Source organism: Nyctibius grandis, chromosome 3, assembly GCF_013368605.1.
Source record: "Nyctibius grandis isolate bNycGra1 chromosome 3, bNycGra1.pri, whole genome shotgun sequence".
Classification (NCBI taxonomy): domain Eukaryota; kingdom Metazoa; phylum Chordata; class Aves; order Nyctibiiformes; family Nyctibiidae; genus Nyctibius; species Nyctibius grandis.
In genome coordinates this window covers 71,505,582-71,649,760 of record NC_090660.1, presented here as the reverse complement: position 1 = coordinate 71,649,760, position 144,179 = coordinate 71,505,582, and the positions used below count along the sequence as shown (strand labels likewise).

The window sequence follows — 144,179 nt, the reverse complement described above, 5'->3', positions numbered from 1 at the left end:
GGAGCCAGGTGTATTGAGATATTCTGTAGGTCCCTTATAGGTGGGAGGAGAATAAAGATTAATGGAGCCATTTTTTCTTAATCTGCTGGGACTAATCTGTGGAGGCAAATCTGCTGGAAATTTGCAATCTGCACATTTGTCTGCTGGAAGTATTTAAGAAGTGATATATGTCTTGTCTCAGAGTCAGAGTTCAAAGCTTCTAGGACCGACATGTCCAGAAGGGGACAATTCAGAAAGGGCCATTGCTTGTTTGGGTGTGCTAGCTAACATTGAGCTTCAAGGTACATTTTGAATTGGAGTATAAGAGAGAAATGGAGGGTTTTTGTTTTCTCAGGGAAGTGAAGAATCAAGAAGACGACAGAAAGGGGTAAATGTTCTATGTCCTTCTTTACTATTCACATATGTTTAATTAATGCAAGTGTTAGAGCTGGGATTTTGGAATTCAAGTCTTCAAGATATTTGTTCATGTCTTTATTGTGGTGGTCTGACAGAGTTAGGAAGAGGACAGGTGATGACAGGGTAGAAGGTTGGATGTACTCTTTTATTACATTGTTAACCCTGCGAATAATGTCAGAGATAGTGTTTGGAACTGGATTTTCAAGACTCCAGTTTATAATCTATTCTCTGTGGTTTGCAGAGTTCAGAAGACAAGATAACAGGTGCTGGTAAAGGCAAATGCTGTGTATTTTATTGCTTGGATGGATACCAGGTTATAACTAAGATTAGGGCTAGTGGTGGACTATGTGTTAAGTTATGGCTCTAACTTGCTTTAAATTTAGGACTGAGGTTAGATTTTAAATTAAGAGGCATTCTCTCCTATTGACACATTCCTTCCTAAGGGCCCAGATCATTGCTGCATCTTATTATTCCTAAAGAGCTGGAAGTGGGCAGGTTTTGGAAAAGATCAGTGCTCTACGTTGTCTTGTAGAAGCTAGATGTATACAGCTGTACAGGCTAGGGTTAGTGCTAGGAATCAGGAATCTAAAGTTTACTGTTCTGAGTTTATGGGTGAATTCTTCAGCGACATGGGAAATAGAGAGATGACATTTCTCTCTGGCAATATGCTTTTCTTTTGCTTTCATTGCTGTGCTCGCTGCTGGTGTTGATGTTAATATTAGGATTTGAGCTAGGGTTAAAGTTTTTGGCTTAATGCTTAAAGGAACCTCTTTATTTTTTGCATTCTAGAGAGTCTAGAGAATTACAAATAGAGAAAACAGTTGGATGGGCCGATGCTTTATGTTCTCATTTACTTCTGGGCTTCCTTCAATTCATGCATATAATTAAATTTTGCATTAGGATTTGCACTTTGTATGATTTACAAAGACAGAAATAATTAATATTTATTAATATTTATTAATAGGAATAATTACTATAAAATAATAGCTTTCAAATATTATTAAATAATATAGGAGAGAACACTAGAAGGGATTCCTGCTAATAATTAAGTTTAGGTTCAGGGTTGGAAGTAAATTTAGAGCTTAGAAATATAAAGCTTCAACACTACAGTATATTATCCTCTTATGTAAGGTCTACCCATGTTTGGAAAGGGCAATTTCTTAAAGGTTTTACTGGAATTAGAGGCCATATTTAATTAAACATAATTAAGATTGAATTTAGGGCTGGCATTATCACTTGGAAAAACAACATTTGAAGAGTAGAGTTTGTTATGGCATTTTGTAGGACCCTCTGGAGCAGAAAGGGGGAATTGATCAGGAGGGGACAACATATTATTTTCTTCCCACTGATGAAAGGGAACCCCTGCCAGGAATTAAAGTCAGAGCCAGGGTGAGGGTTTGATAGCCCCCGGCTGCTCCTGGCTGGGGCGGTGGGATGGGACGGGCTGCCAGGCCCTGCCCGGGGGTGCCTGTGGGAGTGCTGCAAGGACTGATGTGGGACAGAAGATGTGTGACAGCAGTAGTTAAGACTTAGGTTTTCTCATGGTGTATGAATTTGCCTTGTGGGCACGATGAAGGCCTGCATCAGTGTTAGGGAACGTGAAGGTATTCTCACACTGTCTGCTTTGCTTTGCTCGTTTCTTGTTTCCATTTCTGGGCCTCATTTGCCTTGATGAGCCATCATGCCCAGCTCCCTTCGGAAGACGGCAATTATTTCACCCAAATGTAAATCCAGGCCCAGCTGATAATTCGCTTTATGGTAACTTCCAGACGGTTTGGCAAAGGGCTGCACTGAATCTGACTTTGTCTGCCAGGACACATATTCAACACCGGCTCATGTCCAAAATCCCATTGTATCGTTCTGTAGGACACACTGCATAGCACTGGTGGCCGATGAGAAGGCCACCTCATTATTTGTACACTTTGAACTGAAAAAAACCCCAAATACTGGAATTAAGTTCATGGGTTGAGTGACAGCACATCTGGTCAGAAGGAGATGCAGGCCAAGCAGTGCTAAAGGGTAATAAACATAAGGACAAGAGGACAAAAAGTCCGTCTGCTTTGATTGCTCTTGTGGTCGAAGTTCTCCTGCTGGTGGATCCACAGTGGTGGTGCAGACACAGCAAAGGCTGCTGACCAAAGGCTTCGCTGTTGTTTCAAGAAACCATCAAAACCACTTAGATCAACAGGACTGGTGCAAGCATAGACCTTAATGCATACGCTGTACAATGATACGACAGCCTTGTTTTCACTTGACCTGCAACACTCATAGCATAAAAGAAGCTGCAAAAACTGGGGAGGGCAGACATCTCTGTCCTTTGGCAGATAAACAAAAAGATATCTCCAGCCATTTAATACTCTTTTTGGCTTGTAACAACCTTTAGTGATTTGTCTTATTTCCAATAATTCTTTTCTCTCTTTTTCTTGTGCAAGTTGAAAAATATTGACAGAGAGCAATGGACTGTTGTGGACAGAATCTGTCTAGTTTGTTTGTTCTCAGATTGTAGGTTGGGAAAAAGGTAAAAGGGTGACTGAGTCAGAGAAACTTCTTGGAGGAGGAGGAAGATGGTTCCTTCCCATGGGAACATCTGGGCACAGCTGGAGAGCAAAAGTTGCAGCAACTGGAGCCTGTAGGAGAAGAGCAGAGAGAGGTTTGCAGCATGAGCTGGGCGCTGCTGCTCAGGCCAAGAGACCTCCAAGAGGTGCAGGGAGCATTCATAGATAAGAAAAGAGAAATTTCCTGGGATCCACGATTTTCTTTGGTCCAGAAGGCCACTGAGCTGGCTGTCACAAAGCCTGGACACACGAAGACCCCTCTGCAAGGTACAGAAGGCAAACAGAGAGTTGTTTATAAGCTTTAAAATTTCTATTTTGTCTGGTTAAATCACTTGGCGTTTCCTGGGTATAAAAAGCAATGGATTCAGTTTTCTAAGGCAAGTTGACTTCTTTGAATTTAAAAGTCTTTTTGGTCTTTTTAGGGGGGGTTCATCACTACAGGAAAAAGATTTAGTTCAACCAATCCAAAGATCTGGTAAATGCAGATTGCTTCTCAGAAACCTAGATCACAGCAACTCTTCTGACTCCTGCATTGTACCAGTTTTGCACCTTCTAGTTTGGCGATAATGAAATACAGTCTTTTAGCTTTTCCTTTTTGCTTTCTGAGAAAACATACCCTGTTTGTTTTCATAAGTGCTTCAAAGTGTTCAGAAGTGTTTAAATGAGGCACATGTCGGTGTACCAAATTAACATGGTAGGCATAAGGAGTGCTATTGTATTTATATCTTACAAATCATCTGCACCTCATTATCTGCTTTTAGAAGGAACGGTCTATCTAGAGTTATCATTTAGCAGAACAGTAGCTAGCAATTGCTTTTTTTTTTCTGATGGTAGAGCTTTGAAAAGGATTAATTGATCAGGAAAGCAAAAAATCCTCTTATTTCAACAAGGGTAGGGAGGGTTTCTTAACGTCTTTGCTATGGTGAGAATCCTTTGGTCCATTTTCTAGCACTATGTTCCACATGTCAGAATATTCTTGACTATTCTTCACCGTAAGTTTTGCTCTACCAGCTCTTGTAACCATTGTAACAGCCTGTGTGTGCCAATACAGGTAGCCCTACAGGAGGTTGACATATTCTCAAATATTATGTGATGGACAGAGAACAGAAAATAATTTATCTCGGTTGTGCTTCAAAGCAACAGAAGTGAAAGCCAGACTGAGAAAAAACCCTCCTGTTTTCAGTTCTCTGTATGGAAACATTCCAGATAACTGGATAGTCTGAGTAATTGTTTTCCATTTAATTAAGGTAGAAACCCGAGATTAAGAGCCAAAATGTCCACAGTCAGAGATAATATCGTGGGACACAAAGTTCAGGTGTAATGATGGAGGGTTTTGTTTTAAAGTGTGACATCTGTAGAACAAGTGAAAACTTAAAAGTAGGAAGGTTGCGAACTCTTTCCTCTTGCCACAAAGCAGCTGTGTCAAAGTGACCTCAGCAATACCAATGCACAACACAATGAAATGTATAAGAAAAATCACTATCTGCTGGAAAGTGAAAGCCTTATTTTGTGTTAAGACAGCAAATGCAAGCATCTTTTACCTTAACCTGTCAGTTCAAACATGTTTTCAAGCTGACATTTTTTGCTTATTTTGCAGCTGGTTAAGAGAGTCTGCATGACTTATTCTGTGTAAGGGAAATATTGATTTTCAGGCCAAAAGTACTTAATCAACTCCATGTTTTCATGACTACAAGAACATTTATGCAAGTCCCAGAAGTATTACTTCCCCAGGCAAATATTTTAACAGTCCAGTTTCACACCGGCATTATTGTATCCCATTTGATTAGTAAGATTAGTAATTTAGGGCTAAAGAGTAACAGGAAGAAATTCTATTTTCTTATATTCTCTATGCCTGTGTCCTCCATCAGTTAGAGAATTTTCAGGGATCTTCTTTTCAATGTGGAGAAATCAACAGTTAAGCAATCATACTATATATACAGAGAGTAAGGTGTGCAAGAGTGGGGTCTATGGGAGCCACTTGTTGGCATGCAATGATAACAAGAAATCCCAAGTGAGCATAAGCCTCACCCCATAAAAAGCTAAGGCTCTCCGTCTTCGGTAACTCTCCACTGAAGTTAGGTGTCCTTTCTCAGAAATCCCTAAAGTGGGTGAGAGGCAGATCCAGTGCAATTTATTCAGTGTTGTGAAACACTCACTGCTGTATTCAGACTTCTTCCGTCTTTGGAGGTGGCAGTGAGGGGAGAGTTGAGTGTGGGTGTTATACTTTCTTCTGATGAAACTTTTGCATACTGTATGAAGTAGTTGAATAGACTTAGACTGTTCAGATCTCTCCAAGTCTTTGAACTCCTCTTGAATTTCTATATGCAAAGTGGAGACAGTTTAAGAGGACTAATTGAGAGAATTTTTGAGAAATCAAATATTTCCCTGGGAAGTGGGTGATGTAGTTCAAGTTATCCTCTATGTTTTTAACAAATGATGAGGACATTAAAAGGTGAGGACAAAAGATATAGTATTGTTTCTTAATTTTGTAGAAGAAACAGCTTTTTTTTTTGTCTAAGAATATGAGTTGCATATGGCCTCACAAGGGAGAAAGGCAATGTCACTTCTATAATTTGGGAATTCCCTTTGAAGACATAAGCAATTCTGTGTGTGTCCCAGATATTTTATAGGCAAAATTTAGGTATCTATCTGGAAACTTTAGGCCTTTCTTGAGTAAGGAGCTGCTAAGTGAGGGCTTCAGGTAGGTGAGTTTTAGATTAAGTGTGTAAATGCTTGACCCTAATCCTTTTATGAATCTAGCTTTATATTCCCATCCTGGCTCTCGTGCTTCTTATTGCTAAATGAAAAAAGCCCTAAAGAGTGAGAACACCCCCTTTCTGTAATTGCAGGGTGAAATCCTGAACAAATGGCAAGGCACCCATTGACTTCAGTCATGCCAGGAATTCACATGTGGTTAAAAGATAAACGGTTTTGGTTTTATTGTACGTCTTTCCCCTTTGTTCATGAGCATTGGCAGTGAACTTAACATAATGAGACTTACAGAGCTTCCCTGGACAATATTATTAAAAAAAGAAAGAGGAAGCTGTCTAATGTATCTAATAATAACTAAATGATAGCACAGTTGTCTTTGTCAGCAGGAAATGTATTTAGTGACTAAAGTGTGATGGGAGGCTTCCAATCTTATATTCCTATGAAATATGCAAAGCACTGAGAAACAAAGGATGGCAGAAAATATGCATATCCACGTCAAACAATATAGGTAACCTGTCATTAGAAAAATTCTGAAATAGTTAACTATTCCAAGTTAATACTTGATAAGCAATTAATGACTTAGCATAGAGACTTCTTTTCCAGCCGTTACCAATCAGTCCGTATTTATACACAAATAACATTTTATGACAAAAAAACATAAATCAGATGTTTTTATGACCTAAGAGTATTGTGTTTAACCTAACTCAGTCTATACATTTTTCCATCCTTTTATCCACAAAAAGGTTTGTATTGCTGGATCAGAAAAAAATGTTTATGCCAATATCCAGTTTTGTTCTCACTCCCTCATATGTTTCAAAATTAAGTGTTGTAACTACTAAGACTAATACTTTATGTTTCCTATTTTTTTCTTTTTCAGACTATAGTGCCAGGATTTGTTGTTCTCATTTGTCACTATGTCTTTTACATTACCTCCTTGTTTTGTTACTAATTAAAATGTAATTATTATGACCAAATTGTTCCTGCCATTTAGAACACAGAGCATACAGCAAAAATTCTAGCACCTACATGTCTCATGGGATATTTTAAACTATCATTTTACTTCAAATTAACTGATTATAAATTGACTCAATATAGTTATTAGTTTTGTGAAATTGTTCTACATATGGCCTGTATGTTTGTTTGGCTACAGACACTTCTCTGCTATTAAACCCAAACGGGTTGTTGTTTCGGGCAAATGTTTGTGTAATGTCCAAAGTGTTCTTCACAACAGTGTTAACAAGTAAGTAATTGATTTAAAAATTACCCTAAAATCTGTCTACTTTGAATAGTTCTCTGAGTTTGTATTGCAGAATAGCACAGATGTGGTCCTTCATTAGAGAATGCTTTGGCCATTGAGCTGGGCTCCGTGTTGTATTCTTTTTCTCCTGCTTCCTTATTCCCTCATTTAGTAATATGCTTTATTAGTTATATGCTTTACAGGAGAAACTTATGAAGAAGGCACTTGAGTCTGTGCCATCACAATGATCAAGATTTTGATGCTGGATTTGGTTACATGCACTGTTTTATTCCATTCCCATCCTTATGAGAAGTTACACTTGCTTAGAAAACTTGATTTAAAATATTTTTGCTCTTTGTTATTTGCTTTTTTTATTTTTCAGGGAACATAGCATCTGCTTACGTCTCCAACAACATTAATAAATAACTTTCTGATTGCGTCCCTCCACTGTTTTTAGCTGAATATTCAGCCAGCTCTAGTTTTGCTGTGTTTTGCTTTTCATCATTGAATCACATTTACTCACGTGCTACTTAAAATATAACATTTCCTTTTTCTCTGTAATTTCATATATTTTATTTAGAAGTGTTAAAATCCCCATCCATTGCAAAGCACTCCATTTTATCTATGTGCCGGTATCTCTTGCAGGCACTACTTTTGAGATACCATGCGTTGTCCTTCACCAATGTCATTTCTCTCCCTTCAGCAACAAGCAGCGCTTTCCTGAGGTCAGGAGAGGAAGAGGGTGTGCCTTGAAAGACCCTTTCTGCCTTCCTGCAAAGGTCAGCTCCTGTAAGGTGATAAGAGCTTCTGGCTGTTGCTGTTGTTATACAGGACAGCTCTGCTTCTGAGCAGAAGTGTCTATGCAAGAGATGATAGGATGCAATGGCCTTTGTGCTGTTCCTCCCCCAAGGCACTGCGTGCCAAAGTCTGTTCTCAGAACAGACTGGAATCTTTTGCATGGATCCAATTATATGTAAATGTGTGGAACTCAGTTTCATAAATGGGATTCCAAACTGCTGCTAAAACCTCACGTGCTGAAATGTTAATATTTCATAATTAAGAATATTGCACAGAAATTATGTTGTTATGTTATGTGTAATTTTTCCCATTCATCAAAATTTAGATTTTATTTTGCATTATTGTTTGGATGCATTTAAGCAGTTTTCATCCAGCTTTGTTGAATAATTACTTATCTGTCATCTGTTAATGTCTGCTTGATAGCTGAACAGCCAAGTCCTGGCATCATAGCTAGGGATATTTGCTAGTTTACTGCTGTTGCTTTCATATTCATTGTTTGTTCTGTAATGGCCCTAAAACATTTCCCATGCATATTTGGGCTAGAATGATTCTTTACATAATGCCTTAGAGGAAAACAAGGTTCTTCTAATAGCAATTAAAATTAGCAATGATATTAGGCTAAGAATTTAAAATCACATCTCACTCCTGTGCAAATTCCCTTTTATCATTTAAAAAAAAATCAATTTTCAACAATGTTGCATACCTCATGCATAATACACAGCTTCAGTGATTTATTTCTTGTTTTGGCACAGGCACATTTGAATGATATAAGAGCTAATTTTTTTTTTCTGCTTTAATAGCTTGTATCGTCTGCATAATAACCCTGTCTGAGCTTCATCAGGAGAGTTACACTGTTCGCACACTTCCGTTAGTAAAAAATTTCCTGTTTGTTCTCTAAAAAGTTTATCTTATCTGCAGTCTGAAAGAAGACAGTCACACAAGTATCGGGAAGAGACAAATCTATAGAGTTGGATTTTCTTGTTAAGGTGGTTGTCACCAAGTGGACGCAGGAAATAGAAGTGTGGAACAAAGTTGTGGGATCGCTAATGGTATTGAAAGAAATTCCCAGCCATGCAATGCATTTTGATAAATGACACTGTGATGTTTCCATTGGACCAGATGAGGAATAATGCCATACTTGGAGAGATGCTCAAAGAAGATGAGGTTTTTTGTAGCCAGAAGTTTTTTTGGTTTGTTTTTTTTTTTTTTTGAGAAGAATGGCAAAGAAATAACAGTAAGGACTACCAGATAGATCAAGAATTTGAGATATCTGGACTTTTGGGATGTTTGACCATTTGGAAGTATTCCAGAAACTGAGCTCCTTCCAATGTCCTCTGTAAAGAAACAGCTCAAATTAAGAAATGAAAGGGGAAATGGGAGAAGCTTGTGTAACCTCCACTCTCAATGTTCATCGTAAAGTAAATGAGGCAAATGAAGGTAAAGCAAGAGTTAGGAATACAGCTAAAGGAACTAAGATCCTAGAAGAAAGAATGAATGCTGTTGAGAGTACGTTATAGCTGGAAAGCAATAGAGCCACTGGAAGGCAGCAGAGGTAGGGAAAAGATCCTGTTGAGGAAGAGGCACTAGCCAGCAAGCAATGATGGAAGTGCTCATATATTAATGCAGGCCAACTTACATTGCTGCTTTATTTTTATGTTTCTGAGAGGGAGGCCAGTATGTTTTTGTTTGCCAGTTATCTTAAGCTATGTAAGATTTATCATAAATGTTTATGAGAAATCATTATATCTTAAACGGATAAAATTTTACTTAAAAATAAATATCTTTTACATAGAAAGACTTTGTAAGATTAGTAAGTGGATCAAGGTGCAGGAAAATTATATTTGTAGTAATAAAAAAGTGTATAAGTGCATGCCTCTGTCTGCCTGGATTCAAACAGAGTGTTTAGATCCTAAATTTACAGTGAAACATAGTCACAGGAAATAAACAAATTCAATGTTGAACACACATACTTTGTTTCATGCATTTGTGTTTTCATAAAACACAGAGGTTTGTCAGCTGGGTTATGTAGGCAGAAAAACAAGTTAAAACTCTCAGTGTAGTCATTTCACTCTTAGAGATGGGATTCCTAGAAGCTAATCTGCAGTGGATGCCAGCTGGAAATCAGAGGATGAAAGAAGAGAAAGTGCTGTCTGGGGACTCACGTATGACACAGACACTCAAACAGGGCTTGCAAAAGCTGTAGGCCATCTTTAGTGCTGAGGTAAAGCCAAGCTTCTACCCTTTTTGAAAAATGTTAAGGGAATTGATATAGATTAAGTGACGCCATACATTGTTTAGACATTTTCTGTAAATCTCTAACAACTGTATCTATCTAACTAAGCAGATTCCAGTTATGAGATATGGGAAAACATAAAGAGAAAGGAAAATTGGCTGATTATATTCTTGTTGTTCAGATGCTTCTGGTTAGACTCATTCATGAATCTCCATCCCAAGAACTCTGTGAGAATAAACACTGATCAGATGCACTTTGGAAAATTTTTTGTAGGCTCTGAGAGTGATGATACTGCTTTCTGCAAAGACATCTTGATGAGGCCTCTGTCAGAGCAGATGAAATACACTGGGGCTGAGTTCCAGTGTGACAAATCCAATAGTCTAAGCTTGCATCATGTTTACTATCAGTAGGTAGTTTTTTCTGTTTATAATAGCACTGTTTGTCATGTAGGTTGTGAAGGTATGTAGCAAAGATGGAGCAGTTCAAGTTAAGAGGACAAAGACTTGTTCCTTTAGTTTTATTCAAGCAAAACCTGGACCAGCCAGAGAGATTTTACTTGCATGGATACTATCTGAAAAGTACTTTTTGCATTAAGCTGAAGTTATAAAAAAAACTAAACAGCGATAGGGTACAAAAAATAATTCAAGTAAGTAATATCTCTTATTACTTATTACAAGTAAGTAATATCTTACTTATTACATCTCTTAATTAAGGTTATAATATCTCTTCCTTTACAGTTTGCATATTTCTTAGCCTGGTGAGGAACAGAAGTATCAGAGAACCCCAATTATTTGATGACCTGGACAATCTAAACAAACACCACTCCTAAAGAAACATTTGGCCTGAGGAAATAAGTGGTTTTTGCTTACTCAGCATGCAGAGCACTGTACCTCAGTGCCCATCTGTGGAAGAATTGAAATCGCAGCTATACCTATGCGAATTCTGGGACTGGAGGAAAATGATTATTCATGTGCCCTCCTCAAGTTTAGAAATTGCTCCTGACCTTAATACTGGATTATTTTCTCCCTCAGGGCCTGCTGGAAAGCCTTTCTCCTCCTTTACACCTTTTCAGGAGTTGAAGGAAGGGATGGAAAGCAAGAATGAAGTTATGGAATGGTCTTTGTGTGATGATTACTGGGTATGGGATGAAGGGGATGTTAAGGAATATGCTGCTTTGGGTATCTAAAGTGATAGACTGGGTTAATATTAATTTCTATAAATCAGAAGAAAAGATATACACTGAAATAAATATTTGAAAGAAAAATACACTACTTTGAGGATATTTCCTTGACTAGCATTTCAGTGAAGTTATGGCCAATGCTACTGCCTCACCCTGAATTGCAGTGTGGAAATGTTTTCAATGCAGAAACCCAACAGCAAAAGGAATATCTTTTTTCAGATCTTTCTGACATTACACAGAAACCATACACTTTTCTCTGCTTTAGCAAAGTACAGCTTGTCCATTATATTCTGTGAATCTTTGATATATGTTAGCTAGAGAAAGTACAGCAACTAAACCATGAGTCATGGCAGCCAGTGGTAATAAAGTCATGTTAACTCTGGGTGATGTGGAAGAGAAGTGGTGCAATTGTCACTCAGGGCCTTCAGTTTACTATTTACTATATCTTAGTTGGCATGCAAAGGCGGTAGGTCATAAAGCAAGCTGCCACTCTTTGATAGAAAGAGAATGAAGTTCTAATATTATAAATAGAGTTACTTGTCTGTCCAGGTTTGCAAAAAACAAGCATTCTGTAGTATTTGCTGAATATATATTTTGGATATGTTCTATTCCTCTTCATAATAGCATCACTGTCATGCCTCTCAGTATGACTTAAGAAATAAGTGTGCTCGTGATGTACAATTCTTCAGTATGATGGTCTAGTACACAGTCTCAGAAAACAGTCCTGTAAATATTCCTATTCATTTAGTGAAGACATAAATGAACCATATGAACAGCCAAGAAAAAAACATATGTCAAGCACAGTATTAGAAATTATATCTCCTTTTGAAAGTTCAATGTAAGGAATTGCAATAAATCTAGGACCACCTTCAAACAGCTTAACCTCGCATTAAATTTTTGAGTAGTAGTGCTCTCTATTAACAAGGTGACTCTGAAGGCTTAGGGTTGGCCAACAGGAGACAACAGGCCCAGGGATTTAGGTAAAATCTAGGTCAAATGAATATATCTATAAAGCATATTTCAGAAGATGTTCTAAAAAGTAAATCCAATTGTAGCGCAAGATACAGTTCAGCAGATTACACACCCTATACTTCACTATGAGAAAGTCATCTGAAGAGCAAACATTTTTGTTTGGGGGAGAAACTAAACAAATGGGAAAAATATATATATTCTAAAGCTTTTGGGAAGCCCAGTTTGGGTTTTTTTTTGGTTTTTTTTTCGTTTTTAAGATCAAAATGCTGTTTTAAGATTTTGGGCTAAGACTTTCTGGTTACCTTATTAAAATAAAAAAAATAAGTAATTAAAAGTGATGTTTAAAAACATGATGTCAAATATTTTGTTTAAAAGCTAACATAATGAAGGATTCAGTGCTTTCAAAATAAGGAATTTCATTAAAAAGGAAAATACGAAGCTAAAATATTGTGACCCTTTTATTCTCCCCAATCAGTCCCTGTTTCTGGCTGAATTTATTAGCTGATTTTATCCAAAGTTTCCTAGTTCCAGTCCCCCCAGAGTTCATTTACTTTACACAAAAGCTTATTTGCCCAGCTCTGATGTCAGCCTTAAGTCTCACCTCTTTTGTAACTACTCCTTGGAAACAGACCAAATTTCTAAAGCTTACAAGATTCAGAGAAGGTAGTTTGGTAAAAGACTGTATTCTCAAGACCTGTATTTTTCTTTTTTTCAGAGAAAAAATGTTAATGCTGTGATGCCGAGTCGGTGGTATACAGATGGTGATAGTGGGTACAGTTAATATGTTATAATAATGTAATATTTCATATCTTGACCTTTGAAAATTGATGTCATATATCCTGCATATAGTAAACGTAACTGTGTCACAAAGGTTGGAGGAGTTCCTGAAACATTTTGTTCAATATCAGTGTGTGTTTTGCACAAGAAAAATGAAGAGAGAGATTTTATGGAAAAGGATGAGGTTTTCCAGAGAGAATAATAATTTTTTGGCTATGGTAGTCAAGTTATAACTTACGAAAGAGGCCTACTTTTTTTTTTTCATTTCAGAAAGTGAGAAGCATGTCTCTCCAAAGTGTTTTCAGCCTGAGACTCAAAAAACCAAGCCAGATTTTACAACAAGATTTTACAGACCATAATAAGCCTAGATGTATTTTTCCTATAATGTTACAAAATTTTGATTTGATTTAATTCAATGCACAACATTTGTGATTGTTATAATGACCATCCCTTTATTTGTATGGCATCAAGCATGCACATTGTGCTTTACACATGCAACAAGGACACTGCCTGCTACCTACAACCTAGTCTGGAGCAGTTCAGTATAGAAAGTAGAGTCTGCTCCCATGTTAGGGAGGTCTTGGCTCGGTTTCCCTGTACATACCTGGACATTTCCATGCAGGTGATACACGCAAGTGAAAGCAGGTGATCTTACTGCCATTCTTCTTTCATCAGGATTCGTGACAACAGAGACAAGACAAAACAAAACAGTGTTGCAGAAATAAGTTTTCAGGGATATGTTCAGTCACTGCATCCCTAAGATGCCTTTGAGTCCCCACCTCCTCTCTGGTTTCAACCAATGTAGCTGGATTACACGAGCTATTTTGGCTGTATGTGCAGAACTACAGAATGTACTACATTCTATTATTAAAAAAAAGTCTTCTACCATTTTTTCAGACTGATAAAAATAAAGTTTGATTCTAAACTAACTGAAAGTGAGTTAGTGGCAGAGGTACTACACTGAAATGTCACTGCAGCAATCCTCAGTGAATAGAAGTAATAATTAAATGCCTTTCAAACACTGGGATCCAAATCCTGGAGCTACATCATTTAAAAGCTGTACCTCTTGAAGCCCACTATGAAGTACCTATAACACGGAGACTGAATGGTAGTTGGACTAACCACTGGCAGTTTAAAGTAAATGAAAAAAATAATTGAAGGAAGCAGTGTAGCATACAGTACAATTTATAGAAAGTTAGGATGAAAATAGGTGAAGATTCAATGTATACACTAGATTATATACATTGGTGACTATTTAACATCTTGTGTCTGTCATGTATTTGTTTTATTTACTGTGAAAGCTAGAAAGGAAAATGATCATAAAATATTTGAGTCACTGTAAATGGAAAAAATGTTTTCTTAAGATAATGGACTCTTCTAGCTATTAGGCAATGAAGCAAAGTAGAAACATTTATTTTCCAGGCAGAAGGCATTGCTTCTGAGATAAATTTCTGTGATAATGAACATAAAGCAGGCATACAATATAATTAATCCAAAGGTGTCTGCTTTCATACAGCGTGCACGGAATGAGCAGTGGCGGTTGTTCCTTGTGGCCGGATGCTCCACAGCCTGGCTGTGCTGCTCAAGCCCTTTCTCACGCAGGGCCTGCCGGGGCTCAGTGGGCATCACAGAGGTAGCCACTCCACCAGCATATTGACTCCCAGAGAGCGATGCTGGCTGAAAACGTACACGTCCTTTCTAACAGAAGTGGTTTGTTGTGTGGGGGGTGGTAGGGAGGAGGCCTTGACAGACTTCTTGGTTCTGCACAAATGTCCTTTATTTGTTTCCTATGAATGAAAGCCTTTGCAACAGAAGAAACTTCTAACCTTCTCTTCCAATGATTTTTATAGGTGACATTGCTTTTCCCCACAGTTACTTTGTATGCAACATTTGCCCACCGGCCCATTTCCTTCAGAATTACGCTTCCCCAAAACTTTCCAAACACAACAGCAGGCAGGATTTTAAATCCCCTCCTCGTGCATCTCTTGTGCTTTACTCTGGGCACAATTAGCAGTTTGTTTTCCTGCTGACTTCTCACAGCTTGGGTCTCCATGTCTTCTGGTCTTGGATTTAATGTACTTTTGATGGTGCAGACCACCTGTTAATCTCCCTGACTTCCCTAGCTTTCTCAGTGCTTCCTCTTTCTTTAATATTTGTTCAACATATTTAATGGTCCTTTTACAAACTATCACATTTAAATGTCGTCTTGGCATAGTTGGTTTTTTAAACTTCCGAACATGTATTTCTTCATCAATTTCAGAAATATTTATTTTTGCCTTGGTAGCAATTCCCTTCCATTCTTTCAGGAAAACAGTCACTAACCTAAAAAAGTAACTTGATCAATGCTTTTTAAATTACTGTATAAAACACTTAATTAGGATAATATCACTAGAAAACATTTGAAGTCAAATAAATAAGTAAATGCAAGCTGGTGATACTTGTAAAAATATGCAGGATTAACTTCAGGAACTCAGGATTAAATAAAAGTGTTTGCATCCCTGGCACTATCTCCTTGGCTTGGGCGGATCAGGTTGAACCTGTCACAACTTCCCCTTATGATTTGAAGTACATGTACTTGATGCCTGGACTATTTGATCTTAAAATGTCACTGAGGCTATTTGTGCCGGGTCATATAACTTCAAACAAAGTATTTTAAATTCTTCTCCCTCCTTTCTTCTTATCTGATAGGTGGATAGCTCTGCTATTGCTTACTGTAAAACCAGCAAACACAACTTTTTATCTTAAATCACTGCTTTCCTAAATGGATACTACAGTCTACTTTGAAAAATGGATATTCTGGATATGTATATAATAATAGTAATAATAAACACTGCTAGACTGCCCAAAAGTGCCTATAACACTTAACATTTTCATTACCATTGCTCTGTCTTATGGCCACAGTTAGTACATAAATAGCTGGGGACTCTCACTATGTCTCTGTTCCACTTCCATATTCCATAGCTACCATTCAAATTGTGTTAAAACATTTCATGACAATAATAGGACTCTGGCATTAGCTTCACAAAATCACAGAATCACAGAACGTTAGGGATTGGAAGGGACCTCGAAAGATCATCTAGTCCAATCCCCCTGCCGGAGCAGGATTACCTAGACCATATCACACAGGAACGCGTCCAGGCGGGTTTTGAATGTCTCCAGAGAAGGAGACTCCACAACCTCTCTGGGCAGCCTGTTCCAGTGTTCGGTCGCTATCACGGTTTAAAGCTGGGCTGGCTATTAACCAGGTGGCAGATGCTCTCTGTTAACCCTCTCCCCGCCCCTAAGGGAAAGGGAAAAGGGAGAGAGACTTATGGGTTGGAAAGTTAAAACAGTTTTAATAAACTATAATAATGAAAAAGAGTATAATAACAATAATAATAGAAATAATCAAATATATACAAATATATACAAAACCAAGACTGAGAGCTTGGAAATCCTCCTCAGACAGAGTTGCTCCCCCCAGCACAGGCAGAGGGGAAAAGGCAGTAGCTCCCTGCTATCACGCCTGCAGGCTTTTAACTGGAAACTGGCAAAGCTGGTACCAATCAGTGGGAGACAGGAGGGCCCCTCCCTCCTGGGCCCCACCTCCAGGAGGCAGTGGGTTAGTGATAAACAGGAAAGTGAGAATGACGTGTATGGGATGGAATACCTCGTTGGTCAATCTTGGGTCACCTGCCCTGTCTGCTCCTCCCTGCAGATGCGAGCCCCCTTCGGCTCTTCACTCATAAGCAGTGAGGAATTTAGCAGTGACCTTGGTTTCTCTAAGACTAATTGGCCTGGTTTGGGCCAAACCAGGACATTCCACCCCTTATTCCATACCATTCACGTCATACTCAGATCACCACTACCTTTTCATTTTCAAATATATATACACATATCACTAGTTTATGATTCATCTCTATACAAAAAGTTCATTAAGTTCATTTGGTTCAGGATTGTGGGTTTCCATCTGGCTAGCAGTCTGTCAGCAGTCTCTCTGGCTAGCAGTCTCTCTTTTGTCATGGTTCGTGCCCATGGGTTGCAGGTTAAAGATGTCAGACTCGAGGAGGTTACTGGACGCCACTTGATGAAGCTAGTTCCGGTCTCATCACCACTGTCTTAACCTGAAAGACACTTATGTAGCAACAACATACAGTTCAGAATTAAGTAGTCTCACCCAGAATCAGATCACCTTCAGGGACACATCGGACTTCACCATCTTGTAACATCACCCACCAAGTACATCCAGGTCCCTGAGCAAAAGCAATCCCACGAATGGGTTTACCTTTGCCCGTTGCAGGAAGAATCCAGACAGTTTTTCCCAATAGATTCCTTTCATGCACCACAGGGACTTTATCTCCTTCTACTGTATGTAAAAGGTCTGACTGAGCAGGGCCAGCTCAGTTGATAGATCCCCTGGTGTTAACTAACCAGGTAGCTTGTGCCAGATGCTTATCCCAGTTTGTAAAGGTTCCACCCCCCCATTGCTTTCAGGGTAGTTTTTAACAGCCCATTATACCGTTCATTTTTCCCAGAGGCTGGTGCATGATAGGGGATGTGATATACCCATTCGATGCCATGCTCTTTGGCCCAGTTGTCTATGAGACTGTTTTTGAAATGAGTCCCATTGTCCGACTCAATTCTCTCTGGTGTGCCGTGTCGCCACAAGATTTGCTTTTCAAGGCCCAGAATAGTGTTCCGGGCAGTGGCATGGGGCACAGAGTATGTTTCCAACCATCCGGTGGTTGCCTCCACCATGGTAAGCACATAGCGTTTACCCTGGCAGGTTTGAGGGAGTGTGATATAGTCAATTTGCCAGGCCTCCCCATATTTATATTTCAACAACCTCCCCCCATACCACAAAGGTTTTAACCGTTTGGCTTGCTTAATTGCGGCGCATGTTTCACAATCATGGATAACCTGTGCAATAGAGTCCATGGTTAAGTCCACCCCTCGGTCACGAGCCCATCTGTATGTTGCATCTCTCCCTTGATGACCTGAAGTGTCATGAGCCCACCGAGCTAAAAATAGTTCACCTTTATGTTCCCAGTCCAAATCTATTTGGAACACTTTAGCAGCTTGATCCGCTTGTTGGTTGTTTAGATGTTCCTCAGTTGCCCGACTTTTAGGTACGTGAGCATCTACATGACGTACCTTCACGACTAGTTTCTCTAGCCGAGCAGCAATATCTTGCCACAATTCAGCAGCCCAAATAGGTTTACCTTTGCGCTGCCAGTTGCTTCGCTTCCACTGCTTTAACCACCCCCACAAGGCATTTGCTACCATCCATGAGTCAGTATAAAGATACAGCCTTGGCCACTTTTCTTGTTCAGCAATGTCTAAAGCCAGCTGGATGGCTTTTACGTCTGCGAATTGACTTGATTCACCTTGTCCTTCTGTGGCTTCTGTGACTCGTCGTATGGGACTCCATACAGCAGCTTTCCACTTCCGATGCTTTCCTACAAGACGGCAGGATCCATCGGTGAACAGGGCATACTGCTTCTCATCCTCTGGTAGTTCATTATATGGTGGGGCTTCTTCAGCACGTGTCACCTCCTTTTCTGGTGGCATTCCGAAGTCTTTGCCTTCTGGCCAGTCCATGATCACTTCTAAGATTCCTGGGCGATTAGGGTTTCCTATTCGAGGCCTCTGTGTAATTAATGCAATCCATTTACTCCACGTCGCATCAGTTGCATGATGGGTAGTGGGAACCTTACCCTTGAACATCCAGCCTAGTACTGGTAATCGAGGTGCTAGGAGAAGTTGTGCTTCAGTACCAATTACCTCTGAAGCAGCTCTAACTCCTTCATATGCTGCCAGTATCTCTTTTTCAGTTGGAGTGTAATTGGCCTCGGAGCCCTTGTATCCTCGACTCCAAAATCCTAGGGGTCGACCTCGAGTCTCCCCTGGTACTTTCTGCCAGAGGCTCCAGGTAGGACCATTGTCCCCAGCTGAGGTGTAGAGCACATTTTTAACATCTTGTCCCGTACGGACTGGTCCAAGGGCTACTGCATGCACAATCTCTTGTTTAATCTGTTCAAAGGCCTGTCGTTGTTCAGGGCCCCACTGAAAATCATTCTTCTTTCTGGTCACTTGATAAAGAGGGTGTACAATCTGGCTGTAATCTGGAATATGCATTCTCCAGAAACCCACAACACCTAAGAAGGCTTGTGTTTCCTTTTTGTTAGTTGGTGCGGACATAGCTGTTATTTTGTTGATCACTTCTATCGGGATCTGGCAATGCCCATCTTGCCATTTAATCCCTAAAAACTGGATCTCCCGGGCAGGTCCCTTGACTTTGCCTCTTTTTATGGCAAAACCAGCTTTCAGAAGAATTTGGATTATTTTCTCCCCTTTGTCAAAAACTTCTGCTGCTGTATCACCCCATACAATGATGTCATCAATGTATTGTAAATGTTCTGGAGCTCCACCCTTTTCTAGTGCAGTCTGGATCAGTCCATGGCAAATAGTAGAACTGTGTTTCCACCCCTGGGGCAGTCGATTCCAGGTGTACTGGATACCTCTCCAGGTAAAAGCAAACTGTGGCCTGCACTTTGGTGCCAAAGGAATAGAGAAAAATGCATTAGCAATGTCTATGGTGGCGTACCACTTGGCTGCCTTTGACTCCAGTTCGTATTGAAGTTCTAGCATGTCTGGCACAGCAGCACTCAGCGGTGGCGTAACTTCATTTAGGCCACGATAGTCCACAGTTAATCTCCATTCTCCATCAGACTTTCGCACTGGCCATATAGGACTATTAAAGGGTGAGCGAGTCTTGCCAATCACTCCTTGATTTTCTAATTGTCTAATCAGTTTATGAATGGGGATCAGGGAGTCTCGATTGGTGCGATATTGTCGTCGGTGCACCGTGGTAGTAGCAATTGGCACCTGTTGTTCTTCAACCTTCAGCAACCCCACAACAGAAGGATCTTCTGAGAGGCCAGGCAAGGTAGACAACTGTTTAATGTCCTCAGTCTCTACAGCTGCTATACCAAAGGCCCATCTATACCCTTTTGGATCCTTAAAATACCCTCTCTTGAGGTAGTCTATGCCAAGGATGCACGGAGCATCTGGGCCAGTCACAATGGGGTGCTTTTTCCATTCATTTTTAGTTAGGCTCACTTCGGCCTCCAATACAGATAACACTTGAGATCCTCCTGTTACTCCTGAAATACTGATAGATTCTGCCCCTTTATGATCCAATGGCATTAGGGTGCACTGTGCACCAGTGTCTACCAAGGCTCGATACCTTTGTGGTTTTAATGTGCCAGGCCATCGAATCCACACAGTCCAATAAACTCGGTTGTCCCTCTCCTCCACCTGGCTGGAGGCAGGGCCCTCCTAATTAAGAAATGGATTCGTGCTGCTCACAGGGACTGGACCTTCATTTCTCCTATTCACACTTGGGAAAAAGGAATTTGAGGCCCATCTACCCTGGCTGCGGTCCTGCTCACTGGTAACTGGAACAGCCATCCTTCTAGAAAAATTCTCTCTGGTATTTCTTTTAGCTTGCAACTCACGTACTCGTGCCTGTAGGGTACTGGTAGGTTGTCCATGCCATCTGCTCATGTCCTCCCCATAACCACGCAGGGCAAACCACAGGATACCTCGTGATGTGTTCCGTTTCCTTTGAGCTGGTCCTGTAGGAGAGTGTTTTCTCCTAACAGCTGCAACGCGCGCCTGTGTAGGTAGAGAGTCAAGTTTATTCTCGATCCTGGACAGTTTGTCTGACAGTTGTTTAAATGAGTCCTTGTTCTCCTTAGTCAGTTTTTCCACAGCCGAGATGCGTGCCTGCAGTGGGGAAGAAATACTATCTTCATACTGTCGCATACAGTTAGCCATTTCGCCCACAATAGAACGTGCCATAGCATCTTCTCCCCAGACTAATATTGACAATGTATGGGTATATGTCGGTGGAGCATTCTTTACGACCTTCCGGAACATGGATCGGTTGCATTCCACTTCATCAGGATCTACAGGATCTACAATGTCCCGTGGGTGTCTATAAATGATCTCTTGCACAGCCAGTTCTCTAAGGTAGTTAATACCTTTTTCTATAGTGGTCCATTTGCTTAGGTGGCTCATAACATCATCTTTATAGGGATACCTGCTCTTTACAGTTGACAAGAGTCGCCTCCAGAGACTGATAGTGTTTGACTTTCTTGCGAGCGCCTTATCAATACCACCATCTCTGGACAGGGATCCCAACTGTCTGGCTTCTCTGCCATCTAATTGCATGCTGTCTGCCCCATTATCCCAGCATCGGAACAACCAGGTAATAATAGGTTCACCGTCATAACGGCTGAAGTCTTTCCTTATATTTCTCAGGTCCTTCAGGGATAAGGAGTGGTAGGTTATCTCTACGTCCGAGTCCTCTTGTGATAGTTCTGCTTTAGAAGGAACTTTCTTCTGTGATGGGTCTGCTTTAAAAGGACGATCGAGGAAACCCCCATCTGTGTCAGGCCCTAACTCTGCCTGAGAAGGGCCCTCACCTGGGTCATATAATGGCTCTGCCTTAGAAGGCTCTGAGTCATCATCTTTCACTTCACGAGCTGATTTCTTTTGGTATTTCTTCCTGGTTACAGGAGCAATTGGTACAGATTCGATAGATGCTGGGGTCTGAGTAGATGCAGTGGCTGTCGTGGGAGTGCTGAGAGTCTGAGTAGCTGCAGTGGCCATCTTGGGGGGTGTAGCAGCTGTGGTACAGGCTGCTGAGGTTTCAGGCGGTTTAGTGGCTGTAGCGGCAGTACACACTGTAGGATCTGAGGTGGCTGCATAACACCTACACCTGTCCCTGCACCGATACTTAATCTTATCCCACATCAGAAACACATTCAGGACAACCAAAAATAAAAACATGCCACCTAGACAGCACTATCCTAATTTCACAAAATCTAGTGGAATCAGCTTGGCAGAAAAGGAGAAGGTACTATTTCCCGAATTAAAACTGGAAGTGTAATCATTAACAGAATCAGCTAAAGGACGCCTGGCGCGTGCAGATGAAGTCGCTGCTACTGATTCGCGATTAAAGCTGCCCATCATTGTGTCATAGAGATAAGAGATCGGAATATTAACTGCCCAGTTTATCACAGCATAAATCAGTATCAAACCCCATACCAAAACAATACATTTCGACCAGCGCCCACTGCTAAACTGCATGTAAACATTCATAAGAAGCAAGCAATAACACAGTGCCCACGGCAGGTAAGGCATCATTGCAATACTCAACTGTGAAAGAAACTCCATAAAAAGATGAGATAACACAGCATTCAAAAATGACATCACCATCTTCACTATCTGTTTTAACTTTCCAACCCCTCGTAAATCTCAAAGGAAGAAATCTGATACTCTCTCAGCTGAGCTCTCTGTGTCTCCTCCCGCTGGAGCTGGGATTCAACTTATCAGAGCAACCTGTTGGAGCTTCTCTCGTGCCCCACATTGGGCACCAATAAATCTGTCACGGTTTAAAGCTGGGCTGGCTATTAACCAGGTGGCAGATGCTCTCGGTTAACCCTCTCCCCCCCACTAAGGGAAAGGGAAAGGGAAAAGGGAGAGAGACTTATGGGTTGGAAAGTTAAAACAGTTTTAATAAACTATAATAATGAAAAAGAGTATAATAACAATAATAATAGAAATAATCAAATATATACAAATATATACAAAACCAAGACTGAGAGCTTGGAAATCCTCCTCAGGCAGAGTTGCTCCAGAGGCAGGGCCCCTCCCGTCGCCCTCACCGTAAAGAAGTTTTTCCTCATATTTATGTGGAACCTCCTGTGTTCCAGCTTGCACCCATTGCCCCTTGTCCTGTCAAGGGATGTCACTGAGAAGAGCCTGGCTCCATCCTCATGACACCTGCCCTTGACATATTTATAAACATTAATGAGGTCACCCCTCAGTCTCCTCTTCTCTAAGCTAAAGAGACCCAGCTCCCTCAGCCTCTCCTCATAAGGGAGATGTTCCACCCTCTTAATCATCTTCGTGGCTCTGCGCTGGACTCTCTCTAGCAGTTCCCTGTCTTTCTTGAACTGAGGGGCCCAGAACTGGACACAATATTCCAGATACGGCCTCACCAGGGCAGAGTAGAGGGGGAGGAGAACCTCTCTTGACCTGCTAACCACACCCCTTCTAATACACCCCAGGATGCCATTGGCCTTCTTGGCCACAAGGGCACACTGCTGGCTCATGGACATCCTGCTGTCCATTAGGACCCCCAGATCCCTTTCCCCTACGCTGGTCTCCAACAGGTCTGTCCCCAACTTGTACTCATACATGGGGTTGTTCTTGCCCAGATGCAGGACTCTACATTTGCCCTTGTTATATTTCATTAAATTTCTCCCCACCCAACTCTCCAGCCTGTCCAGGTCTCTCTGAATGGCTGCGCAGCCTTCCGGTGCATCAGCCTCTCCTCCCAGTTTTGTGTCATCAGCGAACTTGCTGACAGTGCACTCTATTCCCTCGTCCAAGTCATTAATGAATATATTGAATAGTACTGGTCCCAGTACCGACCCTTGAGGGACTCCACTAGATACAGGCCTCCAACTGGACTCTGTCCCATTGACCACCGCTCTCTGGCTTCTTTCCTTCAGCCAGTTCACAATCCACCTCACTACCCGATCATCCAGACCACACTTCCTCAGTTTAGCTGCGAGGATGCTGTGGGAGACCGTGTCAAACGCTTTACTGAAATCCAGATAGACCACATCCACAGCTTTACCATCATCTATCCACCGGGTTATGTCCTCATAAAAGGCTATCAAGTTGGTTAAGCATGACTTCCCCTTGGTGAAGCCATGTTGACTGCCCCTAATGATCTCCCTATCCTTGATGTGCCTAGAGACAGCACCAAGGACAAGTTGTTCCATCCCCTTTCCGGGGATGGAGGTGAGGCTGACCGGTCTATAGTTATCCGGGTCCTCCTTCTTGCCCTTTTTGAAGATTGGAGTGACATTCGCTTTCCTCCAGTCCTCAGGCACCTCTCCCGTTGCCCACGACTTAGCAAAGATGATGGAGAGTGGCCTAGCAATGACTTCCGCCAGCTCCCTCAGCACCCGTGGGTGCATCCCATCAGGGCCCATGGATTTATGGACGTCCAGATTGCTTAATTGGTCCCTGACCCAGCCCTCATCTACCAAGACAGATTCCTCCTCTATCCTGACTTCTGCTGGGGCCTCAGGGGTCCGGGGTTCCTCAGGACAGCCTCCAGCAGTATAGACAGAGGCAAAGAAGGCATTCAGTAACTCCACCTTCTTTTTATCCTCTGTCTCCAGGGCCCCCACCTCATTCATCAGTGGGCCTACATTGCCTCTAGTGTTGGTTTTACGTGCAATGTATTTGAAGAAGCCCTTTCTGTTGTCCTTGACCTCTCTTGCAAGGTTTAATTCCAAGGAGGCCTTAGCTTTCCTAGTTGCCTCCCTACATCCTCTGACAACAGACTTATATTCCTCCCAAGTGGCCAGCCCCACCTTCCATGATCTGTACACCCTCTTCTTCCACTTGAGTTTGCCCAGCAGTTCCCTGTTTAACCATGCAGGTCTCCTGGTACCCTTCCTTGACTTCCTACCTGTTGGGATGCTCTGATCTTGAGCTCGGAAGAAGCAGTCCTTGAATGCTAACCAACTATCTTGAGCCCCCTTACCTTCTAGTACCCTGTCCCATGGGATTTCCCCTAGCAATTGCTTGAAAAGGCCAAAGTTGGCCCTCCTGAAGTCCAGGGTTGTAATTCTGCTAGCTATTCTGTTCCTGCCACATGAGATCCTGAACTCTACCATCTCATGGTCACTACCACCAAGGCTGCCCTCAACCTTCACTGCTTCAACCAGACCCTCCTTGTTAGTGAGGATAAGATCCAGCAGTGCTCCTCTCCTAGTTGGCTCATCCACCATTTGCATCAGAAAGTTATCATCAATGCACTGGAGGAACCTCCTGGACTGAGGATGGCTGGCTGAGTAGGATTCCCAGCAAATATCAGGGTAGTTGAAATCCCCCATGACAACCAGGCCCTGTAATTGAGAGACTGCTCTCAGCTGCCTGTAGAAGGCCTCATCACCCTCCTCATCCTGATCCGGTGGCCTGTAATAGACACCCACAACAGCATCACCCCTGCCAGCCTGCCCCTTAATTCGCACCCACAAACTCTCAACTCGCTCCTGATCCGCCCCTGGACAGAACTCAATACATTCTAGCTGCTCACTCACATAAAGAGCAGCTCCACCACCTCTCCTTAGTGGCTTGTCTTTCCAGCTTACGCAACTTTAGGAGTCAACTCTTCAGTATTTTGTAGCCAGATTTGTTTATCTGATTCAAATTATTGGCAATGTGAAGATTTGCAAGAGTATCCGTATGGCAGATACAGGTACCCAACACTTGGCTCTGCTTGGCCTAGGGCCAGAGCTGTAGAAAGAGCTGGGGTAACTGCATGCAAGCCAGGTCAAGACCTGAAGAACTGTGTGGTAATTCTAGTGAGGCTGGTCTGTACTGTTTACAGGCACTGGATGATCTGTACCACACAGCTATTCATAGCATGGGTTTACCATGTGAGGTCTCCACAAATTTGGCGAGACAGTGCTGTTAGGTGAATTGCATTTGGTGCAGGCATTGAAATATCCCCATCTAGCTGAAAGCAATAAAAACAGTTTGGGAAGCGATAAACATTCTGGGAAAAGTAACAGAGTCTGATCAAAGTCATGTTGTAATGGTAAAGTGCATGCTATGCTTTCCTTAAAAATCAGGTATTTATATGTGATTGTCCAATTTGGACTTTTTATTTAAATTTGAACCTATGTTTGGAGTACTTTCCTCTTCCGTCATGCAAGACACCCCTTTTAAACTCGGGTCCTCAGCACAAGAAAGGCATGGACCTGTTGGAGCGGGTCCAGAGGAGGGCCACAAAAATGATCAAAAGAATGGAGCACCTCTCCTACGAAGAAAAGCTGAGAGTTGGGCTTGTTCAGCCTGCGGAAGGGAAGGCTCCAGGGAGACATTATTGCAGCCTTTCAGTACTTAAAGGGAACTTATAAGAAAGATGTGGACAGAGTTTTTAGCAGGGCCTGTTGTGATAGCACAAGGGGTAATGGTTTTAAACTAAAAGAGGGTAGATTTAGAACAGATATAAGGAAGAAATTCTTTACTGTGAGGGTAGTGAAACACTGGAACAGGTTGCCCAGAGAGGTGGTAAAATCCCTGGAAAAATTCAAGGTCAGGTAGGACAGGGCTCTGAGCAACCTGATCTAGTTGAAGATGTCCTGCTTACTGCAGGGGGATTGGACTTGATGACCTTTAAAGGTCCCTTCCAACCCAAACTATTCCATGATTCTTTGATTCTAAATACAGTAAGGTATCATCTCAGCTGTAAGAGAAACAAACTTTTTCAAGCATAAATTAGTGATTTGGCTGAAAATCAGAGGTGAAAATAAATATTTGATAAGATTATGATTACTATCTATAAAACTGAGAACTCAGTGAACTGAAGATCATTATATAACTAAGGGGAAAGGAAAGGTCTCCATATGCATTTTATCTTCATTTAAGAAAATGAAATGTAAACTACACTTGAGGCCAGTGGAGGTGAACCTTGGAAATCTGAAATCATTTAAAGGATATTCAGGAAAAGAAATGTGGACTGTTGTATTCGCCTTTACCTGTTGTTTCAGATAGAAAATATGGAAAAATTCACATCAATTCAGCTCTTGCAGATGTATTTTAATGGCACTCACTGACTATATTTCAAAAGCTGTTCAGGCTGGTAATATCCACACAAGGGAGGACAAAAGTTTAACACAGTCATTATAGTGCCAGGCTAGAGCTTCCTTTCCTGAGGGGCACATAGGATGGCCAGCAAAGGCTCCCCCAGATACCTGAAGAAACACTGCTCTGCAGTTCCTCATGATTACATGTCTTTTGTTTTGTATTACTATGGTTATGAATATTATTTCCATGTTCCCCAGGAGGCCTAAGCAAGGATGAAAATCCTATTCTGTACCTCCAAATAGATATTTGGAATGACGACTCCAGTTCCAGAGAACTTTTGAAAAGAGATTGCATCTGAAAGATGAGCAAGGTTGTTTTCAATACTGGTGAGTGAGCGTACTCAAATATGCCTTCACAAATACACTATTATTTAACTCAAACAAGCGTTTTCCAGGCAAATAAAGAAACATGTATATTCACATCAATACAGGGAGGCATAATCTGTCTCCTGCTTCTGAAAATTTGGCTCTATGTACATGGAAGTGGAAAACAACAGCTGTGAAGGAGGGAATTTGGAGTACAAATGAACACCAGACCCAGCTGCAGATTTGCATTCTTTGACATCTGGTGCTGAGTAGACACTGGGGAATTCTGTGACAACAGGAGATTTTATGCATCTGTCAGCTAAATCTAGCATTTCTCTTTGGGACATTTGCATGGATGAGGTTGATCTCAGAGAAATTTTTTAAGCCAGAACAAAATAAAGGAATAGGATTGTATCTGATTTGGACTCTCAATTTGTATGCAGAGCTGGCAGGTTGCATGGAGTTTGCCTTGAATTGGGATTGCACATCTGTTCTGCAAGAATTTGCAAGATAGCTTCCACAAAACACCAAGATGTTTGATTTCAGAAGGGTTATGTCTTGGGGCTACATTATAGCCTTTTGGTGCATAATAAAAAAGGTTAAGAGTGTGTGTGCATGAGTGTGTGTGTATGTGGGGAATTCAATTAAAGGAGAAAGACCAATACAGTTTAAAAAAAGGAATTTTCAACACTTCTCTGAAGGTTATTGGAATATCACAATAAACCCAGATAGTCAAGGAAAGGAAGGGTTGTGACCGTAAAACATAGTCCCTTGAAGTAGAATAATTCTGCCCTTACCTTCATAATTTTACCTCATTCCAGTACAGCTGATTTTTTTTTTGAGATGAGAAAAAGTCTTATGCCAAGCCAGTTTGTATCACCATGGTTTACATGCAAAAAAAAGGAACAAAAGTTTGAGCACCGAAGACATTACACATCATTATACATTGTAAATCCTCATGGGCTCTCTTTAGGATTATCACTATATATTGTTGGACACTACATATTGTAAAACATCATCGCAAAATGAAATTAGATCACTAATTCATGGAATTTGATTTTAATCTCTACTGCACAGTAACAATGTCATTCTTAAGAAGGGAGCTACTTAATTTGGTTTTAAGTGGTTTCTTCTTTATATGCCACCAGGATAAACACCGGCTTCACAGGAAAGCATTTAACCTCTCTTCCTCATAACCCTGGCCAGTCAAGGGTGGGTGTAGGCTGAAGCCGGATAGAGATGCTGTGAAATCTGTGGCTGTGACCTTCCCGCCTCAGACATCTGAGAGTGCACACTGTGCAGCAGACAGTGCTAACGAAGACTGCCCTTTCCTGATTTACTCATGCTTCACAGTCCCTTCTACGGTATATTGCATAATCTGGGATGATGTAAAAATGATTGGCAGTGCAGAAGACGAAATAAGCCTTCCGCCTTCCTTCCTCATCTTCCTCTCAGGCTGCTTGAATTGCATTTCTTTTGGGATGACCCTTGTTCCAAGTGATTCCTGCACCAAAATGAATGCAAAGAGCTTTTTACAGCTGCTGATTGTAGACCATGTATGTGGACTCCTCAGATTATCCGTCAACAGGACCATTTTAATAGTGTTGCCTAGTCCCCGTTATCTGCACAGACTAATCAAATTTGAGCCATTTTCAGATACAGTGATTTAACAAGGTCTTGTGTTAGAAATTTTTTTTTTTTTATGAAAAGTGCTATCATGCCTTTGCCATGTGTATGTGAAGAACTACCCTGAACTGCTTTGGCTGCCAGTTCTCTCTTTCCAAAGTAATCTCTGTGCTACACACGTGGTAGCAAATGTTTCTGTAATACAGCCCCTGACTCCTTTAATTACAGCTTATGATTGCATGAAGGATAAAAAGCAAGTAAAGCTCTTAAATATACCCTATTAATGACAGCTATAAATGTACACATTACTTTAGCAGTGCTGTAATGGAGTCTGGTATGCTGAATAAAGGTTCAGAGTTTTCTAAAAATACACTCCTGTAACTTTGAAAGCGACACAGGTGGAAGTTTACCCTGAGAAAACAGGCTTGGTTGACAACTCATGGCTGACAAATGGTAAAACCCAATTTCTGAGAAATTTTTGGTTATAAATCAGGCATGAGAGAAACCTTCTTCCCTTGAGATGATATTGCCAGTTTTTGCCCTGGATATAGATGCAGCTTCTTAAAGACAGAATGTATTTACAGCCTATAAGATACCTGCTATTTTTAGTAATGCCTCTCAACAAACAAATAGAAATTTTCATTTATATTATGTCTGTGTGTTGTGTGTGTCCACACATGTGGATGCAGCCCTTGCACAACCTGTGTGCATGGCCACAATAGGTAGTATTCTAGTCGTGTAAATAATTAAGTCCAGGCTCATCCTAACACGCAAGCCCCAGGGTGTGCACCCGTCAACTTTTCTAAAAGTGGAGCACTAGATTACAACACTGACACGCCTAAGAAAGGGACTGACATTAACCTCGTGCTAGATTTAAATCTTTCCAGGCAGTCTGTTTTGAATTTCCAAATGTGCCGTACTGTCCTAATGAGTTAATTCATTTGGTATCCATTTCCTCTGTCAGCTGCTTTTGGGAAATAAACCATGCATTGTTATCTTAGCCTTGTCCATCCTATTAATGGTTTCGGAAATGCAGCTGAAGATTATCCGGAGTTTTCTATGGCAGAGGTCGACCTGTGGCAATGGGACAATGATCAATCACATCTTGAAGGAGTCACAAAATGCTTATTAATTTTATTTTCTGTCTGCAACATAGTATTTACAAAACCTTTTCCTCCATTCATGAAGACGGGCAAAACCAAAAGTGTAATCTCAAGAATTTTACAAACATGTCCATTTCAGTGCATAAATGTCATCCACCCAATGAAGTTGGATATACCAATATACTACAAATGCCACATTTACCAGCAGCAGCACATTGGAAGTCTTCTCTATTCCCTTCTTGTTTGGTTGTAGAGATTAAATTGACAACACCATAACAATTTGTTAACTGGTCCTGCCTGAGTTTAGAAAACTGTCTACATTTAGCCCACACCCAGGGCTAAATAACAACAGTTTTTCTCTCACCCAGTGTCCCTTCCCTGACCAAGGAAGGGAATTGGGAAAAGGAGTGAGACTCATGGGTTAAAATTAAACAGATTTAATAAAATAAAGAAATCAATATCAATGCTAATACAAAACACACAAAATTATACTTAGTTACAAAGTTGCAGCAAGCTAGTCCAGTAATAACAATCATTAGGAATGGTAAAGAGGAAAGCTAGAAGAGAAGAGAGCAAAAAGACCCCACCTCTCCCCAGCAAGCCCTCTCTTCTATAGTGAATGTGATGTTAATGATACAGAATACACCTGTGGGCCAGCCAGGGTCAGCTGCCCTGGCTTTCACTGCTAAGGGCCTTGATCACCATGGCTGGCCACAAACTGAAACCAAATCCCTATGAAACCAGGACAAAACAAAACTAGCTGGGGCGCCCCTGATTCCTCCTTAAGAGCTGGAAAAACTCCCAGGAGCTTTCTCTGCTCTTTCCAATCCCTCCACCACTTCCAGAAACTCCCATTTTTGCTTTGCACATCTTCCTCAGTTTCCTAGCAAGCATTTCCTATGATTATTCCAGCAACTAATTTTTAGAAATGCCTAGACATCTTTGATCCCTGGTGTTCTGGCTGTGTTGCCCGTGTCAGCTTTTTGCACTGTGCTGTGTGCTACCCCACTGCGGCACACAGTATAGCATTACTCGTGCCCATACTCTCCCTTCTCTCCAACCACAATTAGATCGTCTCAAAATATCTGTACTTCTCAGAGGCTCTAGATCTTATGTGAGGGTTCACAGATTAATTTAGCACAACTAGTTTACCTTGGGATTTAAACAAGCTAATTTAACAGCCCTGAATCTTTCTGGCTGTCCCTTTGCTGAAGTCCTATGCTTCCCATAGGATTTGCAGGAATAAAGAGTATATAAAAAGAAAAAGCAGCATGAAATTCTTAGCCTTTCAGCCCTTCATTTCCCTGTGACTTTCAGACAGCTCTGTCTTTCACGCTGGAGAGACTCAGAGGTGCTTTTTAATGAGAAACAGATTGAACGTGCAGGTTTTCATTGATGTCAGTGCAAGTGAAGTTCACCTCTCTGAAGAAATCCCCGAATAGTCTAACGCACAGTGCCTGGCATAGTCAGGACCTGGTACTCGAGTCTGTTCTCTCCTGCACTTCCGTTCTCCTCAGCAGGTGGTGGAAAGACCTCTTTATTTTCCCTTATTATGTTTTTAAGAGTTGCAAATGATTTTGACCATTCTAGCCCTACTCAAACTTAAGCCACTGAAGTGGAGCCCTGAGATGCCCTTTAATCCTGAACGGAGAGCTGAGCGGGAGCAGAAGCTTACATGATAGTGGGGAAATCTGAATTCTCTGCAGCCGCATGTGGCATTGTCTGAACACAATCCTCACCAGCACTGCAGTAACGCACAAATCTGAGCTGGTCTGAACAACTTGCACCTTGCACACATCTGAATTTCCATTTTCCCAGTGTTTCACAGTGAGTGTAAAAAACCCCTCCCTCGGAGGTGCTGGTGACTCTTGGGTGGCCCCGCGTGCCTAGGGTGGGCTGCATGTGCCTGGCTGTTTGCTGGTGTTTGTGGGTAGGTCATACTTTCCTTGGTGTTGAAAAGCTGCAGCTGCACATCTGCAAGATACTCTAGGGAGAGATGGACCACAGTTTGATTTTCATAAATAGCCTCTCAAATCCAAGATTTACGAAATGCTTTTACTTAAATTCCATCCCTATTTTTATAACTTAGTTCAATTTTAACAACAACAACGAAGTCCTATATTCTCTGTAATGTAAATTGGTGCAGTCCCACTGAAGTCTGTGGAACTGCATCAAATATTCTGTCAGATAATTTGGCCCATGAAGGGGAAAGAAGCCGCAATGATACTATGCTCTCAACATGAACATTCATTTTCCTTATTGCCTATACCAAGAGATCATTTTGTCTAGCAAGAACTCCAACTGCAATTTTTACTATCAAGAATATTGCTTTTAAATAGAAAAATAAAAAGTAAACTATGATAATTTTCAATAACTATACTACTATAGCCTTAATTTTCAAGGAAAAACATTACCAAATTCAATTTCAGATAACGTTCTATTATGTGCAAACCACTGTTGATATAATAACTTCTATTTTAGCTTGCTAGTAAAGAGAGGAACAATGTAACCCATTTAAAAACTGACTCACAGAAAAATATTAGCAAGCCATTTATCATTTCTATTTCATTTTGTTGATAAGAACCATTTGATAGAAACATTTCTTTGTTACAAAACTAACAGCAGCATAGGATGTATTTTACCACAACACATGCACTTTGGAATGATACTGAGAAATGGGCTTTCTGGTTGTTGCTAGTTGTTTGGAAAAGAAACTCAAAAAGGAAAACACACACCTTTGAATTGCTCAGTAGATGGAGCCTACATTTTTAGAAATCTCTGATTAATGGGCAAATCCCACTCAAACAACTGGTGTGCTGCAATGGCTGGATATAGGCTCTTTGGGAAGGACAGGAGGGGATAGCGAGGAGGGACAGTTGCCCTGTATCTGAGAGAGAAGCAGGGATGCATGGAGCTCTGCCATGAGCCAGCTGAGAGCTTATGGTTCTGAGCTGGCTGGCAGACCAACATTGATGGCATTGGTGTGGGTGTCTGCTACAGACTGCCTGATCAGGTAGAATAAGCAGATCAGGCTTCCTTCAGACAACCGGACGAAATTTCGTGTTCACTGGCCCAGGTGCTCACACAAGCCTTCAACAACCCTGATATCTTTTGGAAGGGCAACACAGCAGGGCAAAAGCAATCCAGGAGGTTTCTGGAGTGCACTGATGACAATTATCTGTCACAGGTGGTTGAGGAGATGAAGAGGGGAGATGCTCTGCAGGGCTTGATTTTTGCAAAGAAGAACTGATTGGAAACGTGAAGGTCAGGGGCAGCTCTGGCCACCTTGACCATGGGATGGTGAAGCTCAGGATCCGGAGAGAAGGCAAATAGCAGGTTAACAACCCTGGATATCAGGAAAGCAAACATTGGCCTGTTGAGGGACCTGTTTGGAAGAATTCCACGTGAGATCATCTTAAAGAAGAGAGGAGGAGACCACAAGAACTGGCTGATTTTCAAGGATCACCTCCTCCAGACTCAAGAGTGGTCCATCCCCACATGCTAGAAGTCAAGCAAAAGTAGCAGGAGGCCTGCATGGATGAACAAGAAGCTCTTGACAAAACTCAAAGATAGAAAAAGAAACATTCAAGAGGTGGAAGCAGGGTTAGGTGATATAGGAGAAACATAGAGACACTGCCCAAGGATACAGGGATCCAGTTAGGAAAGTTAAAGCCTGCCTGGAGTTGAATCTGGTGACAGATGTGAAGGGCAACAAGAGAGGTTTCTATAGGTACATCAGCAGCAAAAGGGAGATGAGGGAAAATATGTGCCCACCACTGAATGAGTCAGGGGACCGGATGACACAGAAAAGGCCAATATAATCAATGCCCTTTTCTCATTGGTCTTTAATATTAAGACTAACTTCAGGAATCCCAGGCCCCTGAGACCCACAGGAATATCTGGAACGAGGAAGAATTACCATTGTTGGAGGAGGACCAGGTTAGGGAATACTTACACAACTTGGATACACACAAGTCCATGGGACCTGATGAGATGCAACCACAAGTGCTGAGGCAGCTAGCTGATGTCACTGCAAGGCCACTCTCAATAATCTTTGAAAGGTCATGGCAATCAGGGAAGTTTCCTGAGGACTGGAAAAAAGCAAATGCCACTCCTTTCTTCAAGAAGGGACTACAGGCTGGTCAGTCTTACCTTAGTCCTTGGGGAGGAGATGGAGCAAATAATCCTGGATGCCATTTGCAAACACATGAAGTACAAGAGGTGATTAGGAGTAGTCAGCATGGGTCTAGGAAGGGAAAATCATTCTTGACCAACCTGGTAGCCTTCTATGACAAAATGACTAGTCTGGTGCATGAGGGGAGAGCAGTGGATGTTGTTTATCCTGAGTTTAGCAAGCTTTTTGACACTGTCTGCCATGACATCTTCACTGGCAAACTGATGAAGTACAGACTAGGTAAGAGGACAGTGAGCTGGACTGAAAATTGGCTGAACTGCTGGGCTGAAAGGATTGTGATCAGCCACACAAAGTCCACCTGGAGGTCAATCACCAGAGGTGTACACTGGGGGTCAATACTGAGGCCAACACTGTTCAACATCTTTCTAAGTTACCTAGATGGTGGGACAGAGTGCACCCTTAGCAGGTTTGCAGATGATACAAAACTGGGAGGAGTGGCTGCTTCACCAGATGTTTGTGCTGCCATCCAGAGGAACCTTGACAGGCTGGAGAAATGGGCTGACAGGAACCTCATGAAGTTCAACAAAAGGAAATGCCAAGTCCTGCCCCAGGAGAGGAACAACTCCAGATACCAGGTAGTAGGGTCAACCAGCTGGAAAGCATCGTGAACAAAAAGGACCTGGGGACCTGGTGGACACCAGATTGAACACAAGCCAGAAATGCACCCATGCAATGAAGAAGGCCAACAGCCGCCTGGGCTGCATTAGGAGGAATGTTGCCAGCAGACTGAGGGACATGATCGTGTCCCTCTACTCTGCACTAGTGAGGCCACACCTGGAGTACTGTGTCCAGTTCTGTGCTCCCCAGAATAAGAGAGACATAGATATACTGGAAAGAGTCCAGCATAGGGACATGAAGACAATTTAGAGACCAGAGCATTTCTCCCATGAGGAAAGCTGAGAGCTGGGACTGTTCAGCCAGAAGAGAAGGCTCAGGAGGATCTCATCAATGTGAATAAATACCCGATGGAGGCAAGTAGAGAGGATGGAGCCAGGCTCTTTTCAGTGGCGCCCTGTGACAGGACTAGGGGCAATAGGGCAATTGAAATACAGGAAATCCCACTTGAATATTAGAAAAAACTTTTTTTACTCTGGAGGTGGTGAAACACTGGCACAGATTGCCCAGAGAGGTGGTGGAGTCTCCATCCTTGGAGGTACTCAAAACCCAGCGGGACATGGCCTTGAGCAATCTTAAGCAAGGTCAGCTAAAGACCCTGCTTTGAGCAGGGCATTTGGACTAGATGATCTCTAGAGGTGCTTTCCAACCTCAGCCATGCGGTGAAATCACTGCTTATATGATTTTAAAAATTACATAATTAAAAGCTTCCTTCTCTGTAGGAAGCCCCATGTTATAGTCATGGATACAATCATGCTTTGCTTGTGTTAATAAGTTCTATTAGAAAGAAATCCCATATAAACCTGTGGGATGTAGGTGCACACAGGATCCTGACATCCAAACAGAGAGACAGCAGGGACCTTTTGGTACCTGATTATGGGGAAGATGGTGGACGCTTTGCCTCTCCTCACCAGCTGCGGTCCTTAGGGTCTGGGCTGTCCCATCCCCAGGTAAGGAGCACAGTGAGCATCACGACCTTGGTCCGTCCAGTGTGCTGGAGAGGAGGAGCGAGCTGCTGGTGGGGGACAGCTGGCTGTGCTGGCACTGCGGCAGCTGGGGAGACCTTCTCTCAAGGAGAACCCTCAGCTGATTTTTCCAGCCTACTTTCTAGACCTATTGTGCTGATCCCACAAAGCACAAAGGGAATAGAGCAGGGCTGGGAATATGTGTGAAAAAATACCTCCCCCAGCCTTTTAGGTACTGAACAGAAAGAATATGTAACAGCATGACTTTTGCACCAATTCCACAGAGATAAAACCGCTTCTGAAAGCAGTTTTTGGTTGTTCAGGAAAACTCATTTTCTTCCCAGGTTTGAATTAGACAAGGTCATTTTATATTTTTTTCAGATTCCTATTATTGTTATAATTATTATCATCAATGAATTATTTTGAACATCAAGCATATGGAGCAAACTATCCTTTTCTTTTTTACCTCATCCTTTCAATAGTAAGGTTTGGCCTGCATTTTTAACAAATGAGGAACCACCACTTACTCTATTTAGGATTAATGCATTCATGAGTCTTATTTTCAGTGGCTATGAGGGAAAGACAACATTTTAAAGCAAATCAAGGTAGTTGATATCTTCCTTAATGCATTTTTAATGTATGAGACATGGTAAGGACCAGAAAATCATTCTGTGCTCTGCAATGCAATTTGACAACAAAAAAAATAAAAAACAAAGAAAGATAAAAACAAGCTAACAGAACGTATGGAAGAGGGAAAGATTCAGCCATGCTATTAGTCTCCAGTTAGATAATTTTATTGGGATTTCCAGCATATGATGAATGAACATGTGGGGGGATGAGGATGTTGTGATATTAATAAGAACGTAATTCCATATGAAACTGTCTTGTGATTTATAGCTAATAATATTACTAAAATGAGGATAATGAAGGCAATCAATCCTATATAATCTTTTTTTTGTAAATCTGATTCTCAAAGCATTTCTGATCAAAAAAGGACAGATTTGTCTTCTCCTCCCAGTGATCCCTGCTGATGTGAGAAGTCCCACTGAAATCAATTGACAAGCAGTCTGGGGAGTAAATAAAACTCTGTGGATGCGCTGCTGTTCTGCCTTGCCTCTGTAGTTCCTCTCTCATGACAATGTCCTTAGAGCCACATTTTCTTTGAGTAAAAAAACTGCTACAGTGCATCTGGAGTGCAGTTACAGATCTTACTGGTGTACTAATAAACTCTAGCTGCTATGAAAGTTACCTTTGGTCTTCCTGACTTGGGTACTGATCACAAAGGCTTTTGCTGTGCTATACCAGTCTTCCCAGACCTTTGGGTATTTATGCAATTAGCTGGTCTGCACTGCACCCCACACTGCTTGGTTTCACTGGCATTAGCGCTGGAATAAACTAAAGTAAGGCAAGCTTCATTGTATTTACCCATTCTGTAGGAACACTGCAGACTGCAGTGTATCTCCACTTCCCACTGTCGTATTTTCCCACTCCAGCCTGCCTTCATCTAAGTAACCAAAATTCAGCTTCAGTGAGATTTGTCAGAGCCCTGAAAACTTACAGATGGACACTTTTTCCCCTCTTTGTGTTCCTTGCCTGTTTCATTACCCATTTTCCTGGGAAGGGACAATGTGATTTAGAATATGTATCTTTACAGCATTTGGAAGAACACCTATCTCTTCAGAGAAATGTCATGGGATATATTTAAAACCACAGACATTTAAGAAATACTGGAAGTACTTTTACTTTTTTTGCTTCAAGTACAGAACTCATAGTTCTCCTTACAAGGGAATGTCTACAATGAAATTACTAATCTTGTGAATAATTCTGTGGATACTAATGTGTGACCACCATTCTTGGTAGACTGTGAAGAGAAGCTCCCCCACATATTTATCTCCTCAAGCCCAACGCCTTCCTCTCTAGGATTCTGGAAATGGGCATTCAAGCAGGAGTTGCTGTCTCTATCACCATGCTCATTTAAGTTATGGGCAATAACCTTTTTGATGTCAGTGAGGCAGGATAAGATCTTGTGTAAACAGCCAGCACTCACATCTCTCCTCACTTCAAGAACCTTGCTGATACCTTATTTAACACCTTATATGACCACCCACACCCAAATACGTGAGTAGGCATAGATATATGACAGCAAGGAGGTATGATGGTGAAGAAAAGGATGTGAATATAAAGTTGGATTAAAGGTATGGCATTGTGGACATGATCATATCACCTGTTTTTCTGTGCAAGGCTTTTTTCTGGATCTCAGTTCCAAGCAGCTGCTGAGGCTAGTGGCACGAGGAGATTATGGGCAAAAATCATTTGTAATATCAGATGCTCGAAATAGCTGAAGTCTTATCTGAACTTGGTGAGAACAGTCGGAGATATGACATGGACTGGAGAAACACCAGCGACACAGCAAACAAGGGAATGAGTACTGTTTTTCAGAAGAAAAATAGTTGATTATATTTTATCAGAAAACAAAAGATTTTAGTTAGAGCCCTGACTGGTTATTTGTGTTTGAGGTTACTTATGAAAACCACTTACCACAGAGCAGATTAGATCCTAGCACTGTTGTGCTGTCAGCACTGTAAATTCATTAATGCTTCACTGAACTGTTCTAATGCCATTAGACTGCCCCATGTCACATGTGTTGTGTCTATGAATGCTCTCTTTGTCTCCCTGCTTAGCATGGAAGGTGAAAGGCACTGGAATTCAACTGATTTTTCAAGCCAAGAATCTTTGCAATCATAAATAAAATAAGTCCCTTCAGCTGAACATTCATTGCCTTCTTTCTCACATGGAAACAGATGTCAACACAAGAAGAAAGCAGCTGCAGAGTGCCTCTATCAGCTGCTTTTGAAGGAAAACAGGAAGTGAGTAAGTCACTGGGAGATGTGTCCTAGGGATTTTTAGACAGACACTTGTAACTTCTAGATACATTTCTGCTAATGAAGGTGTGAGACACCAGCTCTTTGGAAGTTACAGCATGCATTGTTGCACTCTCATCAACTCTGATGGATGCAGTTTATATGGGAGTATAATTTAAACATGAGGATATAAGGAATGATTTGTTAAATTACCAGAGAAAGTACTTATGAAAAAAGGCCTAATCCTAGAAAAAACATCTGCCTTAATTGGATGCTATTAAAGCTACAAAATTTCTTATAAGCTGGAATCCCCCAAATGGATACTCTCCATACATTGCATCACTGTCTGAATCTGCATATAAATATCCTGAAGTAGTAGTACTAAAATATGATCATTTGTGACAAACAGTTTCTTAGCTCCTGAACCTAATGAAGGCCACAATCTGATTGTTGCCAATCATATTATTGCTATTAAAGTGAACCGCAACGTAATCTGAGAGTATGTTATGTTTGGGTGTGTGGTGAGATTTCAGTACTGCCATTTTCCCTCTATGCAATCCAACTCTCACACAAAACATTGTCCTTTTTCAATAAGGGCAAGATTAGACCCAATACGATCCATAGTCTCTACAAGATGCCAGACTGAGATGAGTAGAAAGGAATAAACAGCGCCATTGCCTCCCTTCCCTCTCTTTCCACATCTATCAAGCAGAGCTGGTTTGATGTGGGTGCAAACACGCTATTCTTTGTAAAGAGCTGGCACAATTTGCCCTCATTAGCAGAGCATGCCCACTTTTTCTGCCACTCTTGCAGTACCTCATTTTAAACACCACACCAGAGGGATTTTGTAGAGTCTCTGGGATTTTAACTACAAAAGGAGAAGTTATTCTTATGAATTCCTGCAGCTTCCTGGGCTTGATGCACTGCCTGGCTTGGCATTGCTTTCACTTTCCCCATAACACTGAAAAAGCACTAGCCCTCTTGTCACAGAACAACTTGCTTCAATGCCCTATGCTATCAAAGAAGCTCTGTGATAAACAAGCTTTTAATTTTGTATTTCCACACTTTTACTTCGAAATTTGCAACTTGACAAAGATGTGTGTCAATGACTGTGCCAAAAGCTCAGCCCCGAACAGAGACGCAAAAAGAAGTGTGAGGGTAGGGGAGAAAGTGCTCACAGGAAGCTCACAGAAGAATCGTACTTTTAGAAGCTTTGTAGATGCTTTGGTTTAGTGCCATCAGTCTTACTGCTACAGGCCTTCCACTTATTGCTAATGCAGACAGTCCAGGAAAAGTCCCAAGAAACTATAAATGATGTCTTTCAACCTGAAAAGTATCTTCTGCCTCCCTGAATTTCAAGGAGGGATCTGCCAAAGCCAAAAACGTGCAGGGACTCACGAGGAGCCTTGCACTTTCATATGATAAGGTCTCTCTGGAATGAACTGTTCTTTAATCAAAGTATATAGGTAGCCAAATCTCATGGAGCATCAGATTTTCAGCAAAAAGCCCTGCTGGCTCCTTCAATATGACACCAGCCCAAGCGTGTTGGGTAGAACTGCTGGAGATGGGCCATCTTCTGCGTGCAGGGAATACCTGGTGCTCGAATGTATGTTAACACACCCAAGACAGGGATTTTCAGTGCCAAAATGAGGTTTTAAGTGCTAAACAGGGATAATAATGATAGAATTTAGGAGAATTTCAGTTAGCTATAAGAAATACCAATCCACAGCCGGGAGCCAAAAATAAGCTATTTCAGAGAAAGTGCTTACACACAGTTGAGCAGTTCAGGAAGAGCACAGGAACATAAATAGCAGAGGACCTTTTCTGCTTATCTGACAGTTGTCTTGTTCCCTGAAACCTTCACAATAATTCTTAGGTACCGCAGTGTCTCCAGGTGCTCTTCCTCTGCCCCTTTTCCAGATGAAGGGAGGCTGAGCTGATCTGCTCTGCTGATGCAGATACAACAAAGAACACTACGGTGCGAACTAACTCCCTTCCTGTGGAACAAACATTAGGAAGCAGCTGAAGAGATATTTAAGACTCCTATGTTACAGTGTAAACCAGAAAATGCCTGTTTTCAGATTCTTAAACAGGAGGGTGGAGACTGTGAAATACAACATCTTATAGGAAAAAAATTAAAAAGGCTTATATCAAACTCTTCTTTTTAGTGAAGAGGTCTTCTCTGATGCCTTTTTTCCCCTCTTTCATATAAAACTGCTGTATATGGATGTATTGCAGGACCTTGATAAAATATTAGAGCCACTGGTTAACTTACTGCGTGGAAATCTGGCTCCTTTTGGGCAAAGATTTCATATTCAGTGTGTGAAAGGATTTCTTTTTTTAATGGCAACTGTGCACTTCTGAATATCAACATTTCTGTGTCCGTGTGAGATGTCAGCTTTTTAGGTTTGGGATACAAAGATAAATCCCTTTACTGATCCTTTTTACAACACATCTAATCTAAGGCAGGTATGACTACATTATTTTTGATGATATTATCACCCTGGAAGAATACTAATTCAAGAAATCAGTGTTCAGTGTTCCTACCCCAAACTTTTAAATTAGGACAAAATCAGTTGCTTCTTCCTAGTTATCTACATTGAAACATGATTAATGAGTGGTAAAATCTAAATCTGAATGGAAACATCTCCTGTTCCTAGGTTCCAGTTGAACCGTTTTGAATTGCAAAGCTGAGGATATGAGCTAAGAGTCTTTCTAGCAGCATTACAGTGTTATCTCACACTGTCCTCTATCTTTTATTGCCTGGTCTCCCTTTAAATACTTGCTCCTTCATAATTATTATCTACAGTTGACCACTGGACTTTGAAACTGCAAACTGCTTTCCATATCTCTTGCTTCCTGCTGTATATACTTTGAAATCATACAGTTTGTTTTCTGTCGCTAAGATTACAAGTGACATGACTTGAGAGGAAAAAGGTAGACAAAATTGAATGAAAATAGGGAGCCCTTTAATTGCTATACAATGTGACAAAGTGTCACAACTCTGCAACTGAAAAAAAAAGTGCAGCTGTACTTAGAATCTGGTGCTGTTCCAGCACCAGAATAGAATAGAAAAAATAATTAGAAATAAAAACTGTAATAAGTGGAAAAAGGAGTAAATAAATATTAATATGAAGTAGAAATTGTGGACTATAAAAATATTAATGAACACTTCAGGGAAAAATCCATAACTAGGTTTCACACAAATAAGTAACAATTTTCTAACTACATTAGGAAGAAAAGAAACCCAAAGTCAATTACCGGCTGAGACTGTGCATTTGTTAATGATGATAAACAAATAAAATATTCATAAATACTTTGGGGGTTCCATGTTTAGAGAGGAGTCTGATGTGCTTCCATCATGTGTGAATAAAGAATTTTGCAGTTTATTAATAGCTAAGTGGTATTATACAATATCATAAAACTTAGAATTTTCAAATCTGATTTAAATCTATGTACTCACACCTTACAGTTCTACAAGAATTGGCTGAACAGAACTTCAGTCTTTTCTGTAAATTCTTAACAAATCCAGGAAAATGTTACAAGACTTAAAGAATTTTAACATTATGTAAATATTAAGGAAAAAAAGATAAATGAGATAAATAATAATGAGATAAATGAGATGATACTCTGCTCTCGTGAGACCCCACCTGGAGTACTCCATCCAGCTTTGGGGGCCCCAACATAAGAAGGACACGGACCTGTTGGAAGATGACCAGAGGGCTGGAGTACCTCTTCTACGAAGACAGGCTGAGAGAGTTGTGTCTGTTTAGCCTGGAGAAGAGAAGGCTCTGGGAGGACCTTATAGCAGCCTTCCAGTACCTGAAGGGGGCCTACGGGAAAGCTGGAGAGGGGCTTTTTACAAGGGCATGTAGTGATAGGACGAGGGGGAACGGTTTCAAACTGAAAGAGGGTAGATTCAGATTAGATATTAGGACGAAATTCTTTCCTGTGAGGGTGGTGAGACACTGGAACAGGTTGCCCAGAGAAGATGTGGCTGCCCCCTCCCTGGCAGCGTTCAAGGCTAGGTAAAATGGGGCTTTGAGCAACCTGGTCTAGTGGAAGGTGTCCCTGCCCGTGTCAGGGGGGTTGGAACTAGATGATCTTCAAAGTCTCTTCCAACTTCAAAGTCTCTTCCAACCCAAACCATTCTATGATTCTTTGATTCAATAATCTAGGTAATTATTGTCTGGTTAGCCTGGCAGCAGTACCAGGAAAAATACGGAAAATATTGATAGGGATTACAGTCATAAAAGCTTGATGAAGAGGAATATAATTAATGCTAGTGACAATAGTTTTACTGAAAGTATGTCTTGTCAAACAAACATAGGTAATGAGATTACAGATTTTTATGAGGCATGAGATTTACTAGTGTACAAGATTCTGATTAAAAATGAGCACTAGGACTCATTCAAATGAATGGCATTTTAGGTCAACTAAATGTAAAATGATAATGCAGGCTGTGTCCACATTCTGTAGACTGGCTCCTGGTTACCCTGACTCAGAAAGAGGATTTAATGTTTACATTAAACAGCAGCAGAACAAGAGCTCCAATATCCAATTTAACAGCAAAAAAAGAATAATGTGAATCTTCAATGTGCAGATAAAAAAGAAATGAAAGAGAACACAGAGGTCAAAACAAGAGCTACACAGGAGAACTCTGGTGTCTGTATTTTTAATGTGAAAAATAGGAAAATGTGCAGAAAAAAGCTAAAAACAAGACATCCTGGTCTTAACCCTCTAGTAAGTGTTAATGATCTCCTCTTGTTTAGACCACACAGAGATGACCAGACTAAAGTGGGTGAGTCCATTAACGAGAAAACACAAAGCAATAAAGGCTTTCTGTCAAGGCAAACAAGCATAATGTGAACCAGTGGCTGGAAATTAAAGACAGATAAATTCAAATTAGAATTAGGTACCCATTAGTTAACACTGAAGGGGATTAACCACTGGAATAAACTGTCAAAGTAATGAATTCTTCATTTCTTGATGTCTTCAGGTCATGCATTTCTGGAAAATGTGCTGTGGCAAGACACAAGTTATTATTTATTGATAGCCAAATAATTAGCTTAATACATGAGTAACTGCATGAAATGTAATAGCTTGTGATATAGGGAGCCAGACTGCACTTTGAATGTATGATTTCATAGCTTTAACAGAATGGGGCACGTGAGCATTTTGTCATCTATGAATGTTTACACATTGATAAGCAAAACTTCGTAGAATGAATGAAGAACAGACTCTCCTTTTGCTATCATCTTACAGACTCAAATATGTTGTTATTCCCTTGCCACTCCATCCTGATCAGTGCTTCCCCTTTCTCATGAGCCACGCGGATGAAAAGCCAACACCTTTAAGCCAACACCTGATTATGCTCTTCTAGTGAAAAACTGCTCAGGCTCATTATTTAGCTCATTCTCTCCTTTTATTTTAAACAGTAGAAGATATTATGTCTTTCCTTGATTCAGTGTGTCTTTTTCAAATATTTAATTTGCAAGTAGCGGATTTAATGTCTATCAGTTCCACTGACAAAGAGCCACTTCATTTCAGTAGGTATTAGATGAAACTCATAATCTTTCCGGAATCTCACAGAATGCTAAAGATCTGAAATTATTACACTTAGGTAAATAAATATTTATCATCTCCTTATTGCCGGTTTTTCCCCTGAGCATCCTATCTTCTTCCTTGAATTCGGGTCTGAGTGTATCTTTAGTTCTGCTTCCTTCCTAAAGAAATAAAGAACTATTTACATAGGAGTTTTGCCATGTCCGGGCCCTTGATTATCATTTGCATTCTGTATTTCAGAAAGATCCTGTTTCATCCTTTATCTGTCTTTTCCTTTTAGCCTACTAGGGGGAAAAAAACCCCTCACTTCCCTTCTACTCTTCTATTGTCTGCAGGATTTCACTTTACTTTTGTACTTATCTTACTTCATCTGCAATTCCTGTTGTCTTCATCACTTTTTATAATTCTTTACAGATTTTTTTTTCCAGGGGTAGATCCTGTTAGGGAAAAGAAAGCTCCAGGAGACTACACTAGATCGTTCTCTATTTTTTTTTTAGTGTGCCCTTAATTACACTGTATTTTTTTATTATTTCTTCACTTCTCTTGACTGTGGTATTTTTAGTCCTTAGAAATGGCTTCCTATTCCTTGGGTTTTCTTTAAAGAACTTGAAATGATTCTGTTGTAGTTTTAGTGTCCTCTGGCTTTATGTGTGAATTCTCATGGGCAGCAATAACAGTCCTGTTTTATACATTCGAACACTGGGAGAACACATGCCAATTATGCCCATCAGTTCAGAAATCTTAGCCTGTTCCCATTTTCCCCTCATCTCTTGTTCACTCTTACAGATGCAATTTTGCACTTGTCCTGTAGAAAAACTTGTGTACACACTTCCGGGTGAATGGGTTGATCTTTTAATTCCCTCCAAAAACATGTATATTGTAAAGTTAAATGTGTGAAGTGTGCACAGGACCAGCCTGCTATCCTATTAGCTGATAAAGCCAAGAAGCACAAATTTACACTTATGAACCATAAAACACACGAGGCCACTGAAACCACCCTTTGGTGTGGATGTAAGGGGAAATCGGGATCCAGCCAACATATTTTGCAATGTTTGCAGGATGGCATTTGCCAGTGTAAACCTGACTTGCAAAAATATGGAGCTGTTCACTGTAAATGGCTTCTCTTTGCTATAAATCGTCCCTTTATTGAAAATGGTCTCTCTTTACATTTTCATCTTGGACTATTTATACTACTTGACCATCCTTTTCCTTTTTGTAACACATTACTTCAGCTGCAGAAAAAAATGACAGGCAAATAATATTATTCCAGGAATACTGGAATATTGTAATGCTTGTAATGAACTAGTTCCTTTTAAAATGTGCAGAGATATTTTCAATTTTGTTATATATAAGCTTGTGCATTAATGATCAAATGCAGAAACTTTCTCCTTACCCTTCTAAGTTTGGAAAAGAATCAAACTCATTGGAGAGAGTAACCTGGCAAGAAATAAAGATAGAAACAAAAACAAGACTACGCCAGAGATGATTGCTGGCCAGCCTCGTAGTCCAACATAGGAAGCAAAATAGGAAGCTCTATTCACTGAAAAAGATAGATGCTCCTGATCCCTTCAGTTGCCTAAGTTCCTGTATGGACATTGCCTTTTCTTTCAGAACACCTTGTCAAGAACTGAGATCTGGCTTAGAAAAGCATAAATGGACTCTAAATTGGCCCAAATGGAATATTCTTAACATCCCACAGAACATTTATCTCCGTATCATAATATTATAGTATAGGTTAAAATAACTTGTTTGTAATTCTGCTTTTCTTTTTCCTACACATTTCTTAGTAACCTGTACAGTTCTCTGCATTGGACTCTCCCTTTTGGAGTGGTGAAAGCAATAATTACAGTTGTTGAAACGTAACCTCTTAAAAAAATGTTGCTAGTCTTTCATGACAATTTATGCATACAAATTTCACAGTGTTTGGATGCAGAATTTTGTTTCAGCCCTGATTTTCCCAGTATATACATTTTAAGGTGTTTAGGGAAGGTGTATTGTCTTTTGAAAAAAAAACAGTTACTCAGAATAATAATAAGTATACTTAGATATAGGAAATGCAAGAATAGCTGTTTTCAATCTCACCGAGATTAAGTATTATACCAAACGTTTCAAAATGCCATTTCTCATTTGACAAAAGGGAATGTCAGAGACTTCACTGCTTCTGAACTACTGTCATCTGAGTTAAAAGAGGAATCACAGAATCACAGAATGGTTTGGGTTGGAAGGGACCTTAAAGATCATCTAGTTCCAACCCCCCTGCCATTGGGCAGGGACACCTTTCACTAGACCAGGTTGCTCAAAGCCCCAACCAACCTGGCCTTGAACACTTCCAGGGAGGGGGCAGCCACATCTTCGCTGGGCAACCTGTTCCAGTGTCTCACCACCCTCACAGGAAAGAATTTCGTCCTAATATCTAATCTAAATCTACCCTCTTTCAGTTTAAAACCATTCCCCCTCGTCCTATTACTACATGCCCTTGTAAAACAACCCTCTCCCACTTTCCTGTAGGCCCCCTTCAGATACTGGAAGGCTGCAATAAGGTCTCCCAGGAGCCTTCTCTTCTCCAGGCTGAAGAGCCCCAACTCTCTCAGCCTCTCTTCATAGGAGAGGTGCTCCAGCCCGCTCATCATCTTCGTGGCCCTCCTCTGGACTTGCTCCAGCAGCTCCATGTTCTTCTGTTGGGGACCCCAGAGCTGGATGCAGTATTCCAGGTGGGGTCTCACGAGAGTGGAGTAGAGGGGCAGAATCACCTCTCTCGACCTGCTGCCCACGCTTCTTTTGATGCAGCCCAGGATACCATAGGCTTTCTGGGATGCAAGCGCACATTGCCGGCTCATGTTGAGGAACCGTTAAGCTTTTTTTCTCATCATCAAAGGATGTGATCATTAATCCCAGTTAAACAAGGTCAGCATGTTCCACAGAATCAAAGGCTGAACTGGGATTCAGGAGAGAGGTGCCCTGCTCCTGCTTCTGCTGGTGAGGTGCCATGTCACTTGCGAAGGTCACGTTGGCTGGGCTTTGCCTACTTTTCGTCCATCAATTTGATGCTATCTTGAGGGCCGTAACTATGCCTCCCTGCAGATTTTCCAATATGCTGAGCCAATGTAGCAAACACTACTCTGAGGAAGAACACTATAAGTAATGCATTTTTACAGAATAAAGAGTGTATTTATGTGTATTATAGTTATATATTTAACATCTTTTTGTAGTAAAGTCAGCTCTTGGGAACTTCTGCACAAACTTGAACTTTAGATGTCTAGTAATAATAAAGTTTCTGAAGATCGATATAAGGTCAGCTTAAAAGAGACAGAACACAAATGGCTGACATAAACCATGTGATCCCCACAAAGAGCGCACTTTATTAAAGACAAAAGAACTGTAAAGTGGAAGTGGATCCCTTGGGACAAGCATATCAGGTAACATAACGCTACAACAGTGAGTGTTACTAGATGATTGTGCAGTACATCAGTATGTGGTAAAGGGCAGTGCGCGGGGCACCATCGGTGTACTATACATAGGAACAAAAATGGACTGACAGAGCACAACACTTTCAAGAGTGCATACATCATTAAAGGAAACCAAATTCCACCGATATTTAACAAGGCTTAGATTATGTCACTATCTCCATCAGATTGTCTCAATTTTTACTTGAAGCTGGGTCCATAAACGAATGAGTTGGCTTGTGCAGAGATCGGTCAGGTCAATATCCACATTCGTGGTTGGAGTTAAATGTGAGAGTTCTGTCCCATGCTCCTTTTCATTGTAGAGACATACCCTTGAACTCCTTTACTACTTACACACTTTAACATCAAATGAGTTGTAGGAATCTTCAGTGGAATCCAAACTGCTGATTAGATCATGCTATTCCTGACAGCAACTATGGAAGAAATAGGATATTTGCACAGAAAACAACTGAGCAGACATATGGGAATAGAGAAATGCCAACTATTCAATAAGGCTTTACCTGCTATGCGTAATTTCGCAGAGAGATATGGAAGGAATGGAAAGGTTAAAAGGAAGGGCGACAAATGTAAGTAGCTTAGTTCTTAAGTTTAGTTATGAATGGAAGCCATGAAAACTGTGGAAAGCCATGAAAAATATTTATTACAAAACAAGAACTTGCAGGTCTGATTATGTTGTCCCTCATAAGTGTGAAATTCTAGAACAGACATCCCACAGGAAAGCTACTGAAGGAAAGGACTTAATAGAGGGCATGAATGAAGTACTGTGCTTCAAGGAGCAAGGGAATGAACCAGCCTCCTAGGACTGTTTTTTTTTTTTCAAAATGTGAGACTCTGCTTGAAGAGGAAAATGAATTTCCGGGCAGATGGACCAGAATCAGTGATGATTTAGGGGAATGTTTTGTTTTTTCCCCATGTTGTTGAGCAATAATTCAAAGGGATTGACATTGATAGAAACAACTAGTATGTGTTTAAGAAGTGATTAGAGGATAAAACTTAACAACTAATAAAGCTGGTTTGGTATGGGAGACGGGTATGCATATACAACATGATATCTCATGTGACTAAAATTCATGTTAAAAAATCTGAGTGTTCTGTTTGTACTGATGTCAGGTGCTCACCATATGAGGAAAAATGTCTATTTGCTTTTTTGCCTCAATAAGGTGCACCACGGTTGTAGTTTGATTGGGTGTTATATACTCCTTTCAACTGTCAATAGTGAAGGTAGTAACTAACGATCCTGCAGAAAGAAACTTGTGTTTCTGTTCTGATCTTAAAAAAACCCCAACGCAGTACATTCTCCTTCTTTTGTCCTATTTTCTTTTCACCTTGCACACAGCTCATGAACCAGTACTCTCTTGCTTCATTAATGAATTTCCAGCTCAGTCCTTCTCCTTCCATCTCTGTTTCACACTGATGATAATTTCTGCTCCCATGTCAGCCCTGCACAGGAATCGCAGGTACTACTGCTGAGCTGGGGAACGGTGAAGCACAATGAGGACCACACCTAGATCAAAGCTTGTGGATCAACAGCACAGGATTGGGGTGTTATCCTCTGGGGATACCAGAATGCCCGGAGGTATGGCCACTGTCTTTAAGTGGCCAAGGATGGTAAGCAAAGGGCACTTCCAGTTACCATTGTAGCAACTCTATTTGACTGCCTCTACTGCCTTTCCTGGTTGCTGTCAGGTATTGCAGACTGTCTGTGCTGGGTTCCTATTCCCCTTGCTGTCACTGATGCAAGTGGGAGATCCCTATTACAGAGGCCCCACATAATGGCTAAACATGAGCCAGCAGTGTGCCCAGGTGGCCAAGAAGGCCAATGGCATCCTGGCCTCTATTAGGAATAGTGTAGCCAGCCGGTCTAGGGAAGTGATCGTCCCTCTCTACTCGGCACTGGTGAGGCCGCACCTTGAATACTGTGTCCAGTTCTGGGCCCCGCACTTCAAGAAAGATGTTGAGGTGTTGGAGCGAGTCCAGAGGAGGGCGACCAAGCTGGTGAAGGGTCTGCAGGGTATGACCTATGAGGAATGGCTGAGGGAGCTGGGGTTGTTTAGCCTGGAGAAGAGGAGGCTCAGAGGTGACCTTATTGCAGTCTACAACTACCTGAAGGGAGGTTGTATTGGAGTGGGAGTTGGCCTCTTCTCCCAGGCAACTAGCGATAGGACAAGAGGACATAGCCTCAAGCTTCGCCAGGGGAGGTTCAGGTTGGACATTAGGAAGAATTTCTTCTCAGAAAGGGTCATTAGACATTGGAATGGGCTGCCCAGGGAGGTGGTGGAGTCACCATCTCTGGATGTGTTTAAGAAAAGACTGGACATGGCACTTAGTGCCATGGTCTAGTTGACAGGGTGGTGTAGGGGCAACGGTTGGACTCGATGATCCCAGAGGTCTCTTCCAACCTGATTGATTCTGTTATTCTGTGAATGTTCTCTAGGTCCATACATGGCTGTTGGCAAAGGAGAAGGAAGGGTCCTTTCATATACTCGAACTGAGGCATCCTCTTGTTTGGGAGAGACCTTCCGCAAACTCTACATCCTGTATATTCTGCAGAAGGCTTTGAAGCCACACTCCTGGATGTGGCCTAAATGAAGGGGCAGCTGTAAAGAGAGTGGAGGCATGAACCCTCCTTCAGAACAGAAGGGACAGAGCAGGGGTCTCTCGCTTTTACAGTAGCTTCCTTATCCTCACTGAGGGCCTCCATCCCTCCATAGGAGGGGCACATTGCTGTGGGATGAGGAGGAACCACAGAATCACAGAATGGCTGAGGCTGGATGGGACCTCAGGAGATCACCTTGTCCAACACCCCTGCTCAAGCAGGGCCACCCAGAGCAGGTTCCCCAGGACTGTGTTGAGATAAGCTTTGAATATGTCCAAGGAGGGAGACTCCACAGCTGCCCTGGGCAACCTGTACCAGTGGTTGGTCACCCCCACAGTAAAAAAGTTTTTCCTGATGTTCAGAGGGAACCTCCTGTGTTCCAGTTTCCGCTCATGCCTCTGGTCCTGTCACTGGGCACCACTGAAAAGAGCCTGACTCCATCCTCTTTGCACCATCCCTTCAGGTATTTGTACACATGGATGAGATCCCCCTGAGCCTGCTCTTCTCCCCACTGAACAGTCCCAGCTCTCCCAGCCTTCCCTCATGTGACAGATGCTCCAGTCCCTTAACCGTCTTCATGGCCCTATGCTGGACTCTCCAGTAGCGCTACATCTCTCTTGTACTGGGGAGGCCAGAACTGGACCCAGCACCCCAGGTGTGGCCCCATCAGAGCCAAGTAGAGGGCCAGGATCACCTGCCTTGGCCTGCTGGCAATACTTTGACTAATGCAGCCAAAGTTATCATTCACCTTCTTTGCAGCAAGGGCACACTGCTGGCTCGTGTCCCACGAGGACCCACAGGTCTTTTTCTGCCAAGCTGCTTTCCAGCCACCCGTCCCCCAGCCTGTACTAGTATCTGGGTTGTTCCTCCCCCGGGGCAGGGCTTTGCCCTTCCCTTTGTTGAAATTGCTCTCCCCAGGCGTCCCTGGGCGCTCAGACCTCCTGTGCCCAGCCCAGGGGCTGCGGGAGCTGCGGGGACACGCACCCACGGGAGGAGAGCCGCCTGCACGGCGAGGCGAGCACACCGAGGGCAGCGGGAAGGCGAGGCAGGCGCGGGGAGCACAGGGCAGCAGCGGCCCACGGGCGACGCCAGCCTGGGCTACGGCACCCGCCGCCGCCCCATCCCCTCTCCCCGCTCCGCCGGCTGCCATTTTACCCCGCCCCGCCGCGCCCCCGGGACAGCGACCGGCTCCCGGGTCCGCCCGGCGGCCGCGCCGCTCCCCCGGCCCCTGCCCCGCTACACGACGACACCCGCCGGCGGAGGGAGGGCGGAGGCGCGGTGCGGAGCGGTGCGCCGCCAGCCCGCCTCGCCCCCTCGCACACTCACACCCGGCTGGCCGACGGGAGCCGGGGCCGCTCGCAGGGCGCCCGCCCATGGCTGACAGGAGTCTCATCGAGGGCACCGAGCCCCTCCCGCGCCGGGAGGAGGCTCCGGAGTGGGGCTACGAGGAAGGTGAGGAGCGGGTGGCGGCGCCGGCGCGGAGAAACTTTCGCCGCGGCCGGGAGATGAGGGGGAGGAGGTGGCGGTGGGAGGATTTGAGTGGTGGAGCGGAGGGAAAATCGCCCCCCGGCCGCCCCGAGCCGTGGAGAGCGGGGAAGCGCCGGTCCGCAGCGGGTGGCAGGTCTGTCACCGCCGGCAGGAGAGCAGCGCGGCGCGGCGGCGGCCGCGGAGCCGCCCGGCAGCGGTTACCGGGGCCGGCGGGCCGCGGTGCCGCGGAGCAGCCCCCCCAGGGCCCTACCCGCGCCGGTGGGCAGCAGCGAGGCGGTGGGTGAGGGCGGGGAGGGTCTGGCTGGCCCGGGCAGCCGCCGTGCAGCGCGGGGCGCCGGGTCCCCCCGTGACAGCTGTCCCTTGTGTCTCAGGAGTGGAGTGGGGGCTGATTTTTCCTGATGCTAACGGGGAGTACCAGTCGCCGATTAACTTGAACTCGAGAGAGGCTAAACACGACCCCTCGCTTCTGGAAGTGCGTTTGTCGCCGAACTACGTAGTGTGTCGTGACTGTGAAGTGATCAACGACGGGCATTCAATTCAGATTGCCCTGAAGTCAAAATCAGGTAATGCTGAAACACGGCCCTTTGCTTTGCCCGCTAACGCTTGTGTTGCCTTAAGACTCGCTGTAGCTGTGTCCCGGAGCACAGGAACAGCAACAGCTCCCAGCAGCGAGCCGCTGTGCTCGTGCGGCATGGACTGCGGCCGGTAAGAGCGTTGCTGTTGACTTCAGTAGGAAAAGGAGAAAGCTGCAAGTTTAGATGCCAAACTGGATGGTCAGATTGCTTCAGAGCACGTGCAGAATTTCCCCTTGTGGTGGTGTCTTCTAATTCACTGGCATTAACAGTTGTCTATATTCAGAAGCAGTCCAGACTATCACTAAGACAGTGTGATGCCAAACTCTTTTGTACAGCTGGCAAAATTTGTCCTTGGTCCAAAGACTATGTAAGTTAAAAGAGCTTTTTCCATTGATTTGAGTGGGCTGTGAATACTAACTACAGAAGTGGGTGGCTTAAGATAGATACTCCAGTTACACATGCTTACTGTATTGATGAAGAGCAGGTAGCAAAGCAGTCCTCATTTCTTAAAGGGTTTTTTGGAGTCATTCATCAAATAAGAATTAGAAGCAAATAATAAAAGAAACAATTCCCACTTAAGTGAAATTGCAGTATCTCATTTCATCTGGATAAATTATTCTGGATGAAGGAGACAACTGTCAAGAAAGTAGGAAGAAAAAAAGTCCTTTGTGCTTTCCAGCACTGTGGTAGTTCTTACCATGTGTTTGGAAGAGCAGCGAAGTTACTCTAACCAATCTTAGCTAGTAACAGCCTTTTGGGGGCATTTAAACAGCTGAACTTTGTCAAACCATGAGACATTCCAACTTGTGTTTCCTTCTGGGATCCCAGCAGTCCTGGGAACTACAGCTGTGCTGGGAGGGAGGGAGTTAGTTCAGTTTTACACTGAATTTTTTAAAAAGGAAGGGTTTGTTATTTTAGTAGTGATGCTTTCCTTTATAATTTCCTTTCCATGATAAATTCCGGGTATTGCGACACAGAACATTTCTTTCCACATAATTTTGCAGATTTCCATTAGAACAGAAATTTTGTACTTCCAGTCAGTTTTACTGCCTTCATCAGAGGCAGAGCTCTTTTCCCAAGGAGTAAGGTTCACTCTTCAGGATCAGGAAGGTTCTTGAATTCTCCTGTGAAGGAGGTGAGAGTGACTGCAAACAGCGTCGTTGCTTGCATACCAAAATGCAACTGGTTCAACCCTACCTTTCCCAAGGGCAGTTTGTAGCCTAGTAGCAATAATTAATAAGATGGGACCAACACACCTAAATGCATGTGCAAAACCATTGGAGACATAGGAGAAGGCAAGACTTCTTTTTAAACTTGAATGCAGTGTGATGCCAGACTGATGAGTCTTGAAATATGAGAAAATGTGAAATAGAATAAAAGTTTATGACTGAGGTATGGAATTATGATTTAGGAAATCTTGTTTTAATTTCAGCTTTTCCTTAGATTTCATGTTACATAATTTCCCATTCTCCGTTTGTAAACCGGGGATAATTTTTCCATTTTTGGGAGGGGGAAGACAACATTTGTTATCCCTACCAAGAGGAGAAAAAGAGTTAATAAGCTGTGTTTGACCTAGTATTCCGGCCAACTTTCAGGGATTGCGGAAACTCCTGCAGCTTCTTTTCCTCACAGGGGATCTCTGATGACAAATCCATTTAGCCATAGTATTTTAATGGGAACTGTTGAGCACTAAATGCTTTTGAAACTCTGTCCAATTAAGGTGCAAGAGGTCTTCATCGGCTGTAATGTTAACAGTTGAAGAAAAACTTCTTGGTGGAAAAAAGTAAACCGATTAAGATACATATTAAAAATCAATTTGTCATTACTGGTGATTGATTTTATCCTTTAATTCAAGACATGCAGTCCATCTGGAATTCCCAAATCCTTCTTATTATTTAATTGCAAACATTTTCACAGGCTGCTTCCAGTTTGATCATCGTACACATGTTATGCATTAGGTGGAAGAAGCATGACCAACTGTGTAATGGAATTGTTTATTGAAAAATGCTTTAGAGGATATCCTACTAACAGAGAGACTCCTCTGAAGCCAGCAGTGGATTGCACAGTGGATGATGGTTTCAGAATCATTTTCTAATGAGGATCAAAAATTGCTGCAAGGCAAAGTGAAGTTAAACGTGTTTCATGTATTGACGAGGATCAACATTTGATGAAAGGCAAAGGAAAGATAAACATGCTTCATGCATTGAAGTACTTTTATCATGGGATCAATGTTATAACTTAAGCCTCAGAAATAAACTCCCTAAAGCTCCTGCAGATCCAGAACTACATCATATAGAGAACATTTGTTCTAGTTACACTTTCTCTAGGAGCAATATCTTAAAACAGAGAAAATGCTCCATTTTCCTAAGAAATAGTACTAATTAAGTATCATGTTTCTTTTTATTTGTCCAGATTTCCCTAAATACTTTAATTGGTTGTTTCCCCCAATGTTCACCATATTTGTAGATTTTACCTGTAGGGTATAGGTGTAGACAGAATATAGATAAAGCAAATTTAAGAGGCAAATCTGAATCTATAACTACATTCAGGACATTTCATTTTAGAAACCCTAATGGCTGTTAGTTTAGTTACGAAAAATTATGGAAGGAGGATTAATCAGAATATTTTACTTTTTTCTGCAATGTAATTTCTTATGAAAACCATAACTGATCAGTTTTCTTTCAGGCTTTTCGTAGTTCTATACTTTTGTTTTTGTGTTTGTACAGTTGCAATATGATTCAATTGCTAGATTATGTTTTAATATTACACTATGTTTTGTGCTCCAAACTAAGGCCATTTAGTTTATGTGTGAAAATAACTTTATATTATGGAACTTTAATTCCCTAAAGCTGTAGCTTATGTGATTAAATAATCCTTATCAATTATCAGAGATTTTGAAAGATTCCTTCGAAGTCTATGAAACGTAAGCTAGAGTTTAATGGATTCTCGGGAAGACTGTGAATGCCCTTAAATAAAATCCAGCCCTGCCTAGAAGCCAATATTCAATGATTTCAGTGGAAAGTTACCTACAGCTTGTGGAGTAATATGTGATCTGAAGCAGAGTTACAAATCCCTGGGCAAAATGTGTGCATTGGTTAATTCCAAAGTATATTGGGCCTCACAAGGTACAATTGCTTGCTTTTACTACTTCTGGTGGAAGTCTCTATTAATTCAAAAGTATCATGCTATTATATAAATTTTTTTTTAATGTGTTGCAATTGTGAATAGATGCTTTTATGAAATTCCGGATGTTTAAAAAAACAAAGTAAAAAAAAAGCCATGGCTGCCTAAAAGCTGTTTTTAAGTAAAAGAGGTATGCCATTGCTCCTGTGTGTAGGCTTGATTATATTTGGATATGGAGGCATTCTGTGTCTCAGAAGCCTGGCAGGTGGTATATGGCTGAACACCTTTATCTAGCAAAATATTGGCAATCAAAAGTTTTCTATCAGTTTCTGTGACTCATAGCAAATGCAGGTGATAGAGATTAAGCATTCGGACAACTTGGAGGTAGTTATCAGTTCAATTCAGAACTCCTGCCATCTGTTTAGAGCACACAGCTACTGTCTTGATAACAGCAATAAACATATTCACTCTTTGGGCTGATAAAGGTACAAGGTTTTTATTTTGTGTTATGACCAGCTGTTCTGCCTCATAAAACAAAGAGTGCAGCACGACAGCAATTTCACTGTTGTTTGTAACTGCCTGAATACTTGCACGGTACTTCAAAAGTAAAGATGGCACATCAAGGATAGGGGGATCATTAGGGGCACTCAGCATGGCTTCACCAAGGGGAAGTCATGCTTAACCAACTTGATAGCCTTTTATGAGGATGTTACCCGGTGGATAGATGATGGTAAAGCTGTGGATGTGGTCTATCTCGATTTCAGTAAAGCGTTTGACACGGTCTCCCACAGCATCCTCGCAGCTAAACTGGGGAAGTGTGGTCTGGATGATCGGGTAGTGAGGTGGATTGTGAACTGGCTGAAGGAAAGAAGCCAGAGAGTGGTGATCAATGGGACAGAGTCCAGTTGGAGGCCTGTGTCTAGCGGAGTCCCTCAAGGGTCGGTACTGGGACCAGTACTATTCAATATATTCATTAATGACTTGGATGAGGGAATAGAGTGCACTGTCAGCAAGTTCGCTGATGACACAAAACTGGGAGGAGTGGCTGACACACGGGAAGGCTGCGCAGCCATTCAGAGAGACCTAGACAGGCTGGAGAGTTGGGCGGGGAGAAATTTAATGAAATATAACAAGGGCAAGTGTAGAGTCCTGCGTCTGGGCAAGAACAACCCCATGTATGAGTACAAGTTGGGGGCAGAGCTGTTGGAGAGCAGCGTAGGGGAAAGGGACCTGGGGGTCCTAGTGGACAACAGGATGACCATGAGCCAGCAGTGTGCCCTTGTGGCCAAGAAGGCCAATGGCATCCTGGGGTGTATTAGAAGGGGTGTGGTTAGCAGGTCAAGAGAGGTTCTCCTCCCCCTCTACTCTGCCCTGGTGAGGCCGTATCTGGAATATTGTGTCCAGTTCTGGTCCCCTCAGTTCAAGAAGGACAGGGAACTGCTAGAGAGAGTCCAGCGCAGAGCCACGAAGATGATTAAGAGGGTGGAACATCTCCCTTATGAGGAGAGGCTGAGGGAGCTGGGTCTCTTTAGCTTAGAGAAGAGGAGACTGAGGGGTGACCTCATTAATGTTTATAAATATGTAATGGGCAAGTGTCATGAGGATGGAGCCAGGCTCTTCTCAGTGACATCTCTTGACAGGACAAGGGGCAATGGGTGCAAGCTGGAACACAGGAGGTTCCACATAAATATGAGGAAAAACTTCTTTACGGTGAGGGTGACCGAACACTGGAACAGGCTGCCCAGAGAGGTTGTGGAGTGTCCTTCTCTGGAGACATTCAAAACCCACCTGGACGCGTTCCTGTGTGATATGGTCTAGGTAATCCTGCTGCGGCAGGGGGATTGGACTAGATGATCTTTCGAGGTCCCTTCCCCTTCTGTGATTCTGTGATTCTGTGATTCTGTGATGTGAAGTCTGTCAGCTTTACTCTTCTCCTCTTCAGTACCGCTGATAATAAAGAAGCTTGCAACAATGTCCCCATTGTATTTGGAGAATATATTCAGTGGCTTGTGTGCTTGGAAAGCCAAGTTCCTTACCATTTTTCTTCTTTCCCAGTGTTAATAGGGGGGCCATTACCTCGCGGACATGAGTTTGAACTACACGATGTTCGATTTCACTGGGGGAGAGAAAACCAGCGTGGTTCTGAACACACGGTTAATTTTAAGGCCTTCCCCATGGAGGTAAGCATGACACTGTGTTGCATAAGACCCGCTAAATGCAAAAGATTTTATTTCATAGCCTGAATTCCTGGTAGTTCAAAAGAGAATTTCTTTTAGCTCAGCATTTCATTGCTTTATATTTCAACCACAAAGCTGTTTTGCTGAGGTGTGCTTTAGTGCAGGTAAATTAGGATATGCATCTGGAATAGAATGCCTCCAGCACTCATCACGTTGTGTGATTAATTGGTCATAAAGTTAACTTACAGAATTATTAACTTCTGTCTTAATAATATTAGTGTTCTAACACGATCTGCTGTTTGAACACTTCCTATGTCACCTTGACTAATAGCTATAGATGTGGAGAACTAGCCACTGGAAATATTTCCATGGTGAATAATAACAGCTTAGGTAAATTTGGAGTAAGTGTAGAGCAATTTGTTCAAAAAATAGCTTTACATACCTGAAAATTGAAGATTATGTGATATTCTTGGGTGTGTTCTGTAATGTCTTAATGAATTACAACATTTTGAAACACCAACAAAGTGATAATGCAGTCTGAAAAAATTCAGCTGTTCGTGGGGTGTCAGTCTGGGCTCCTAGGCAACCCAAAATGCTGGGACCTATTTCTCCTGCCCTCCAGCAGCCATTCATCGTATTACTTCCCTTCCCACTATCCCATTGCTTACACTTGTCAAGGAGTGGCTTGAAGTATCCCTTAGACCCTGGGCTGCAAGACTAGTTTTAACAGATGCCAACACTGATGTTTGGTGAGTTCAGCTTTGCAACTTTTATTTCAGTTTTTGTGCACTATTGGTTTTAAAGAAACTCGAAATTTTTTCAGAGTTCTTTTTGCCTTATTTATCTGTCATAATCCCTCATAAGCCTGAAACTCTGTCTCTGTGTTGTTCTAGTGCTAGGAAATTTGTTACTGTAGCTTTATATTCATGAGTACCAAACTACTGGAATAGAAACTCTTTACGGAAAAGGATATAAAAAGTATTAGAGCACCTACTGCAGAGCTAAGTGTAAAAAGTTTGTGGACTTACACCATCAATCTAATTCTTAGCATTGTTCGAGTACTTTCTGTAAGAGTTGTGGGTCAGATCTTGGTCTCTGCTGTTTGCTATTTTGCATTGGTTCATCAAAAAACCCCATCTATAAAGTGACTCATAAGGGAGCTTTGCAGGTTGATTTCAGGCAGATCCTGGCAATTCAGGAGAATTGCTTGAATGGGGAACACTCATCAACCAAAGGGAAAGCAGAGGAATCACCTCTGCATCCTGGTTACCTGGCATAATATATGCAATATGTTTTATATGGACAGTAGGACCTTCAGGATACTGCAGTGTTCCCCTGAGGCAGGAAGTAGCTTGTTCATTATGAGACAGCTCTGCTTAGTGCTTTTCCTCAAGGCTGATCTAGCTTGTGGTGATCAAAAAATACTGACGTGAACTATGTCAAGAATTGTACTTGGGAGTCTGTCAGGGTCTCCTGTCTCCTTGTTTATTAAGGATCACTTTGCAAACAGTCTTGGTGGTATGTAGGAAGAGTCTGTTGATAATCTGCAGAAACCCCAGAATTACCTACTGCAAATCAGTCCAGAAAAGAATATACTTGACCCAGAGATGCAAAACAATAAACTTAATCAGTTATGAAGGGATTTCATTTTTCACCTACTTTAAAAGCAGCACGGCAGCTGCACAAACAGAATTCTGGCACAGTTGAAGAACATCACCTGGAGGTGAGCAAGCTGGTGTTATCCTGTCTCTTGCATCTCAGCAGCTTTCAGCTAGACTCTGATCTCCAAGAAATAACTACTAATGCAAAAATTCTGTAGCAGAAAAAAATTACTTGTAATACATTTTAAATACAGTGTGAATGTTTAATTTTGCAAAGATCCTTATGCAGAGTAATTCTTCTGGCAGAAAATGACAGCATAGCTTGTCGTATCCAAGGTCATTTGCACACAGGTGTATTGGCTGAGCCAGTTCAGCATCTTCTGCCCCATGTTGCAAGAAAGTGCAGGGCAGTTTGTTCGACGGATAAGCTGCATTTCCTTCTGCTATACGCACAAATTGCTACTATATTAAATCCATCTTAGATTGTCCAAATCAAATATTATACTTGAGCAATAATAAAACAGGTGCTTGTGACCACTATAAAAGTTTATGAAGTAGCACACCGAAGACTCCAGAATGGCAGATTTTCTGTGTCCATTCCAGGGATTGCCCCACTTATTTTTTTTTGTGGAGAACAATCATTTTTATCAAGGGACCAGGAAATCTTATTTTCTTAACTTTTAACATCAGCATTGGTTTATACAGTTGTTGGAAATCACCATAATTCTGAACACATATTTGGCTCGATTTTCACAAACAGTGATGGGTGCCTGTTTCAGCTGTATACAAGCAGTCTGGGGTACTTTATGCTTTTGTCCTGTACTAAATGCAAAATAAGCTGGCAGTTGCTTGTGCACAAATGCATGCCTAGAAATATGTGGAGCACCAAGTGTGTAAGCTTGGATCTTCTTCCAGTGGAGCAAATGTCCAGTAGGACATTTTCCTAAGAAACTAGAAATGACTTACAAAGCAAGTGATAAGGATTTTAAATTCCCTTCTCTTTATGGGAGGAAGGCAAGTCAAGGGGATAAGCAGTAGTATGAAAACCTGAGTGCTTGGTTTAAGTGGGTAGGTTGACAACACAACAAAATAGGCCCAGATGATATACTCCATTACACTATTATAAAACCCAAGCATTTCCACAGAAATCAACTTTGAAGAGGTCTGTCTGAGATGACTGTCTAAGACTGTTTATTGACTGGAGCAGCAGTGTGTTTTTTTTAGGACTGAAGACTGTAAGGCTTTATTTTATTACATTGGACCAAACACTTGTGGAACAGCTTCAGATTATCAGTGTAATGATCTTCGTAAAGGATGACTTTAAAAAAGAGTGTTATTTTTCAAAGTTTGGAAGAGCACTCTTCAGTTACTTCCTTAGTCTCTTCACCTTTGATACCATAGAAATATTATAGAAATTTTACAGAAATTAGGCAATATCCTGTATTAGTTGGGTAATATCCTGTGTCTCTTAGTGCAGAAATCTATTATTTCTTACTAGACAGCTGGGGTCTTTGTGCGTGGTTAGGATATATAGGTTCATGGTGAAATAGGTTAGACTACTAAGCTTATGTAACCTTTGGAACAGCTTCTTGAAATAGTTCACACTGTCAAAAAATGCTTTTCATGTGGCTTGGAGGCTGAGTTCATTGTTATTTTTATTACTATATGAAGTTCAGCAAAGATGTGTTTTCCACCTTCCTTGACTGAAGGAACCAGAATGTTGACAGTAATACACCAGTGTTATCATTTTCACTGAAACATCTGTGTTTGCAATGCGTCAGGAAAGCAGGACAAAACAATAAATAGTTGTCAAAGGTAAATACTGTAACACATCTTTTTAAACAAAGGAAAAGCAGAGGACTGTATGTATCGGTACAATACTCCTCTCTCTGTTCCATGAAAACAAGAACGTGAAGGCCATTCTTGCCTTTTGGCCAGAAATTGGAAGGAGACGTTTGTACAATGTTCTCCAGAGATCTTTCTCACCAAGTACTTCTACTGCACATAAACAGTGTTACTTTGCCTTTTGGCCAAAGTTACTTTGGCCACCGCTTGTGCTAAATATTTAGTATTGGTCTTAACATTGAGAGACTCCTTGCCAGCAAATGGAACAAGGTACCAAAGATTAGATTGTGCTTTGCAGTACACGCTTCCACAGAGCAGTAAACCCCACATTTACACCCATATGTGACTTACCTGAGCCTGATTTAGGTGTAAGAAAGAGAGGAACTATTTGACATCTTTATTCCTCTCCTTCATGCCAAGAGTATGGATTGGAGACGGAGGAAGAACAAATGAAGAACTAATGAAGCTCTGACTCTCTCCCATACCATTGATGTATAAGAGGGAGATAGATAGAGGGGGACAGGAATAGCAAATTACTGCTATTTACTTTTGTTATTAATGAACTTAAAATAGGGGCAGCTAAAAATGGAGGCCCATTGTACCCATCTCTGTATAAACAGCATATTATAGTGCCAGGCTGAATCAATTTACAGACAAAAAAGACAGGAAAGACAGCAGGAGGAAGTGAACCATACAATGGCATCAATGCTGTTTTATGGGGGAAAAAATAAAAGTTTTCACTGCTTCTGAAGTGAAGGGAAACAGGGAAAATTATGCCTTAAAGGTATCTCTTCCTCTTAGTTACTCAAGTGGCGGTGTGACCAAAGGCACAATCTGACCATAAAGGAACAGTTGTTTCCAGGCCACTGCTCTGAAATAAAACTGTATCTGAGAAAATAAAAAGGTTCCTTTCACCGTTTGTAATTTGACCAGGAGTATAATGCTCTGTAATCCGTCCTCTTTAAAATGTAGGATTATATTACTCTGGAACCGTGTGAAAGCTCTCAGTAGAAGAGGATTGGCAGAAAATAATCTAAAAAAATGTTTCCAAGATGTGCACGAAGATTAAAAACTGTATGTTTTCTCTCCTACAGTTTTTGAGTAGAACAGAAGAAAATCCAGTTGCCTGAAGGACCAGAATCAGTTCTGTACAGGAAAAAAGATGTTCCTTTCTGTTGTGTAATGAAGAGCAGACTAATTCATTCTGTAGACTCTTTCAGCGTTACTGAAATACCTGCTGCCATGAAGTTAAATATAATGCAAAAAACATATCCTACCCTCAACCTGATTTAAACCATTAAGCTTTCCTTTGTTCGCATGAAATGGTGCCTGCCTAAGGATCATCAGAGTTACAGCTTTAGGGCTTCAATTTAGGCTGTTGACATAATGCTAATCTACTCAAGTCTTTACAGTCTTTGGTGTGGGGATTTCTCTGTGCCTGGCTCTGAAATCAGATACCTGCACACTGTGCATCCCCTTTCTGGGATTTCTTGAGAGGAGCTGTCATGCTTTCAACATGGAAATTTATTCTTTGCCAACTTCTAATATTCTTTGCCAACATTATTTAATCTTGCTGTCTGTTTTAATCGGTTTCTTATTAGCTTGTTAGCAAATTATTTGGGTTAAAAAAAAGCCCAGAGTATTTGTAAATGGAATAGAAGGCCTGTGACATAGTGTGCATGCAACTGTGTCTCTCCCTCTTTACGTAGAGACTTACAAACTGTAGTAGGGCTGGGTAGGTGTGAATGGCAAGCAGGATTTAATCTGTAATGACAGGAGTTTCTAATATGTGAGCTCAGTTCTGATATCTGTGGGGTTTTTGCCAGTAGCCTTAATGGGACTGTGATCCCAGTCATAAACCCTAAAAGAAAAGGTTTTAAACCAAGGAGTAAATCCTGTTGCCTTAGCTGATTGCATTGATTACTTGCTTGTGAAAAAAATTCAATTCATTGTGCTCGCTTTGGCAGCACAAGAGCTATGAATGAGGAATATCTTGCTTAGGCAGTCATGAATTTAACAGGAGGCAAAAAGGACAGATCCAGAAGGGTTATGTAGCTTGATGCTGAGGTCTGGAACTCTGCTCAGAAATTGTCCAAGTTTTCTGGTGGAAAATTAACTTGTTACTCAAAGGCTTGGCCGGTTTTCTAAATTTTGGAATCATTGCAGATGAATACTGGCAGTCATGATTAAAACAGTCCGTCTTATAAGAAAATGATGACATTCATGTAATAGCTATATCCTTGACAGGTTATGAATAAAAGATTAATAATAGTTTAAAGTAGATATGCCCATTGGACATTATCTGGTTTTTGAACACAGAATTGTGGAAAAACACAGGAAAATCAGGCCAATATCTAAGCAGATGTTTTCAGTTTTGTTTTCCAAATCTGCACTGATTTATACAGAAACGGAATCTTTTACGTATTATATAGATGCCATTTACAAACATAACAGTAATACTTAGCTTTACATGGCACTCCATGAGCAAAATTGGTCCTAGCACCAGTTCTGGGGCTGTCAGTGAACTGTATTATGTGGGATCCTAGTCCCACATGTGCAGGTGTTGAAGTATTTTTCTGCATTTTTCTATATACCGTACACTCTGCGGTCTCCTAATTGATGTCACTTCTGTTTGTTTTTTTTGTAGTGGTACAAAGCTGGGAGGTCTCCATTCCCTCTCAGTACACTGGGAAACAGAAAACCAACAAGAAGATAAAACCAATATTGCCGTCATTGTAAAAGCACGCATGAGCAGCTTATGACTCAAGATTGTTAGTTGCTAAGCTCTTTCAGTATTCTATTTTTATTGTGGTTGAGGGTTAATTTGACCTAAATAGGCACATGCAGTCTCTGAAGTATACTTTGTTTCTAGGTAATTTGTCAATATGAGCTTGGATTGGCCCTTGTTTTGCTCAGTCACATATAGTTTGAATTTTTCAGGGCATACATCTATGTGCTTTGTGTCGTGGATTCATGAAAAAAGCAGGTGCAAAAATGGGCTGATGTGCTAGCACAAACATGCTTTTTGCTTGGCTAGTGCCTGAGAAATGCACAGTTAAGGTCTGTGGAAGAACTGTACACATCTTCAGATTTAAATGTGATTTCCCTTCTGTGCAAAGTTTGCAATTTATTTATTGTATTGTGGAAGACGTACAAACTGCAGACAGCAGGTCAAAGAATAGTGGCATTAACAGTCTATGCTGAAGCTTCTTTATCCTTTTGTCTCTCTTTTAAGAGTTATCTTATTTACAGCCAGTCATGAGTGGAGAAAGCGTCACGGCTCATATGAACTTAAAACTCTTTGAGGTGGCACTTGCAATAGTTTGTGACTTGTAACTTCTACCATGGTGGAGAATGTCAGTATTCTTTTAAGAAATAAATGCTGCAAACTAGAAATAGCAGAATAGGAAAAGCTCTTCTAAGGAGAAACGTCGCAGGTGGAGAGAATTTGGATGAAGGAAGTGAGAATGAGAAGAAAATAAGGAGTAACTGAGGAGGGGAGCCCTTCTCTGGGCTCCCTGTTCCATCTTACCTCAGCTTATTGGTTTAGTTCTTCCAGAAGTTGACGACGGTCTTTGTGCTTCCCCTGTAATAGACATTTTGCACTAAATTTTCTTGCAGTCGTGCTGGGCTAAGATGCAACGTTCAGTTGCAGCCTGTAGCAGTGGGTTTAGTGGCACTGCATCCTCTCAGAGGCAGGCAAGTAACCTTGAACAAAATAGCTCTTGTCAGTCCCTGGAAACAATATAGCCTCTGATACTTTTTAAAAAGATGTGAATCTTTTCCACTCCTTGAGCAGAAGTTCGGCTTTACTTTCTTCTCTTTCTCTTTCTTACTCTGCTTTCTCACACAAGTGTTGTGGTGACAGTGCTTGTACTCATGAATGTCGAGGCTGCTATCGTGACATCCCTTATTGCAAACCCCATTCCCAACTCTAACAAGATGGCTACTTATATTTTCACTCTGCTGTGGGAGAAGAAGAGCTTGTATAGTCACCTAGAAGATGGGACATCTGAAGAGGATTTACGCCCAAGTTTGAGCACAACAAGATGGCTGCTCAAGTCTCTTCCTTGACGTTTTTCTTGGCTGTGTGCCCTTGATGTGATTTGCTTCAGTTGTACATAATTTTCTAATTTCTGCCATGATCGTTGCTGGCATTCTGCTTGCATCTTGCCTCAGTTTCCTGGTGCTTTGGTTTTCCTGTTTAGTTTTCCTTGGCACTTGGCTCTAACCACTAGGCCTGCCTGTTTTTCTGTCTTCTAGCACCTGTCACTTGTGGAAGAAGCTGGGAAAGGAGATTTCCTTATTTTCTTCCTTTCTGTGCTGCATGCTTGTGTCAGGACCAGTTCCTAGGTTGTCCCCAGTGCGTGAGTGAATACTCTTAAGAGGGAGAGAATAGCTTTCTGATGCTAAACCCAAAATTTTGTGTTCTTTGTGCTAATGGTGCACACATGGCTCTTAAGAGGTTAAGGATAAACCTTACAGATTATCTAAGAGTTGAAAACCTTTGAAGGCTTCCACAAGTGTTTGCTGTCATGCCTGAGTGCTTCACAAGCACAGATAATATAATCCTTAAGACATCAGTCTGCTATTGCCAACGAGCTGGTAGAAAACAAGTTCAAAGGGATTAAATTGTTTGGCCATGGTCACACATGATGCCTTTTCCAGAATTGACAGAGAACTGACTCATGATTCCTAGATGCTTGCATTCTAGTAAGACTTTCAGACACTGTAGTACCGAAAGACCTAACTTAGGTTGTAAATCCCAGTTCAGCAATTTAACCACAGGGCTACCTGATGCCCTAGTCCATAGACCACACTGTTGCCGATGAGATAGTCTCACTGGTCATTCCTGTCTTCTCGTTGTACCAGCATTAAGCCACATAATGAACTGGACCGGGGAACACTTAAAGTTTAACAAAATCTGGAGAGTTTGTGGAACTATGGGAGAGGAGAAATGTATAATACCATTAGGCAATCTGCAAACTTCCAATTCAAGAGAAAAATGTTGGAGATGCATAGCAAAGTTTATTTCAATGGAAGCTTAGCCAACATTACAGAAAAAAAACCTGACTGAGTTTCATAGAGGAGTGTAATATGGAAGAGCAACTGCTCACTGGAGAACAGTCAAGATTATAACTTAAGAAGATAATATCCAGCTGCAGATTCTCATCTTTTTAGAGAGACCTTTAGCTTTGAAATGCAGAGAACTGTGGGATTCAAATCAGTTATTAATAAAACTTAGTAAATTAGAAGGGAAGGAGTGTTTTTTATTCTGCCTTCATTAGAGAATCTATTGTTGAAAAGTAAATTAGTGATTTAAAACCTTCTACATATGGACAGTCTGGTTTTAAATCCAGGACAACAGATTGCAGCCAACACTTTGTGGAATTGGACATGCTTATGTTAAATGCTTAGTCATATAAATAACACTTCCAGAATTAAATACTTAACCTATAGCACTTTGTGTTTTCTGTCTTCTTGATGGCATTGCTAGCCTGTAATATAATCAACTGTTCATCAAGGGCCAGTCCTTTTTCCAAGCTTTCCTCTTTCTAACTGTGGGGCTATGAAAGCATGTGCAGACACACACATGCATCCACTCAGGTTGGCAAGAACACAAAGTAAAAGCAGGGTGGAGGGTGCTGCACTAAAATCCTTGCTTTTTCCTTCCTGGCCTTCATAGTTCAAGGGAAGGAAGAAAAAAGGCTTGAATGTATATTTGTTCCTGTTAGGACAGGTAAGGGCAGACGCAGGGCACCTCAGCCTATGTGTTTGCTGGGGCCAGATGTGGTGTCAGAGAACAGTAACCTGCTCTGTGGTGCGCTCCTTGCTTCACACACTGAGCAGAAACTTGGCACAGTGAAGAGCCTGACCTATGAATCTGGTGGTAATAACTGTAGTTTTTCATTTTCTTACTGATTGGGTTGATACTGAAAGTCAGCAATCTGGAATCAAGGGTGTTTTGTCTTTTTCATTCCTTGTCTTAGCCTATATAATTTTATTACAGTTGGAAAAATGTTCATTTTTGATTAATTCCTGTTTTCTTTTCATCTTTTGTGTGTGCCAGTAGAAATAAGCAGTGCTTGTGCTTTCAAATGGGAAGAAAAAATAAATGCATGCAAATTACAAATTACAGCATCCTCTGTTTCCCCTGTACCCTTCGATGTTTTGCCAATGGTTTTCCTAAGAAACACGCAAGCTAATGTCACATGTCAGCAGCCTCTGTGAGCAGATGGGGAGAAATTTTGATCTTCTGTTCAAGGCCTCGACAAAAGATGTCTAGGTGGGGTTTGCAGAGCTTTCTGCGGATTGGTGTCCTTCACAAAAACTAAGACAACTAAAGACATTGGCGTCATGGTTGCATTAGCCATAAGATAGTTTATGCCCATGTCTTGCTTCCCTGTGAGTGCTGAGAGAACTACTGTGGTGCTTGGCTTTCTGTCAGCCTCCTCGCATCCCCTTCCTGTTTCCTAACCTTGTATATGGTGAAAATGAAGCCCCTCTCTGAAGGGTTAGTACGTCTCTGGTTAGAAGAGGGACACAAGCCCCTTTTTTCCCTTTTTTTCTTAAGTTTAAATTAATTTTCTTTTTTTAGCCTTTTAGCTTCTTTTGCCAGATCAGAAACAAGATAATTTGGATTGGATTTTTTATGGTTCCCGTTACTTTTCTTTTTAGCTTACTGTTGGTAGCTGTAGTCTTTTGAATCTCTCTGTATACATATGTACTTCCTGTTCTTAATTTAATTTCTTCAATGGACCAACAGTTCTTTGTCTTATATGAAATGAGGCTACTGCGTGTGATTAGACTGTTCAAAGAGAATATGGATCCCTGGCTAATATTAGATGTTGCAATATTTTTATTATTCTTTTCAGTAAGGCTTACCAATGTAGATACTTCCTTAGCACAAGTGATTTGCCACAGCAACTGCGAGAGTGTTTCCTGAGATGCTGCAAAGAATTCTGTAGTCCCACTATTCCTTTACCTTTTCGGTGGCACACCTGAAGGTATGCCACACAATTGCCTAGACTACTTTTGCTGTTGCTTGGCTGGCTTTTTGGAAAGAGAATAGATTTTGGAAGGCGTCTTTGCAACCCTTCCTTTTATGATCGAATTAAAATAATTTTATTTACAGCCATGTTACAGTTCAGCCCTCTTTCAAAGACGTTGATGGAGAGGAGAGCATGAGTAAGCAAGGGTTCTGGACTACCCTGATGTCCCAGTTGAGCGTTTGTTCCGCATATTTTAGCTGTGAGTTTAGCGTTTGACCTGAGACATACAGTATCTGACACTGAGACTGCGAAGTTGTTTAAACAGTATCTCCATGATACCTTGTACTCTGCTCCGACTTGATTTGTTTGCCCCTAATGTCTCTGATTTTAGATCCCAGGTTTCTTTGTTCAGGGAATGTCGTCTTGTTCTGTGCATACTTGGAGCCTGATGGTTAACCCACAGACTAGACCTTTAACACTAGATCTTTAACACTTTCAGTAAATTGAAACAAGCAGAAGTTCAGCTTTCCCTTCTCCCACATTATATTAATCAGGAAGTTTTTAATGCTAACAGTGTTGTCATCTGTGTTTCTTGGCGCTGCTTTCAGCTAGTCTCTCTTAGCATTGGAATTAGTGTTGCTTTCAAAGATAGGCACAGAGTTCCCTTTATGTCATTTTTTAATGACAATTATCTATATATGAAATTTTAAAGAATATTTGATTTCTACTGAAATTCAGGGGCGTTTGGCACCTATCCACAACAGGAGCATTGAAAAATTCAAGTCTACAAGCATAAACCAAGTACACTGATTAATAACCAAACTCCCTTGGCTATTTCCTAGTCCTCTTCTTCTTGATTTTGCCCAGAGTTCATGATCTAGTCATTTGCTTTTATTTACATTTGCATTTTCAAAGGAAGCATATTTAACCTCGACTGAACTGTAATGTTTAACCATGCAGGCTTTGTTACTTTATGGGTTTTTGTTTCTTTTTTTTTGTAGCATGGAGTATGTACACATGCTCCTGCTTCTCCTAAGATATTTTCAAACAGCCTCTGTATCAATTCCATTAACTTTAATTTCCTAAACCTCTCCTTCAGGCTGTTAATAACTAACTTTCTATTTTTTTAATCACTTTTCTTAAAGCTGTGTGCCCTGGTCATATCCTTGGTTCGGTCCCCTTGTGAGGATTTGGAACTTAATTACTGTATGTTATGGCCACTGCCAGCAGCTTAGTCAGTTGCTTCCTGAAACTATTTAGTGCCAAGTCAAGTATCAACTCATAAATTCTTGTGCACATGTATAATAGAAAGACACATTTTTTCCACATTTTGTCCTCCTGTGATGTTGTTTACACAATATTTGCTTTATTGAAATTACACATCATTATTGTACAACTGGGCTGTGTTGCCTTACATTATTACTAGCTGAAATCCTCAGCTTCGTTTTGTCCCTCTCGAAACAGGAAACAGTCTTTATGCTGGCCCTAGTTAGGTAGCCAGAGTTTCCCATTTGTACTGCTCTCTCCTGAGCTTTTATGGCATATTGTGAATGAAACTGGAAGATACTGATCTCTAACAAATTTGGGTGAGTCCAGGAGAACAGTTCTTAGCTCTACAATGTTTAGCAGAGCAGCTCTAAAGCTGCTTTAATTTACCTTAGGGATATAGGTTCAACCCAGAGATGGCGTTCTGAGGAATCAAAACAGAGCTTCTTTCTCAGCACTGACAGAAATATGACAAAAAGCAATATGCTCAAAATTTCCAGACTAACATGTTTTAGATGCAACTCTGGCTAAGATGTGGTGATGCAGTATTCACCTGTTAGTGTTTTGAGATTCAGCCTATATGAACTGAAATAAGAGTTGGGAAGATACGAGAGCAATAACATACCTCTCATCCTTAGATGCCTTCTTGTCCTGTAGTATTACTAGACTAAGCAGACTTTTCTGGAGCTTGTAATTCCCAGTTGCACAGCTAACAAGAAATAGCTGTATAACCTAGTTCTGACCAAGGAACAAAGCTTTCCAGAAGATTAATTTACACATGATGCAGCATGCATTGAAGAAAGAAGCTTTTGTAATAATTAGCTCCTTAGTAAAGAGTAAGAGTGTAGAGAGTGGAACAAGTACAATGGGCAATTGCAGCAACAGCACAGATTCAAGCAAGCCTAGTGACGATAGTGTCACAGTCTGATGCTTTAATAGTTTAATGTGCGGATCTGAAGAGGAATTATTTAAAAATGACGATCTGCTGTTGTGTGTAGAGAGCAAACAGGAGCCTGTTGAACAGAAGGATCCCCCTAGCTGGTCGAGGGAGGTGATTGTCCCACTCTACTCTGCACTGGCATGGCCTCACCTTGAGTAATGTGTGCAGTTTTGGGCGCCACAGTATAAAAAGGATATGAAGGAACTGGAGAGTGTCCAGAAGAGAGCCACAAAGGTGGTGAAGGGTTTAGAGGGGAAGCTGTACGAGGAGCAGCTGAAGTCACTAGGTCTCTTCAGCTTGGAGAAGAGAAGACTGAGGGGAGACCTCATTGCGGTCTACAACTTCCTCGCAAGGGGAAGTGGAGGAGTAGGTGCTGACCTCTTCACCCTGGAGACCAGTGACAGAACTCAAGAGAATGGCAGGAAGATATGTCAGGGGAGGTTTAGGTTGGATATTAGAAAAAAGTTCTTCACCCAGAGGGTGGTGGAGCACTGGAACAGGCTCCTCAGGGAAGCAGTCATGGCGCCAAGTCTGACGGCATTCAGGAAGCATTTGGACAATGCCCTCAGACACATGGTGTGAATTCTGAGGTTGTCCTGTGCTGGGACAGGAGTTGGACTCGATGATCCTTGTGGGTCCCTTCCAACTCAGGACATTCTATGATTCTGTGATTCTATGTCATGTCCTCTTGCTATATGGGCTATGGTTGCCAGTTAGGTTGAGGAAGGACTTACACCCAGGCTGGGCAGGTGTTTCATGTTGCCTCCCGCTGCCTCAGCTGCTGGTAGTTTTATCAGGCGTAAGTCCACCGGAGGGCCTTGTTCTGGTGCCAGAGAGGTCAGGAGGAGTTTTGCTGTTGGCACATTTCCCTGTGACTCCAGTGAGGTGTGGGCTTGTTACGTTGTTCCAAACTGCCTGGCTTGGCCAGTGGAAACTGCACGTTGAACAATGTTTTGTAGGGATCCCAATAACAAATGAGGGTTTAAGTAGTTTAGCAATAAGTATTTATAAAGAAAGCAGTTATAGTATATGGACTCCTTTTTATGGTAGCAAGTCATTCCAGATTGTGCAGGTTTGTGCAAATTTGTAATTTAAGATGGTATAAGAGTACAGAAACATTTGAGCACAGAGTCCCTCTTCTTCCCTTACCATTAATCAGATATGTCATAACAAAAAATGACCTGTGATTTATTTCAGAGTGTACTTTCCTGTGAAGCATGAGCCTGTCTCGTGTTTGGTCTGCCACTTGGGTGACAGATGCACAGCGGCATGTTGCAGTAAGGGACAGAGGTAGTAGCGACTTTCCTGACATTGCAAGAGTCCGGTAAGCTTAGGTGAAAGTAAACTTAGATGAAACTTGGTCATTCACGTAGGTGAATAACTGAGAGGTTATGAGAAAGAGGTGTCATTCTGTCAGTCATGGGCAATTTGTGCCTAGTGTCCTGAACAGAGACTCTTCGGGGGAGTGTGAAAGTGCAAGAGGAAAGGGACACAGGTTGCAAAAAGACAGATTCTGATTAGGTACAAGGAGATAAAATTCTTCGCTGTAGGGGAGGTCAAACACAGAACAGGTTACCCAGAGAGGCTGTGGGATCTCCATCCTTGGAGACAAGCAAAATTTAGTCAGACAAGGCCCTGAGCAACCTGATCTGACTTTGAATTAGCAGCTAACTGAAGTTCGTGCTGCTGTGAATGGGAAGAGGCAGTTGAACTTCAGAGGTGAAGTCCAACCTAAATTATCCTGTCATTGTATGTTTTTATGTGTGAGCTGGGAATAAAGTAAGGTCAGCATCAGAGCCTAAAAGTTCATTTTTTTTCTCGGTGAGCTCAGGACCCTGCAGATTTCCAGAGAGGAGCCAATGCCCCAGACAGGGGAAAAGTGTATGTGTTTTTGTAACTGTTTTTAATTGAGAGAAACTGGCTTCCAGAACTGATAAATGTGCTGAGTCGTGTAGAGTGACTCTGATTCTTGTCAGAATCTCTCATCCCAGGGTCTCTGATTCTGTGCAAAAATTTACCATCACAGGCCTTTTCTTTTCGTATTGACATAAAGGATATTTCTGTGATAGAGAAAGGAATGGATTTAAGTGTAGGGTTTTCATTTGTTTATGGATTTTAAAGCCAGAATCTCAGGTCCTTACCGAGTTTTGAGAAAGTATTGTTTTGAGATAGGACCCTTGTTAATGTCAGTGTCAGCTTTTCCTAAGCAAGGGCATTAGGACTGGGATCAGCAGTCTTTTGTTGAGTGGGGACTGGATGAAAATTGAGAAGATTCTCAGAACTTGTTCCATACAGAATAATCCTTCTGTGGGGTTTGCTCTGCTACCTGAAATAATTCCTTAATCTTTCCTGTGAAGGAGAGTCTCTCTCGCTGTTCACAGAACAAATCAACTTTATCAGCAGTTTATTGTCATTTGCCTTCATGAGTTTTCAGTTTATCTGATTTTAAGGAAGTCACTGCTACAATTCTTAGATTTACAGCTGGAATGTTAAAGGGCTCCAAATTAATATTTTATCCAAGAGAAAAATGTATTTTTTGAGTGCTAAGGAGTTTCTCACAGCTTTCTGATTATTTTGTAAAAATATACTGTTTGGCACACCAAGCCAGCCACCAATAATCGGGAACAGCACAGCTGACTCATTTTGGTTGTATAGAACCATCATAACTTGCGAGTATCAAAACATTAGCTAAGAAGTTGAGCAGAGCCTGCCATACTGACATGTGCAGCTTGTTTGTACTCCAAATGAAAACCACACAATGGTAAGCTGCCAATACACTGCAGCTGATTATTTAAAAAAACCCACATGGTTGTGTTCATGTTGAAGCCTGGCACCCCTTGTGAGTATGCACTTTTTATATAGCTGTCTCAAATCAACCTAAAACTGAAGGTTACTGAAATACAGAGTGTTAATCTAATAAGCCTCTCTGGCTTTTGCTGCTTGTGAGGTACAGATGCATGGGTATGTAGTTGCCTTTGTACACGGGCATTATATTATATTGACAGTTTCAAGATTTGTAAAAGCACTGGGGTCTTTCCTCTGTGCATATCTGATTCCCATAAATATTGACAGGAGTTACAGGCCATGTTGTTAGTGGACTGTACTCTGTAGAGTTCAAATTTTGTAATGTTTGTAGACTTTTTGCCATATTTTTTTTTTAACTGTTATCTGATGTTTTCATCTGATGTCATATTGCAAATAAAAAAAGAGCAAACAAAAGGCAGAAAAGCTCCAGAAAATGACATGAACACACAGGATAAACCACAATTTGAAAGCAACACTTTGCTACAAACACTCAGGCCTTACTAATTCCTTGCTAATATTTCCCTTTTTGAATCACTTTTTCATTTACTTACCTAGTTCCCATCTGAGCTACATTTTTCCTTCTCTGTAGAAGAATTAATTTGATTTGACTTCCATTTATTTAAGTGCATGTTGACATCCGTTTATTTATTTAAATGTGCAGTGTAGGCTTATCAGAGTTAGAGCAAAAGATGTGAGGCCTGTTGTTAGGAAATATTATGGTATTAATTATTCTTTTCCATTAGGTTGCCTGTCTAATTTCAGTTTGTAAATCCCTAATGACAGAACCTTTTTTGTGAATAGCTTTTTCGAATATCACCTTGATTCAGAACATGGGAATATAATAAATACGCTGCTGGATCAGGCCAGCAGTCTGTCCAGTATGCTCTCCCTAACAGTGTCAGTAAGGGATGCTGTATAGGGAGAGCACATGAGCCTGACCACTTTTTGTTGTTCGCCCCAGTCATCTACTGTCATAGGACTAGGAGTGCTAGAGGCAGCATCTCTACCTGTTCTCTTTAGTGTCTGTTTTTGGACTTGTCCATAAATTGTCTAATCCATTTATGAACCTGCTGATGCTATTTTGGCACCACAGTGTTTATGACAGCAAGTTTACAATCTGCTGTGTAAAAAATAGGTTACTAATCTACTGTAATTATCACCACCTCTAAGGAAGTAACACAATAGCATCTTAAACACAGACCAGAAGTCGGTTCTACCTTGGGCTGTAGCAACCCAGTACAAAATGAGTCCTGTTCCAAGGAGCCTACTGTGTATTGAAAGAATCCTTGAGCAGAACCTCAAAGTTACAGAAACCTTTGGACCAGACGTGCTGAGTGCCCATTTCAGTACCTTTAGTAATGTTGATTACCAAACCTGAACCTAGTCTAGGGGTGTCTACATTACCCTTAAGTACATCCCCGTTTTGTCTTTGTTATTTTTCAGTAGGCCTTCCTGACCTCTGTTGAGCTAGTGGAAAGGAAGGAGGACTGGAGGGCATGCAGAGACCTAAAGATACTCTTAAAATGTGTAGCTAATGCTTAACTTACTCTCCCCATGTACCCTGGAAATGTGGGAAGAGGTGCTGGCCATCAGTTCCAAGGAACTGCTTCCTTGGAAAGCAGTTCCAGCTGCAGGGCGTTTCACACTGTGGTCCCCCTTTCATGCAGCAGGTAAGCGTAAGTTGCAGCATATCTTCCTGTCAGGCTGCTTATGCTGCTGCACAGACTAATTCTAGACCTCTAAATGTTTTATAGTATTACATGGAGGTTTTGGTGTCGTTTTTCTAGCTGATATATAGCCTTATCATATGAAAGTCTCTGCCCTGATGAGCGTGCTGCCTAAGACAGGACAACCTGCTTCTGTATAAACTGGGGTCGTTGCTGGTATGGTCTGAAGCGCTTGCTCATTTTCCTCTTGCTGGGGCTCAGCATTTTCCTTTCAGATCTTCAGAAAAAAACCATTGTTGTCAGAATGCAGACAAATATCAGATTAAACTTCACCTCCAAAGGAGCATAACACGCTGAATGCCACAGCAGCTTTAGCCAGGACCCGCCTGTTGACACAGTCAAAGTCATGGTCTCTTTGCATTTGGCGATCGCCCTCAGCGCTATTGTTCCAGCCACCAAAGGACAAGCTTGCTTTGACATTTCCAACCAAACGAATTGCGGTGCCATGCAGCGCTGTTCTCTCTGTGCCAAGGACATTGCCATCCCGACTGCAGTCACCCCAACCTCATTTTTTTCCCCTTCTTAACGTCAGGATTTTGGTGAGGACCGTGAGACTCCGTGAGCCCCCTCTGCTGGGTAGCTGATGGAAATGCCAGGCTTGTCTAGGAAAATGTAATGCTTTGACTTTATCTTCTGTGGTGGTGGTAGTTCTGTGTCTGGTAAAGTGACTGGAATCTCATTATTTGATATTTGATATAGTTCTAACAGGGAGCATTTGTATGTCTAGAAGTTTTGTAGCCGTGGGCAAGTACATTTGTGTTAGTGTTCTCATGTGCAAATGAATTGTTATATTTTTTAAGAAAAAGGCTTCATGTTTTTAGCATAGCAGACACCTTTGATCAGCATGAATGGAATTATTTGTATGATAATTTGGAATTTAATTTGATTTACAATGTGTTCATTGAAAATTTTGTATTGACCTTTGAAATGACGGTCATCAAGAGAAGTGCCCAAAGTTCTCATTGGAGATTAAATAAAGGGAGAGTGATCGCTTGAGGAACTGGTCTTCTGAAATGTTGAGATGCCTGAGTGAACTCCTGCTGTGTAAGGGGCAATAAGCATTTCACAGAGGCCGTTACTGGGCAGAAATGAAACACAAAATAGGAAGACATACTATCTGTTTTAAAAACTAATTTTGCTGAAGGTATAAACAATGTTAGATAACAGGGTGACATTTTAGCTTCATAGACACGTGACTGAGCGTAACATTGATCATGATTTTACAACAGGAATTAAATCTTAAGAGTTTGTATTTTTTTAGCTGTTTTATCTACGTGGAATGTGCAAAGGTTGTTGGCAGATAAACTTCAAAGCAGCTGTGCTTAGGATGTTGAAGCTCTGCAAGGTTATCAGACCCAGACACAGAGATTACATTTTAGCCTTAGTGCTGGAAATACTCACGTTTGAAATGCATATTACCTCTCAGGAGATAGTGCTGTCCTTTCCTTCCCTTCCTTCCCTTCCTTCCCTTCCTTCCCTTCCTTCCCTTCCTTCCCTTCCTTCCCTTCCTTCCCTTCCTTCCTTCCCTTCCTTCCCTTCCTTCCCTTCCTTCCCTTCCTTTCTTCCCTTCCTTCCCTTCCTTCCCTTCCTTCCCTTCCCTTCCCTTCCTCCCTCCCACCCTTCCTTTCTTCTGCCCTTCCTTCATTCTTCCCTCCCACCCTCCCTTTCTCTCTTTCCAACTGTCGGTCTGTTTTCCAGCACTTTTCTGTTTCCCCTTTTCCCCTCATCTCCCTTCTCACCCTCCTTCTTCCCCTCCCTCCCTTCCTCCCTTTCCAGCCGCCTGCTAGTCTGTCTTCCAGCACTTTTCTCAGACACCACTTCCCAAGTCATGCTGTGACACCTCACCAGAACAGGCTTCATGTTTACCATGCGTTGCCTGCTGCCTGACATGTATTCATGCATTAACTCCTGTAGGCCCTGTTACCTTGCAGAAGGCGGCAGCTGAGGGCTCATATTTTATGCTTCAGCATCCCTTTCACTGCTGTCCCTAAGGTGGTCCTCCAGCCATTTTTCTCTGCTTGACTTTCTCTATTGTCAGCCTTTCCTGAAATCACTTCTCCTACTCTTACTACTGACATTTGAGTGACTCATCTTGGGCAGTGATATGTGAGACAAGTGACATTAAGATAGTACGGTCAGCCAGTCAAACGTGTGTTTGGACAGCCTGTGCCCATAATCATACTCCTGCCTTGGAAGAGAGCTGGCTGGCTGAGAGGCAACACTGGTGGAATTCATTAGCTGACGTTATTTCAGTATTCAAAGTGAGGGATTTGTTAAATCATCATTAGTATCTTTAACATAGTTATTCACACCTTTCTTGGAGATATTTAGTAACTGGCTATACATCACTTTCTCTGCAGCTGACCTTTTTTTTCCTGGGATTCCTGACGTTTATAACAGTAATCCACTTATATATACATGCACAGCCATAGGCATTCACATATGTATGTTCATGCATGCACACACACATGCTAATTGTTAATTGACATTAACTGCTGGTGTTTTTCTGTTACAAAATGTATTTCTCTATTGGTCTGTTTGCACTGCTTTCTTTTAGCTTCATCTAATGCACTGGAACTCCACACTGTACAGCAGCGTTGATGAGGCAGTAGGGAAGAAGCACGGCATAGCTATTATTGCTTTGTTTGTGCAGGTAAGTTTCTTGTGTTGCACTTGTTTTATCATGCACTGTCCATTTTCTTTCATTTTTAATGATTTCATTTTATTTCATAAAATAAAACAATGTATGACTGCTGGTATTCTATTCAAAAGATATTGCTCAGTCATGTCTTCTGTGTATGTATGTGCTAAATAAGTAATTCTTATTTAAACAGGATATTGGAATTATGTTAGTTAAAGAAGGGATAATGCATAGTCGGCCATCTCTCTCTGTGACCCTGACTATAAGCAGACATCCACTCTCTGTTCCTCTGAGGGCAGAATGAGGGCTGTCAGGAGGTACGAGTGCTTCACTCTCTCTGTAATGTGTTTTTCTCCATTCCTGACCAGGCCTGCTGTTCGGGGATTGAGGAAATATACAGAGGAGAGGAGGAAAGAGGAAAAAAAAGCCTACTAACCCATTGACACAGCCAAAAACTGGTAGTAGGATTGTGCTTTTCTGAACACAGAGACAAGTGTGTTTCTTCACACAGGACAAATATGAGGTCGGGTCATACTACTTCTTCAGAGACACCAGACTGAGAGTGTAATGAGTCTTGCCACAGACCCTCAGAAAAGCCTCTGACGAGGAGGCTTAAAGCTTGCTGGGGAGAAGTGTAATGCAAGCTGGGAAGTTAGCCCCATAATCTAGTTGCTGTTGGAGGTTTTTCAAGGGCTGCATCTTATAAAGAAGATTTTCAGTTTTAGACCTCAAGCACCAGATTCTCATCCTCATGAGAAATGGCAAACTTTTCTTTAAATGGGTTTGGAGGAAGAGGTTTAGAGTTCGTGCTTAGATCAAATGGATTTTCTTTCACAGTGATATTATTAATTTGTCATATTTCATAACGAGTTTATGAACGCCTTTGAGCTTTACCTCTGTTTGAATTTAAAGGTACATTGGTTACAGCTCCAACACTCAGAACTGCTAAAAATGGAAGTTAGAAAGTCTTCAGTTTTGTATCCTAGAGGGCTATGTGATAATTACTTATGTAAGTCACCTTCTAATTCCAGCAGAGGTAACCTTCGAGTTAGTTAGAAGGTTATATATAAGTTCTTAAATAAATCTGAAACTTCAATGATGATACATTTTCCATTTCGGGTCCCTCACCTTCATCAGAGTTCTTAAGCATTCCAAAGGGCTTTTTCATGAGCCAAGAAAGGCATCATATAATTACAATTGACCAGGTAAAAATAGTATTTATGCTGTTCGTTAAAGGATCAGGGAGAAGAAATTCGGTGACCATTTTTTCCTGTTAAAAGCATGGAAATGTAATATAGTTTTGCATCACAGTTCCCAAACACGTCATTTTAAGGTCAGTGAAAATATTTTCACTGATTTAAGTGACAGCCCTTGGTGATTATTAATTTAGAAACATTGTCTTTGAAGTTATTTCAGTATCTTTTACGCACTTTGGAGGTTTTAAATTGAAATCCCATTCTGAAACAAAAGAAAATCCTCTTAAATTCCTAAAAATAACAAAATACCTTTTGTGGAAATTCGGTTTCCTTCCAGTGACTACTGTGCTATTCTATTCCAAGAGAAACAAAAAAGCAAACAAATTTTTCAGGGTCCAGTTCTCCCGTTCTCACTCATGTCCGCTTCATTCCTCACCTCATATGTGCACATGTTGGCAAAGAAATGAAGTGGAAGGCCATTCTGAGTCGTCTTATTTTGACAGTGTTGTTCTGAAGGTAAAAGCTAGGGTCCTAGGATGGGTGACTTAGATCAGAAGCAGCTGAAATCAGCATACAGGGTGAACAATGTTCATGCAAAATAAGAATATCTTATTTCAAGAATGCACTTCTTTTGAAAGCCGCATCTAAACCTGCTGTTTACAAACAGAGAAGGTCTGGTGGGAGATGTGGTGGTTGGAGGCTGTCTTGGGCACAGCGACCATGAAAGGATAGAGTTTTCGATTCTTGGGGAAAGAAGGAAGGGGGTCAACAAAACCTCTACCTTGGACTTCCGGAGGGTGGACTTTGTCCTATTTAGGACACTGGTTCCGAGAGTCCCATGGGAAATAATAGTTCTTGATAACAAAGGGGTCCAGGAAAGCTGGACATACTTTAAGAAAGTAATCTTAAAGGCGCAGGAGCAGGCCATCTCCATGAGCCGGAAGACGAGCCGTTGGGGAAGAAGTCCAGCTTGGTTGAACAGGGAGCCTTCGGAGGAACTTAGGGAAAAAAAGAAGAGAGGTGGGCCTGTGCAAACCGCATGAAGTTCAACAAGGCCAAGTGCAAGGTCTTGCATGCGGGTCGGGGCAATCCCAAGCACAAATACAGGCTGGGCGGAGAATGGATTGAGAGCAGCCCTGAGGAGAAGGACTTGGGGGTGATGGTTGACGAGAACCTCAAAATGAGCTGGCAATGTGTTCTTGCAGCCCAGAAGGCCAACCGTATCCTGGGCTGCATCAAAAGAAGCGTGGCCAGCAGGTCGAGGGAGGTGATTCTGCCCCTTTACTCCTCTCTCGTGAGACTCCACCTGGAATACTGCGTTCATCTCTGGGGCCCCCAACATAAGAAGGACATGGAGCTGTTGGAGCGAGCCCAGAAGAGGGCCATGAAGATGATCAGAGGGCTGGAGCACCTCTCCTGTGAAGAGAGGCTGAGAGAGTTGGGGCTCTTCAGCCTGGAGAAGAGAAGGCTCCCGGGAGACCTCATAGCAGCCTTCCAGTACCTGAAGGGGGCCTACAGGAAAGAGGGAGAGGGGCTTTTTACAAGGGCAAGTAGTGACAGGATGAGGGGGAATGGTTTTAAACTGAAAGAGGGTAGATTTAGATTAGAACTTAGGAAGAAATTCTTTCCTGTGAGGGTGGTGAGACACTGGAACAGGTTGCCCAAGAGGTTGTGGCTGCCCCCTCCCTGGCAGTGTTCAAGGCCAGATTGGATGAGGCTTTGAGCAACCTGGTCTAGAGGAAAGGTGTCCCCGCCTGTGGCAGGGGCGTTGGAACTAGGTGATCTTTAAGGTCCCTTCCAACCCAAACCATTCTGTGATTCTATGATTCTATGAAGGTTTATGATCTTTGGAAAAAGGGGCACGCAACTCAGGAAGAGTACAAGGATGTTAGGTCATGTAGAAGGAAAATTAGAAAGGCGAAAGCTCAACTAGAACTCAATCTAGCCACTGCAGTAAAAGATAATAAAAAATGTTTTATGAACACATAAACAACAAAAGGAGATAAAGGGAACATCTCCATTCCTTATTGGATGTGGGGGGAACATTGTGACCAGGGATAAGGAAAAGGCTGCGGTCCTTAATACTTTTTTTTTGCCTCAGTCTTTCACAGTAAGACCAGTTATCCTCAGGGCAGCTGCTCCCCTGAGCCAGTAGACAGGGACGTGGAGCAGAATAGATCCCCTGTAATTCAAGAGGAAGTAGTTAGTGACTTGCTGTGCCACTCGGACGCTCACAAGTCTATGGGACCGGATGGTATCCACACAAGGGTACTGAGGGAGCTGGCGGAAGAGCTTGCTAAGCTGCTCTCCATTATTTATTATCAGTCCTGGCTAACCGGGGAGGTCCCAGATGACTGGAGGCTGGCCAATGTGACACCCATCCACAAGAAGGGCCGTAAGGAGGATCCCAGGAACTACAGGCCTGTCAGCCTGACCTCGGTGCCTGGCAAGGTCATAGAACAGATCATCTTGAGTGCCATTACACAGCACATAGAGGACAACCAGGGGATGAGGCCCAGTCAGCATGGGTTTAGGAAAGGCAGGTCCTGCCTGACCAACCTGATCTCTTTTTATGATCAGGTGACCTGCCTAGTGGATGAGGGAAAGGCTGTGGATGTAGTATACTTGGACTTCAGGAAAGCCTTTGATACTGTCTCCCACGGCATTCTCCTGGATAAGCTGGCAGCCCACGGCTTGGACAGGTGCACTCTTCGCTGGGTTAAGAACTGGCTGGATGGCCAGACCCAGAGAGTGGTGGTGAACGGTACCACGTCCAGTTAGCGTCCGGTCACTAGTGGTGTCCCCCAGGGCTCAGTACTGGGCCCAGTCCTGTTTAATATCTTTATTGATGATCTGGATGAGGGTTCGAGTGCACTCTTAGTAAATTTGCGGACAACAGTAAGTTGGGTGGGAGTGTTGATCTGCCTGAGGGTAGGAAGGCTCTGCAGAGGGATCTGGACAGGTTAGATAGATGGGCCGAGACCAGTGGTATGAAGTTCAACAAGGCCAAGTGCCAGGTCCTATACTTTGGCCACAACAACCCCATACAGCGCTACAGGCTGGGGAAAGAGTGGTTGGAAAGCAGCCCGGTGGAAAAGGACCTGGGGGTATTGGTGGACAGCCAGCTGAACATGAGCCAGCAGTGTGCCCAGGTGGCCAAGAAGGCCAACAGCATCCTGGCGTGTATCAGGAATAGTGTGGCCTGCAGGACCAGGGGAGTAATTGTCCCCCTGTACTTGGCACTGGTGAGGCTGCACCTCGAGTACTGTGTCCAGCTCTGGGCCCCTCACTTCAAGAAAGACATTGAGGTGCCGGAGCGAGTCCAGAGGAGGGCAGCGAGGCTGGTGAACGGTCTGGAGGGTATGTCCTGTGAGGAGCGGCTGGAGGAACTGGGATTGTTTAGTCTGGAGAAAAGAAGGCTGAGGGGAGACCTTATCACTCTCTACAACTACCTGAAAGGAGGGTGTAGCGGGGTGGGGGTCAGCCTCTTCTCCCAGGCAACTAGCAACTGGACTAGAGGACATAGCCTGAAGCTGCGCCAGGGGAGGTTCAGGTTAGACATTAGGAAGAATTTCTTCACAGAAAGGTTTATTAGGCATTGGAATGGGCTACCCAGGGAGGTGGTGGAGTCACCATCCCTGGATGTGTTTAAGTAAAGGCTAGATGTGGCACTTAGTGGCATGGTCTAGTTGACATGGTGGTGTCAGGGCAATGGTTGGACTCGATGATCCCAGAGGTCTCCTCCAACCTAGCTGATTCAGTGATTCTGTGATCTTCTGTGCCTTAAAGACGTTCAGTAAAGGCAGTGCTGCAGGCTGCCGGGAGTAGGATGCCAGAGATGCTGTGAGGGAGGGGATCTGCCATTCTGCGCTCTGCAGGCAGGAAAATACTCCCCTGAGCTTCAGAGATACCTTGGGCCAGATTTGCAACACTGTGGGAACAAATTCAAAAAGTGTCTGTCTTGTTTGTTCACGCTATTCCTTTCTGTGTACTTCTCTGACAAAAACTGGTAAGGACAAACTGTATCCTTGGCATTTATATGCCATAATGCTGCATGATTTTGACTCCACATGCAGTAAGTATATGCTGCAAAACAGGGTTAGTCAAAACTTACCAGACTTAACTGTGACTCTTTCTCTTGTTCTGTGAGTTTCTGTCTCTCCTTTAGAGTTATTTACACCTCTGTTACTTTTGACTGGTGGCTTTATAGAGATTTAATTGTTTGAAGTTGCCATGTATCAGTGTACTTAGTTAACACAAGGTTGTGTAGCTTAACTAAAAACAGCTACAGAGCTTACTGTTCTGATTGACCTCTGTCTTGCTTCAGTTTCTGAAATAGCGAAATACTGAAACTTGTCTTTGCTTGCTGTATTTCAGATAGGAAAAGAGCATGTAGGCCTAAAGGCTGTAACTGAAATTCTTCAGGACATCCAGTATAAGGTAAGGCATTGTCTGAAGAAATGCTTCCTTCACCCACCAGAAAGGAAGGGAGTGAAGGGTCTACACAAAGCCAAGAGAAGGGTTTCAGATATGTCTGTAGTAAAAGCACGTGTGAAAGCCATAGTTTGGTGGCCTGCATCAGAAGCTCAGCATTTTACAGTATTGAGATAATATACAGTCTTTGTAGTTACTTCCTTTTCTGGTGGCCAGAAAGTTTGATGTGCTATACCAGTTACTGATTGCAAATACTACCTTTTCAGTGATTATCATGGAGTCAGCGTGAGTGCAAGCACTGCAACATGCTTAGTGAACACAAGCAGCTGTATCTCCAAATTTACCTGGTTTTAATTTGTAGAGGAAAAGAGTAGACGAGCTGAGCACCCATATTAACTTGCAGTGGGAAATCAGCAAAAACACAATGCTGTCATGTCAGGTGGATTATGTGTGGGAATCCTGAAGGGCAGATAATAAGCCCGGCAGGACTGAAGAGATATGAGTGCTCTCCAGAATGTTGATGCTATCTTAAATAACCTTGGGAAAGTTACTTCCGTCTCTCTGCTTCATGGTCTCTGTCTGTAACATAGAAATATTCATACTTACCTTTGATTTTAAAGGATTTTGAGATGCATTAATGAGACATTCTGTATTGGTCTGGAGGGATTAGCCATTCACTTCAGTGGATGCTGAAGTGTAGAAAAATGAGAAGCTGTTATTAGAAGGGAATTGAAAATCTTCTTTTAGTTAAATAATATATGGTAAACCTCATTCATGATATTTAATATTACAAACTCATTGTTTATGAAGGTGTCAGAGAAAACAATAGTTTATGGAACTCTGTAGTTTCATTACTGAAAGGACAGCCAAGGTCATTGATGTTGTGAGTGTGTTATACTAATGACTTTCAGAGGGTCAGCATCAAACATACTTTTGGCATACATAAAATTTTATTGCATTGAGTATGTGAAACTGGCTTTATTTTATTAAGTGTTGTCCACATTAGTCAAGGAAAAGCTCACTTTGGCCCTTGTTTTTTAAACTCATTTTGTATGGAACCCCTGAATTTCATGTAGAGAATTTCAAGGCTAGAATCTGGAAGGAGCCCAGATACTAAAGGCAGAAAGTTAACAAAGTGCTGAGATAACCTTAAAAGTAAAATATAAAACAGAATGAAAAAACGTGTTTGTGTAGCTGCAAGGACAAATGCAACGATGATTAAATGGGGACTATTAATGATGTTGCTTTGCACAGGAACTGAAGGCTTAATGTTGTAAGAACACACAGTGTGTTTTACCTCTCCATTCATCACCATTTTAATAAGAATGGAGATAAGATTGATTTGTATTCATTTTTTCAGGGAAAGTCCAAAACAATACCCTGTTTTAATCCCAACTCTTTATTGCCAGGTAGGTGCCTTTGCTTACTTTTGTGTGGGTGGATTGCTAGCTAATTGCAGAGGCTGGGACAATCTTGATGTAAAGCATAGCCTAACTGCAAGCCTGAGAGTGTGTCCAATGAGGTGGTAATGCATATTGCACCTAGTGGTGCTAACAGGGATAGGGATGAAGTTGCTTTGGAACTTATGATAAATCTGCGCCTTCGTCGTGTGAATGAGATGTGGTACTGTAGTCCGTGCGCTGCTGGCAGCAGTGTGGCTAGCTTTCTTGATGGTTTATCATCCCAACTAGAGGGGGACCTGTGTGCACTCCTTTCTCTACTTCAGCATAAAATAGGAAGTGTAAGGTTACCCACTTACCAAGGTAGCTTTTTGGCAGCTTCAAAAGACAATGCCATAATGCAATGACAGTTGTATAGCATACAAGCAGTAGTGACAATGGGAGGCAAATTCAGATTCATATAGATAAAAGTTAAAGAGTAATAGTAAGAAACAACCACTTTATCTACCTTGTCTTGAAAAAAAATATATTTCTACAAAACAAGATGTTTCTGCAAGGAATCCTTCTGAGCTAAATTGCGTGTCATAGTGGCAAGATCTTTAATTTCCAAAGTCACGAGGTCTACATTAAACTCTATTAATTATATCAAAAGGATATTGTTTAGGTTGCAAAGTCAAGTGCTCAGCAGTTAGAAATTGCAGGAATTAAGGCTGCCTGTGCCCCTTCATGCATGTGTTATAAAACGTATTTTCATTGTGTAACCATTAGTTATTTTTTACAGGACCCTCACCTCACCATTCCTGTTTGATGCTGATCAAATCACATAAACCAAGATTTTCATAGTCATCTCTAACTATGTATTCCTCATTTTCTAGGTGCCTGACTTGAGATCATGGGGTCTGATTTGCAGAAGTGCTGAGTGCTTACACCTCCAATGAAGTCAATGGGAGCAGTGCTCTGACTGCATTAAGTGCTATAGAAAGTTAACTACTCTGAGAAATCAGGTTCTAAGCATCTCATATTGAAGACCTCAAATGAATAGATGCATTTGACCTTAACTTCTCTGTGCCTCAGTTCCCCAGCTTTAAAGTGTGGGGATAATCTGTCCTTCCTCACCACACTGGGGTGTTGGAAGGATAAATTAATTCGTGTTTGTGAAGCACTCAGACACTGAAGAAATGAGTGCACTAGAAATATGCACTCTGGAGCAAGTCCAGAGGAGGGCCACGAAGATGATGAGAGGGCTGGAGCACATCTCCTATGAAGAGAGGCTGAGAGAGTTGGGGTTGTTCAGCCTGGAGAAGACAAGGCTCTTGGGAGACCTCATAGCAGCCTTCCAGTACCTGAAGGGGGCCTACAGGAAAGCTGGAGAGGGGCTTTTTACAAGGGCGTGTAGTGACAGGATGAGGGGGAACAGTTCTAAACTGAAAGAGGGTAGATTTAGATTAGATCTTAGGAAGAAATTCTTTCCTGTGAGGGTGGTGAGACACTGGAACAGGTTGCCCAAAGAGGTTGTGGCTGCCCCTCCCTGGAAGTGTTCAAGGCCAGATTGGATGGGGCTTTGAGCAACCTGGTCTAGAGGAAAGGTGTCCCTGCCCATGGCAGGGGGCTTGGAGCTGGATGATGTTTAAGGTCTCTTCCAACCCAAACCATTCTGTGATTCTATGATTCTATTCTATGAAAAACGAGAAAATGTCGTCCTTCTAACAAGTAGGATTTGAATAGCATGGGAAAAAGAAGACCAAGGACCACATATTGTACTGAGAAATCCAAATGTTATTAAATGCTTTTCAAAAGAAAATCATCCATCTTTGCAAGTAAATCATGAAAGGTTCTCTAGAAAAGACATACATGATCATGTAACGAGACCGTGTCACAATGCATGCACAGAATGGGCTGAATTAATTCTTGCAGTTCTTAACTTTTGAGTGTTTGACAATGCAACTTGCTTTCAATGGATTTGCTATGCAATTCCCTGAGAAAGAAAATTACACCAACAAAACAAAATCCATTCACTGATAATCACAGGCTTCATTAGGAAGATTTAATTCTACTGCTATTCCTCTGAGCTAGTAGTGAAATGACAGTAACAAGTTAGATCAACCAAGCAAGTTTATTCCAGTTTCCAACCTCCCATCCTGTCCTTGTGAAGCTTGTCACAACCTTCCCCCTAGTTCTCCATGTCATGATTAACCAGCCTTTGTCTCCAGTCCTCTCAAGGTTTGTTTCTTGTCCCCTGTTTTACAGTGAGGCAGTTTCCCATACATACTTCTTAAGCTGTGTCAGGGAGTCATTTGTGAGTATGGCCTACAGCAGCAAAGGGCAGCCCTGTGTAGTCTCATGAAGTGCAGTTTGACTGCAATCTCTGGGGAATTAAAATTAAAATAATTAAAATCAGACATGTATGTAGAGTTAAAACTCTGCTTGGACAAACCATTGTACATTTTCTTGAGAGACAACTGTTTATTCTAATAGTTATTTATAAACCTATTAATAAGTTTATAAACTTATTAAAATACGTTTATTCTTAAGTAAACCGTGATTTTTTTCCCTGTGAAATTCAACTCGCTTTTCCAAAGCTAGGAGACACCAGTGCATCTCAAAAAGTATGTTACCAAAATTATAAACTGAAAAGTTTGGCTTGAGCTGTTTTCATTGAATTTTTCTAAAAAATGAAATAAATTCATCCTTGAGACATGTCCTAAATGTAAAAGTCAGTTAAAATTTGATCACCACAGCCCCTCTGCCTTCAAAATGGGATATCTCTTGTAGCTTTTGACAGTAACAGGAGTTATTTCCCACCATATTATTTAATTGCTATGTTAGTTTAAGGAGTTGTGCACATGTAATTTTTCACCTCTATAAAGTGGCATTTTCATCTTTAAAATACTCGTCTGCAGGGGGAAGTTACGGTAATAAAATGGCCACAAGCTCATGTACATTCACATGAGAAAGTAGTGGACAGTGCTTGGCAGTTTATAAATTCACACCTTAATTTACTGCATACTAACTTCATCATATGAGCAAGCCCATGGCTATCATAAGCTGTCTTAATTGGAAAGACAGAATTATCTTCCTTTATGTCATTAACATTCCACATTTCTTTTCATTTCAGATCCTTTACTGCGTGACTACTGGGTGTATGAGGGCTCTCTAACCATTCCACCCTGCAGTGAAGGTGTCACCTGGATATTGTTTCGCTATCCTTTGACTGTGTCCCAAGTGCAGGTAACAGCTGTGGTTAAAGTGACCTTGGAATATGGTTACGAGCTAAAGGTTATAGCGTGCAAATATATATATCAGGGCATTATATCTGTTCTCCTTGAGGATCCCATTAGATCAGTACATGGCTTTTCAAGTAAAGGTTAAGCCTTTCGAGTCACTGAAAGCAATGCAAAGGTCAGAGATGAATAACCTTGTTAGCGTTTATCATCTGCATTTGAAATAATTCTTTATTTAAGTGAAAAAAAAAGAAACAAGTCAATGGGCAAAAGACATGCAATTCTTTGTAATTGTAAGCTTTCAAATATCACTGCTTTTTGATGTTAAAGGAGCAAAAAAGCACAGAGCGACGCTATGTCCTGGAGAATGAAAAATGTTAACATAGTACAGGCTAGCTATATTGCATTGAACTATATTTAACTTATCTTGCTCTTTTTAACTTTTGCTCTATAATAAATGTCAAATTGAAACTACCTATTTAAATTTGATTTCACACGTATGTATTTTAAAGGTTTTTTTTTAAAATTATAACAGTCATGTGAGCCTTTCTCTAGAAAACATTTCAACGCTGTCTACAAGTAATCGCAGTAAAAACAATGAAAACTCCTGATGAATATTCACAGTCTGTGTATCCCAACTGGAGGAATGTGGGTTTAATTTAACTGAAACTATGTAGAATCCCTGAAGCTGAATGCATTAATTTTCATTGCCTGCTCTGAAGCATGTGCAAACAGAAGAGAAAAAAGTATAAAAGGTGATAAATTCACATTTAAATTATTTCAGCTTTAATAATCTAAAATTTTGCTAGAAATCCCAACACAATATTTTAACAATTTTAACAATTTGAAATTGGCGGTGTTTGTTTTTGTATGAAAACTGAATTTTAGTTCTAATCATAGGATAAAAGCAATAGCTCCCAATAAGCTTATTTGTATGGTAGCTGTAACGTAAATGTATCCCATCATGAATTTGGTATTTATTTGCTTATGAAAGGATAAGTCTTATGGCTGCTTACTACTAAGTAAATGGAAAAGAACTCTGTTGGCATTATTCGATTCAGAATAACTTTTAAAGACAGTGCATTTTGTAACTTGGCAGCTAATTGTCCGGATGTGATATGAATAAATAAGAGGACTTAATCAGAAGTATAAAGACCATAGCCATTACACTGAGTCATTGTATGATATTTTATTTCATGATAGTTGCAGATTTTGTAGTCTCTATTCCCTTTTAATCCAGTCAATGCACGGAGGGCACAGTTCAAGCCATCCACATGTGGTGGGAGATGACGAGGGGGGTGAATGAAATAGGAAATAAGCAGACAAATGTAGCTTTAGTTAATATTATTATGTGCTCATTTACCACGAGAAAACAAGATGTTGGAGCGTGATATGAAGGGGATAAGTCTCCAGAAGAGAATATTGTGCCTGGGAAAAAGAGAGCCCTTGGGGAAAAGAGTGTGATTTATAACCATGGCCTTCTTTGGGTGAGGGGTGTCTGGTTTGCGTTGCAGCATTACTTTGGTTGGTATAAACCCAATCCACCAAGAGCATTGCAGTGATGAAGGGCTCACAAGTCATGGAGGGGCTTTTTCCCTGCCACTGTCACAGTGTGCAGCTGAGACATGGCACTGGAGCAGAGTGAGGGATTGGAGCGAACTTATGCCAACATGATCCACAGTGCTTTGTACTCATTATAGATCAGCATCAGTTAGAAAAAAAATCCTCACTTCTAGTTCTGGATGCAGCAGCATTGAAGTCAAGGTTGTGCAGAAAAGACTTATTAAGAATATGAAGGACTTTTGCCAAGGTGGGATAAAAATTTTACTTGCGTCAGATACTGCATTCAGATGTCAATTGAAAATAAATATGAGGACAAGTACATGAGAGACGGTGATTCTGGGATTATAAAGTCAAAAGGGACTGAGAGTTGGGCATCTCCAGGATGCCCAAAATAAGATTTTGGGGGGGTGCCAGAATATTTTGCTATAGCCTAGACATCCAAGATTTTAACCTGTAGTTAGCGTTTTGGCTGCAATTAAGAATCTGGCCTCTTTTGTGCATGTGAGCATGAGTGCCTGTGAGAGACATCGTTTAAGGAGAGATTAGAGATGCAAAGGCTTTTGTCTATGGAAAATAAAGAGGATGTAGTACTGTATATACCATTCTGAGTCATCCATGGAAGGCTGGTAAAGGCATTTAATTTTATTAAGCCTGCTTGAAGTATTAAAGCACAGGTATCAGTGAAAATGCATTTCTAATGGATTTAAATATATTATTTTTACAGGTATCATTAACTTGTAGAACTTTCTTCTGTGGGGTACTAATGAACACAGCTTATGAAACTTCAAGCGCTTTGTGTAAATACTAGCAGCATCTATGCTAATAGCCAGTAAGAGACAAATTCCAGGCTTTCTATTTTCATTTTTCAGGCCATAAAATAATCAACTTCTGAGTATCAGTAACAAGTAACAATAAAAAATGACACAGTCTGATATGGCACAGGTTTTATAGCCTTCCTCTGATGAAGCTAGTTAATGTATTGGAGACAAGATACTCATTCACATTCTCATTTTCTGTAATTAACAGAAGTATTGATTAGCTTAACAAACTGTGGGTCATAAGGGGAAAAAATGAATAAAATTGCAATTCTAGTTCATGGTCACATCTATATATTTTCACATTTTCTTATTTTGAAACAATGGAGAAGTAACTATTTTGGCATAGGCATAATAGGCTGACCATTGTAAAATAGAGAACCTTTTTCTGTTTCTCCAAAAGACATTCATAGATGGTAAAGTTCAACTGATGAGTTGATTTGCTGCTGATCTAAGTCAATGTTAAGTGAAAGGAGATTCAGCTCCATATGCACCTCACTTCAGCAGCTAGGACTGGAGTGTGTTGGTTATATGAATAGCAAAAAGAGGAAGCCAGGACTGCAGTGTCAGGCTGTGCTTTCCTGGAGTCCAATGCTGTTTCCTCACTAGAAGTCATTCTCTTTGACGTGAGGTTTCACTTCCAACAGAGACCCCTTTCCTTCATGGGTGGTTCTGTGAGGTCTGGATAAAGTGTGCAGGTGACTCTTCTCCCCTGGAGAACAAGGGCTTTGCAAATCTATTTCTTGGGAGTTTTATTACTGACCTCAGTGGAAAGAAGCCTGTCTGGAAAGCTGCACCTTCCAGTGCTCTTCTTGCATATTCCTGCCCTCCTTTTGTGGTTTTTATCATCCTCACTTGTCTTATGTTGAAATATATAGCCCAGAAAGAATTGTGTTGACTACTTTTGTGAGACACCTTGACCATGCATGTACACTGCTGAAATTCAGTGGGATAAAATAGAGAACTCCCTCCTACTAGGCCACTGAAGAGCAGGAAATAATTGAAAAAGACTTGCTCGTGCTTCTCTCTGTTATATGTTTAAAAAATTGGACATTTGTGAATAATGTGCTTTGTGGTTCACTGAAGCCCAGAACAAGTACATCGTCTAAGCCACTCAGAGTAGGGATTTTAAACAATGATGCAGCAAGGAGCTGTCGTTCTTCTGTACTCATTGTCAGAGTTAACTGGTTTTGTATTGAATGGTGAGGTCTCTAGTCCTTTTGTCTACCTCATTCAAAATCAAGAGCTCCTAAAGGACAGAAATAGTAATGAGCATATGGAGCTGGAGTCGGAATTGTGCAAAATTCATGTAGTTTGTGAAATAAAGCACTCTGAGAGGTTCACGGTATTCTGTTCACTGGGAAACAGGTCTGTGTTCTTGGAAGGTGTCATGGAGGCATGTGAAATTTTCAAACAGAAAGATAATGCTTCTGTTCCATGTATAGAAGAAATGTTTGTAGAGAAAACATTCAAATTCTTTGTTTTGTGTGTTCTCTTCAGCAAATATTTAAGTGAAACAGAAGAAAACTATTCAGAATCTGAATACAGGGAAGTGGTAAAAACAATCTTGCAAAATTCTACAAAATATAAACTAACTTTGTTTTTACTCAGTATAAATGCTAACATTATGTATTCACTTTCTCACTGATTAGAATTGGATCCTGAATTTTGGTGTGAACAGGTCTGGGTCATCCTTAGTGTCTTCTGGGCATCAGAAAAACTTATAGATGGCTATTCCTGTTGAAAGTGTGTGAATATCCAAGGGTGCTTAGCTGTGTGCCTCTGAAATACCTATTTCCTCAGCAGACCTACAGGGTGTACTTCACAGCAATGACTTGTGAGGAGTTGGGAGGAGATAGTAAATGGTTCCATATTAGAGGAAGCAGGATGAGTGAGGCACACATATTATTGTCTTATCACATGGAAATTTAATACGAAAAGTAACATCAGCACAGCTAGTGTCCTTTTCTGACAACTACTTCTCAAGAGTGAGGCAGACCACCATGTATATAGAGGGCCTCTGTCATGGGGTCTGAACCATGATATGAAAAATGGAACAAGGAGGCTAGTGGGCTCAGAAGCAATTCCGCCTCAGAGAAGGGCTGCAATTCTAGACTTCCTGGAAGACTAAAGAGCAGGCGCAGGGATCAGGTGAGTCCTGCTTTCCTGACTGAAGAAACTGGAAGCCACTTTGTGAGGAATACCTCATGGAGAAAGGTTTCACTGTGGGGACTGGGGCAGAGCATTTGTAGTTATTGTAGGAGACAGCTCACAAACGACAGCTTTGCAGAGAGTTTGCTCTTCCCTCTCCTTCATCTGTGTTTGTTTGCAGTCTCTCATTCTTGAAAGATCAAACAAAAGCCCCATTCTAGTAAAATGCTCCATGCTAAACTACAATTATTTCAGACTTTCCGGAGTTGATTCAGGTGGTGAAAGAGGGTACCTTTATAAAACCTGTTCAGCGATTTACCAGCACTTGACTCCTGAAGACTTTTTCAGTTCAAAGCCTGTAGTGGATTTGCTTTCAGTTTACTTTAAATAAACTAACAAACAAAAATCTTCCAAAACAGAGTTCTGCCTCTAAAAGCACCTTCAAGGAGCTTTACAGTTTGTTCTGCTTTTCATCTTTCAGTCTAAGCTGTTGCCTTATATCTCAGTTGCAGGAAGCTGAGTGTTGATTTCTAAGCTCACTGTTTTTTGAGGAAAATACAGCAGAGCAGAGCTAGCCTCTAAATCAAGTAAGTAAGTCTGTATCAATTCTGCTGTAGAGTGGAAAACAACAATGAAGGCAGTTGCCTTCAAAGTTGCAGTAAGAAAGTATTCTCTGCAGGCAATATAAGAATAAAAATGCCATTACCTGCTGTTTAGTACCTCATTTCTTTTAATTCTGGAATCACACTTGCATTGTCCCTGTAATCCCTCATAGGATGTTTTTCATTCTCTATAATTCCTTAAGATGATGTCCCGGTTTCGCCTAAAATGATTGAATACTTCTGGCTCCGTTTTGCTTTCCGTGTAGCTTCAGTTTCAAGTTACAGCTGAGCTGGACAGTGAGGCATCACAGGGTCAGTACAAGTACAAAGGCTCAGGCTAGGGGAGTCAGCCTTCAAGTAGGTTTGCTGGATTTGGCTAAGGTAGCTTGTCAATATGCCAAAGCAAAAACAAACACAATTTTTTTAGTAGCTGTAACTACGTACTTAAAATACCAGATTCTTAAAAACAGCACTGTTGAACAATAAGGTGTAATGTGGCTAAGATATGTATTGATTTTCTTAGTATTTTATCACACAGAACTTGATGCTGATACCAGGGGTGGAGATAGAAGCTGCTCACATTCTTCCCTACACCCGATGAGATTTAGAAAAATCTAAAAAGAGTCTATAAACCAGAAGCATATTTGTTTTGGACCAATTGAAATGTTTTATATTGATTTTTGCCTGTATTTGATTTTCTAAGTATACTTAGCACCTACATCTACAGAAATCTAGAAGTGGTATTTTGTTTTGATGTGAAAAACCATATGTTTCCATATAAAATGTCAACAGACTTCCTCTAAAGCTGAGAGTCTGTTCAGAATTTTCCTGGTTTAGTAAATAATTTGAAGAAGACCAGAATGATTACTCTCATGTCACAACTGCAAGGTTGATTCATAGGATGTGATCTTCAATGGCTAAGAAGGTTATAGATCCCAAAAGAAGTTACAAAAAAGCAAAGGATAAGTTTGCCAAACCATGTGCATAAAAGTTCTTATTTTTCTCCGTATGTTAAATGTTTTGACAGTGCTGATGACTATTTTAAAATGTTATTAATGATGTATATTGACCGTACTATATGGTACCTGAACACTCCAAGTTCCAAAGCTGCAGAAGTGGCTGGGCAAGGCTGATTTTGATCATTAGTCCCACAGTGAAGAATGTATCTCAGCTTCTTCATGTCTGTTTTTCTGCCTTTCAGATAGAGGAATTTCGTAGACTGAGGACACATGTTAAAGGTGCAGAACTTTTAGAGGGCTGTGATGGAATCCTAGGAGATAACTTCAGACCAACTCAGCCACTTAGCGATAGAGTCATCAGGGCTGCATTTCAGTAGCAGAAGAGGAAGAACAAGAAAAAGAAATCTTTATTCAGGTAAGTAAAAGCTTAGCAGAAAAATCAAAACATTGAAATAATTCTCATAGGGGATATTTAGGTAAAGGAGAAAACACACTGAGTTCATTTCAGCTAATGTTATGATGTATTGTCACAACTGTAAATTTTGACACTGTACTGTTTTATTTTATCCTGTAGTATAATAATTTGGTTACTATTGGTTCTTTAGTGGCTGGAATCTAATATACGATTTAGTGAATTGAAATATTTGTATTGACTTCAGTAGGTAGTGGATCATGCACAGTTAGAACACAGTTACTTCTTGTAGCTTTAAATGTCTCTTACTTCAGTGAGCAACAGCACAGTATGCCTAGGTTATGTGGGAGATTTCCCAACTTACTGAGGTTCGCTGTTGGTTTCTTACCATGTTTTTGGAAGATCTGTCATTGGTGAATCTTTCTAGTGTCATCAACTGGCCGACAGGATGGGACCTTAGTTCCTGAAGAAAGAAAACTGGCAATTTGTGGGAGCCTAATAGCCAATTTTCCTCTATCTGGAATGGCGGGCGTGGAGCTGTCAGTTTTTAAGCTTTTATCTTTGCATGGAAAAACAAAGATAGGAGTGGGCTTTTCAGAGTTGTGTCTCAGCTTAAAAGGAAAATAAATCAAAGATAACCCCACAGAAATAAAACTAAATGCAAAAGAAATAAAAGCCCTGGTTAAAAAACAGGGTAGTAGTTCTGGAAGGAGGCCTTTAATTCTCAAAGGAGGCCTTTTTTTTTGGATCCCTTCTCCCTGCTTTACAATGCTGTTCTTTCCCAACAAGACTGAGTCTTGGGCAAAACCAGTGCAGAAACAAGAGGAAACTAATTAACTTCTGTCATGACTAATTTTTCATATTTTGTTCATCAAAATGTTTGCCTCTTCTTGTCCTCAGTGATGTTTTCAGCCTTCATTCGCTCATAGAGCAACAATTTAAGGATGACATTGGATTCAATGCATAAGAGCTAGTACATGTGAACCTGCATTATCCCGGCTTCAGTTGTTAAAACCTCCAATGTCATGTTCCCCTAGCCTCTATCAGTTACAAGATAAATTCCCTCAATGCTAAACAGTTGTTGCTAAACCTCATTATACTTAGTTAATCAATGTTTTACTATAATGAAAAACCTGGTAATGAGATTCTTAGAGAGTTAAAGAAAATTTGCTATCCAGACAACTAGTTACCTTGAAAGTAGTGAGTCAAGATGCCAACATTTATGGTTGATTTTGTAATGAAGTGCTCTACCTTGATACAAATAGTAAGACAGCTAATCTGGGAAGTCCTCAAGAAAAGAATGAATCTGTTCACTTACTTTCTTTAATAAGTCCTACTACTTTTTAACATACGTACTAAAATTTTTAATCTATTATCCTACATTAAATTTTATTTAAATAATAAAAACATTGGGTACTCCTCATTACCCTATTTTACTGGTCGAATTCATTATATAAAAGCATCAGCTTTTCTATCTCCACATTTCTTCAAAGCCATATGCTCACAAGAGAACCAATTTATCCACAGTTTCACCTGGAAGCAAGCTGCTGAAAGGTTTTTGATATACACTTTTGAGTAAGGACATTTATTTGTACATTAATTTCTTGCCCTATCTAGGTCAATGGTGGAACTCCTTAGTTCACTTCAGGCTCTGTTGTGGAGTTAAGCTTCTTCAGAGCATGCTCTTAGTCCAGCCGACAACTTCATATGCAGTGAACAAGTGATGAGGCAGCAGATAACCCCTAAAAGAGATTAATAATTCAGTGCTTCCAAAAATGGATCCATTAAAACCGAGTGGGAAGATTTTCTTTCCTCATGCATGTGACAGAAATTATTAAATGGGCTGGGACAGTGGCCAACAATTTCATGGTCTTTCCATATAGCGTAAGCATTCAATATAGTGTATGCATCTAAATATTTTTGAAGTAAGGGTTTATTTGTATTTTATAACCCTATTTAATATCCACATCCCAAAAGTTAAGCAAAGAAAGCAAAACATTGGTCCTTTTATTAATATTGTTTTCTCATTCCCATATTTAATTTTGGGTGCATCCTGAAGCCCAATTCTCAATTACATGGTTCTCTGCAGTCACCAAATGTCGTCACTTTAATCTTGAAATGGATGTTTCAAATTCATCCCGGCTTCTGCGTAAAAATTACTTGGCAAAATCATAGCAATATTAAAGTACAATTTTTCTCAGAGAGTGAATAATGCCCTCAGGCCAGTGCAGGTAATTCAAGTCTGTAACAGTGAAATGACTTGACATGCTCAGTTTGAATTTTAAGTATGAAAGAGTTTCCTTTACAATGCTGGAATTGAAATGTAAAAATTTCCCTTTTGCTTTCATGTTTGAAATTTTATTATGTTTGTCAACACTTAGAAAGATTTGTTTTAAATAATAAGATTTATCTTGGCCATGCTTCACAAAGTAATCTGCAGTTTTAATTCCCACATGATAGAATTTTTAATGTAAAATGATAGTCCTTACTGTAGGGCTATGCTAATTATGGACTCTCAAGCACTGAGAAAGAACTGTGACTCCTGGCATTGTGTAGCCCACAGAAGAAATGGCACTTGGCTCTCTACGCCTGATTAAATTATTTATCAGAAATTCATTTGGCCAGGTCTTTTTAGTTTTGGATGCATCAGTCCAAATAGCACTAAACTAATCAAGGATTCACAATGTATTCTTGCCATTGAGTTTGTCTCTGGGGAGCTGGAAACTGGGTATATGAAGTGTAAAAAGAAATCGTGTGACTTTGATCACCTTTCTTCTATGCAAAGAGGAAGAAAGGGAAGAATACAATCCTACCTGCTTTGTAGTGATTTCCTCACAGTTCTCTCCAGGAGAAGGGGTTGAGGAACAGCATCTCCTCACACAGACCTCAGACATCCTCAGAAAAGACACCTTCCCTCATTCATAGGAATGGGTAATGGTCCTTAACCTGGGACTGCTGACATCAGCTGAATGTTGCTATGAAGACTCAGTAGCAGATGGCGAGGTAGTAGTTTTCAGGGTGCCATCTACATAGTGATCCAACAGGGAGCATTTATTCCTTTCAAAGAGAAGATTAGCTTTTATTTTAAAGCTCTGGTAAGTCTTGAATATTACAATTACAAACACACTGGTGGACTTCTTTTGTGACACTATGGACCTCTGTCAAGGCTGCTGAAACTCCTGTCAGTAGAGTTTTCAATATTTTCTTTTATTTCAAGCCAGTGTGGTGCAGCCACTTGAAGAACCTTGAGGAACATTAGTTTTTCATGACCTCGTCACTCTGTCAGGGAAAGGAGGAGACAAATGTTTCTGTAAGTGTTGTATACACAGGAATAGAAAGAGGTTGCTTGAAAGGTCTAATTAGTTTTGACTGAATCAGAATGCAGATTCTATGCATGCCATGCTCACAAATCTTCAGAATGTCTGCTCTTCAGCCTTGATTGAAACCTTGGCAGAACTGAACCCTTTGTGGCTTATGATCAAATGGCATATGTTGATCTTCGATGCAATTTGTGGTAGTTTGTCGAATTGAAGGCAGAGATGACATATCATGGTGTGTAATTTCAGGTGAAGAAGTGATTTTTTTTTTTTAAATGTTCCTCTATCATGGGAAAGCCCAGATCTCAAAATAACCCCCTCCTGTTCTGGAACAAGTTTGGCCAGGCTCTAAATGAAGCTTTCAGGAGGACAGAACAGGTAGAACTTTGTAGCTTCACTGCTCTCTTTAACCTGAGAGGCTTTAGAATAAGTTTGTTGCTGTCTAGTTGGCCTTTTTTGACTCTGCTTTTCTGCTAAAAATGCATCTCTTTCCTGTAGCCTGGGGTTAAGTCTTTGGACTCTGTTATGTGGATTTTTTTAAAAATACATCCCTTAGAGAACAGCCTTTACATCTTTCTCTCCTGCAGTTGCCAAAGTTTTCACATATGTTTTCTTTGAAAAAGCCATTTTTTTCCTTATTTCTAACCTCTTTGAGTCATATCCAGTAGTGATAGAACCGGTCAGATGTTAAGCTGTTGATTTGTCAGGGAAAGCTCAGTATAGATTTGCTTTCGGACATGGAAGGTGAAAAAATTGAGTTCCGTTTTAGACAGTGAAGAGCAACAGAATCACAAAATGATTGCAGTTGGAAGGTGCTTTGGAGATCTGCTAGTCCAATCCTCTGCTCAAAGCAGCATTAACTCCAGTGGGTTGCTCAGGGCCATGTCCAGCTGGGTTTTGAATATCATAAGCTTGAAGACTCCACAGCCTCTTTGAGCAACCTGTACCTGTGTTTGACCACCCTTGCAGGGAGAAGTTTTTTCTTAATTGTAAATGAAATTTCCTGTATTTCAGTTTATACCCTTCTCTCATATTTATACACATTGATCAGATCCCTCTTGAAACCTCTCTTCTTGAGGCTAAACAGTCCCAGCTCTCAGGCTGTCCTTATATGACAGGTACTCCAATCACTTAATCATCTTTGTGGCCTGTTGCTGGGCTCACTCCAGTATGTCCATGTTTCTTTTGAATTGGGGAACCCAGAACTGGACCCAGTACTCCAGATGTTTCATCAGTGCTGAGTAGAAGTGAAGGATCATCTCCCTCCACCTGCTGGCAATGCTTTTCCTAGGGCAGCCCAGGAGGCTGTTGGCCACCTTTGTTGCATGGGTGCATTACTGGCTTGTGTTCAACTTGTTGTTTACCAGGATGCCCAGATCCTTTTCTGAAAGAAAAGAGAGAAAGGATAACGTTGTGACTTCCTCAGTGCTACCACTATTTTTTTTGATGCTTTGTACTTGACTTAGAGCCCTTGCTGTAGGCACCAGGGTGTTTCTTGATAATCTCAGGTGAACTTAGAAAAAGATTTGTAATTCTTATTGTTATACAGCAAAGCTGAACTATGGCAACATCAAATAAGAAAAACCTTAAATCTTCCATTGTATTAGAGGCTATTTTTTTGGCAATTTGAGTCCTGACTCATTATTTTTAAACATGTGAATTGTGATTATAGCAGCAGGCTATTTTATTTTGAGGCTTGCCACCTTGCCTAATGGACAAGTACTTTTTCAGTAGTGTATTCTTCACTGAATGGTTTCCAATGGATTTATTACTCTCTCTTTAATCCTTGTTGCTTTACATGTAACTGATTTGATAGACATGCCGTTCTCCTGTATTACATCAGTGGAACAGGTTTATCTGTAGTTGAGCAAGATATCTGATTTCAAACACTTAAATATCAACTTGATTGATAATAATACTGAATTCAGTATGGCGTGCCAACGTGTCTTCATCCCTTTGTAAATCAGGGTGTATAAGCATGATTCCATGCATAAATGGTATTGCTCCCATGTCCTGGTTTCACTGGGATTTGGTTTCAGTTTGTGGCCAGCCATGGTGACCAAGGCCCTTAGCAGTTAAATCCAGGGCAGCTGACCCAGGCTGGCCCACAGGTGTATTCTGTATCATTGACATCAAGCTCACTATAAAAGAGAGGGTTTGCTGGGAAGAGGTGGGGTTTTTCTTCTTCTCCTTGCCTCTCCTTCCTCTTTGCTGTGATTCCTGGAGCAACTTGCCTGTGATCTGTGGGTGGGTATACTGTTGTCTGTTTTGTGTTGTCATTTATATTGATTTTTTCATTTCATTAAATCTGGTTAACTTCATCCCATGAGTCTCCCTCTCTTTTTCCTAATTCCATTCCTCATTTGAGGAAGGGACATTGGGTGAGAGAAAAACTGCTGTTGTTTAGCCCCGGGTGCGGGCTAAACGAAGACATCCCATTTAAGAAGAGGAGGTCAAATAAGTGCCTGGTACAGAAGTCATTAAAATCAATGAGATTCTTTTAATAGAAGACAGTAAGACCTTGTTCTAAAAAATAACTTGCTGCAGTTATATTGAAAGTATATTTTCCTTTGAAAATGATAAGCTTTAATTTACTTTCCACTGAGTGTAAACTAAAGAAACTAAAGAATTCAGTCTTCATTGTGTTGTCTCAAAAGTGCACATCCCAGACACAATTTGTTTTGTATCTGTAAATGAAGAATTGTCCTTCAAGTGTGATGATGGTTTATACCTACTCCATCTACCTATCTACATTACTCCAGTTCTCCTGAACATTTTCTTTCTGACTGATTCACAAACTCCTGAAAAAGCATCAGTTTTTATATACACAAATGCATGTACACATTCGTACATACACATACATCTTTGGTAGACCTCAGATTGTCAGTAGCTGCAAGTTTATCCAATGTCCTGTAAATTATGATGGCAGAAATTAATTTGGATTAAAAGCCATTCTTAATATAATTACCATTTTCCTAGTTGTGCATTCAAGATTAGAGGAGAAAAAATAAATGACATCATTAAAATATCAAGGTTATGCTAGGCCGGAGGAACAGGAAGGAGTAATTTAGGGTGAGAGGAACAGAGACTGCATGCCTGATACTGCAGAGACTGTCTGCATGATATTGAGAGGTCTGAGCAGACAAGCAGAAACTGGCACAGCATTAGTTTCACAGTAAGAAGAGAGGGTAATGTGGTGACTGTATCCAATGCATTTAGGGAGTGGATAGTGCAAATGACTTGCTTTTGAAGCTGCTGAGCTGCTCCTGTGGCAAGAACACTATGCTGCGCTTTCCATAGGACATTGAACAGGGGATCAGTGTTGCCAGTGGGAATGAGCTAGTACTAAATAGGTAGTGGTGCACTCCCCTCTATGGCATTGCACATTGTGTGGTAGCAGTAGATTATAGAGTATGAAGGGACATTCAAATACAGAGAAAGACACAGAGCTGTGCCTTGCCTTTGAGAAATGGAGGTAAGAGTGGCATGATGCTATGGTCTGTATTTCTTTGCCTAAGCTTATCTCAGTGAACTTTGCATTTGAATGGAGGTTTACATTACCAATCAGTATGTGTCTTTACTCTCAGTTTACTAGTAGCCTTTGTAGTTCCTGAAGTTCACAAACAAGCTGCTCCACAGAAGTTCCAACACTTGGGGATTTTATGCTTTCCTGTTGCATAAAGCACTTGGGGATTTTATGCTTTCCTGTTGCACTCAGCTCTGATCCAGAGCTGGAGTGAGCTTTCAGCAGTCGTGCATCATTAGGCTACTATGACCATTCTTCTCTTTCCTGGTTTAAAAAAAAACAACACAAAGATTAGCAACACTAGTTCTTTAAAAATACAAACACCAGTTTCCTAGATCTGATGAAATACGAGTATTTATGCTGCTTCTCAGCAAGTGATTTTTCATTGGTCATTGTTTGTCTCCATGAGTTTAATTTTTGTGCTTAAAAGGTGGTTGGTTTAATTGTTAAGTTTCAGTCTCTGAAAGAAACTCAACTTCACGTTATCAACAAAACTGACTATTGTTCTCCTGTTTTTAAGAGCTTATGTATTGTGCCCAACACTCTGCTGCCACTTCAGAGTACTTGAGAATGTGCTTACATTTGAGCGTGTGACTATAGGACAGAGGGGAAAACACCTTTGGCTTGTGAGTCACACACCATAATCAGAGACCTACCAGAAACGTACCAAAACTTTTGGAGCATTCAGGGGACCAAGAGCTTCAGGAATGGCTGAAAGATGGTGCCTTTTCAGGTTGCTTCCCACTACTTTATTGTAATAGCAGGGAATGGGGTATGCACTGATATTGTAAGTGAACCCTGTAATGTCAGCCTAACTTGTTTTCCCACTGCTGAGGATTCAAGGTAGTGACTAGCAAGACACCTTTGTTACTTGTGTGACGTACCTCCGACACAGGAGCCACAATTTAAGGATTTGGTAGCCTCAGGCAGCCCAAAAGTCACAGACTGGTCACTGCTGCAGTAGGAATTCATGCTGTGTTCAGACCAGACCATCAGTATAGGGAGTGATCAAGCCCTAAATGAGAGAGAAAACTATTTTGAGTTGTACCTGTTTCCAGAATGAGTACCATATGGGAATTGTCCTTGTTCAATCCTTTACTGAGCATTTCTTAGAAATAGACACATATTGATTGAGGAATGGAAAACAGTTGAAATCCCTTAGCACATAAAGAAGCAGCAACGAAGAAACAAAATACTGTACTTCCTTTTCATAGCTAAAAAAATCATAAGATAGCCTAGGAATCTGGCCCCTGCTTGTGCTTCAGATATGATACTTCATGCTAACAAGGGCTCCCAAATTTCTTGACGTGTGACTATCGGCATCACACATTCTTTGCTGTCCACAATGCACTGTTATCATCAGCTTTTTTATGAAAAGCATTTTGAGAGTATAATTTCTAGCTGCTTACCATAAACGATGTATGGTTTGTACACTGCTACTTGGGAAGTGGTAATGTAGCTGGGAGTGCCTGTCATAAAAAACACCCTCACAGCATGTTTATTGGCAATTTCAACACAAAAACTAGAGTCTGAACGCACACTGAAACTCTGCCATGTTATTTTCGCTTACAGGGACAATGCTACAAATTAGTGCTGAGGCAAAATGGTAGGAAGCTTAAATCATCTTCAATAAACTACACCTGTTTTTTAAAATATAGAGACTCTAGATTAGTACATGTAAAATATAGTAATGTAACAGCTCTCAAATGTCAAGGATGTTAGAAGGACATACAGGTACATGTGTCTGACAACAGACAGAGAAGAAAGCCTACAATATGCATTCCTTCTTTGGCAATGTTATACATGGTAGACAGTGGGAGTGCACTCTGTTTTACCTAGATAAAATCACACAGAGATTTTTAAGCAGAACGTTATTACTCCACTGGAAATGAGGATCCAGATAGTTACAGAATTTGTCATTCGATTTCTTTCATATGAATGGAAACAATGCAATTAAAGTATGCAAACAAACACTTGCTGGGGAGACAGCAATGTTTTGAAAATAAATAGCAAACAAAACCTACCAAGTTATTTGGGTTACTGAAAATTTTTTTGCAACTGACAATTCTCACTCAAGGAAGAGAACACCTGCATGGTTGTTGTTAGCAGCATTTTATGACTACCACCACAGTCTATGACAGAGCAGTGCTACAAAGCAAAACTTACTGTAATTTTTAAAAGATTTTTATGCATCCCCAGAGCTCAAGAGAAACAAAAGTACATATTAGTTAGCTAGGTGTTGTTAAATGCCCACGGAACTAGATGTAGACTCAATAAATTGTGACCTTTTCATGGAAGGAATGCAAAGTGTTTCAGGAAAGATAAGGATTCATAAGGTAGTCAGTTCTCTTTTCTGAAACAGTGAATCCATGCCTGACCATACTTTCAGGTGCTGTTTTTAGGAAGATACAGAATAATGGTAATGTGTAGTCAGTGTTAAAGTAGTTTTGCTACCCATGTCCTTTGATTCTATTTAAGCTCTTAAACTTTTTGGTTTAACCTAGTGTTAAGGAGGAGAAGGTAAGATGCTTCTATAAGGAAAAAAAAAAGAGACATTGTGTGAGACAATAATGTTAAGGAATATGGTGAGACCAAAGAGGTGGAAAAACTCTACAGAAAGCAGATTGACTACTTTTAGGTAGCAGAAGAAAGTTTTTGATCTTGTTTAGTGATCTTGACTTAAAGCTGCTGCAGTGGGGTTATTTCCTCCCTATCAGATGGAAGGGTATATTATCGTGGCCATCCTATTTCATTTCTCCGTAGTCCATTTGTTTGCACTTTCTCAACACTTTTGGAAGACTTTGAAAAATAATCCTTTTCACTGAAGTTTTCTCATATCTTCTCCTTTAAATGTGTTCTGGTTATTACTGTGGGAACATTGGGACCTTTGGTTCCTATCTTTGCTCCTGCTACTGCTCCTTGTTTCTGAGATAAAGTTACAGTCTTGCATTTATCCCAGTTTCTACAAGAAAATTTATTCTTCGTGAAGAATCTTAAGTACATAAAATTATTATATGAAAGAATTAGAAACAAATATTCTTGGAAACATAATGATTTTTTTTACAGTCTGAGGATGATTTCTGAATTTTGATTAATATTTGTTAATATTTCTTTTTTATAAACCATAGGTATTGTGATAATAGCAGGTATTTACATTTTGTGGCACTGATCCTGAAAGCTTTTCTTTGGGGAGTGGTTGTCTGATCTGTAGAGGACTCCACCAGAAGCAGTGGGACTCTGTTTATATGTAGGACTCAACCAAAGCAAAGGAAGTTTCAGAGGCAGAAATATAATCTGTAAACAAGCAAAGCATCTGGGCAATTTTTCTGATTATAATACACATGCCCATGCTCAAATATTACATTTCCAAAAACTTCTCAGAAGAGTATGAGAAGCAGGTATCTTCGTATTTACATAAACCTTTAGCCTGGGTAGTGTGTTGCTTGGCCACATATATTATGGAACAGTGCTATTAATTTAGCATGGTATGAAAATTACTCTTAAACAAGAATAAAGGGTAAACATGAATAACAACACTACCAATATATAAAATCAGTCTTTTGTCAGACAATACATTAAGTATTTCTATAACAAACACAACTGAAATCTTCAGACTGGCTCGTAATTAGGCTCCTCTCCAGAAGTAATCCATTAATACAATAGCTGCCCAAATCCCAGTTCAACTTAATTTCATTGACTTTGATTTTTGGCCCAAAAGCTTGAACTAGTGAAAAATGTGCAAAATGTGCATTCAATTAAGGAGTAATTAGATACTCAGTTGTCCTTACATCACACTTGGGATTATCCAAGAAAGAGAGATACTACTCACTGCAGTGTATAAAACAGTTTTGTTAATTAGTTTAGCACTAATTGAGATTGAGAAAGTGTCACTGTATCACAGCATTAGTTTGCCTATACACAGAACCTTAAGAACACAAAGTTTTTGGCTTCTTTTGAGCTTGCTTTCTCAGATTTTTCAGTCTAATTCCCTGATCCAGTGTCTTCTGTCCATGCGAGAGGAACCTTTGTGTTCACTTCAGGGAGGGGGTTGGTCCCTGTACCCTTGTATCAGCAGCCCACTGAAAATCTTGCCAAGAGTTTTTGCAGAGATGGAAAATAACTTGTTATTATTACATGTTTTTTTATGTTACACCTTTATACCAAACCCCAGGAAGAACTGGGAGTCCTCTGTGCTGTTACATACAGTGTAATTGGCTAAAACCAGCTGCTCTGTGAAGGGCTTACAGCCTCCCTTAGAAGGCAGCTGGTAGAAAGTTCCTCAAGTTGACCATCAAATGGTTCTGCTGCCAGACACCATGACTTTTGGGGGTATTGGATGATAACCAGGGAGTACATGGAAATCGTGTCACAGATTGTCTCGTGGGTAGACACTGGCTTCTTAACAGCACTGCCGGTAAGTGACGGCCTCTACACTCCCTTCCTCTTTAAGAAAAAGAGTGGGCTCTCCAGAGATGTATTGACTCTTCCTGCAAGCAGCTGTAGCCCCAGGTGACCATTTGCACCCAAGAACTTACAGATTTTTTTGTGCATACACACTGAGCTATAGTTAGCACTAAAATAACCTCAGGAAAAAATGAGATTATTAATACAACAGTATGAAATGGTTTGGCACTCTCATACCTGCTGCTTCTGAACCAGAGCACTGGGGCAACCTGAGCAGCTGATTTCCTAAGGTTATGCTGAAGCACATGAATATGTGTTTGCATGAAATCAAGTATTGATTTATCTCTGCTGCTAATGAATAAGACTATTACTGCTATTAGGAGGGACAAATGGGGTGATTACTTTCTCTCTCCTGATCTCACCTGACTCCCATGAAAGCTGCATACTCAGCACTTCACTTGGTAGGTCCACTAAAGTAGTAAAGGGTAAAAAATTCTCTGTGTATATTTTCCTTTCTAGTTTACTGCCATGCTCTGCGCATTAGAATCAATTACCTGATTGATTCAGAAAGCCAGTTGTAAAATTCTGTTTCAAGTTAATAGTTTTACCACTGCATTTAACTTTGCATTTTTATTGCCATTTCCTCCATTGCTAGTAAATCTTCCAGCACTGGTTTTACCCTAAAAGAGAAGAATCAGGACCATTATGTCACTAGAAGTATATACCCTGAAACTGCCCCCACCTGCTGTCATGAAATCCCTGCTTTTATTTTTTCCTGTCTCCCTGCCTGGACATAAACAGTCTTTCAGACCCACTGCAGAAGAATTTCAGTAACATAATTGTTCCATTCTCTTTTCAGAGAGGGGGAAGACAATGCTCCCACAGTGCCCTTGGATGAGAAATGGAAACTTTTGAGGCTGCTGCTTCAGTTGAACCACAAAGCCTGTATTGTTTGTCTTCATCTAATTCAGCCTTGATAGACAGCTGTGACAGTTGGCCTGTCCGCACGGTCTGGTGAAATTCTGGGAATGGGGCTGTACATTAAAAGAAGAAAACACATTAAATCTTCCAGTTCACACTGTTAACTATTTCTAAATGGTAATTATCATTGCTTATATAGTTTCTTTGCCATAGCATTCAATAGTAGTCTGTGATCAAACAGTACTAATTTTAAGCTTGGTATGAATGTTAATATGTAGAAATACTCATGATTGTTTTGAATGTTAGATTTAATTTTATTCCATATCATCTCTTGTGCTGTCAGTAACCATCTTTTCTGTAGAGGGGAGGTGCATTCTATAAGGCTAATAAAAACACTGTTCACAGAGAGTATTATACAAATTCAGAATTAATTTTTGGGCAGAAAGGAGCACTTCTGTGCCAAACCTATGCACTTAACATGGTTTACCTGAATAAAGCTGAATGACATTTGCATTACTAGGAACCCTACTGAAATAAAGGACAATTTTGAAATAAGGAAAATTAACTGTTATAACAATGAACAGAATAATCTGGATTATTTTCTACTTGGTGAGTCTTTGCAAAGAAATGTTCAGTTCAGGCAGAAAATGATCGGCCTTTGTTCTCCTCTGAATTATGTCAGTTCCATTTGTTTCTGTACATTGCTGAGGATGGTGGTCTGGGGACCTGCTCTGCATGTCTGGTGCTCACTGCACAGCATGGGGATTGCCATGCTGGGCCACACCTGACAGAACAGATAAGGGAATAGTAGTCTAAGCCAGCTAGTCAAGCTCATAGCTTCTGATTCCTGTGAAACACCAAGATCTGAAGGACAGAGTCAACAGTGTGGTAGCTTTGGTCACCATAGCTGTCAGTGAGGTCCACTTTACTAGCATGAGGAGGGCAGGTTTATGCAGAGACCTATGTGAGTGGAAGAACGCCAGAGGCACAGATGGCAAGCTCCAGGCAGGGGCACAGTGGAGATGCAAACCGAGGGTTCACAAAGGAGGTTACTCCCTTGGAGCAGATCCGTGAGTCATCAATCACAAAGCGGTCACCAGGCAATAGTAAATGCAGTGTCAGAAGGCATGCTGAATTCACCTCTGCAAGGACTATGGGGAGAGCTGCTGCTGAATAATGAGTTATGAATTCTCTGAATCATTTATGTGTATATTAGGGATGGCAGAAACAATAGGACAAACCCACACACCAGTTGTGAGCTGGGTGAGGGGGAGTGGATGCTGCTGACTACTTCATGTGTTCATAACTGTGTGTACTGCAGAAACGTGCTTCCTTTGGAGAGACACACAGCTGCCCTTGACAGCATGTGTTGCAATAAATGCATAGAAAATGTAGAGCAAGCAGCCCACCATGAAGTCATCTGTTTATTTTGGGCTTAGCAGAGTAGCAATTGACAAATTGCTCCTTGGGCCTATAGAAACTTGTATTTCTTAGGGTTATATTTAAGGGAGTCCCTCTCCACCTTCTGCCCAAATTTAATGAAGTACAACGCCGTTATCCTGTCAACCAGCTTCAGTGCTGGCAAAAACACGCTTTCCATCTGCAATGTCCCCAGCACTTCTGTAATGTCCATGTAGCAACTTCACTTGCTGCTGCCCCTCTGCCTTCAGCCAAGACTCCTCAAGTAGCTGCAGCTGGAGCCCAACCCCAACATGCTGGTCACCAGAGCCTGACTGCACTGGCCCACATCTTGCCATGGGGCAAGGAGGAGTCTCTGCATAAAGTCTGCTGCAGTGGCCTGTGATGGTGAAGCTGGACTGCATGCAGTTCTTGAGTCTGATTATTTGTCCTAATGGTCAGGTTTGGCACTAAAATCTTGAAAAAAAAACCCACCCCAAAACAAAGCCCTACAAGGTGGAAGTCAACTGTTTTCTGCCAATTGAAAACCTATTCCTATCTCCTTGTACCCAGCAATGAAGGAACTCTCCAAAAGCAGAGTGAACCATATTCTGAATCTGGCAATTCTCAGGTTATATGCACATCTCATTCGGAAGGTTGTTCCCTTTGCACACAACATACTATTAACTACTGAGTATTAACTGAGAGGAACTGTAATATTAATACGGCAAATATTGACATTATGATGAAATCTGAACTAGATTCATTCTCTAAATAAACGTGTTCCTTATCTTGGAGCTGGCTGATATTATTCTGGCTGTGAAATACAGATACATTGCAAAGCAAATGATGTAATGTCTCCATTGAAAAGTTGAAGTCCATTATTTCCCTTTCCTGTGCTCCCTTCCTGTGTTTGCTGTTCTTTCCTGCATTGCCTTGTGCAGTGAACTTCTAGTCATAAATACTACTACTGAGGAATTGAGGTTAGTAAATTTTTGTCAAAATTTGTCAGACTCTTTTTTTTTTTTTCTCTAGGCTTCTCTTTGAAAGAGAAAAAAAATGCCACTGGTAAAAATACTTGTAACTGTATTTTGTCTTTAGAACCAGATCTAATTATAACAACAAATTCATTCACAAAACACACCCATTCTAATTACAGATTGGTCAAAACATATTCGTGGTGTACCGGGAAAAGTTAAATTAGTCTTTGTGGTTTCAGTAGGAATCCGCAGGGAGGAATTTGCAGGAAGGGCTCTCTGTGTATTACTTCAGTTACGCTGCACCCATGAGAGGTTTTATTGAGTGTCTGCTGCTCTCCAGTTAGATTTCTGCATGCCTGCCTTTGTATTAACATTTTTAAGAAATCGTAAAAACTGACAAAGGTGTTCTGAGGGAAGTGTAAGGCCCTGAATTAATAATTTAATCTTCAAGCGTACAGCTGCTAAAATTCTTCAGAATCAGATTGCTGTCAGCACTGGAAGTATTTTTAAAGGTAAGTATTAATGTATGTGATGCTCCACATAATTTTAAAGATTTATCTGAAATGTGAATTACAAGATTCCAAGAGGTGTTGAGCAGTTATGTACTTGTTGATCAAGAAATAATGACATAATACTTAAAAGCAGCTATGTGCCTTATGAGGCAAAAGCTGGCTGTGCAGCCTTCTGGTAAACTTTGGGATGGTACTGGGAATGAGAAGAAATACAGCTCTTGGGAGAAGGCAGGTGAATTGATGCAGGATGTCTGCTGTCGATGATCTTCCCTGTGAGGGTGACATGCTCTTTGTGTTCCTCTGTAGTTGTCTGGAGCTCTCAGGAAAACTTAGAGGCTTTAAGCTCTTAGCTTGACTTCAGGCTACGGTGTGACGCGCTTTGCACCCTGGGCTGTGATCCTGGGCTCCTGCTTGTTCAGATCAGAGGAACCTCTTAGAGAACACCATGTCTCTCTACAGCTGCTTTCTCCCTGGCTCCCACGTTTCCTTTGCATGAAAATCAAGGCATAGGTGGAGCAATAATGAATACTAGGCCTGTCCCCAAAATACATCTGGTTGGTGACCAGGCATAAATTGGTGTGGGTAAAGGATAAGTTTGATCCCAGACATTATGGTGGCAAGCATGACATGGTAGCTGTGTACAGAAACTGACGTGAAGCAGGACACCAAGTCTAAGAGGAAATAAGGATGGTCCCTGGCCAGTATCCTTGTCTGTCTCCTGAAGGTTGATTCATTGGTGTTCCTGAATCCCAGAGGCTACTGTCGCTAAAGAGTTAAAGGTGCTTAACAACAGGGCAACATAAAGAAAAGCACATAAGCAACTCTTGTGCTTATTATTTAAGGTGATGTTTGTGTCTGAGATGGAGTAAAAAACACCTTGATCTTATGTAGACACAAACTCCATGCATCCCTTAGGCTTTAATACAAACATACACCACAAACAGTGCTTTCTGAAGTGCCTCCGATGTAAACATCTGACAGTGGTGAGCATGAAACAGATGAAAGCTATGATAAGTCACTGAAACACATACAACTGCATATAATACACTATGTCAGCAGTATTTTAAATAGCAGGTATAAAGCAATTCTGGAAAATGTGTGTTTAACCTCATGTTGTGAAGATACCAGGTTTTTTTGATGCACTATAGGTCAGTTGGAAGTGAATTTCATTATCTTGAATCATAATTAAGAAAAAGCTTGGTCTCTTTAGTTGGATAATCATGTGTGGCTGAGCAAGAAGAAAAAAAATGCAAACCAAAGGTAGCAGATTTATTCATGGCTTAGAAACATGTAGTAATTCACATAGATAAGGAGATGTTTACTCAAGAGATAAATCAAAAACAAACACAAAAAACCCTGAGAGCTGTGTGCTCTTGGCAGGGAAGCCAGTAATGATTATCAGGTGCATGAGTCTCAGTGTGAAATTGTAGGCTGTGATTCAGCAGATGTGCTGCAGCATTTTGAACCTTCCTGATTTCTTGGCATTTATGTTTTGACCACCCCAGTTCCACATAATTTAAAATAAAATCCTAGAAACACGAGAGGCCAGAGCATCTCAAAATACCCGTGACTAGGGCTATAATGAATGAAAAAAGGACTTGCAGAGCCAAATAATCTGTTTTCAACAGGACCCAAGGTATCTGGCCTTCAGACTGTGCAAAATTTTTACAGGTGTCCTGTAAAGATGTTTAATTGCACTATATTATCCAGCCACTAGATGTCTGTGTACTATAAAGCTTTAGGCAGGGTTTATTCCCCAGCATAAAAAGTAAACAAAGAATATTCGTACCTATGTATGTCTCTCTCTGCATCATAATTTGGCACCTGTTTTTTTCTGACCTATGCCCCTTGTTCAATGAGGGATGTGTGGGCAAAGAAAAATTGTATGTATGAAAATTGAGGCTGGTTTCTATTAAAAATGTGAAGAAAACTGTAGATTAAGCCATTTGTCAAGATCACATCTACTCAGATAAAATTCTCAAATAAATGCTGGAAATCAAATCCAAATTGCCACTGTGTAAGTTGTCACAAATTGCAATTAAATGAGTCATGTGGCACCACGAAGCAACAGGAACTCGCAACAAAGGCAGCAGCAAGTCAGGCTGCAGTAGTGATGTCCCCAGGAGTAAGGGTGGCTACGAAGTCAGTCCTGTGGCCCCAGTGGGTGCTCAGTGCACCCGTGGCTCAGGGCACCGCTTTCCCGGCGTCACTGTAGCTGCATCGGAGATCTTCGTGGTGTTGGGGCCGGCAGCAGCAGAGCCACCAGTGGCTTTGAGGAACATCATGAGTCCCCATGCTGGTTTGCCTCCAACTCTTCAGGGAGTCCCACTGGTTTTTACTGCTTCTCACTTGCAAAATGGAGATCATCTGTTTGATTTTAATGTAATCGGTGCTGTTAGGAAATGCAAACCTGAGCTGCGAGCACTGTGAACCCAGGTATAGCCCCAAGGACTTCCTAATAATAAAGGTAAGGTAATAATTTATTATGTTAGAGCAATGCACATATCTTTCCTGAACAATAGGACAGCCCAGCCTAAGTGTACACTGCATGGGCAGATGTTTACATACCTGTTTGACATAAACACTTTTCCCACAGGATTTCCCCAAGGCACAATGATCTGCTGCCCTTCCTAGGTGCTCACTGTGCTGAAATGACAAGAATGGGATGGGGAAAAAAATCCTGTGCTTTCAGGGCCTTTGGCACCACCTGGAAAGCGAATATTGCTTGAGTTCAGACACGCAGCTTCAGAGGTCCCTGTTGTCTGTGTTCACAGTCTGGGAATAAGTGAAGTTTGTGAAGACTTGTGAAAATTACTGGTTTATGCAAAGGCAGTACCTGCAGTACCTCAGATGAGCATCATGATAGAGGCAGATTAATGGATAATTTACTGTGTCGTGTAACCCTTAAATCTGAACTCTGCCTCCTCCCTCCAACGCCTCTTGACACCTGTATCATGTTGCTTTTCTTTCCTTGCTCCACGATACAACCTCCACTTGCTTCTCCTTATCGGACACTTTCCTTTACTAGTGTGGTTTCTTTCCCAAATGCATTTAGTAGTGGGTGGCTGCAGAACACAGCTGGTTTTTGTGTGCTACTTGATATTGTAGTATTTACCCTTTCCCAAAAGGATTTGAGTGCTGTATTATGCTCAGGCTTTCCCAGCTTCTTTACATCTCTTGGTTAGTTAATCAAGTAACAGTTCCTAAATCCAGTTTCTCATTAACAAAATTGAATCTAATATTAAGGATTCATTCTCATTTTAGAGTTGATTACCATAATTGCGGTTAGTGTTCCATCACAATTAACTTTGTTTTTAATCACTAAAAGGCTAACAAGCTCATTTTACACCCTTTTCATTTGGTAAATGCTGAGAAGGAAGATCCAATTGGTGTCTTGCAGTTATGAGCTGCAGAAAATTTCTTTCACTGTCCATAACGGTGAGTGTCAAATTCGTGAAGCTGAGGGACAGAGTGATGAGGACATTTTTCTGTTTTTAAGAAGTGGAGGTGCAACCAATATGTTGCCATTGCCGTTTCTTTTCGAATTAGAGCAGAAACCTGTTGCTGTTTACGTGAATGCTAAACTGTGTCATTCATTGCATTTCTGCACAGTAACACCTTTTTTTTTAATCACAAAAAAAACGAAATTATTTTTGGTGGATGATTTGTCTTGAGAGAAAAGCCTACAGTGTGCATAATCTTGGGGTCTCAAAATGAGGGAGCCAGTGAAGCCCTGGGAAGATGGGTGGTAGTTTCACCTGCAAGGATGGAAAGCTCTCTTTTTGACATTTCTAGTATTTTTCTGTACCAGAATGAAATTTTAATTATGTCAGACTACCCTAAATTAGCAAGATTTCGAATTTCAACCAGTTTTAGTCACATTCTATAGGACTTCTGTTATATCAGCTCAATTTCTCTAAGCCTCCAGCTCCTTTCTAGATCAACCTGTGTTCTTCCTTTGTTTTGTTACGTAATTGTTTTTATTTCTCAAAGAGTGAGAGAAAAAGAAGGAATGCTCTTTGAAAAAGTGTCTGGCGGTTGTCCTGTAAATGAAGAGAGCAATAATGTGTGGTTACATTACTATCTCTAAATAGGAGAGACACTGTGATCTCAATTACACACCTCCTCTTGCTAATTAGCCAGTTAGAAAAGAGCAACCTGGTATTACTTTGCAAATCTTTTCATATAGAAAGGCATCTAGCTATGCATAGATGAGAATGTTTTTACAGTTTTTTTAATAATGCTGCTTTCCCACCAATTGCTAAGAAGGAAGAACCAAAATATCTTCAATTTTGGCAAGCTCATTGTTAGGCAACAAGAGACCAGATGATGAGATACCCCTGTTCTCCTCACTTTCCTTATGCCTGTCCCTTTCCCTAGCAACCAGAAGAAGGAGAGTAAAAAATCGAAACATTGTCTCCTTCCCAGCAATGAATTCCAGCTGACATTTTAGCTGTAATGGACGTCTACATGCAAGGGTAGAGCTGTTGCCACCCAAAACAAAGCAGTTGCACCTATAGGAGGAGGGCATTTGGCTAGAGGAAGGAAAGGAGTTAGAAATCTGTCGAGTCTAAATCTGCTCTCAAGAGTTTTTCAATTACTAATTTAATGATCATGTGGTATTTTTTATCTCCTTAGTCTCTTAAATTGTCTTTCATTAGATTTTAATTAGATTTTCTTCGTCTCCTCCAGATAGAGTCCTCCCATTTTATCAGTGCATTCTTCTTGTTTGTTTCCAGCTGTACAGCTGTAGTAAAAATATATTCAAGTCCATATGTGCAATCCAGACTGCTTCACCAAGGTGACTTGCAATTACTTACGATCAACCAACATTAAAGTGGAAAGGTTCACTCTATCTGGCCTGGTCTTCATAAAATAGACCACAGATTTTCACCCACTAATTCCTTCATCAAGATGAGAAGCTTGCATTGACCTTCTGAATTAGTCTTGAATTACCTTTAATCCGCATTCTCAATGCTTTACGTCTAGTACTACGCGTAACCGTATTTGTATTACATGCAGTTTTGTGCGTGGTTTTCACATCTTTTGTCTCACGTGCTTTTTTTTTTTGCCTTTTTTATTCTTTTTAAGTCAGATTTCATTCTTTTTTGCTCATCAGCTTTCCTCCAGTTTTATATTTTTTATCTTCTTCCTAGATTCTTTCTGTCACATACCATTTCTGTCAACAGGGCGCACGCGGGCTGTGCTTCCACAGCATAAGATCTGCATGCTCCTGGATCATCCTGTGGTACAAATCTGATCTGAATGAGGCATGGGCATATTTCTGATGAATTAGCCAGAGTACAGGGTATGGATATATGCCAGGCTTTATCCCAACTATGAGTAAACAGATGATGTGTATTTGGCATAAAATTAGAGTGGGCAGGATGAGCTAAAAACTGATCTGTTAAGACAGATTGAAGTTGTAATAAGAATTCAAAATATTTGGAACAAATTTGAACTGACAGACTGAAGTTTCAGTGTTTCGTGTCATATGGCCACAGGGTTTTTGATCTTGTAATAAGCATCTTAAAACAGGTTTACCATCTTGTCTAACTACAGCCTTAGTAACACCAATGTCAGCAAAGTAATAAACTTCCTGATATTAAGACCAGAAAGAATCCTTCTGGTAATTTCACCTGATTCCTGAACGATCCAGACAGTAGAATTTGCTTCATTGATCCACAGTGTGTTCAGTAACCTCCCATCATTCTTTAATATCAAGGCCCCATGATAGAAAATACGTGAAGCATCCAGTAATACAATGTTGTTTGGCCGATACAGTCAATACATCATTTAGGCAGCTCGTGTCTGGGATTTGTACCTCGAGCCACTCTTTCACCCTGCACCTTGGCAAACCTCTTAGCTTAGAAACAGTCATCCTCAACCTGAGTCTTGGCACTCCCTGAGCCCCTTCCTTTCAGAGGATCTTTAGCCCAGCACACTGATCCATACTGTGCTGTAGGGAGAGGCTGGTGAGACACAGTTGCCCTAGGACATTTCTCCCAGCTGTCTTTCAGTTGCTACTTGCAACTCACCCCTGGAGCATGGTATAAGCGGTTGCTGCTCCTCTTTCCCTTCTGGGAGACCGCTTTCTAGGAGACAGGGATGCAGGCTCTCTCCTATGGACTGAGGAGGAGAAGTCACTCATTTGGACCTCGCCAGGAGACAGTACTGCCTGTTCCCTTCTGCCAGCAGAGATGGGGCAGAAAGCAAGTGTGCTGCTTGGCTCAGCTCAGCAGCCCTGTGCTCCCCTGATGCTGGCAGCAAAATAGGCACTAGAAGAATAGAAAGAGGAGCTTAGGGAAGCACTGGTCTTATCAGGGAGAGGCAGGCATCAGCAGCTGCCCGCGCTCACCCTGTCTGCAAGGGCGCTCCTCTGCCATTGCCACATTACAAGCTGAGCAGTGTGGCTGCCAGCATCCGCTTGGGTGGGTGATGGGGGCTGCCAACGCTGCCTCCCACAGCTGACTGGTGTCTGTAGCTTAGAGTAAGGCACCACCTGTGGATAAGAGACAGCTGTGGCTGATGGTTGCCACACAGAGTAACTCCATTACCTGCTGCTTGCCAGCTGAGATCTGCATTTGGGCATTGGAGGCAGACCGCTCTTGCGAGGGGTTAGCAGGCTTCGCACATCCAGGGCTCGTGTCTCAGGCAGTCACAAGATGGAGAAGCAGTCTAAGAGAGCGCTACCAGCCCTGGAGACTGCAAAAGAGAGCAACCTCAGGAAAACCTCCTCCAGCCCTGCCTGGGGAAAGCCAGAACTGATGCTCAACTCTGAACTTTATGAGATAAAAATTGTCCTTGCTCATTTGTATACCTGCAGATTAGGTATGCAATTAGGGGGGTAGTCTAGTGAGAAGACGAGAAGGGAAACAGACAGGACACAAATCAATCAAAACAAACCCAGAATCTTTCCTATCACTGCAATCAGGTGACGAGGCTTATGCTAAGAGCCAAAAGAGGGTGCTGACCACTTCCAACAGGGACACAGGAATCTCTTCGTGGATGCATGGGCAGTGAGAAAGATCTTCTTACTTTTAAAAGTTTTTAATAAAATGATAAAATGAGGAATTGATTACAGATAAAAGGGTTTATGCCCTTCTTGGAAAAAACGTTTATCCCTTTCTACCCACTTCAGTGCATAAGACCCATTGATCTGATGGTATAATGATTAGATTTGGCTGAAGTGCAACATTTTTCTCCAAAAGTGACTGAGTCGCCTTTGTAATATAGTAAATAGTCTAGCTCTGTGCTCATTCAGATGTCACCTGACAGAAAGAAGTTTCCACCCTTTCTCACTCCTGTTAGTCCTTCAGCTCCGGCTGCAGGATGAATGGGTCTGTTCTCTTTTTCTGACTCACAGATCTCCAGGATATCTCTTTTTAAAAAAGAAATATCACTTTATTTCCTGATTTTCAGATACTGGAGAATCAGTAGGTGTGGTCCAAATGCTTCACTTCTTCAAAGCTCTGTTCAGGACCTGTGTCTTACATGGTACCTCAGGGAAATAATCTCTGAGGAGTAGGAGATGGCCTGGAAGGTATTAATTGTCTGCTTAACATGTTTGTTACATACTTGCACAGGTTTTCCTCTTGCCAGAGCTGTAGTAAGACATTCTAGTACACAGAGTATCTAATAGTTCGCCCTTCTAATAATGCAGTTTGAATAAATATTTGTTCAAATACTTAAATGTTCAAATAAATAATTAAATATTGGGATTGCAGGCACTACTTATTGATTGTTCACAGCACGTTACTACAAAATGTAATCAGTTCTGCCTAGCCATGTAGTCAGTCTTTTGAAAAAGGGATTACTGGCATGGCTGGAAATGGGCTCTATGGTACCTGCAGTCAGGTCATCTCTGCTTTGGGAAAGAAAGGCAGAGCCACCCCTGTGGCCCTGGCAGGCCTTTTGGAGGTCTGAAGTTTCACTGCTGGATCCAGGAGCTCTGGTCTTGAGCTGAAAGAACTTAATGAAAGTGCTTGATCCTTCCTGGGTCACTGAAGGCAGGTTGTAAAGGGGTAGTCAAAACAATGATTCGTCCTCCCTCCTATGGGCCCTACTTGGGTGAAGTCCAATGGGGCATCTTCAAGCAGGCATGACAGGAGCATTTGCTCCCAGAGGAGGTCTCCCCTTGCCGTACATGAGCCTGTTGCTGCTATAAAAACACAAGGATGTTGAGCTGCACTGCCTAGTTCTATACCAGCACTGAGGCAAGGGTGGCTCATGGGTATTTTTATAACTTTTTTTAGAGAGCTTCCCATGTAAGCCTTCCCCATCTCCTTAGAAAGCTTTTCCTCGGGGATAACCACACTCAGCTTCAGTGACCACGTTCCCCTGCCTTGCCCCCATCCCTCTTGGGTCCTTCAGGATATGGACATGGTAGTGCAGCAGGGCACCATGAGGACTGGGGGCTCCCTGGGGTGGCAGGGCAGGGCCTGGCAGCCCTTCCTGTCCCACCACCTCAGCCAGGAGCAGCCAGGGGCACCAGGGCAGCCCCTGTCCCAGCATCAGGCACGTCCCTGGAGACAGTGACAGGCCTGGCAGCGCCCTCAGGCAGAGACCCTGTCCTGTTCCTAAGAGTCTGTTACCCACCTCAAGGCTGTGTTCTCATCTGCCAACAGTCCTCTCCTCTGAAGAAAGCCTGGTGCCCACCTCTTATTTTCTGCACCAGGCACTTTTCTTCATTTTATATAGTCTGTAATCTCTGCGGTACAGAGAAGCCACCATCCCACCTGAGGACTGCAGTGCAAGTGATGACCAGATGCTACTGGTCCCACTTGGCACCACCTCCCGGTGGTTTCTGATGCCCCTCTTTCCTGTCCTCTCTGCCTTCCTCCCAGAGCTCACCCCTGAGGACAGAAATTTGCCCTCAGCACAATCCACTCTCCGTGACTGAGAAATCTCCATGGCTTAATTTCATAGGCCTTGTCAATGTGTCTTGGGAAGAAAGCAGCTGATTAAGTAAGTACTAAATAATCTCCCTTTGCTGTTAGAGTGAAAAGTAGTACAGTGCAACTTTTGTATGTTGCCCATCTCCTGAAGTTAAAAGGGTAAAAAGGAAGAAAAGCAAATAACTATGTTTTGGGTAAAACAGAAAACCTTCTGAATAGAAAAGGAGCTATTTACACATGTTCCTCAGATGATCACATGCTAGCCAATTTTAAATTAATATAATTTCACACCTATTTCGTAGCTCTTTCTTCATTCCTTGTGCACGTTATTAATCCGTAAATTCTGGATTTCAGCAGTGAGGAGGAGCAGCACCTGGGCTGCCTGGGAAGAAGAGGCAGAGACAGGTGAGGGGACCTCACAGAGCTGCTTCTGAATGGCCAGGCTGTCACCTTTTGCTCAGTCAGGCTTGTCCATCCTAGTGGAAAAATACTTCAATAATCCTTACTTTGTCCTGTTTGCATTAAATACAGAGAGTTGAGAGTATGTTGTCATCTATATTACCTCCCTCCCTGGTGTGGGGTTTTGCCACCTGTGCCTGCCCTGAGTGCACATGCTTCACAAAGGGCTGCTGCGGTTTTCTTGAGCATGAGGGCCACTCTGGGGAAAACGAACTACAACCAAGACTTAGAATCATAGAATTGTTTGGGTTGGAAGGGACCTTAAAGATCATCTAGTTCCAACTCCCCTGCCATGGGCAGGGACACCTTTCCTCTAGACCAGGTTGCTCAAAGCCCCATCCAATCTGGCCTTGAACACTTCCAGGGAGGGGGCAGCCACAGCTACTCTTGACAACCTGTTCCAGTGTCTCACCACCCTCACAGGAAAGAATTTTTTCCTAAGATCTAATCTAAATCTACCCTCTTTCAGTTTAAAACTATTTCCCCTCATCCTATCACTACATGCCCTTGTCAAAAACCCCTGTCCAGCTTTCCCGTAGGCCCCCTTCAGGTATTGGAAGGCTGCTAGAAGGTCTCCCAAGAGCCTTCTCTTCTCCAGGCTGAACAGTCCCAACTCTTTCAGCCTGTCTTCATAGGAGGGTGGCTCCAGCCCTCTGATCATCTTCGTGGCCCTTCTCTGGACTTGCTCCAAGAGCTCCATGTCCTTCTTATGTTGAGGGCCCCAGAGCTGAACACAGTACTCCAGGTGGGGTCTCACGAGAGAGAAGTAGAGGGGCACAATCACCTCCCTCAACCTGCTGGCCATGCTGCTTTTGATGCAGCCCAGCATATGGTTGGCCTTCTGGGCTGCAAGCACATATTGCCGGCTCATGTTGAGCTTCTCATCAACCATCACCCCCAAGTGCTTCTCCTCAGGACTGCTCTCAATCCATTCTCTGCCCAGCCTGTATTTGTTCTTGGGATTGCCCTGACCCATGTGCAGGACCTTGCACTTGGCCTTGTTGAATTTCATGCCGTTTGCACGGGCCCAGCTCTCAAGCATGTCAAGGTCCCTCTGCATAGCATCACTTCCCTCCAGCATGTCAACCGCACCACACAGCTTGATGTCGTCGGCAAACTTGCTGAGGGCGCACTCAATCCCACTGTCCATGTCACCGACAAAGATGTTAAACAGGACCAGTCCCAATACCGACCCCTGAGGAAAGCCACTCGTCACTGGTGTCCACTTGGAGATCGAGCCATTGACTGCAACTCGTTGAGTGCGACCATACAGCCAATTCCTTATCCACTGAGTGGACCATCCATCAAGTCCATGTCTCTCCAATTTAGAGACAAGGATGTCGTGCGGGACAGTGTCACATGCTTAGCACAGGTCCAGATAGATGACATCAGTCACTCTTCCCTTACCCACCAACGCTGTAACCCCATTGTAGAAGGCCACCAAATTTGTCAGGCACAATTTGCCCTTAGTGAAGCCATGTTGGCAGTCAACAATCACCTCCATATTTTCCATGTGCCTTAGTATAGTTTCCAGGATGTTCTGCTCCATGATCTTGCTGGGCACAGAGGTGAGACTGACTGGCCTGTAGTTCACTGGGTCTTCTTTTTTCCCTTTTTAAAAATGGAAGTTGTGCTTCCCCTTTTGCAGTCAGTGGGAACTTCTCAAACAACTTCTCAAAAATAATGGATAGTGTCCACATTTAGCCTGCACCCAGGGCTAAACAATAAACAGTTTTTCTATCACCCAATGTTCTTTCCCCAAATGAGGAAGGGAATTGGGAAATGGAGGGAGATCTGTAGGCTGAAGTTGAACAGATTTAATGAAATGAAGAAACCAATATAAATGACAACACAAACCAAACAAAACTATAGTTATCTACAGAGCACTGGCAAGCTGCTCCAGGAATCACAATGAGAAAGAGGGAAGATAAACAAGGAGAACAAAAAGAATGCCCACCTCTTCCTACCAAGCCCTCTCTTTTATAGTGAACTTGATGTTAACGATATAGAATACACCTGTGGGCCAGCCAGGGTCAGCTGCCCTGAATTTAACTGCTAAGGGCCTTGATCACCATGGCTGGCCACGAACTGAAACAAAATCCCAATGAAACCAGGACAGATAGTATCTTGGCAGCTTCATCTGCCGGTTCCCTCAGGACCCGCAAATGCACCTAATCAGGTCCCACGGACTTGTGCACCTTCAGGTTACTTAGATGGTCTCAAACCTCATCTTCTCCTACAGTGGGTGGTTCTTCATCCTTACAGTCCCTGCCTCTGCCTTCTGTGATTTAGGTGGTGAGGCTAGAGCACTTGCCCGTGAAGACTGAGGCAATGAAGTTGTTGAGTATCTCAGCCTTCTCCATATTCTGGGTAACTAAGTCTCCCATTTCCTTCTGCAGAGGGCCCACATTTTCCCTAGTCTTCCTTTTATCACTGACATACCTATAGAAGCATTTCTTGTTGCCCATGACATCCCTGGCCAGATTTAATTCTATCAGGGCTTTAGCTTCCCAAACGTGCTCCCTGGCTGCTCGGACAATTTCCCTGTATTCCTCCCAGTCTATCTGCCCTTGCTTCCACCCTCTGTAGGCTTCCTTCTTGTGCCTGAGTTTATCCAGGAGCTCCTTGTTCATCCATGCAGGCCTCCTGGTGATTTTGCCTGCCTTCCTCTTTGTTGAGATGCATTGCTCCTGAGCCTGGAGGAGGTGGTGCTTGAATACTAACCAGCTTTCTTGGGCCCCTCTTCCCTCCAGCGCTTTATCCCAAAGGGATGGGACTCTCCCAAGCAGGTCCCTGAAGAGGCCAAAGTCTGCTCTCCTGAAGTCCAGGGTGGTGAGCTGGCTGCGTGCCCTCCTTGCTGCCCTATGGATCTTGAACTCGACCATTTCATGGTCGCTGAAGCCAAGGCTGCCCTTGAGTTTCACGTCCCCCACCAGCCCCTCCTTGTTGGTGACGGTCTCCCACAGCATCCTCGCAGCTAAACTGAGGAAGTGTGGTCTGGATGATCGGGTAGTGAGGTGGATTGTGAACTGGCTGAAGGAAAGAAGCCAGAGAGTGGTGGTCAATGGGACAGAGTCCAGTTGGAGGCCTGTGTCTAGCGGAGTCCCTCAAGGGTCGGTACTGGGACCAGTACTATTCAATATATTCATTAATGACTTGGATGAGGGAATAGAGTGCACTGTCAGCAAGTTCGCTGATGACACAAAACTGGGAGGAGTGGCTGACACACGGGAAGGCTGCGCAGCCATTCAGAGAGACCTAGACAGGCTGGAGAGTTGGGCGGGGAGAAATTTAATGAAATATAACAAGGGCAAGTGTAGAGTCCTGCATCTGGGCAAGAACAACCCCATGTACCAGTACAAGTTGGGGACAGACCTGTTGGAGACCAGCGTAGGGGAAAGGGACCTGGGGGTCCTAGTGGACAACAGGATGTCCATGAGCCAGCAGTGTGCCCTTGTGGCCAAGAAGGCCAATGGCATCCTGGGGTGTATTAGAAGGGGTGTGGTTAGCAGGTCAAGAGAGGTTCTCCCCCTCTACTCTGCCCTGGTGAGGCCACATCTGGCATATTGTGTCCAGTTCTGGTCCCCTCAGTTCAAGAAGGACAGGGAACTGCTAGAGAGAGTCCAGCGCAGAGCCACGAAGATGATTAAGGGAGTGGAACATCTCCCTTATGAGGAGAGGCTGAGGGAGCTGGGTCTCTTTAGCTTAGAGAAGAGGAGACTGAGGGGGGACCTCATTAAAGTTTATAAATATGTAATGGGCAAGTGTCATGAGGATGGAGCCAGGCTCTTCTCAGTGACATCCCTTGACAGGACAAGGGGCAATGGGTGCAAGCTGGAACACAGGAGGTTCCACATAAATATGAGGAAAAACTTCTTTACGGTGAGGGTGACCAAACACTGGAACAGGCTGCCCAGAGAGGTTGTGGAGTGTCCTTCTCTGGAGACATTCAAAACCTGCCTGGACGCGTTCCTGTGTGATATGGTCTAGGTAATCCTGCTGCGGCAGGGGGATTGGACTAGATGATCTTTCGAGGTCCCTTCCAATCCCTAACATTCTGTGATTCTGTGATTCTGTGTGAGAACAAGGTCCAGCATGGCTCCTCTCCTCATCGGCTCCTCTGTCACTTAGAGAAGGAAGTTGTCATCCACGCATTCTGGGAACCTCCTGGATTGCTTGTGCCCAGCTGTGTTGTCCTTCCAACAGATATCGGGGTAGTTGAAGTCGCCCATGAGAACCAGGGCCTGTGAACATGAGGCTACACCTATCTGTCTGTAGATGGCCTCATCCGCTTGGTCTTCCTGGTCAGGTGGCCTGTAGCAGATGCTCACTGTAATGTCTCCCGTCCCTGCCCTCCCTTTAATCCTGACCCATAAGTTCTCCATTGGCTCCTCCTCCACCCCCAGGCAGAGCTCCATGCACTCGAACTGGTCATTGACATAGAGCGCAACACCCACTCCTTGTCTCCCCTGCCTGTCCTTCCTAAAAAGCCTGTATCCCTCCATTCCAATGCTCCAGTCATCAGAGTCTTCCCACCACGTCTCTGTGATGCCAATAAGGTCATAGCCTTGCAGGTATGCGCACATCTCTAGCTTCTCTTGTTTGTTCCCCATGCTCCGTGCATTTGCATACTTACACAACTTCACTTCTGTTCCATAAAAATGTAATAGTTCGAGGTGGAAGGATGGCACAGAGGGGTGCAGAGAGCTGTGGTGTGATCATGCCATCAGTCCTCTAAACTCGTGCAGTGGACAGCTCTGTGGCTGGCAGCCCATCCCAGGGCAGCCCATCCTGGGTCAGCCCAGTCTGGGATGGAGGTGGTCTTCTGCTCCCCAACGTCTCCTTCTGGACGCACTTGCCCACCAGGTCTCCTCTGCCTAAACAGAGAAAAGGCAGCTCTAATATACAAAGACAGAAACTGGAGAGTTGGTTCTTTGCACACCCAACTGATGTTTCCAAGTGTTGCCACCAGAGGATGTACCAAGCACATTTTTCCTGGATCAACACATAAACAGATTAAAATAGCCAGATTTACCAGCAGAGGTAGCATAACTTCTGTATAGAGACAGGAAATTTCAGTGTAAACAACAGTCCACGAAAAAAAGAATACACAGAGAGAGGCAAGCAAGTTAGGCACTGTATTTTCTGATGTGTTTATCCCACCAGCTCTTGGATCTTTAACATATTAAATGGTAAATGCATTTCTGATTTCTTTAATACGTTGCTAATACTGGGAAAGTCTATGCTAGGCCACTTCCAGTCTTTAATGCAGTTTCTTGCAAAGACAGCAGCCATTTTGATGGTTGAATATTTTTCATTCCAGTAATTTGTCTTCTAGATCTGGGGTAGTCAGCAGTTTAGGCACTGAACAGAATAGTGTTCTATGAGAATGTTCTAAGAGACAGTTCTAAGAGACAATGGCTACCAGACTGAGACACTGACTCAAAAGCCGTCTGAAAATGGTTGCTATAAAAAGGAAAGGTAAGAGCATCAACTGTAGATAACAAGACAGCATTTAAAATTGGTGTTTTAAAGAAAGATCTGTAATCTTCTCAAAAAGAAATGTCAAAGATTACTTAGCGGTTACATCCTGTATTAGCAAGAAAGTATACATTTTTAACTGAAAAAAACTAATCCGTTTCCTCCCAGCATTTTTACCCCTTATTATAGGCACTGAATATTTCTAGGAAGCTACAGGTACACTTCAATATGTACATTCTGCAAATGTATAATACAGCAAAATATTCAGGAATAAACATTCTGCACTAATTGTTTTCAGACTTCGTTAACAGTCTAACTCTGACTATTCAGTGTCTGGTTCAGCGGCAAACCACTCCGTTCAGTGGAACAGGATCAAGCATTTAGAAATATTTTTTTAAATGAATTATTTGTCATCACACCCTGAAACGAAAATGACTCTTTACAGGAGTTTTGCCTTCCATAGATGAACTGAATTATGTGGTTGTGATTCCTTCCTAGAACTGACTATGACTAGTTAACTCGTTATTAAATAACTCAAGACATTAACTTTCTAAAACAACCTGTTTACTCAGTACATGTCCTCTCTGTATTATGATAAGCAAACACGAAATCAGATGGATTAAGGGAAGACTCACTGGTCTATGTTGAAGTCTGCAGAGAGGAGTTATTCTGGATATATGGTAAATTGCAGTTATCATTTATTTGAATGGGGTTGTCAGTATGAAAATTAGCAGAATAATTTTTCCTTCAGTTACAGTGCTCACAACATCTGCATTTGCTGTAGTAGAAAGCAGTGGATGAACATATTCATCTTCCATATTGTCAATACAGCCAGGTTCTTTCAGCTGACCATGTATAAGTGTTCATTTTTTAACCCATCATACACTTTTTCAGTTATTGGTACTATCACTGTCTGCTTAATGCTGTCACTTTGAACTCAGCATGCAAGTGGTAGGAAGCTTGGATGTTGCTGTAGACTTGTTTATTGAGCAGCCAATTATAAAACAAGTATTTTTGTTGCTTCTTCCTTATGGCAAACAAGCAAATCCTGAGTACTTTTTCATATTCTTGTCTTCTCATGGCCAGTGTTCAGTATCTGCCAACAACTGCTGGAGCCCCTGGCAGACCCGTAACACATCAGGTGCCTCGATCACTCCCTCTGAAAGTGGGAAGTCACTCTTCACCCTCTGTCTCTCTGAGAGCATATAGAAAGGGAATTTGGAGCCCTTGGCAGCTCAAGTCCCTGCTCACACTTTGGCCCACACAGTTCACAAGCTGGCGTCGGAAGCTTCTCATAGTACATTCTTGGAAATCCCTTAACTCTCAGAAGCTAGGATATCACATCCCTACTCTTGACTGTCTTTGAATCTTCTCTGTTTCCTTTATTAGAATAATATAAAAGGAAATCAAACACTTCACAGAAGTCTTATACATATGTATACACAACTGAGCAAAGAAAACTCAATCAACCTCTAAGGCATAGAGGAAGAATTCAGTTCAAATATTAGTATTTTCTTGTTGTTAGAGCCTGACTGTATCTGTCCTCCCAGAAGCCCATTCATGCACAGATCCCAGTACGCTGGCATAGGGGTGAAGGTATTCTCTGGATACAGGACGCTCTGGATACAGGACCCTCTGTGCCCAGCTGTACCCCAAGCAAGCCCATTACAGCCAGAAACACTGGGTAAGAAGACACCAGAGGCTCCATAGGGCATTTTGGTGGATATTGCTTCTGACATCCCTGTTTATGAAGAGACTCGACAACCAGGCACATCTGGTCTAGTCCAGCCATTCCTTGCGATGAAGTTTTTGTTGCTTGCTGCCACCATGGCCCGAGCTGTACAGTCCCACACCTCTCAAGTCTCCACTGTGAGACTCCAGTCTGTGTGAGCCTCAGAGCAGCACAGCCTCTGGAGGAGCCTGCAAGCAGGGCTCAGGAAGCCTGCAGCCCCCTCCTCTCTCCTGCTGGACCATACCCGCCCCCTAAACAGGATCCACTTCACCGTCCCCAGGAGCACCTGGTGCACATCTTTTTTTCCCTTTCATTAGGGGCTCAGGGGAGACCTTATTGCTGTATACAAGTACCTGAAAGGAGGTTGTAGAGAGGTGGGTGTTGGTCTCTTCTCCCAGGTAACAAGCAATAGAACGAGAGGAAACGGCCTCAAGTTGCGCCAGGGGAGGTTTAGATTGGATAGTAGGAAAAATTTCTTCATGGAAAGGGTTATCAAGCAGTGGAACAGGCTGCCCAGGGAAGTGGTGGAGTCGCCATCCCTGGAGGTATTTAAAAGAGAAGTAGATGTAGCGCTTAGGGATATTGTTTAGGGATGTTTTTTGGCGGTTGACTTGGTAGTGTTGGGTTGATAGTTGGACTCCATGATCTTAAAGGTCCTTTCCAACCAAGAAGATTCTGTGATTCTGTGTCCACAACGAGGTTTTGTCACTTGTGCAACTGAAGAGTAGGCAACCCCCCACAGGATACATTAGGTAGGGCAATGCCTAAGAAACTCTGTCACTCAGGTAAACGGTGCCAGACAGAGCTGGTTAGAGCAGCCTTTCATCCTGGCCATGCTTTTAGCTCTGGGGCTTACATATATGCCTTTAAAACTGAATTTCTCTCATGACTGTGATGTTAGAAACCTCCAAAGAGTTTTTGGCTAGCTGCTTGTGGGAGATTTCAGTTGTACTTCACGTGGTCTTCTCTGCTGTAATGGACATATCTGGAGCCAATTTCTGGTGTGTAGCTTCATCCAAAACCTCACTGTAATCACTAGCACTTCTGAGGCTTCTCAGATGGGTGGCTGACAGGAAGCTGCCTAGTTACACGAGTTTTAACACATCTTCCAGCTAACTCTGGGACCCAAATGCAAAATCTGCTAGAACATGCAAGGCCATCATGTGGATTTATGATATTTGCTTGAGGACTCTGCAGCCATAAACCAATGAATGGATTACAATGAGATAAATACAGTATTTTCTTCTACCAAATGCGATTCTGTCCTGATACTTTTCATTGCGTTATTTAATTGAAAGCAGCTCCGGTTTTGCTCAACCCAGCAATTTGAAAGTTTAAGAGATAAGACACATTTCTTTGTTTGAATATGATGTCAAATGCATTTGAAAATAAAATGCTCAGTCATGATAATATTAAGTCTGCTCCTTATGTTTGTGGGTTTAAAATGTTAAACATAATAATACTCCTTCTTTGAAACTGGGCCAATCCTGTTTCACTTGAAGTCAATGGGAATTTTGCCAATCAATCACTTAAATGAAAGCAAGGTTGGGGCCTATATATCAGCTTCGGGCTTTAGGACTCCACAGGAGCCCAGAACTTCCACTTTCTGGAAATTAAATATTTCCAACTGCACTGAGCTGTCTGATTGCAAATTGCTTCCACATCTCCAAAAAAGCATTAAAACGAACACTGACAAACAGTGAATTTTTCTTTTCATATTGCTGCCAGATTCTGAAGTTTTAAAACAACAGTGATAAACTGGAAAAATACCTTTTTTTTTTCGGGAACAGTTGCATTTCTCAAAGACATGAGACACAGTGCCAGTCCTGCAGGCAAATACACACAAGGAGAATTGCAAAGCACAGGTACCATCTGCTTGTCTTCAACAAGCCTGTGCACAGCCTGGGAGCCCACCTACACAAAGTAACTGAGTAGCAGTAACTGCTATAGATACTTCAAAGATTTTTTGAAGAACAGTAACTTATAACAGATTATTAAAAAATTACAGATACATTTTTGTATTACTGATCTTTTTTTTTTGACAGAATGATTCAAAAGGAAGGATAAGGAAGTTTTAAACACTTTTGTTGCCAGTTCTAATTAAATTAATTTAATAAACTCTTTCTGAGTTATTATGAAACCCCAATGAACTCAGTAGGCAGATGAAAGATGGACCAGATAAGTTTAACCTGACTGAAAGAATGAATAGTCCTTTCAGCACTCAGTTCTTTTGAAAGAACAGTCAATATAGCTCATGGAAAATAATTTCTGCATTTAGACCGATACTCCATGAAACCCCAAGTTATTTCAACTAATGCTTTAATTACAGACTGAGAATGTAAGCAAACCTGAAGGAAAGCAAGAGAGAGACAAGACCAAGCACACTACCTTACTTATTCATCAAATTTAAGATGTCAGACTCCCCAGACACCAAATTAATCTCCTGGTTTTGGAGAGGCTTCCTCTTGTCTCTTTATTCAGTGATCAGAGAGCTCAGAGACAAGCACTGCAGATCAGGTACAAATCAGGTGCCTCAGTGACACAGTCACTGTTCCTGGTTTTGTAGAACCAGCACACCCATCAGGCTCAATCTGAGGGTTTATCTGCAAAGGAGTTCAGAAAAATTGGGAAGATACTTCAGAAATCATAGAATCACAGAATGGTTTGGGTTGGAAGGGACCTTTAAAGATCATCTAGTCCAACCCTTGCTGCCATGGATTGGTACATGTCATAAAAATATTATATTTTACCCATGTTTTCTTTTTTGTACATTATTTCAGCATGGAGAACACTAAAAGTCGTGTTCTGATTGCTGTGACATACCACAAGACATGGTCTGTCACCCTCTGCCCCTCTCGAGGAACTAGTCTATCCACTTGCAAAAAAATCCAACATTTCACAAATAACTGAACAGCTCTGCACCCTTTGCAGGGAAACTTAGAGAATTCATCCTCTTCTTTCCTTTACTGATATCACAGAAAGTGGGGCCTGATTTAGTGACTCAGAATATCTACAGATCCAACAGACTTTGAGTACTTTTGAACAGCAATACCTCTTGAAAGCCAGCATAAAATGTCTGTGTGGAGCTCTTTCCACAGCAGGATGTGCATTTGCAAGTTCAACTTGAAACATATTAAAAGTGCGTTATTATGACTTTCTATGAATTATATGTATACGATAATAATTCCATCTTACTTTGGATGGATAATGACAGATTTGTTTTATTTATCTGGGAAAGATGAAGTCTGGGGTACAACACAGTGGTTAAATAATTGCCAAGTCACCATAAAGACATTACATGTGCACAATCGTACATTCAGTCAACTGACGATACAAGCCAAGCAGAACTAATCAAAACATTCAAGGTGGGTGCTTGTTGCCAGCATCTCTCCTGCATTTACCAGATGAGCTATTTACAAACCTAGAATGTGAGCTACTTAACTGTGAGTGAATTGAGTTTTAAAAATAAAATGTAGCTACAATTAAATAAAAGTGTTCACTAAGAAGAGTTAGAGGTACAGACTGTTTACAGATTGGATTTTCAGTAGGTATATCATTCACCAGTGATAGTATCTTCACTTTTAGGCTGTTCACTGCCCTTCTACAGCCCAGATATCCATTGTTAGCGAGAAACAGATGTTATTACTAGATTTCCCAAAATCTTAGAAAACACTGATGTAAATAACCTCCAGAGTTCATCTGCCCACCTCCTCAGCAGGATCAGCTGTACCTAAACCTTTCCTAAGGGATGTTTACCCAGACTGCTATCATTTGTCTCACATTGTAGGCCAAGACCCTGTGAGCTGAGGCAGATCTCTTCAGCTGATTCCTCCAAGCTGGCACTGGAGGTGATCTCTTTAGGTGATCTCATTAGTTCAAGTGTACAAACATAAATGTTTTGTGTGTAATATCATCAGGAAAAAGGTAAAGGAAATCTGTTAGTGAAACTCACCAAATTAGAAGGAAGATTATCAGGGTTTGTTAGATCTATTGACCTGTTTTGCTTTTAGTGGCAATCTCTTGCCCTTTCATTTTGGGCAGCAATCGACCGATCCCTGGGTTTGTGGCTCTCTGAGGAGCTGGCACATGTTTACATACAGTGATGAGGCGTGTGGAGCTGATGGCACTTGTGCAGTAAGTATTTCTGCTTGTTGCCCTTGGCAGACAGAGCACCTGCAGGTGTTCCCTCTTGAAGAGGAGCCCAGGGCACCCAACGCACCTTAGAGTCACTGTGCAGGCAGTGTCCGCCAGCCTGGGTTTGATATTTTGCTATCCATCGAGAGAAATATAGCCAAAAGGCAGGAACTGGGAATAACAGCCTGGTATTTTTGGCCTGATACACTGCAGTGACTGAAAGCCTCGTAGTTACTTATGCATCTGCCCTCATAGTAGTGAGATGTGAGGATGAGTATCATTGTCTGCATTTGATATCTGTGGAGTTTGGGTGCCAGGAGGCTGAGGGACTTCTGTGAGATCACATATAACCAAGACTCCTCATAAATTTGGGTTACTGAAACATGTGGATGCCTGCTTGTATACACATGTGAGAGAAGAGGTTCTGTTTCTTCATTAGAGGAAATAGTTTTCCTCAGTCTCTGAAAGAGGTGGATGTTTATTGACCTTCTTAGAAGAAAGAATAGATCCTATCTGAATGGAGGAGATACAGATAGTTTTTTTACTTACTGAAGCTTATTTGTGTCATTTGTACGATCTTTACATAAGATTCCAGATTTGTTACTTCCTCCAAGATCATTTCTAGACAATGTGTCATTCTTTCAGAGTTGCCTATTTGTGCTCAGGTGTATAACCTGACCAGTTCTTTATCTATTTATTATCTTCTTACGTATGTGACAGCTAGTGTGAAAAAGAAAACAGAGAGACTCGTCGGTTTTCTTGATTTTTTTGTTGGCAGAAATGCTGCTTGCAAAAAGTGAATAGAAAAATTTTGTTAAAATTTCTTTCCAACAAACTAAAGTAAACCATTCTCAAGCACAAACTAATTAATAATTCCCCTTAAGAGAATGGATTCAAAAATCTATTTCCAATTTTGTCTTAATTACATTAACAGTACTTAACTGGTGTCACAACAAATAATGTGTTTATTCATCAGACCTATAAGTTTATACGATACGTTTATACGTTCTTCTTATGTGTTCCCTTTTCATTTAAATAGTAGTCCTCTAGTTTGGTTTATTGAGCAATCACAAGCAGCTCATCAAGTTTTATTTCATAGCAACATTTAGTGGGATACATACTTTGCTAACGCTGCCTCACTTTTTCCTCTGAACAATTCTGTCATTCGACTTATGCATAGAAACTGAGCTATTTTTTTAGAATCTCTTTACTCTCAATTCATATCCATGTTTCTCTAGAGTGTAACAAAAATGGTTTCTCAGAGTGAGAGGTGATTAATGTTTTGCATATACCTGTAGATTGACCTTGACTGGCCACCAAGTGCTACAAAGCTGCTCCATCGCTTCCTTCTCCTCAGCAGGACAAGGGGAGAAAAGATGATGACAAAGCTCGTGGGTTGAGATAAGGGCAGGGAGATTGCTCACCATTTACTGTCTTTGGCAAAACACTTGACTTGGGGAAAATAATTTGACTTATTGGCAATTAATAACAGCGTAGGATAATGAGAAATAAAACCAGAACTAAACCCACCTTCCCCCTGCCCCCATCTTCTCCAGCTCAGCTTCACTCCCAACTCTTCTACCTCTTCCTCCTAAGCAGCACAGGAGGATTGGGAATGGGGGTTACAGTCAGTCTATGACACTTCTTCTCTGCCGTACCTTCCTTCTCACTCTCTTTCCCTGCTCTAGCGTAGGGTCCCTGCCATGGGATACAGTTCTTCACCAATGGAATACAGTCCTTCACCAACTTCTCCAATGTGGATCTTTCCTATGGGCTGTAGTCCTTCAAGAGCTGTTCCAGCATGGATCCCTTCCATGGGGTACAGTTCTTCAGGAACGGACTGCTCCAGTGTGAGTACTCTGTGGGCCACAGGTCCTGCCGGTAAACCTGCTCCTGTGTGGGCTCCTCTTCACTGGGCTGAAGCTCCTGCCAGGAACCTGCTCTGGTGTGGGCTCTCCACAGGCTGCACCTTTCTTTAGGGCATGCCCACCTGCTCCAGTGTGGGGGTCTCCTTGGGCTGCAAGGTGGCTATCTGCTCCACTGTGGTCCTCCATGGGCTGCAGGAGGACAACCTGTGTCACCATGGTCTTCACCACAGGCTGCAGGGGAGTATCTTCTCCAGTGCCTGGAGATCCTCCTCATCCTTCTTCACTTATGTTGGTGTCTACATAGTTGCTTCTCTCATGTTTTCTCACTCCTCTCTCACAGCTTCTGTGCAGTTCTTTTTTACCCTTTCTTAAATATGTTATTACAGAGGTGCCACCAGCATTGCTGATGGACTCAGCTTTGGGCAGTTGTGGGTCTGTCTTAGTGCTGGCTGGAACTGGCTCTGTCTGACATGGGGGTAGCTTCTGGTGTTTTCTCACAGAAGCCAACCCTGCAGCCCCCCTGCTAACAAAACCTTACATAAACTCAATACAACACCTAGTACTTTCAGTAAAAGAGGGCAACTTGTCACCTTTTTTACAGCTGCTGCACATTGAATCAAGAAGTTAAATATCAATTAGCAATACGCCCTTTTCATCTTCAATTTTTGGTTTCGCCTACTCTCATGTTTTCAGCATTCTTTCTGCGTTGGAATAGGTAGTCTGACATCTTTCACTTTCCATTGTCTGTGCAGTTTAACACAGGCATTGGTTTAGCTTTCTGCATAATCAGTAATCACCAGTCAGTGGTACTGTCCTTGTTTAGCTACAGGCTCCTCCAGAAATGCTCACTACCTTGTCCTGGGCTACTCAGTGACATTCTGCTGCTCCTTGCCCTGTTGGAGTTATACCATAGCTGAGGTATCAGAGCAGCGGTCCCTCCATGAATCCCTCATCCAGGAAACTACTCCATTACTTTTTTGTAGTAAATGTCGTGTAGAGTTGAAACAAGAATAGGTCTGACTTTTGGGAATACACTGTTTTACTAAATCCTGAGTCTTTACTATAAGCAAAGCTTAAGCGTGCATACAGTTTACTTGTATTATGTCTGTAGTTGTAGTTTATACTCTTTTCTGCACAGGTATGGAGACACCAACCTTTTCTTAAGAAACTTTAGCAACCATTAGATCACTTCTTAGTCTCTTCAGTAATACATTTCCAAAGAATTTATGGAGAAAAACCTGCCTGGTAGACTCTATTACTTTTTTTATACTAAGTAAAAATCTTGACCGCACTAAAATAATTTTGCACTGTGTACTTCATACCATTATAGTATTTAAAGATGTATTTCATAAAAATGGGGGATGAATAGAGTTGTACAAGATAAAGCATGCTTACCAAACAACCTTAATTCTGAAATATCCATGAAAATATCTAAGTTGAATATTTATAAAAATATAATTGATCTCTATACCAAACTCATTGGGAATCTTAAAATTTCGTTGCATAACAGAACAGATATTTTGCTTATAATGTGTGTGTACATCATGCATATTAAAAACAATGTTTTAAAATTGAATATTATGTACTTAAGTGGTTAATTGAAATTCATGGACTTAGGAGCACTACCTAAATAGTAGTCTTAATTTCAGTATTTTCTAATTTCTGAGTGCTTACATATGGAATTTAGTATTCTGTTGTCATATTTTTATCCAGAAACCTCTCTCTCTAGTAACAGCCAATATTTAAGCATACCTTTGGTGCTGAGTTAGAAAGAGAGTTTTATCTATCTGAAAAAAATGTCAAGGAAATAGATGGTGGGATAGAAATACAGCAGTATTCCAATATCACCACATATATAGGCTTCATAAAGCTGCTTACAATTTATGTATAAATCTTGACATTTGGTTTCATTATTTGTTTGTTGTTTATTTATATTCCTCAGCAGGCTTATGGATGTTCTCTAGTGTATATTTTCATCAGCTATCTTTCTTCTTAACCTGTAAAAGCTCATTTTGATTCTTCTAGACAAAGCATCTTCATCTCACATCAGTAATTCTATTTCCTTCTGTGAAGGGTCTGATGATCTGGCTGCCTGGTAGTTACCATGATTATCTGACACACACGATATCTATAGTACTTCTTCATTGCTTCTCACCATTAAACCAGAGGGGAAAGTGATGTCAGGAGACAAGAGGATGAGAGAATTATTTTGCATTAATAAAGCCCACAGACATGACTGACTGATAAGGAACTAAGTGGTGATCATGGAAGTGCAGTTTCACTCTCCAAATAGATGAAAGAATGAAGGTGTGTCTAAAAGTCACCGCAGCAACTGCAATTGGTCTTAATCAGGCATATCAGCACATGATAAGTGAGCAACTTAGTGAAACGCTGAGTGATGAATCAAAATGGTGAATATGTGCCTTGTGCATTTCACTGCTTGATTACATGCAATTGAGAAAGACTACCACTGAAGACCCTGTACATCTCTTCAGTTAGGATGTTCCTATCTCCTTTACCAGAAACTAAGCTGAAAATAATAAGCAAAACTTTTTTTTTTCTAAACAGAAATGAATAAGCCAAACATTGGTAACATGAAAGAAAGAAGCGCAGGATTCCACAGGTTTCTGATAAACAAGAGGACTTCTTGGCTAACTGCTGCAAGGAGGGCCATGCATCTTTTTTGTTTCACATCAGCTATAGCAAGATTAACTTTACATGAGAACAGGAAGCTGCTGGATGATAAAATAATAGTGGTTTTTTTTCTTTTTTTCATATTACAACCAGAAATAGGCTCCATAAAATAAGAATTTTGACCACACTTGGTATGTCTTGTGACTGAGATCTTGTCAGACTGGAGATTTGACATTTACATGGTCTGTGAACTAAGCTGGGGAAACCAAGACAGTTTGCAGGCTCTTGGACAGGTGTGTGAACCTGGGCTGTGTCCTAAGTTCAGCTAGGTCAGCAAAGCTGGAGACAAGACACATGAACTGCCAACAACTCATGCTCTGGTTAGGTCCCCAAGACAGAAGGTTGAGACCTGTCTGCATATGTGCCCTTCTCACTCTAGATACAGCCACTGATGCCAACCCATCAATACTTATGATTTTATTCAGATTAAAATTTAAGTAATTATGAATTTATTCAGATTTAAAAAGTTAGGTAATTTTGGCTGTATGAGTAAGCCAAAAATATCTTATTGTAGCATGTCAGCTTTCTGTAACTTTTATGTGTAATAAGAGTTTAAAGCAATACCCACAATACTTTCTGATCTACTCCCTTGCAGTCTTACATTATGTTTACCATCTACTAAATTTCTTTAGGGCTAGCAAAATATTGCATTACTTACAGGATGACCTGTAGTGAATATTGAACTGGTGATCTGGGCAGTCTTTGCTGAGATTCCTGCTGAGAAAAGATGAATTCTCACTGGGAAAGGCCATAAAGTCATGAATAAGTATTTACCTAAGAATAATATCTAGCATGTAGAAGTTTTTAGGTGGGAAAAGCAAAGAAGGAATCCAAAATATGTTGTTACAATAAATCTATTCTTCTCATCTGCACCTGGTTTAGCATTTTCGCTTGACAGATTAAGAGAGATGTGTAGCATATGGATTACTCTGCTATGAATTATTGGACGTGGTATTCAGGCCTAAAGCACACAACTCTCTTAAAATGATCTGCAATGGAAAATTGTTAATAAATTTTTCCTGCTCAGATCAATGCTAGTATTAGTGACAGGAAAATCAATTTAAGATTCAGTCAGACACAAAGTTTATTGAAATTCATAAGTATATGGCTAATTTTATTAGTTTAATTCTTCTGCTTTCTCGTTTCTGTTGTTCCTGATTGCAGCTCACACCAAACCCAAAAAAGGTACCAAAAGCTGCAGAACCCATCCCCCAGTCCTCCAAGAAAGGCTTCTCACATGCTCTTTATGACTAAAACTACAAGGAAATGTATTTCCAGTTAGACACAGATGCACACTGACAACACTATGATGACAGTTCAATTACCATAATACAGTCAACACAGAGTGCACTTGGAAATTTGTGATTTTTTTTTAAATGACCCTCCTGAGAGGTTCCATAGTTTTAAGCGATGTTTAGCCAAGGTTTTGAATAGCTTCTACTAGTGGTTTTAGACACAGTGAGTGAAATTCAGGCCTTGTGAAGTAAATGCAACTTTTATTATATAGGTAGTGGGTCCAATATCTGCATATTCCAATTCTGTCTTCCCAATAGACTGTAAAGAGAGATGCTAAGAGCTTACGGGACAATCATGGAAAGTTCCTGGCACAATCCAGATAGTCCTTTGTACACTTGATAATGGTAGTTTAGTTCTTCATCTCAAGAATCTGATTGCTAGGGCCAATGTCTTGCATCCTACATCATACTATCTTTAATGACTGCAAAAAAAAGATTAGGTTAGATCTTTATTTGAACTCTCAGGGGCATCTTGTCTTTCAGCATTATCCTTTCATTTTGCTAATTTCTGAACTTCATCTAACTATGTTTATTTTAAGCTCAGAACTATTAAAATCTATTGAGTGGGTGGTCAGAGCTGAGTTACAAGAATTTTCCAAGCAAAACCTATATTTAAAATGAAGTATCTATAATTCAGTTGAAGAGAATGAATTTCACAACTTTGAAAAAATTCCCTTTTTGATATGACTCATGGCCATGATAGCAATTACAGTCATCAGATGTACTTGCAACAGATATGGGTATATACCTAAAATCACTGTCAGCTTAGTTTGCTGAATAAAATAAATTTATAATAATAATTAATAGCTGTGTATAATACCAGCCTTCCGATGTACATCTGTGGGTTTCTAATGTTTTTAACCCAATGTCACGGTTTAAAGCTGGGCTGGCGATTAAACCTGCGGCAGATGCCCTCTGTTATCCCCCCCCCTCCCCCCAGAGGGAAAGGGAAAGGGAAAAGGGAGAGAGACTTCTGGGTTGGAAAATTAAAACAGTTTTAATAAACTATAATAATGAAAAAAAAAGTATAATAATAATAATAAAAATAATCAAATATATACAAATATATATACAAAACCAAGATTGAGCTCCCCTGAAGTCAGCCACGTCCCCACCGGCACTGCAGGGCAGGCTCCGGGAAGGCCCAGCCTGGGCCTAGCGATGGTCGAGAGCTGGATTCAGGAACACACGGATCGGGATCGGGGGCAGCAGGAAAACAGACGGAGTCCTCCCTGGACACCGGCCATAGCAGAAAGAGAGCGAGACCCTCGTGATCCCCCCACTTTATACCGAGAATGACGTGTATGGGATGGAATACCCTCGTTGGTCAATTTTGGGTCACCTGCCCTGTCTGCTCCCCACTGCAGCTGCGACCCCCCTTCGGCTCTTCACTCGTAAGCAATGAGGAATTCAGCAGTGACCTTGGTTTCTCTCAAGAATAAGTACAGCAAGAGCCTTTCTGCACAACATCCCTACCGGTGCCTCAGTGATAACTACAAACTTCGAGCGTTATCAGTCCTGGAAGCAGACACTGTCTGCAAAAACATGCAGTTAGTTTCAGAAAATGCAGTTACTTAAAGGAGACTTAGCTGAAAGTAAAAATCACTGAAAGGAAAATCGGCCTGGTTTAGGCCAAACCAGGACACCCAAATAAATGAAACTGCTCTTATGTTGATAGAGACTACATTTTAAAAAATGTTTGAATAGCAGGGCAGATCTGAGGGTATATGTTGCTGGAACACATTATTTTTGACCTGATTAGTCCACACTGGCCTATTTTGAGACAAACAAACTATAAAAAACTCTTGCATGTGTCATGGACGCACATGGTGTTCTGCGACAGCATGTAAGGCATCTAACTATAGACACCAATATGGTCTCAGTGAAAAAAGGAAGACTAGAGAAAATGTGGGCCCTCTCCAGAAGGAAATGGGAGACCCAGTTAGCCAGGATATGGAGAAAGCTGAGGTATTCAATGACTTTTTTGCCTCAGTCTTCACCAGCAAGTGCTCAAGCCACACTGCCCAAGTCACAGAAGGCAAAGACAGGGACTGGGAGAATGAAGAATCGCCCAGTGTAGGAGAAGATCAGGTTCGAGACCATCTAAGGAACCTGAAGGTGCACAAGTCCATGGCACCTGATCAGGTGCATCTGAGGGTCCTGAGGGAACTGGCAGATGAAGTTGCCAAGCCACTATCCATCATTTTTGAGAAGCTGTGGCAGTCTGGTGAAGTTCCCACTGACTGCAAAAGGGGAAGCACAACTTCCATTTTTAAAAAGGGAAAAAAGAAGACCCAGTGAACTACAGGCCAGTCAGTCTCACCTCTGTGCCCAGCAAGATCATGGAGCAGATCCTCCTGGAAACTATATTAAGGCACATGGAAAATATGGAGGTGATCGGTGGCAGCCAACATGGCTTCACTAAGGGCAAATCGTGCCTGACAAATTTGGTGGCCTTCTACAATGGGGTTACCGTGTTGGTGGATAAGGGAAGAGTGACTGATGTCATCTATCTGGACCTGTGCAAAGCATTTGACACTGTCTCGCATGACATCCTTGTCTCTAAATTGGAGAGACATGGACCTGACAGATGGACCACTCAGTGGATAAGGAATTGGCTGTATGGTCGCACTCAACGAGTTGCAGTCAATGGCTCGATCTCCAAGTGGACACCAGTGATGAGTGGTGTTCTTGGCGACATGGACAGTGGGATTGAGTACGCCCTCAGCAAGTTTGCCGACGACATCAAGCTGTGTGGTGCGGTTGACACGTTGGAGCGAAGTGATGCCATGCAGAGGGACCTTGACATGCTTGAGAAGCAGGCCTGTGTGAAGCGCATGAAATTCAACAAGGCCAAGTGCAAGGTCCTGCATGTAGGTTGGGGCAATTCCAAGCACAAATACAGGCTGGGTGGAGAATGAATTGAGAGCAGCCCTGAGGAGAAGCACTTGGGGGTGATGGTTGATGAGAAGCTCAACATGAGCCAGCAATATGTGCTTGCAGCCCAGAAGGCCAACCATATGCTGGGCTGCATCAAAAGCAGCATGGCCAGCAGGTTGAGGGAGGTGATTGTGCCCCTCTACTTCTCTCTCGTGAGACCCCACCTGGAGTACTGTGTTCAGCTCTGGGGCCCTCAACATAAGAAGGACATGGAGCTCTTGGAGCAAGTCCAGAAGAGGGCCATGAAGATGATCAGAGGACTGGAGCACCTCTCCCAAGAAGACAGGCTGAGAGAGTTGGGGTTGTTCAGCCTGGAGAAGGCTCCGGGGAGACCTTCTAGCAGCCTTCCAGTACCTGAAGGGGGACTACAGGAAAGCTGGAGAGGGACTTTTGACAAGGGCATGTAGTGATAGGATGAGGGGTAGTGGTTTTAAACTGAAAGAGAGTAGATTTAGATTAGATCTTAGGAAGAAATTCTTTCCTGTGAGGGTGGTGAGGCACTGGAACAGGTTGCCCAGAGAAGTTGTGGCTGCCCCCTCCCTGTAAGTGTTCAAGGCCAGATTGGATGAGGCTTTGAGCAACTTGGTCTAGTGGAAGGTGTCTGTTCCCATGGCAGGGGTGTGGGAACTAGATGATCGTTAAGGTCCCTTCCAACCCAAACCATTCTGTGATTCTATGATTCTATGAAAAACTGGAGTAACATCTACTCCTGAGTGTCCAGTCCAGATGCACAAGGATGCATGCATAGATTTTTGGTTGAATACAGGTTGAAAATGCAAGTAGAATGCTTTTGCAAAGCCTTAGATCTGTTAATACCTCTACCCAAGTTAAGGTGAGTATGTGAGTTATGTGTTCAAGAATTGTGTAAATAGTAAAAAATTTGCATGATTAAGTTCACATGCTAACAATTCTGGTATTTTATTGATTCAGTACTTCCTCATAAACATTTAAGTTTAACATCTATCTCTTAAGCATAATATCTGTCTGAAAAAAATGGGTGTTAAGAGTATACAACGTAAAAATTTAGCTCAAGCCAACATTAGTTATTTGAAGTGCTACTTCAAGTAGAATATCACACACCAGTATTGCATTCATTCATTGCATCTGAAGTGTTACAAACTTTGAAAATCACATACGCCTCAACCATACAAAGTATTTACTTTTCCTTCCGCAAAATAAATAACTCAGCTCAAGTGGCTTCTTTTAGTCATATATTTCTTTGTTACAGAAGGGAAATCTGGTATTTTTCTTACCAGTGCTGATACTTGCCATCTATGAAAACTATTTTGCCTGGCTTTTCACAAATTCTTTTCACAGGCCTCATTGCTCTTCTACAGATAGACATATTGCCCATTTCTGACATCAACAGATGCAGTGCTTTCAGACTCTACAGAAAGTAATGGTGCCTGACATTTCTAGGGTGAAAGCCTCTCTTTGGTTTTAGTGCTAATGGAAACAGACTGTTTGTCTTCTTGAAAATCCAAAGCCAGAATGTAAATGGCTGTGTAGTAAACAGAACAGATTCTTTTTTTAATCCCAGTAAATAAAGGAAAAAGTAAAAAACCCTCTTACTGCAAAGTTATAGCAGAGCTTTGGGAAAAACCCACTTTATCTCCAGAACTTGCTTTCTTTAATACCTATTAGATATCCATTCATACTGAACAACTACCAATATTTATGCTTTATACATAAGGGAATTTGAGAACTGCATGCATTACATCAGTGACAAAGTATTTACGAATGAGAACAAACCCCAGACAGATTGGCTATACTGATTCACAGAACCATTTTATGTAAGAATGGGGTGTTCAGATGGTTTATACTAAATGAAAATATCAGTTACTTTGAATTAGTCCTACAGCAGTTCTGAAGACTGGATTCTCTACTTAGTGAAAGAGATCTGACAAATAACATTTTATTTCTCTTCATAGGAGATAAGGATCCAGTTCAAAAGAGGAAAAGAAAATATGAGGTGTTGCCGCTTGTCTGCGGCAAGCTCCGTTCGGTTGCTGGCTGGCCTGAGGCTATCTGCACCCCAGGGCCATTGAGCACTGACACCAACGTGAGGATGCAACAAATGGCGTTTATTTAACTGTGCAACAGCCTTATATAGTCGTCTTGTCCCGTACGAACTCGCACGATACTTGCACATCCTGCTCCTTTCGCCACGCCTACCTTCCGTTACAGCCCGAGATTTTCCGGTCACCGTACCCTAATCTACCTACAATGAGGTATTTTAGAGGCTAGTTTGAAGGGCAGGGAGGTTTCATAATTGGAGGTTTCCTGTCAATGGTAAATGTCTGTGCAGGCTTAGCATTTGGAAAGTGATATTTCTTGAAAAATAAGTACTGAACAATGATCCTTGAATGTCATCTAATTCCTATAATAACATATTTTCGGTGTATAGGATAGCTTCTTTTAAATTCTTGCTTCAGGCCTGAAAATCTATTATATTCTCAGTGTTTAATTGTTATCATATTTACATTAGACCAAAAGAGGTTGCTAAAAGAGTGCTATTATTCAAGGCACTGAAGTCTTAACATCCCAACATACATATCCATTCTGCTGCATCTTGTAACACATATGCAACTGAATCTAATGGGAGGCATCCACGTTTGATGTTAACCGCATACTTGACTCTCTGTCAGATAGTGGCCTAAGTCCATAAAAGTAATCTATGGTCCAAATTTCAAGCTGACCAGAAAGTCTCAAGCTTTATAGAGGTACTAGATTTTGCACAATGCACTCAGCATTACGTTACTGAGATATTGCCCATCTTTGTCAACTTTGTCATACTGTCTTATGGAAAAAATAGTTCTGCAGAGGCCAGTCCTTAGGAACAAGAGGGTTCCAATGTTCCAAAGAAATCCAGCCAATTTTAAGAGGTTTTTCAAGTGAAATGTTTTAGGTTCCTCAGTTCAATGAAATATTTCAATCTGGGCAATGCAATCTGAAACAATTCACAGTGGGATTGGAATACATAAAATCTAATTGAAATATCCCTATGGAACATATTAATTTACAAAACCTGCATGTTCAATCAGAAAATTATTCTGATGGAAAAAATTTGTGCAGGTCTGTTTGAAAAATTTTACTTCAGGTAATATGCAAGGTATTTCCTTCCAGGTTTTGACCTCCTGAGAAACTGTGTACTTACACCTTAAATCAGAATGCCACTGATGTCAGGGGAATAGTTTGGTACCATCATCAACTGTTCAGAGATATGATTTTATACACATAAAAGAAGCCGGCTCTGAACAATTTATTTCTTGTTGGTTGTGCTCTCCTGGAAGTTCCAAAACCACACGAGATCATTAGGCATTCTTCTTTTGAAAGCTAGGAGTCACCTTATTTTAATTTTTTCACATAAGTTTTCTCTCTTCTTGTTTCCTCTAGCCTGTTTCCTCCTGGCCTCCAAGGTGACAGAGTCTCATGGTGAATTCAAAACACTGAGTCCATGATCATCTAAGTCTCCCTGATCTGTCTAATGACTCTTTTAAATTCTGGATCTCTCAGATGTTAATGACATGCCTGATACTATTTGGAAGCAGTTTTAGAAGACCATACTCCAGCTGCCTAGATATTGAAAGAATTGTCCCAGCTACTAGACCAGCTGCTTGGCCTCTCTCCTGCTTTTACTTTCCCTATTCACTTGACTGTAGGAACCAATTTTTCTAGTAACCTTGATTGTGTCAACAAAGAAAGGAGCTAAGCTCAGCTAAGTAACTTCTTATATGGGCACACACACAGACACACTTCTTTTGCACACACACGAAGTCCGCAGTAGAACAAGAACAGGAAAGTTACATGCATAGAAAGACATCAAACTCCTGAACACAGTCATTAATGCAGAATTTTGTCACCCACAAAAGTCTTGATTTTAATCTGAGTTATATTGGCCATTTCAGCTCTCAGTCTTTTTAGCCTGATCAGTTTGTGTGTGGCAGTTTATTCGTTTCTACTAATCCAGAAAGTTTGCATTTGAGAGTTTTGCATTGTACTTTTGTTTGGTGTTTTTTTTTCTTTAATGCTCTGATGAAATTCCACCAAGGTATTTCATACTTCAGTTTTCTGTTATCATCTGAGTACAGACCTCTTCAAAGTTAACAACCATCAGCTGGGCATAGTCAGTTCAGAGCTCACCAGGAACAATGACTCCAGAACGTGTCACGTTCTTGCTATAAAATGAAGACTAAAAGCCAGAATGAAAGGTTACAACTAGAAAAGAATTCACAACATAAAAATGGGATATATACACTTACACATACGTATTCCCCAAATGGTCACAGCACCTTTGTGCAACCTGGATCAGTGGAAGTTGTAAAGTCAATGCGAACTTATATTTTATGTGAGAAGAGCATCTTCTCCAACACTTTACAAGATTTTCTTCTGCATGAAACGACATTCAGTGGCCCCAAAGTGAGTACTTGAGTGTGAGTACTAAACACTCAAGCATTTCAGTACTTTCAGGGGAACAGAAAGACAATGAGGGTCCTTACTCTGGCAAAGCACTGTAAAATATAGTGGCTAGGAGTTAAAAGAGTTAAAGCGAAATTAGAAATAGAATTCAAGAACCAAAACAGGGGTGTCTAATGCCATCTGAGATGCTCTAGAAGAAGTGATCTGGTCTCCAGGTGCTGTGCAAGTACGGATCTCTCTTCACAGCCATGTCACAGCTGCTTGTCCTGGGCATGTGTCTCATACCCTGGGCACATTCAAACTGGCACTAATGCATATGTCAGAGCACTTTATACAATAGGAAACGAAGCTGATCTGTTAATAGCTGGTCTTCCTGTATTAATTCTGGCCGTTTTCAGAAGGAAATGAAAAACAGATTGCCATTTCATTTTTCTGTTCTGTAATATCAAACTGGCAAATCCATGGAGAGAAATAAGTAATTTTATTCTTGAAAATTTGCAGGAAAGCACATGAGTTTGCTTTCTCTGAAACATTTATAATGGGTTTATTCTGTGCTGCCTCATAACAAAGGTACATTCACATCAATAGCAAGCAATCACTTAAAGCTTTGTAGAATCCATACTCTCATAAATTTAAAATGGACATGCATATGAAACTGTTTGAATCCAGCCTTAATTTATGTCTTCCAGGCCAGATCAAGAATCCTTAACTAACTAGCTATCTAATGAAATAACTGACTAGAGATCAAGCAATGGACACATTATTTTCCTGTTGCAATTCTTACCTGTTTTTTTTATTCATTTCTGAGCAATGCTATTCATCCAGGAGAGCTCTATGAAAATGTAAGTGTAAGCGCTACTTATTGTTAGCCAGGAACAAAGAGAGAAGCAGTGAATTCAAGGCTTTTTGGCTATAATGTGCTGCTTTCTAGATAATGGGCTCTCTTGGTGTTATAATGAAAACCAAACATATCATTAAGAAAGAGCTCCATAAAAGCTGCCTGTCATATATCTTAAGCTTCATTAGTTTAGATTAATGACTTACTTGATATACATGACAATAGGTGAAGCAAATCTTTGTTTATTTATTGACAATTCAATGTAACTCTGACATGCATAAAGAGGCTTCCTCCTGATTAGTTCCATGTTGTAAAGCAACTTTGTGTTATAAAACTTGTTAACTACAGTATCATTTTATTGAACTCTGCTCTGTGATTGATGTGATCTACATTGAAAGGCATCAATATTGCAGCCATTCCTGGCAGGCATTGGAGCATTATGCACACAGATTGGAGTAGATACCTCATTGTACAAATCCACGGACCCAGAAAATGTCCAGTTATTTAGACTGCATGGAGAGGACAATGTTCTATTCATAGGATCTGCA

At 41.5% G+C, this 144,179-nt stretch overlaps 1 protein-coding gene across 1 annotated transcript; it reads left to right on the top strand.

Annotated features, from left to right (window-relative positions):
* The first annotated feature begins 51,100 nt into the window (after nt 1–51,100).
* Nucleotides 51,101–108,386, top strand: CA8 (carbonic anhydrase 8). The gene is made up of 9 exons (XM_068396361.1): nt 51,101–51,335; nt 51,743–51,934; nt 57,125–57,249; nt 76,980–77,075; nt 82,637–82,699; nt 84,054–84,102; nt 87,209–87,321; nt 93,647–93,819; nt 105,923–108,386. The coding sequence occupies exons 1-8, from the start codon at nt 51,257–51,259 to the stop codon at nt 93,779–93,781; spliced, it is 852 nt and encodes a 283-aa protein (XP_068252462.1). The 5' UTR covers nt 51,101–51,256; the 3' UTR covers nt 93,782–93,819; nt 105,923–108,386.
* Nucleotides 108,387–144,179: the final 35,793 nt, after the last annotated feature.

Coding starts and splice junctions, on each gene's coding strand:
- CA8 (XM_068396361.1), top strand. CDS start 51,257: ATGGCTGACAGGAGTCTCATCGAGGGCACCGAGCCCCTCCCGCGCCGG. Junction 77,076..82,636: donor TTATTGCTTTGTTTGTGCAG/GTAAGTTTCTTG, acceptor GCTGTATTTCAG/ATAGGAAAAGAGCATGTAGG. Junction 84,103..87,208: donor TCCCAACTCTTTATTGCCAG/GTAGGTGCCTTT, acceptor TTTTCATTTCAG/ATCCTTTACTGCGTGACTAC.